At 40.6% G+C, this 144179-nt stretch overlaps 2 protein-coding genes and 1 long non-coding RNA gene across 3 annotated transcripts; all 3 read left to right on the top strand.

Moving 5' to 3' along the window:
- Positions 1 to 9409: 9409 nt before the first annotated feature.
- On the top strand, positions 9410 to 94921 carry LOC124279799 (neuropeptide receptor 15-like). Its single transcript, XM_046715681.1, is given in 3 exon segments — positions 9410 to 10374; positions 94026 to 94461; positions 94463 to 94921. Coding segments are annotated over 3 exon segments (1173 nt in total). The 5' UTR covers positions 9410 to 9931; the 3' UTR covers positions 94757 to 94921.
- Positions 15346 to 26778, top strand: LOC124279810. The gene is made up of 3 exons (XR_006899488.1): positions 15346 to 15638; positions 23009 to 23011; positions 26768 to 26778. It is a non-coding gene; the product is annotated as an uncharacterized LOC124279810 (long non-coding RNA).
- Positions 94922 to 128245: 33324 nt separating the features above from the next.
- Positions 128246 to 128935, top strand: LOC124279870. The gene has a single exon (XM_046715748.1). The coding sequence runs from the start codon at positions 128246 to 128248 to the stop codon at positions 128933 to 128935; it is 690 nt and encodes a 229-aa protein (XP_046571704.1).
- The last annotated feature ends 15244 nt before the right edge of the window (positions 128936 to 144179 follow it).

Consider the following 144179-nt stretch of genomic DNA (forward strand, 5'->3'; position numbering starts at 1 on the left):
CAATGTGTAACTACAGAACTGGAGCACGGGCTGTCTGCAATACTCAACATGTCCGTACATCAGTATGTCAGTTAGACACGCACGCTCTTATACGATGTGGTTTAACATGCAATCACAGCATGCAAACAAATCGTATAATTAAATTTGTGAATCATGTTGATGTAATTTTGGGATAAAAAGTCAGGCTTTTCGATTGTTCGCTAATAATCCTGAAGCTGATGTCTTCGTATGTCAGTGCAGTCATCATATGGTATGAGCTCTGGAAAATGTGAAAGGTACTTTTCAAGTGCATCGTTTTTTCAACGTAATGCTCCAAATGTTTGTGGGCTTTGGAGAGCCTAGTGGTTAGCTCGATATCCCGGATTCGATTCCATTCATGGTGTCCACGGCCGTGATATTCCTGGAATATTGCTTAAAGCGGCGAAAACCACACTCACTCATGTCTGTACATGCGTGGTTTGAAAGTAAATATGCCCTTCCCATACCGCTTCTCTATGTCAGGTGATATATTTACATTCATAGGTTAATATATTGCTTTTTGACAAATTATCAACACCGAAATGCGTACAAGTTTGATACAATGTAATGACACCACATAAACTCGTTAAAATAATGCATGTGTGCCAACATGAAACATGTAATAACATTTGTTTTCAGGATTCAATCTGAAAAAAATATGATACTGACTCATCAAAGACTTTAATGGGATTCCATTCCCTTCCTTTCAAGATCTAAGAAGCATCAATATATTAAACAATAAACTCAGAAGGTTATATTGCAAGTGTCCTTTGTTTACCTCCAAAGGATAGGGCCTCCACTGTTACTATGGCAGAGGCATGGTGCCGCCGAGACTGCACGAACAGTAATATCTAGCTTATAAGACCACTGCCGTTTCGAAGTAGTCAATAGGATAAAGATAATGAACTCTTACGGACAGCGCTGTGTTTAGTGTAACCGGTTTGGCGCCACTGTTTAGGTGCATGTGACACTTTGATGCATATTGACTGATAAACGTGATGCATTTTGCGTGATAACAGTGTTGTAATTTCCTGAATTCATTTTTGTATATATTCAAGTTATACTGTATACAGATGATAGGCTAAATTAAAGCAAAACAAATGTCTAAATTAATGCTATCACAGGCGAGCTTTTTCAGCTCGGATAGGCCTCTGCAGGCAATATATAACAGCAACAAGTAGAAGTCCGGGATATTTGAAGGCAACAGAAATAAAGAGAGGTATTACGTGACGATAAAGAGTGGATTAGAAAGAAGAACTGGGTGTATCATGACAAGTTGAATCCAAGAGTGCAAAGAACCAAGAAAGACCTCAGGGTTTGTAGGAAAAATGATATAACGTTTGACATGACTTAATCAATAAAGGGTCATGTCCCTATCATTGGTCAAAGTCTCGTATATACGACGTGGCATGGTCCGAATCAATTTCCCATGGTCTTCTTTCATTGCAGGCGCTTTTGGCGAGCGCGTACAGGACTACCTACCATGGTGCTGGACGTGCTCTACAGGGACAAGGTGGTAGGATGTCAGTTACCTAATGTGCACGGTTGATATGAGCGTTATCGTCTTTAAAAGCGTTCTCGTCATTTAGCCCGCAAATTGCACCGCTGTTGGTGCCAGTGTGTTGTCTTGTGATCTTCCATGGACAACATGTAGTTTCGTTCTGGCTGTCGTAGTGATCGCACCACAGATCGCATTACAGACCCAACCCCAAATAGGCTACGTTCCTATGATCACATCCACGTGGTCACTTCCTCGCTCATCAAGAATGTGTGTGACACATACAGAACACTACACGGAACTGGGCTGATGTTACGTTGTGAATGTACTGGTTACTGATGTGGTACCAGATTTATTGTAAGTGTATATGCATGTTGTATGATTACCATGTCAAAGTCGTGGAAACTGCTGCTACTGTCTATGACTTTCTTGGAGAACGATTTTCTCAGAATAGATGCAAACATACAACTATGACGATGATTCTGTTTGCAACTATAAATTAGTCTAGTTTCATCCCAAAACTAGATATAGGTTTTCTTATGAATGGGCTGGCTAAGGGTCAGTTAAAATCACAATCAGCTTTTCTTTCTTTCACAGTGCTAACCGGGAATGTGAAATTATTCTTAATGGCTCAATGTTACAAGACACCGATGATGAGTTAGCTGTCTCTGGTAAAATCAATGGACATCAATCATTCTTCAAAAGCACACTGATAAGGCACTTTGACGTTACCAAGGCTGATATTGAACTTGCCACTGTGATGTTAATCTGTAATCAACTTTAAATAAAACTGAATGCGTGAAGCTTTGTAACAGAGAAGTGCATTAGATGTTCTGCAACGACAATTCGTGCTTCCTGAGTTTCAGATCTGCAGTGAACACAATGTAGTGTGATGTACTTGGTTGATGGAGATAGTTATAGTGTCTAAGCTGGTATAAGATATGTTCAGTCCGATAAAGGATCACATTCACAGGGAAATAATGATTCGAATACATTCACAATCGGATTCTGACGTGTCTAAGAGACGTAAGCCTGCGTTGTTTTGAGTATGCGATTACCCTTCTCCTACTTCTTGCTGTATGATGTAGCTGGACAATAACATCACCAACCTGTTGCTATAAGTGATGTATGTTCCCTGCCTATCGATATATATGATGTAGTTGATGTATTTGGCACATAAACCCCTTTATCATCCAAAACTGTGTTCCACAGGAGATATCGCTTCCGTGAGATCAGACGATATCTCGTTTTGACAGTAGATTTTGTACAATGCCCTGACAATGCTATGACGTCATGAACTTGTTGACGTCACAATGTTATGACATCGCTGCACTGCAAATCTAATGGCAGTACTGTGTTCGGAGATGTACATTTTTGATTGAAAACTAATGAAGAGTGATTGTTGATGATAAATATAATCTCACCCTCGTGTCTTCTGATATCAAATATATCAACACTCGTTGATAAAAGTAAAAACATCCTCGGCAAGCCTCGGATATTGTTACTTTATCAACTCGTGGTGATATATTTGATATCAAAAGTCACTCGGGTGAGATTCTCTATTTATCCTATTGATCTAAATGATATTCTTGACATGCACCCCAGTATCTGGTACATAACCTCCACTCCCTATAGAAATTAATGCTGTATTTGATATATTTATTACAGGGCCTTCCTAAACCAGAACTCTGAAATAGTGTATTTTATTTATTTGGTACATACTTCCTCACGTCTCGATCTTAGTAGAGTATTTGATTTAACTATTGCACAGGAACCTCAACTAGCTATAACTCAAAGAAATATTTGATATATCTAATACATGCCCTAACCCCCATATCGATCTAATGATGTATTTGATATATCTGGCACGTAACCTCCCCACCTATACATTTAATGATGCATATATATACCTATTACATATCCTCCCCAAACTATTGCTGTAGATATGTAGCTGATATATCTGGTACATAGGGCAGTGTAAGGAAGCCAGTCAAAAGCTTCGGGCCAGCAAGTGCCAGGTACTGAGATCGTATCTAGCAGGTAACCGGGATGTAATTCAGCTTATGGACCAACAATGTTTATGTGTTTGATTTCAGACTAACAGGAAGTGATCTGAGACTCGAGTGGGTCCTTTTTGGCTCAGTATGGGAATGTTGTAGGCTAAATGACTGTGAACATATACACACATCACTCAAGAGTGGTGTCTATAAGTAAGCATATGAGCCTGCTATGCTGGCATGATTATTGTAGATGGATCGACATTGACAAACACAGAAAGGTAGATTAAGTACGGATTGCCATAAACGGTCCCTTCGTATTTAAAGTAACGAACAAACAATCACACACTATAAGATGATGTACTGGTTCAACCAATTACTGGAAAACATTTAGCAAAGACATTTTTCTCGCTTTAGAATACTCATCTGGCAGTGATTGTGAAAAATGTACGTAGTATGTATGAGATGAAGGAACCCGTATTCAATAAAGCACGTGTGTCTGAGTGGTATCGACATGGTAATACGCCTGCATCAAGCCGCGAAGAATACTGCAATCAAAGATCACAACGTATATTGAAGATTGATTTCGGACCAGAAGGACATCCACTGCCATTTTACACAAGGGTAGTATGCAATTACTTTCGGCAACCGTGGATACGACGTTCGTGTGTCGCCATTAATAGTGGTACATAACCTCCCCTACCTAAAGACCTAAATGATGTATTTGATAAGCATAATGTCAGGTTAATGCTTCACGTTAAAGTACTAAACTGTCACAGTAAATGTGACGCTGGTGCTGTCGTCATTGAAGTCACGTAAGGTGATGTTTAACCCTGAATGTTCCATGTGTTATACAGTCCCACACTATAACACTACCGTCCTCATACTGATCCTGGTCATGGAGAATGTTTGCCCTGGCATACTACTATCCACTACCACACTATGACACTACCGTCCTCATACTGATCCTGGTCATGGAGAATGTTTGCCCTGGCACACTACTCACCACTACCACACTATGACACTACCGTCCTCATACTGATCCTGGTCATGGAGAATGTTTGCCCTGGCACACTACTCACCACTACCACACTATGACACTACCGTCCTCATACTGATCCTGGTCATGGAGAATGTTTGCCCTGACATACTACTCACCACTACCACACTATGACACTACCGTCCTCATACTGATCCTGGTCATGGAGAATGTTTGCCCTGACATACTACTCACCACTACCACACTATGACACTACCGTCCTCATACTGATCCTGGTCATGGAGAATGTTTGCCCTGGCACACTACTCACCACTACCACACTATGACACTACCGTCCTCATACTGATCCTGGTCATGGAGAATGTTTGCCCTGACATACTACTCACCACTACCACACTATGACACTACCGTCCTCATACTGATCCTGGTCATGGAGAATGTTTGCCCTGGCACACTACTACTCACACTCCCACACTATGGAACACTACCGTCCTCATACTGATCCTGGTCATGGAGAATGTTTGCCCTGGCATACTACTCACCACTACCACACTATGACACTACCGTCCTCATACTGATCCTGGTCATGGAGAATGTTTGCCCTGGCACACTACTCACCACTACCACACTATGACACTACCGTCCTCATACTGATCCTGGTCATGGAGAATGTTTGCCCTGACATACTACTCACCACTACCACACTATGACACTACCGTCCTCATACTGATCCTGGTCATGGAGAATGTTTGCCCTGGCACACTACTCACCACTACCACACTATGACACTACCGTCCTCATACTGATCCTGGTCATGGAATATGTTTGCCCTGACATACTACTCACCACTACCACACTATGACACTACCGTCCTCATACTGATCCTGGTCATGGAGAATGTTTGCCCTGGCACACTACTCACCACTACCACACTATGACACTACCATCCTCATACTGATCCTGGTCATGGAGAATGTTTGCCCTGGCACACTACTCACCACTACCACACTATGACACTACCGTCCTCATACTGATCCTGGTCATGGAGAATGTTTGCCCTGGCATACTACTCACCACTACCACACCCACAAGTTGCCTGTCCATGCTGTTGCCTATCCCTATCTTTGCTGCCTCTATGATAAGCTGTTAGGCTCACACCTTTCACATAATTCCTTGCTTTCAGGCAGGCTGCATCGAGCTGGTGTTTAATTCGCTGTTTAATAAGACGATCTTGGCTGGTTGTGGTTTCTAGGCCCAGGTGTCATTGCAGCCTCTCCCTGTTCGCTACTGTACCTGCAATTCGGCATTTTTTCTATTCATTGACACATTATATACACAAAGAACTTAGTTAAGGACCTCCTGACATATCTCACGATTCAATGAGCCCGAGCTTAACCCTTTGGAGCATATCTGGGACATGAATTCAACATTAAACACTCCAGGGCCATACGTGTACAGACATGGTTTTGTATGAATATCAGTGTTTTTTAAATGAGCACATATCATCATAAAATCAACATCTATTCCAATCATTTTGTTGTGTTTTATGAGTCAAAGGATCATACCGGTCAGAAAAACTGTTTCTCCATCGTGGTCACCACGAGACGTTTGCAAAAATACAGGGGGTGCTTAATTAAGTTCTTTGTGTATATTATCTCCCTACAGGCGCCACACACTTTGGGTTGTGTGTACACGTGGAGCTGTCGGGTAGCCTAGTGGTTAAAGCGTCCGCTTGTCACACTGAAGACCCGGGTTCGATTCCACCCATGTGTACAATGCCTGAAGCCCTTTTCTGGTGTCTCCTGTCGTGATATTTCTGGAATATTGCTAAAAGCGACGTAAAACCGTGCTCAACCAGTCACCAACTGCGTGCCTTGTAAATGCATGACATGAGATACAACGCCACAGTATTGTAAATGCATGACATGAGATACAACGCCACAGTATTGTAACTGCATGACATGAGATACAACGCCACAGTATTGTAAATGCATGACATGAGATACAACGCCACAGTATTGTAACTGCATGACATGAGATACAACGCCACAGTATTGTAACTGCATGACATGAGATACAACGCCACAGTATTGTAAATGCATGACATGAGATACAACGCCACAGTATTGTAAATGCATGACATGAGATACAACGCCACAGTATTGTAACTGCATGACATTGCCACAGTATTGTAAATGCATGACATGAGATACAACGCCACAGTATTGTAAATGCATGACATGAGATACAACGCCACAGTATTGTAAATGCATGACATGAGATACAACGCCACAGTATTGTAACTGCATGACATGAGATACAACGCCACAGTATTGTAAATGCATGACATGAGATACAACGCCACAGTATTGTAAATGCATGACATGAGATACAACGCCACAGTATTGTAACTGCATGACATGAGATACAACGCCACAGTATTGTAACTGCATGACATGAGATACAACGCCACAGTATTGTAAATGCATGACATGAGATACAACGCCATTGAGATACAAGATACAACCACAGTATTGTAACTGCATGACATGAGATACAACGCCACAGTATTGTAACTGCATGACATGAGATACAACGCCACAGTATTGTAAATGCATGACATGAGATACAACGCCACAGTATTGTAAATGCATGACATGAGATACAACGCCACAGTATTGTAACTGCATGACATGAGATAACAACGCCACAGTATTGTAACGCCACAGTGCATGACATGAGATACAACGCCACAGTATTGTATGAAATGCATGACATGAACAACGCCACTGCATGACATGAGATACAACGCCACAGTATTGTAAATGCATGACATGAGATACAACGCCACAGTATTGTAACTGCATGACATGAGATACAACGCCACAGTATTGTAACTGCATGACATGAGATACAACGCCACAGTGCATGACATGAGATACAACGCCACAGTATTGTAAATGCATGACATGAGATACAACGCCACAGTATTGTAACTGCATGACATGAGATACAACGCCACAGTATTGTAACTGCATGACATGAGATACAACGCCACAGTATTGTAAATGCATGACATGAGATACAACGCCACAGTATTGTAAAATGTTGGGTTTTGTTCTCCCTTGTTTTTGTTGGCCGTATGCATATACTGGTATATGTGCATGGCCATCATCGCGTCTCTGGGAAATATGTAACACATCATTTGACAAATCAGTACCACTATATTATAACGCTACAATACTCAGCAAACGCGTCTTTTCAATAAAGGATGTGTTATGTAGACCTAACGCATATTTTAAATGTATGATTTCATGATTGTAAAAAGATTTTTAGTTAATTCTCAAGTGTCAAGAGTCGTCATTAAAGTGTCGAAGCATGTGATAGCGTGTTACATGTCAAACCTAATCAGAATGACTTAAACCAATCACAGTATTTTACACGTTTGAGGGCCTTCACAACGTAAATTCTCATTCAACGTCCACAATTGTAGAAATAACTTTTTATGGACTGCACCACTGATTGATTTAGACGTTACACAAAATAATCTCATTAAATTCGAATGCCATTTTGTAAAAATCGTGTAATTAATTAGGCTTCGTTGGTTGTTATCAGTTTTATTGACATAACGAAATGGGTTTTTTGAATGACTTTCTTGCACCATTAAAACATATTGCTATATTCCTTGATCCATGAAAAATGGAATACGCATGTCTGAGTAAATGGAAAGTTGAATAATTCCCGGTTTGAATATGCCCAGACTAACATGAATAATGTGACATGTGCTATTACAGTTCATTTGAATCTTGTATATTTAGGTCATACTTACATCGCGAAAAACCCTGACAGCTCTGACATCTATTGATCGTTACATAACTACATGGTTACAACTCGGTAACAGCACATTCCTCCTGCCAACCCGGAAATGAAAGAAATGATAAGAATCTATTCCAAAGAATTTTGTTTATAAAGAATGTTTCATCATCACGTCATCTGACATAGAAACCCTCTGTATCACATGTTCATACTCAGTTACACTGTGGTGGGACGTCGCCATATAATACCTCGAACGAGACTTTAAGCCCTATTTTACATGACCGCACCTCACTGAGATATGGCGTGGATACTCAAATGTGTGACTTAGCACTCCTGAAATGTGGTTAGCTGCTACTGTTCACACAGAAGGATGGCATGCCACCTGTTCTTGCCCAATGACCTTCTCCGGATACCGTCAGGTGGCAGCCACTGCCGTGACTTAATCAATACCCCTCCTACAATGATTGGCGCATCCTTCAGCTCTAGCATTGATTATGCCATTAGTAAGACAGGCGGGGGCATTTCCCCGGCTGCTGCTTGCAGAACTATGGAAGTATATTCCTCCCAAGCAATCTGTAATCGTAAAGTAAATTTACTGTAAATAGTCATCAGCATGCGAGCCCAACCTCTAAACATATCCCACAGGCCACGGAATAGATTTATGGATGTGGGCATATGTTTCTACAGGCTCAAACAATGATGGCATCCACGTGGCAGAAAGTGCCACAAAGTTTTACTGTTATATTTTAACTGGATCTTTTGTGTTGCTCTCGGCGGAAGTGTTTAACAAGCTGACGTGTGATTGGGTGGTTTGACCGCCCATTGATTTGCTTGACAATAAACTGAAGGTGGACAACAGTGAGATAGTAAATTACCACCAGCATGACCAGCGGCAGCAATGATCCCGACAACATATCGACTTTCGTCACTCGAGCTTAGCCTATGAGAGTCTTTTAGAGGAGCAGGCGACATCAGTGCCGATCACACACATTCAGAAGTCAGTGACAGAACTCTTTGCGGTGAGCGGCAGAACCCATGCCAGTACTTGATCTAGTCGATACCCCTGTCTCTATTAGTTACTTGACGCCTGCACCACTGGGTTGATATCTAATTACGAACCTTATCATCCAAAGTGGTCTTTGTTTTATTCATCCATAGATTCTTTTTCGAAGATGGATTTACGCCACGCTGAGTTGCTAAGCCACTGAAACGGTTGTGCTCCAACTAAAGACTGGTAATTTTCATTACAGCTGACTGGATAGACGTGTTTTCTGGACTTGCAAAAAGACGTGTTTGCAGGACTTGTTTTCTGGACTTGCACTCTGGCCGTTCTCTATTTCCATGTTTTATTGTGATATAATGGAGAAGGCAACTTTTTCGATAATATGATTTCAATGTGGATATAAGAGGACGATCGTTAATTATTGATTTGGTAATCAAACACAAGAACTCGATGTCTCTCGGAAATTAATGATGCATTGAAGACTGACAATTTATACTGAAAACGTTCTCCACGGAAAGCTCTCGGGGCCGTCGATTTAAAGATTTCAAACTTTCTTTGTGAGCAAACTGATTTGGGATTCATTTCCAACATATCTCAGGATGGTCCATTCAAACATTACAGCAGACACTGAAGAAATTCTGTTGATAAGATTCGAGCCATGGAACCATACAACTCACTCAAACGAAACAACTGTGGGATCCGACCCTACCCCACCGGGTCTGCCGATGGTGGCCCCTTCCTACATAGCTCTTTTCTCAACCCTGTTTTGTGTTGTTGGCACGGTAGGCATCCTTGGGAACCTCATGGTTGTATACATCATCCTGGCAGACAGGAAGATGAGGAAGTCGGTTACGAATATGCTCATCCTGAACCTTGCTCTAGCTGACTCCCTCATCATGTTATGTGGCATCCCTGAGATTGTTCTGTTTATGATCAACAAAGGTTGGCTTCTGGGACTGGTGATGTGTAAGTTCCAGCGGACAGTTCTTGTATGTGCGCTGTACACATCGGTGCTTACCTTGGTAGCTGTCTGCATTGAAAGGTATGTTGTACACATACATAAAACACACATAACACACTTTTCTGCCTGGTCCTAACCTAAAAATAACATTTGCTCAGTTTTCCGAAGCATTCAAACTCTCACAAAAATCAACACATGCTAAATATTTTTTTTATTTCAGATACTACGTAATTTAAAGGAGAACATATACTCATATAGGTTGTTTTATTATCATCGTTTTATGTGTAATGGTTTTCATAAACCTGTTTAACACTTTACCTTCGCGTCATACACACACAAAGCGATGCTGCATTGGTCCTTAGAAAAGCAATATTCTCCTAAATTCATATTCTCAAGCGCATTTACCAAACCACTATTACTAAACCGTGTACACAATCTCTATCACTTAGATATAAAACACAACCATCACGCTAAACCCAAAAGTTCCTTGTTCTGACATCAACTTAATCAAACATACATAAAACATGTTTATGTAATGAAGTATTCGTCCAGTTTATTGGCATGTTGTCTGTACATCGTCTTATTGGATCACAACTCAATCTGTTAGGTGTGATGCACAGCATTAAGTGCTAACGTAACCGACACCTACAAACTAATGCATTAATCCAGTCACGTATGGTCATCATCCCAGACAAGGCCTTTGTGTGGCAGGTGGAAGCACGTTCAACATTTCCAGACATGAGATCACTAAGTTTGGCATAGAAGGTTGCTGCAACATCATGTACGACAGAGTGTAATCTCTGGAAATGTTTGCTTTACAAAATGACATTATCTCACAAACAAACATATTCACTTTGTCTTAAGGATTGTAATGACTGCTCCTAAATACGAAATTGCTTCAGAGGCCATTACAGAGCGTAGGTTTACGCAGAATACTAATCTGCATGAGAGAATCCTGACGTAGGCAGTTATTAATATCATATTCATTAAAACTGATATCCTTGTCACACGTAATGATGACCCAATCATGGTATGGCTGCAATGAATCTACAATCTACTACATTACAAAGTATTTATATTGCGTCCCAATTGTGTCACGTTCCAGAAGTAGGTTCACATTCTACACTGTATTAAATTGGCTGTCTGTATGTTTTCGTCTGAAATTCATTTTTCTATTCCTATAACGTCATTATTCATACCCCGACCTGATATGTTTTACTCCGCCCTGGGCAATATTCATGCGCATTCATATCCGGGGAATCTAAGAATGGTATTCTGGAATTGTATCCACCTTGGGGATCGAACCAGGATCTCCCATGTGATGAACGTCTTCTTTAACCACTTGAAATTGAAAAGTACAATTTCTTTAATATCCAATATTGAATTTGTGAGAAAGCGTATAACGTTAGGTCAATACAGGGAATTTATGAATACGAACATGTACAAATTAAAAACACGAACAGGTTCAAGCTAATGCCTTTCAATCAGCAACATTTGAGAACGTCGCCCTCTTTGGGGCAATTCAACACTGAAAATCAATCAATTTCCGAGTTAATATTAGAGAAGGGTGTCAGAAATAACGAAAAACACAGGTTTACAAAAGTCTACTTTTTCCTTGGGCCTGGGCATTTATTTTATTGGTTTCATTATCTTCTGCATCTTCAATGATTTCATGTTTTATAACGTCATAAGTCATAAAAGTAGTCATGTTTTTATGACGTCATCTAAATATCACTAGTCCAAGGAGGGACAAAGGTTCATACGTCCTTTACAGGAAGCCAAACTGGATTGAGTGGTCGGATGTTGGTTTGATATCTTCGGGATGTTGCTGATAACATCAACCCCTGGTTTGTCTTGGTCAGGTTGAATTATTTCCCTTTATATTTCCCGGTGACCATCGTCGCAGTAGAGAAAAGATAACCACTTATTTTTTCAACATAAAATGTTAAAATGGCCCATTTTCGGGAAAGTAGATAAGTCACACGTAAATGTTCCATCGGGGTGAGAAGCTATACTAAGTTTGCCAGCTTGTGTTTGCATTAGTTTAGAAACAACTAAATGATGAAGGTCACTTTAACCATGTAGTTGTGGGGGTGACTTCTATGAGTGAGTGAGTTAAAACTTAATGTCACTTTGGCAATGTTTCAGCTATACGTGACAAAAACAGTAAATGTTTTAAATTTTAAATTTTAAAATCTGTCGCCAAAGGACAGTAAAACAGCTAGTATATCACAGTTAGAGATATAAAACTAGCAGGTAACTTAGAATTACAGAGTATTTATGACATCATAGCATAAAAAATGGGCTATAGATCGCCAGCAACTGGAGGTAGATCACCGTACTAGGGGCCACGGGGTGACTTCTATGATTACAATGTTCTCAGGATTATCAGATATAAAGCAGAAGGTTCACCCAACACTTTCAATAACTTGGAATATAGACAGGCTATGGTGACCACATGGGCTTGTAAGGCTAAAAACTGCCATCAAGGTACATACTGTCACTGACGTGGTCTTAGTACTATATAAAAGGAAAAGGATGAATGAAGGAATGAATGAATGAATCTCTTTATTTCCTCCAGATTGTAGTCCGAAGATCATTATGAACATGTACATGACATATTTACAGCAACATAATCACAGCAATATATTCACAACACATTCATATAGTCATATATACATGTACTAAGAAAAAATGAAAGGTCTAGAATGCACAGTTTAGTGAGGGAAGCAAGGAATATAGGTATTTACAGAAGAGGACAATCATACATCTCCATGACATTTCATCAATATCGTTAGTAACTAGTAGTTCACCCCCAGAAAATAGTGATAACATTTCATCTTCAGATAATAATTCTATTTGTACATAAACATCCACATCAAAGAGATCTATAAGTTTTGAAAAGAAATTATTTCTGTTGTACATATAGTGTTCACAGTGTAAAAATTACATGGCAGTCATAATCATTACAGTATCTTTTGCAGAGTTCACAATGTTTTGAGAATTTTCCCCTTGAGCTGATTTGTACACAAAACTGTAATATATCTTTAAACTGTGGGTAGAAATACATCAAACAATACAGTCTATGTACACCAAAGAAGTTGTGGGTCAAGCGATATCTATTCATATCGTGCCTTACACATACTTGAGAAGCCCATCGTTCAGTTTCAGATTTATTTATGCAATTAATAGTGATTCTTCGCCATGACGATTTACATGGAAACCTTCCAAAATCGAGATAGTCACTAAGATAATTGAAGAGATTGTATTTTAAACTAGTTTGAATAAGTGTGTCACATATGCTGTGTAAGACAGCTGTTCTGTTTTGAAAGGTGGCTAAATGTACACAGAAAATATCCTTAAATGAAGAGTTACACTTGCTGTTGCACAGCTTGCCGAGAAATAATAGTCTACATTTATCTATATAGCCATCCATACTCCACAATCCAAGGTTACCTAGCACTGAAGCAGAGGAAAAGCGCTTACCGAAACCCTGAATGCATCTGGCAAAATATCTCTGTGTACTTTCTACCAAGTCATAGTCTTTACCTCGAAGAATGGGTAAAAGTTCACAACCGTAAAAGCTCGTTGGAAGTATCATTCTTTCCATATTTTAACAGAAGAAGTAGGGTGGAGATCTTTACCATTTAAACCAAGACTTTTAGAGAATTTACAGATTGCCGTGCTTTCTGGCAGTATGAATATACTCTAGATTTTGGGGATAGATCAGACGAAAGTAAAATGCCTCCATACTTAACACAATCACTTATTGGTATGTCTGAATCACCAAATTTGAAAGAATAATTACCCAGACGTTTCTTATATTTGCAGAAAATGACACAAGTGCTTTTTAGAACCGTTATACGTTAGACGCCACTTACCAGCATAGCTATAAACAGTATCAAGTGATGATTGAAGACCTTTTGGAGAAGTGGAAGCAAGTGTTGTGTCGTCAGCCAATAGAATACATGGGATATTAATGCCACTTACACAAATGCCATTGTTCAAATCTCTAAGTTCACATATCAAATCATTAATAAAAACAAGGAAAAACCAGGAAGACAAGACTCTACCTTGCCCAACACCTTGCTTGATAACATATTCATTTGATCTCAGACCACAATATTGCACAAAAGCAGAGCTTGATGTATAACTTTGATATAGGAGCTGCCACATTTTGCCCTTTATACCCATTTGATATAGCTTTAAAAAGAGTCCATTATGCCATATGCGATCAAACGCCTTCTCATTGTCCATAAAGGCTGTATAAACTGGAGAACCTCTGCTTAGATAATATGATAAGCTTTCGTTTAGAGTAAAGACTGAAGTGGTTGCTCCATGTTCCTTTCTAAACCCAAATTGGAGCTTGTCTGGAAATGAGGGTATGTATTCTTGTACCCAGATTTCTAGTCTAGCCAATAAGACTTTTTCAAAAAGTTTACCAACACAAGAAGTAAGAGTTATTCCTCTATAATTTTTTGGATCATTTTTCGCCTTTTTACCTTTATATATCGGGATAATTACACCTCTTCTGAAAGTGCTAGGGACATATGCAGATCCTAAAATAGAGTTAAAAAGTGCCGTTAATGTATTTACGATGTCATCACCACCATAAATAAGATGTTCATTGTGAATACAGTCCGGGCCAGGAGATTTATTTTTGTGGAGATTACTGATATGTTCCTTTACTTCATCACTTTCAATATGTTTACATAAAATATCTTCTTTGCATGAGGAATATTTCTGGCTTATATTTCTAACCTTCCTGTCAACTGTTATTAGAAAGTTGCTATCAAATAATGGAGAGTAATGAGGTTTGGCGAGATCTGCAAAGTAATCACCCCATAGTTCACAAATATCTTCTGCTGTGTTTGCACATTTATGACCAAATACTAGCTCTTTAACAACTGGACTCTGTCGCCTCATTTTGAACTGAACTGATTTAAAGAAAGTACCTATATCAGCATCGGAGCACCTTTCTAATTCGCTACTTAAATCTGAGCGCTGTTTCCGTTTAGACTTTTACGATGTAATCGTCTAAATTCCCGCTTGGCTAATTTGTAATTAATATACAAAGGCGAGTTACCTGTCCTTGGTTTACCATCAACCAACCACTCGCGTCTAGCTACACGCATATTGTAATGCAAATCGTTTAGTCCGTCTGATTTCCAGTATGGCTTTAAATGTGCTTTAAAAACACCCGAAGGAATACACCGGGAACTGGCAGATTGTAGAGCATTTATAACATTACATGTGTATGATTCAATTTCATGGGGAGGTAGGGGATGAGGGGGAATAGTAATTTCTGAGAGAAGTCGGGAACTTTCCTCGCTGTATACGTTAATGTCACATTGGTCAGCTTTATGCCATTTTGGAAAATAGAGGCTATCAGATTTGCGTACATGTTCCTGTTGTCTAGATACAGTAGCAAGACATGGGTAATGGTCAGATACAGCGTAGCTACAATCATCCATTACACAACAATAGGCAAGCTGATCGGTCAGGTGTGACGGGAGGAGTATGTAATCAATGAGCGATTTAAATCTGCTGTCCTTACTTCTACATGTATGGTCAGGCCCATGGTTGCGTAATGTACTAACAGCATGTATAAGATGCCGTTCTGTGATATAGTTATAAAGCACACTATCACGTGGGGATAATATGTTTTTACAAATATCTGCATTGAGGTCACCCAGTATAAAAGTATCACCCTTTTGACTAAGGATATCATACATATCAAAGAGTTGTTCAACTGCATCTACATACACAGAGTGCAGAACATTAGTGGAAGGTAGTCGGGAAGATATTACATACATATCAGGATATCCATGTGCATATACAACTGCAGCAACAAAAAATTCTGTCTTGGTTGCAATTCTGCGCAGCCTCCAGGTGGACTTATTGTTACGCAGTATGGCAACACCGCCAGCACCTCGAGAAGAAGTTGTTTTGTTACATATAGATGAAATGAGTGAAAACCATTAATATCATTGAGACTGTGGACATTATCTGACTGAGCCAATGTTCTTGCACAGCAACAATATCAACATCATCTGGAATATTATTGACAATATCTTGACAATCATGTGGTAAGCCACGAATATTCCATGATATTAAGCTTAAAGTCATGATATATAGGGAAACAAGGAGAAACTTACTCATTTTGATATGAATATCCATTATCACTATATTGCCCATAATTGTCCTGTTTCTTCTGTCGTGGTACATAGTCACGACATGTGATGTCAGCTGGCCAGAAGTTATCGTTCATATCACCAGTGTAGTCGTCACACGCCATATTGACCTGCACTGTGTAGGTATCTGTTCCGTCATAGTATGAGCGCTTGCGTAGCAGTCTTGTGTACGTCACACGCACATACCGAGCATGTGCATAGTCGTGAATGAGCTGTTTCACACTGTCAAACGGTTTATCGGCCTTTATGTTAGATAAGACTACACGTTTAGTCTTTATCCTTGGTACACCTTCCAGCGTAGAGTAGGTTTTCGCCAGGGATTTTATCTGGTACGTTGTAGTTGTCTGTGGTTTGTCTGCGCGTTGATCCTGGAGAGTGTGGTGAGCTTGTGCTGTATGTTGTACAGGATGATGAGGGCTGTACTTGGGTCGTATCCATGTCCCTTGAAAACACAAGACCATGGACATTATCTGCATAGTACTTCCTCAGTTTGTCCCTGTCGGAGAGATCAACCATGTTAGACTGTTTGTTTGTGAGAGTATTGTTTCTGTCACTGGCTCTGTTAACGCTCTTATTTGACATAGTCTCCTTACAGCTGTTGGTGGGTTGAGTAGACACGGTATTGGTTGTACCATTATTACAGTTCTGTTCAGTACTGTTCACAGCACAGGTACGAGTGTTACTGGATGAGTCGATGATGGTTACAGGTGAAGCTGGAGTGTCAGTGTTCTGTTTGCCAGAATTGTACGATGATACTGGTGATTTAACAATACTCGCATACGTTGACTTCTGCTTACCAACGTTATCCAGCTTACTACTGATCGATTTGAGTTTATTGTCCACCTGATAGTTAAGGCGAATGATTTGATCTTCAAGGTCATGGACTTTATCTTTCAATATCTTGTTGTCTTGGGAACTCAGCTTGATTTCCGCTCTTAACTCAGCCCTTCTAGCTTCTGAATCTTGCAAGCGCTGATTTAAATCCTGAATATGTTTATTTTTTTCTTCAATTATTTTGCTTTTCCGAGATAGATCTTGATTTAGTTTGTCTTCTAAGTTCGAAAGACTTTGTTTGGTGCATCCTGATTTTGTGAGACACATTGTTTTAATTGTATAATATGAGTCAATAACTGATCAAGTTTATGTTTGTCACCTTGGTGTCTTGTCTGTGGAGTTGTCCTAGGAGTGTTGTCCTGTTGTCTTGTGTGTTCGTCCTCTGTGTTCTTCACCACCGGTACCAGTGATTGACAGGTACTTGATATTTGCTCTGCTCAGGAGACCTTATTCTGAATCACGTGACCGGGAACACCGCCCTCGATGAAATGATAGAGATAGTAGATGTCATGGGCGTATCTATCCAGCATTGTCACTGTTGTCCCATTGGTTAGTCTGCGTCTGATTAGCTGTCCTTCTGGGAAATCGTGACAACTTTCTTTTGCATAATCATACAAGCTTGCCCTGGTATGATGAATGTGCTTAGCATCGTGATCATAGGTGTCAAGCAGACTATCAACAAAGCTCTGTCTGTCTTTGTTCCCAAATTTCCTTTTTATCTCTAAGTAGATAGCTTGGTCTGTCTCGTCACTCGGCTGTGTCAGGTGTATATCCTCACTGTCGTCTTCTGTCCTCTCGTCTGCACCCAAGCTGTCAGAGTGCTCCTCCTGATTGGTCTCCATTGTTTTGCAACAATAGAGGCTTTCCACTGAATATCCACAGAATATGCTGCATTGGTCCTTAGAAAAGCAATATTCTCCTAAATTCATATTCTCAAGCGCATTTACCAAACCACTATTACTAAACCGTGTACACAATCTCTATCACTTAGATATAAAACACAACCATCACGCTAAACCCAAAAGTTCCTTGTTCTGACATCAACTTAATCAAACATACATAAAACATGTTTATGTAATGAAGTATTCGTCCAGTTTATTGGCATGTTGTCTGTACATCGTCTTATTGGATCACAACTCAATCTGTTAGGTGTGATGCACAGCATTAAGTGCTAACGTAACCGACACCTACAAACTAATGCATTAATCCAGTCACGTATGGTCATCATCCCAGACAAGGCCTTTTGTGGCAAGGTGGAAGCACGTTCAACATTTCCAGACATGAGATCACTAAGTTTGGCATAGAAGGTTGCTGCAACATCATGTACGACAGAGTGTAATCTCTGGAAATGTTTGCTTTTACAAAATGACATTATCTCACAAACAAACATATTCACTTTGTCTTAAGGATTGTAATGACTGCTCCTAAATACGAAATTGCTTCAGAGGCCATTACAGAGCGTAGGTTTACGCAGAATACTAATCTGCATGAGAGAATCCTGACGTAGGCAGTTATTAATATCATATTCATTAAAACTGATATCCTTGTCACACGTAATGATGACCCAATCATTGTATGGCTGCAATGAATCTACAATCTACTACATTACAAAGTATTTATATTGCGTCCCAATTGTGTCACGTTCCAGAAGTAGGTTCACATTCTACACTGTATTAAATTGGCTGTCTGTATGTTTTCGTCTGAAATTCATTTTTCTATTCCTATAACGTCATTATTCATACCCCGACCTGATATGTTTTACTCCGCCCTGGGCAATATTCATGCGCATTCATATCCGGGGAATCTAAGAATGGTATTCTGGAATTGTATCCACCTTGGGGATCGAACCAGGATCTCCCATGTGATGAACGTCTTCTTTAACCACTTGAAATTGAAAAGTACAATTTCTTTAATATCCAATATTGAATTTGTGAGAAAGCGTATAACGTTAGGTCAATACAGGGAATTTATGAATACGAACATGTACAAATTAAAAACACGAACAGGTTCAAGCTAATGCCTTTCAATCAGCAACATTTGAGAACGTCGCCCTCTTTGGGGCAATTCAACACTGAAAATCAATCAATTTCCGAGTTAATATTAGAGAAGGGTGTCAGAAATAACGAAAAACACAGGTTTACAAAAGTCTACTTTTTCCTTGGGCCTGGGCATTTATTTTATTGGTTTCATTATCTTCTGCATCTTCAATGATTTCATGTTTTTATAACGTCATAAGTCATAAAAAGTAGTCATGTTTTTATGACGTCATCTAAATATCACTAGTCCAAGGAGGGACAAAGGTTCATACGTCCTTTACAGGAAGCCAAACTGGATTGAGTGGTCGGATGTTGGTTTGATATCTTCGGGATGTTGCTGATAACATCAACCCCTGGTTTGTCTTGGTCAGGTTGAATTATTTCCCTTTATATTTCCCGGTGACCATCGTCGCAGTAGAGAAAAGATAACCACTTATTTTTTCAACATAAAATGTTAAAATGGCCCATTTTCGGGAAAGTAGATAAGTCACACGTAAATGTTCCATCGGGGTGAGAAGCTATACTAAGTTTGCCAGCTTGTGTTTGCATTAGTTTAGAAACAACTAAATGATGAAGGTCACTTTAACCATGTAGTTGTGGGGGTGACTTCTATGAGTGAGTGAGTTAAAACTTAATGTCACTTTGGCAATGTTTCAGCTATACGTGACAAAAACAGTAAATGTTTTAAATTTTAAATTTTAAAATCTGTCGCCAAAGGACAGTAAAACAGCTAGTATATCACAGTTAGAGATATAAAACTAGCAGGTAACTTAGAATTACAGAGTATTTATGACATCATAGCATAAAAATGGGCTATAGATCGCCAGCAACTGGAGGTAGATCACCGTACTAGGGGCCACGGGGTGACTTCTATGATTACAATGTTCTCAGGATTATCAGATATAAAGCAGAAGGTTCACCCAACACTTTCAATAACTTGGAATATAGACAGGCTATGGTGACCACATGGGCTTGTAAGGCTAAAAACTGCCATCAAGGTACATACTGTCACTGACGTGGTCTTAGTACTATATAAAAGGAAAAGGATGTAACGAGGTCAACACACCAGGTTCGTTTCAGGGCGAATTTAACAATATTCACTGTATTTATCCATTTTAATTGGCACACATTACAAGCCAATAGATTTACCTACAAAATGAGACATACAGCACAAAAATCGAAGCAGTGCTTTGGGAGCTAGGGTCTTCGGAAGCTCGAAAAATCGTGATTTCTCGATTCCGAGCCAAAATCCCTGCTCAGAATTTGTAGCGGTAACTCACCCATTTTCTTGTTTATTTCACAGTATACACAAACGACATGCACCAAAACATGTTGAACTGATAGCGCCTGTCAGCGCGCTAGTCGCCATTCTTTCGGAGACACTTACATTTCACTGTCATAATGAGTTTACGTACAGAATTGTGTCGTGCACGTTCGCCATTGACGACCTTGGCCTTAACCTGCCCCGCAGGGAGCTCATTGGCTAAAAATAAATTATGTCCCATCAAATCGCTGACTCTTTTCAGTGCGGGGCAGGTTATGGCCAAGGTCGTCAATGGCGATCTGCACAATTAGGAACCGATGACATGTGTCAACCAAGTCAGCGAGCCTGACCACCCGATCCCGTTAGTCGCCTCTTACGACAAGCATTCGTTACTGAAGATCAATATTCTAACCCGGACTTTCACGGGTAGAGATGTCATGATATATTCCCTTTGTTATCATGAATTGACAAAAATAGGATACCGTGTCAATACCAATTGAATTGGAAATGATTTGGAAAATGTCGAAAGTCAAGATTCCGTGCCACTAACACTTCATTTTCTCGAATTTCCGAGCGGTTCATAAACAGCCTGGAATGTATGAATTTAAAATATACCTGGAATATATGGATTATACCTTATCAGTTGGATACGTGGAATAAACATCAGCTGTCACATTAGTGTTGCAAGCTGATGGAAATGGTAAATATGTTGGAGCCTGGTATACATGATGTCATTTTGTTTTACATATGGATATTTTTTCCATAGGTTTAGAACTAAAGCGACAAAACCGCATCCAGAAAAATTAGAGTTGATTATGGAATTCGGAATATATCATGAATACGTGTTTATGAATTACTATGAAACAGTGGTGATACCAGTTGTTCGCATATAAAAACGATAAAAACACAAAACACTGAGCCCAAACGGTGGTACCCGTCACAAACACATGCAAAGCCAAGTCAAATGTTCACCTGAAAAAGACACACAAGGACATACGGTACATAAGTCTTAATAATGAATTGAATAGGACATACGTTTGGTCACCTCTGCGTTAGACATTGAAATGTCCCTCACATGTCCACCAAAAGACGTGTTTAAAGGTTCACTGACGCCTTGAATGTTGTAACCGTCATAGTGTATGAGCAACAGTCCTACGACCCTTTTTGAAAATTTGGAGAAAGTGCATGGTCGAGTTGTGAAATATAAACTCTGGCAGACAGAAATGAGAGCGGAACACCGTCCCATTAGGGCGTCAGGACGGCTAAATTATGAAGCGCAAGCAGTGAGTAAAGTTTTACGCTGCTTTTAGACATATTCCAGCAATATCGGGGCACACTAGACATGGGCTTTCCACATTGTACCCATGTAGGGAATCAAATCCGGATCCTCGGCGTGATGAGAGAAAGCTGTACTTGACTCCCTCACCGCCCTATGAAGAAAATTACTTACACTGCCTAAACTGATAGGATATATAAAGAAGTTCCACTGATGGCACTGTTAAAGATCATTTAAAGTGTAAGGTTATACAAGACCATTTGGCTCATAACGTCTCCGGTCATATCACACACGAACCGCCTCCGTGGTGTAGTAGAGCGTGGAAGGTCGGGGTTCGATCCCCGGCCGTCATACAAAAGACGTTAAAATATGGTACTTATTGGTCCCTGCCTGTAGCTCGGCATTTATGGGTACAACACGGATTAGTCGGCTCGGACTCGGTATAATGTGTCTGAGTGGGGTATTAATGCTTAACTGCGGCATGGTATCTCAGTGAACTAGCACTATAAAACAAGCTCAAGTCTGGGCTAGTACAAGCAGCCACACATACACATGCACGTCGTCATACGAGCGAAATATTCTTAAGTGCAACGTTAAACCCCATTTCACCTCACCACATATCACACACACACTGTACGTAGTTTCTCTTTAATCGTTTCGTTTTTTCTCTCCACTTTTACTGATCACCGCTGCTCATTATAACAAGAAATCCTTTCAGCTACAACTGGACGGAATATTATTCAATATTAACGCAATGAGCCCTATTTCACGTTTTGTAAATACAGCATGCCACAACATAACTTCTATTTAATTTCTATTTGTTTTCAGGAATTTCCGAGATAATGCTTTTTCATCGATAAATCTTAGACCTCCCCGTGAATATAAAAAAATGGGTTCCTAATGAAATAAAACTATATTACATAATGATTCTTACTATTAAAATGCTTTGGTTTAAGAATCAATTATGACACAATTACACGTGTCAGTGTTATTCAGTTTATCCTTCAGCGGTATTTATGAATTATAACGATAATGGTATAGTTGCATTTCCTTGTATTTTACCTCAGTTAGCAGTAATCAATCATTCGGTATGGCATACACAGGAAATAAGAATGTGTAACTGATTACATCGCTGTATGCTTTCGGCGCCATTCAACGATTACAAATACAGAAACAGAATATTGTGTTGCACATTTTCATATGAAATTCCAAGTTAATATTTGGTTCATTCTCCTCCTAATACGCCTGACGCTGTACTTCCTGCATTGAGCATAACTCTATTCAAGAGGTGGCTTCTGTTTTGAAGGCTACAATATGTATATGTGTTCACCATGATGTATTAACAGGCAGTAATATTGACTGGCCATACACTACATTACACAGGCCATGCAGCACTGTACATTTAACATGTGTTCGAGTGTTTACCACACAGCAGTTATATACAAGCACGTTAAGGATAATGAGTGAGTATGGACATTATTGTAAACATTTGTACTTCGCAAGAACCATATCCATAGCCATACTGGGAACAAATATAATATCCATAGCCATACTGGGAACAAATATAATATCCATGGCCATACTGGGAACAACTATAATATCCATAGCCATACTGGGAACAAATATAATATCCATAGCCATACTGGGAACAAATATAATAACCATAGCCATACTGGGAACAACTATAATCTCCATAGCCATATTGAGAACAAATATAATATCCATAGCCATACTGGGAACAACTATAATATCCATAGCCATCCTGGGAACAACTATAATATCCATAGCCATACTGGGAACAACTATAACATCCATAGCCATACTGAGAACAAATATAATATCCATAGCCATACTGGGAACAACTATAATATCCATAGCCATACTGGGAACAAATATAATATCCATAGCCATACTGGGAACACCTATAATATCCATAGCCATACTGGGAACAAATATAATATCCATAGCCATACTGGGAACAACTATAATATCCATAGCCATACGGGAACAAATATAATATCCATAGCCATCCTGGGAACAACTATAATATCCATAGCCATACTGGGAACAAATATAATATCCATAGGCATCCTGGAAACAACTATAATATCCATAGCCATACTGAGAACAAATATAATATCCATAGCCATACTGGGAACAACTATAATATCCATAGGATCTGGAAATGGCGCATTTTCAATAGTACCAACAAATGCAATTTGTAAAGTTACGGAACTGACATTTTCATCTAAGTGTTTATTAGTGTGCATTCATATTCGTTAATAACGCGTCTTCTTGTAATTGGCACATTATATTTTCTAATTGGAGCTGTCATTGTCTGTATAACAAATACCTAACGGTGAAGAAATCGAACTTTCTTGGACTGTATTGATATTGTTATAGATGGTGGCTCGCTGTCACGCCAACCTTTCGCAACCTATGTAAACTATCAACGCTGTTCATTCTTTACGTACTTAGTGATATTACTTTACTTTAAGGTAAACTGGATGACATTGATGTTAGTCACCAGCCACAGCTATGGTGGCCTGTGTAGAACAGGCTGAGAATTCGTCAGCAGCCCATGCTTGTTAGAAGCGGGTATAGGTGTCGAGTGGTTAGCTTCTCTTTGGCCATCGTTTCTCGAATCCGTAGATCGATGCTTATGGTGTCGGTCGCGGGATTAAATACTGCCGTCATATAGCTGTAAAAATACTGGGGGAGTTTTTAAATATTAAAAACAAACTAACAGTTATGGTGCTGACAAATGCAAAACTATAACAGGAATGGACCGGGATTCGAATACATGACCATAGCTTCTCTACTTCGTTCTGCGCAACACTGCGCTGTGGCTCCCTGGGCTACCCGTGCCGCCAGCTAGATAAGTACTGCAATGGACAAGGTGAAACAGACAAGATTATACGTGCAGCGCGCCCACTGAAAGGTTGCCCCCAAATAGATAATCCTATGTAACATAACGTTTAAAGATACTTAGTTCCATTAAATTGATTTTAACTCCAAATGCCAGTGTTAAAAATAGAATTATACATTTATATCAATGAAGCTTGTGTAGTTCATAGTACATATTTATATTATTGCGCAACATCTGTTTAAAGTGTGAAATTGATAACAAACACAAAAGTGAGTTGCTTTAAACGTCAGTTACATTCTGAAAGGTAACAGGTAGCGGTGCGAGTGACATGCATCCCTTGGAGTTTCTAGATTTGCGGGAGTGTTTTCTGTGTCATTGTAGTAGTAGTTTGTTTGTGGCTTAAGGCGACAGTAAGCAATATTCGAGCTTAATGGTGGCTGTCAGTAAATAATAGAGTCTGTACAATACAATCCCGTGATCAACAGCATGAACATCGATCTATGCAGCCAAGAGAGTGAGCCTGACCACCCAATCCCGTTTGTCGCATCTTACGACAAGCATCGGTTGCTGAAGACCAATTCTAACGAGTTTGATAGTAGAAGTCATTATAACATATACTTGCATTTGTTTCTAAACATTGAGTAAACAAACAAATGGTAACATGAATTAAACGAACAGATACAGTAACATGCAGCTGGGAAACGGTTATTGTTTCTGTAACACGGAGTGACCTAAAGGATATGGTAGCATGCAGATAGCTAACTGGTACGGTAACCTGCAGTAAGCCAAGTGATCTAGTAACATGCAGTAAGCTAACAGCTCGAGTAACATATAACTAACACAGTAACATCACGTAACATTACCGCTGTAGAGAAACCTAGGGATATAACAAACACAAAGGGACCAGTGATTTCCGTTCGTTATAAGTGTATTTTGTGTACGCATCATTGCTCAAATTTACAGCAAGTGGCATGGACCAAACAAACAGACACTAGTATATCAGTCATTTGCTTTTTAGAGTGTTCGTTATAAATCGTTTACTGTATAATACATTCCGTTAAGTAACGTCTGAATGAACATACATTTACAAAGAGACATATAATATGCACTAGCAGATACAAGAACATACAGTTAAACAAGTATATCGTAACGCGTAAGCTTACGCACGTACTAAAACACAGTACACAAACATATGACGTCACAAAAACGTAACGGACAACTATACCCACTGACACAGAGTAAAACTAATGGATAAAGTATCATTACAGTTAACTAACATACACTTACAATCGGCAATAGTAGTATCGCTATATCCAGTACATTGAGTTAATCACAGTTAATTGATATAGGTGCTCGCTTAACAATGTAACATATCAAACACAAAATACTCGACACAAAAAATGCAAACTCCATTAACAGATGAAATTCTGTACCATTATAATCCCATGTAGAATAACAGACAGACAAATCTATACCAGGAGATATTTTAGATAAAGCAAAGCCACACATTTCTAAACTTTTCGGCTACATTACCTTTTATGCGCATACTTTTCGACCATAGTATCTCCTGGGACGCAAGGGAAAGTTTACTTCAAGCACTTGCCCTACCATGTTGAGGTTACTGGAGTATTTCATGGTGGTAGTTTTCAATTCAAGGACGTGCGCCAATACTGTCCTGAATTAAGTCATGTGATAATTACGTGGAAAACCTCTTAAGGGGGAAAATCAATTATCAGAATCATAAAATGTTTGAATTCTTTTACAAATAAAGTGTACACATGTATGTCCCTCAGGGGGATTTGACCGCGTGTTCTGCCACAAACTGCATTTCAATTATAGACGTAGAGATGAATTTAACAGTGTAAGAATTAGAAAAAAAAACAACTTCAAAAACTAACTGTCACAGGGCGTTGCGAAAGTAAATACGTGGGTAGACATAGAGAGCAGTTAGTATATCAATCGTTTTGATATCTGAAATACTGTACAGGATAAATTCATTAGCGCCTTTGTTGGTATTACTCGATATTGATATTAAGGAATACAAAGAAATAATTAGTGTACAAATCACGGGTATCCGTGATCAGTAATTTGTCCAACGGACAAAAACAAACCAAACGATTGAAAAAATCGTAATTATATGTTGATGTCGTCACCGATTAGACATTATGCAAACCAGAATAGCTTCGTCCAATACTGAACATTTATTCCACCAACATGTTTTTCGATTTTTCTGTAAAATCTAACACTCGACCTTAATAGTTACTATATCTTCTGTTCTGCACAATGAAGACACAATACTGGCACCAATGACAACAAGCACGATAACACTCGCGCGCACACAACACATACACACTTAGAGAGAGACACAGACAGACAGACAGACAGACAGACAGACACAGACACTCACACACAAACAGACAGACAAAAACTCACTCACACATCGACACTATGTCTGACGGCGGCGAAAGTGTGTCAAGACTATTTCCCTTCAATTTCTTTCTAAGAGGATTACAGGCGAGAATCATTAAGATCTCCCAGTATTCCCTTGGCGCAACTTACGGTGTCAACTACCGCATAAGGATTTGCATCGTCTTGCCATGACGAGGTTAAGTGATGATTAGTTGTCAACACAGTTCAAACGTCTTGATCTCGTAATAACCTTGCCGTAAACATGCATAAGATTTGTTCTTGAAGTTGATATGTTCAAGTTAAGTAGACTAAAGCCCAGAGTGCACGCATTCAGTTTAGAGTTTTATTCCTAAGTCCCATTGTAACATACTGTCTTGTCGATAGTAAATCGACATATCCGAATGTTTATGGGTCAGAAATGCCCATTTAGCCATTACAGATGACCTTGTTTCAGGTGATGGTTGTGTTCGGTCGTGATGCAGTTGTTGTCGTTCGTGTGTTTGACGTAAATAAGACGCTAAGGACGCAGTTTCAAACACTAAAACATAGATAAGCCTTTTGCATGTGCTTTATCCGCCACCTGTTTTAATTGGCAATGGTGGTATAGTTACTGGAGGTCATTCTGTTAACTGTTGTGTGGATCAGATATATCCTTGATAAGAAAATTGCTATCCTATCAGGAATAAAGTGAATAATACTTATAAAATAGCGTGGCAAGCTAGTTAATGGTGGATCAGTCAAGCTACAGGGGGGAGGAGTTATTGAGCAGATTGTGAAAGATCAGGCCTACACCTATCTTGGAATGCAAGTTCGAGACCGTTTATACATGCCAATCAATTCTGGAGGTCGGAGTTTGATTAATGTGGAAGGTCTTCATGATAGAATTTTGTTGTGTACCTTTGCACATATTTATTTATCGGATGATCCTCTGGTGAGGCATGTCAAGACTCATGATGAAAGCAAGGAATTCCACAGCTATTTTAAGCGTGCCAAGGTTGTTGGACAGAATCTGAAATTTGAGGTTAATTTGCTGATGGCGATGCACTGCTGGACGGTACAGCGATGGGAGTAAACCAGGTGAAGTCCTTCACCAAGTCTGCCCAGAGTCGGTCATTTGTGGAGAAACTTTCTGAGAAACCATTGCATCGTGTGTACATGCAGTGTGTGGAACAGAATAGCAATCCCACCGACTCATTCGCCTGGATGAAGTCGGCTGGTCTAAATATGAAACTGAGGGCTTTCTTTTGGCTGCTTTCTTCAGGACCAGTCACTTCCCACTCGCAATCGCCAAAATGTGATTCTTTAAGAAAATAAAGAAATGTCGACTTTGCAATGAATACACAGAGACTGTCCAACCTTGTCAGTGGACGCCCTTCCTTGGCACAAACAGCATATCTTAAGAGACATGATGGCACGGATCGTTGCTTTTACTACCGTCTCCGCCATGTGTGTGGCTTTGACTCCGAGGTCCATCAATGATACGACCCTGAGCATGTCCAAGGTATCATGGAAAATGATGCTTTCAAACTTCTGTGAAATAGGCCCATATACAACCTGAGAAGAATTCCTGCCAACAAATCCGATCTTGTCCTGTTTGATAAAGCCAATGAATTTATTTATATCATTGAATTTTCTGTCCCTTTTGACAGCAACGTGATTGGCAAGATTCAGGAAAAGCATGCTAAATATGCGGACCTCGCCTTTGAAATGTCTCGCTTGCATCCCAAGTACACTGTCGTCAGACTCCCCATTGTTCTCGGTACTCTTGGTTTGGTACCTCCTGATCTCTTGGCGCATATCAGGAGAGTGCCCGGGTTCTCCACCGGGAGCACAGCCCCCTTCTGACACTCTGGGTAATGCAGAAGGCTGCAGTGTTGGGTAGTCTACATATTCTCCGGAAAGTTCTTGGTGGTAAGACTTGGCAGCGTTTCCTGGGAGAAGTCCCATTCGCTGTCTGGGCTGCGTGTAGAGGGGACATTGACCCTGAGCTGATGATGAGCCTTACCAGCCTGACTGTGCCAGGATCACCTGAACCCTCCCTGCTGCATACTATGTTTAATCTGTAAAACAATATACCTTGAATATATTAAGATAACATCTAAATAGGCATTGTATGATTGAATTTGCAAATCTGCAAAAAGATAAGAGGTAATTGGCCAACAAATAAAAGGTATTTAGGACAGTTTCCTTGGATGGCTATTATCACAGTAATAATCTAACACGTCTCACGAGTGGTTTACGGCATTAATTTAGAGGACAAATGAACGTAAATGATTTTTAATCCGTGACTACAGATGACAATCAATGAAAATATGAATATGCTATAAACGTCTGTAACGTGTGTGATTATATGCCAACTATATACAAATTTGCTCCCAGAATCAGCAATGAGATGGGCACACCAACAAATTATCCACGTACGGCCTTTAGGTGTTAGATTCATTCCGATTACGTAAATATTAGTAGAGGCTGATATGTTCTGCGTGTGACCGTTATGGACGTGAAACATTTTGCAAATGATGACGTCATTCCTGTTGTGAATGACGTTTACATGTACAACACCGTCATTGCATGGCCTTCTACACCAGCACTCCTACATTGCTGGCAGAAGTGTGTGGACCTTCTTATGTTGATCAATAATCAACACCCGACTTCGTCAATACAAAGGTAGGTTCAGGACCTTTGAGTCATCCCCCGTACATTTATATAACACACGCAACACACCACATTGGATGCCTTGCCACACAGGAAGCATAACGATATAAGGAAGAGTTTTAATTAGACCAGTGCTTTCAGTTCCGTGGCTGATTGTCTCCTGCCTGGTGTGGAAGGTTGAGTGGTTCGTGTTACAGAAAACATCTCAGTGTTTTCATTCTCATTTACATTGCTTGTCTATAATGACAACCAAAGCTATTGCTTCCTAAGATTCTGGAGTTTTAATCAAACACACGTTTTCGTTTATCCGCTTTAAGTAAGGATCTACATAGAAGTACAGATGTATGCGTCTTCGATAGAGTGCCTCTGCACGCCATCGTCGCTTGGAGTCATGTAGGGCCAAGGTCGTATATGGAAAAACCTACTTTAAATAGCAAGGGAGATTTAGTGATACATGGCACATGACCAGTTCCTTATTCAACAACTGTTCCAGATACTACACTTACGCGCTTACTATCGTGCGACTTCCTGAATTTTGATATAATCTGATCGACTCATATAAGACAATTGGCTACGACATTCATGTTAGTGGTTTCCCTACACACAATATTATATACTGTAAGCCATTAAAAACGCAATTGGTATTTATTGTCCTGAAACTTACAAAGGGTCTATTGCAGATTTTTTCCTGCGATACAGAGGATGTAGGGATAAAAGGCTGTTATTCTGGCCCATTTCGAGTTCGAGTCCCGGAGCATTCCTCTCACATGAACTTTGATACTTAAAACTGAACCTTTGACATTTCTCGTAAACACAGCCACATTCATGAAACACGTTGTGCACATGCATTACCTGCACCCAGGCCCTGTAAAAGCACAAGGAATTGTGGAATTCAATCACTTTGAGAAAATGCCACACTTGACACAAGACGAAAGGAATCAGGTTATCGGTATGGTCAGCCAAGGTGCTTCAGATGTGATGATTACCAGGCACTTTAATGTGCATCCATCCACTGTAAGTCGACTCAGACAACGTTTTCGGGCTACCGGAAGTGTTGCTGATCGTCCGCGACCTGGTGCACCACCTGTGATAACAGCTCCACAAAACCGCAATATCCGAGTTTCACACTTGCGAAATCGGTTCCAAACAGCTGATGATTAGGCAAGGAGGACAATCGGGACAAGTCAACGTCATTTCAGCGCCCAAAAGGTGCAAGGACGCCTTGCTGCCTTCAACATCCGGTGTCGTCACCCGTACCGTGGTCCAACCTTATTGCATCGCCACAGACTTGCCAGACAGCGATGGGCAGCAAATGGGGCCAATCTTGGCAACAGGACATGGCCAGATGTCATTTGTTCAGATGAATCCAGGTTTAACTTATCCTTTGCAGATGGACGTCAACAGATTTATCGACGTAAAGGAGAAAGACTTGCGCCAAACTGTGTCCTTGAACATGATCGTTTTGGAGGGGGTGGTGTCATGATCAGACCACAAACCATCAGAGGCTGCAGACCATCCAACAGCTGTTCCTGAGAAATGTGTCTGTCAATGCCCCAAAGACTGCGAGCATTTCTTGCAGCGCACGGTGGACACACACGATATTGACTGCAAGTGACCCCTCCTTTGTTTGATGTCGTTGTTGCGTCACTGATGTTGTTGTTGACTGGACATTTTCAGATGAAATTATTCACAGATGTTCACTTAAAACATATCTGCAAGTTAGGTTTGTATATGTTGAGATTAGTGTGAGTAAAGAAAGTATGAATGTCAAATTGCGTTTTTAATGGCTTACAGTATATATTTGTCTTAAAATTTCCGAAATAGCTCTTCTCGGTCAGGTTGTATGTTAATCTGACAATCTGAACTATAGATTCCCAAACTGCATTTATAATCGTAAACGACAAAACTCATCATAATAAGAACTGCTAAGAAATTTCTGTCTCTAGCCGTTTCTATTGTATCGACTGGCATCGTAAACGTGTTTACCTGGTATATCCCATCTAAGTATACGTCTTGTACCACATTTTACACATTCTGTATACTAATGGCATACGGAAATGTACAGTTACATGCACTTGTACCACTCACCCATTATAACAGTTTTACTTGTACTACGGGCCTCTGACCTACAGTTCAGAAATAAAGAATTTGAGTATTTACCTGGTAAGCCTGACCTGTGCTAGAGTTGGCTCTAATCACAAACACACGCAAAAGCGAGACAGGTATTCATCAGACACGGTAATATGTGGTACAAGTAAAAAAATATATCGGCCATCATATTTGGTAACTGATGTGTCCAAATGAGTCGTATGACGATCTCTGAAATCTGCGTACAAAGATCCTGAGCGATTGTATTTCAAGACTTGCAAAATGTAAAAGGAAATTAACTCTTGAAAAGTTGATGCCACCGCTATTGTCAGGTTTGTGGACAGTCACTCTTAATATTTATGAAGATATCATGAAGTTAGAGATGTAAATATGTCTAGTAGATCACATGGATCAAGAAATGACATTTTCCTTTTAGGTTATCGTGTGGAATATAGCTTATGCTAAATCACGTTCTGTTGTTTGATATATCACTTCCGGTGTCATCACCGAATTTCAGTGATCCATTCATATCATTTTCACGCTATTCTGCCATTTACACAAAACACAATCTGTTTCTGAATATACTGAAGATTGAGTATTATTTTGCTTTGCGTTGTATATAATACTGCGTACCTGAAACAGCGGTCTCCTATATTTTAATTACGGAATTGTAAATCAGTGGAAGGGAATCGGCCATTAGACCGTTATTGAACATAGCAGATCATCAATATACACGGATTTGCCTTTGGTCCCCAAAAAGGGTTTGATCTGAACTTATACACCGATTTCAAAAAGAATATCAAGAGGTATACGTTTCTTGCTACGTTTCTTGCTGGTACTGTGGTTTCTCAGTGTTTGTACACCCACCACTTCCCTAATGTCATAACACTTGTGCAGTAATAACAAAGCTTTCGAATTATGTCATTTGGTATTTTGCGCACATAACAGTCATTGTGTATATGTATGCACTTTGAGTTACTGTTTGACTTCAGAAATACTAAGAGAGGTCTGAAATGATTCATGTAGTGTTCTAAATGTTAAACATAAGGGAAATAAGCTCCTGGCAATTGGCAATTCAAATTACCTGTTTCAGATAATATAGTTCAAAGTCTAGCATTTATAAGTTTAGCAGTTAATGATAACCCTAATTATACAGTCAATGCCTCAGCCTGAGATAGGCGTTTTTGTAGCTAAAGGTAGATAAAGGGCACCAGACTATCAAACATACATGTTCCATTTTTATGTGTTTGTTTAAGAACCTTGACAAAAAGTATTTTAGAGACTGAACCCATGGAAACAAAGCAATCAGTATCACAAATTGTTAAAAACTCCATTTCCGTTAACATCACTCACTTGCCTTAAATCTGAGAGTAGCTGTGAGATCCCACAATGTATTTCTCTGAGACTGTCTAATCATCTAAGAGTGAGAAAAGTACATACTGATGGTATAAATGACCATGACGCCAGGTCTGGCAACAAGGAGAAGCATTTCCTACTCTGATGGCAGTTACTGCTCTGTGTCGAGACTTTACAACTATGTTAGCTACATACATTGGCTGAACCTATTGACTAAAACGTGAATGGAAAAATGTCCATAAGTAGGATTGGAGAATGATTTGATTCATACGGGTATATAGATAGACATATTACTGAGTATCAAAATGGTGCGAAGCACATGTAACGTGTCTTTACCATAACAGCATAGTTTTAGAGAAACACTAAGTGAGTGAGTGAGTTTAGTTTTACGCCGCACTCAGTAATATTCCAGCTTGTGCCGGCGGTCTGTAAATAGTCGGGTCTGGACGAGACAATCCGGTGATCAACAGTATGAGCATCGATCTGCGCATTTGGGAACCGATGACATGTGTCAACCAAGTCAGGGAGCCTGACCACCCGATCCCGTTAGTCGCCTCTTACGACAAGCATGGGTTACTGAAGATCAATTCTAACCCGGGCCTTCACGGGTGGAAACACTCAGAATGCCTGAAGGGTAAATGGCCACAAGCTGCGTCCAAATCACCTGAATCCACCAAACTTCATAAAGGCGTCAATAAAATCCATATGCAAAATGGGCCAGTCTTCAAAGGCACGTCAAATTGCTGTGATGAGATGCGAATACGACTATTTTCTTGGTTTGTCAGAAACAAGCCTGTGCTCGTGGGTTTTATCAAAGTGGAATATCTACATGATTTGTATCACTTCCTTTCCTCATCATCTCTTGCCACTTCAAGCGGACAATAACCGGAATACTGTTCAAAGCGGACAATGACAAAACCGGAATACTGTTCAAAGCGGCATAGAACTTCCACCGACTCATTCCTCACTCACTCATTCCACCGACAATTAGGCAATATAATTACAAATTGATTACCGGATACATGTCTCCTCAAACAAAGTTTATTAAACACATTTATCATTTAGATAATTGAGCAAATCATTCCAGGTTCTGCACCAAGGTCGTGACCTCTGACAACTATCAGCCTGTCAGTATGTTCTTGGAAAGCTATACAGATTGAAGTTTTTTCGATCTGTAATAGTGGAAATGAAGCTTGTGTTTCACATACGCCTGTTTCAATATGTGCCCTTTTCTTTCTTCTTTGCCGAGCAGTAAACCCAGATAAACTGAGTTGAACGCAGAATTCAGCAATATTCTATCTAATTGACGGTGGACTTCAAAACCCAATGAAAGCATAAATATACATGTAGTTCGTTTTGAAACGACAGTCAGGATGTGAATTGTTACATGTAGGAGATGTGATGGTGATTCATACACAAACGCTTGCCTCTTACCAGAAATATTTCTCATGATTATGAGCGTGTCTGTGCCTTTTGTTTATTCAAAACATTTTGTAAACTCAATATACCCACAAAGTTAATATTTTCCTAATTTGCCCCACTGTATGAATGGTTTCTTTCGTTGAGAAATTGTTTTCAAGATCCAAACAGTTTTGAAGAGCTACCAATGTCAACAAGACGAAATCCACGTTGATACGCTGTAGGGCAATACTTGGTTGGTGGTGTTTTGGCGTCTCGTGTAACATATAGCGTAAGGACTAGATGCAATGGATGCTGCAGTAATATTGAACGCGATGTTAAACACCATTTCACCAAACCTCATCCCCAAAACCGAAAACGAACATACGTGTAACACCGACCCATATTTGGCGAATCATTTTTGTATAAGTAGCGAAGGCTAGGGTTACGCCGCTTTCAGCAATATTCCGGCAGTATCACACCACAAATGGGCTACACATGTTGTAGCCATGTGGGAATCGAACCTCGGTCTTCAGCGTGACGAACGAATGCTTTAACAACTAGGTTACCCCACCGCCCCCACATTATATAATCAACAGTAACCAAACACACTTTCATTTGACATTAAATGGAGCATAGTATTGATTGCACATGACTAATTAAACATTATCAAAGTGAAAGCATGCTTAGAATTCGTCAATATATGCCGTTGATTATGCAATCATTCCTTGGACTTGGCAACATGACTGTCCAGCTGTATTTCCTACCCTCTGGTTGCCTCTTCCACGGCATGGAACGTTGGCGTGGCAGCAGCAACGTTAACGTAACAAACCCATTCTCCTCGGTATATTGAATACTGAATGGGAATTTACCATGAAGGTACACGGTTTTCATCGATGTCGTATACCTATGTTATCAAAACAAAGATTAGCATCATTAATCCCATGACGAGATAGGGACGGTAGGGCAGCCTAGTGGTTAAAGCGTTCGCTCGTCACGTCGAAGACTCGGGTTCGATTCCCCATTTGGGAAGCCCATTTCGGAATGTGAAGCATATTTCTGGTGTCCCCCGACGTGATATTGTTGGAATATTGCTAAAAGCGGCGTAAAACTTAACTCACATGACGAGATAACGATACTGCACCCTCGGACATGTGACTGACTGTTCATCGTTTAATCTAACTCTATCTGTTCCTACTCTTCGTTCTGATAAGTTCTTAAACTTTGTTCTCATATCTTGAGACCAGACGCTCTGCTATTTTACTCAGGCTATTTTCAAAACTATTGAACAAACCGTACGGCAAGCAATCAATATGTCCGCCCCTTGCTCTGTTTACCTGAACAATGCCACATCGAATATGTCAACACATTAATTTCTAACATGCATGATACACGTCACATTGCGATAGCGTTCAAAGAATACTTCACCACTCCATGTTACAAATAAAGTATCGATATTCAAGGTTTTTCTGTTTGACAAATGGAATATACAGAGGGTCTATAAGACCCGTTAAAACCCACGCTTTACCAACAACGTGTAAACCGTTTTTCGCTTGCGTCTAGGAACCAGTGGAACGAATGACGTTTCAACGACTGCACCGCCAGTGTATATAGGGAAACGTTTTGGAGCTGAACTTGCCACCTAATTTGTTTGTTGTTGTATACCAGCGACGATGTATTGATTGCCAGAGGCAAATCACACGTTAGTGTTTGGAAGATCTTTACACATGTTACTGTTCAATATTAATAAGATCGACCTCTGCACTGGAAGCGTCAGATATCAACGTCATGCGTCATCAACCGTTGCAGTCTGAAAGAGAAAGAGAAACAGTGCTATTAACCGGCTCATATTCCATAAACACAAATTAGTCTTACCTGCCACTTGATCTAAATGAACTTAAGATGACACCTTACTGATTACTGTTGTTAGAAGTATGCCCACCTGACAATGGTATGGATGGACACACATCGTTATTTACTCGACGTTACATGTGGTGAATTTCTGATAACAACAGTAATAGTCCGGAGAGTACCACTTAAAGTGGATCGGCCGTATTATCGACGCAATTTGCTTATGAAGGTCTTATATTTTAAGTGTCACTCTTCGTTGAACTAATTCTTTATCGAGCTTTCTATTTCAACGTGACATATGTTTTACAATAAAACTCCACATTTGTTTGTAGGGATCGGAATTGTAATCAACATTATACATGCCAGTCAAGGCTAAATGTGCCCTCAAGTTTAAATAAAACTAATTAGATCCTTTTAAAACATAAACTAAAACACGCCATTATCAGTTGAAAAATCTGGAATGCAATTTCTATCTTGACCTTCTCACGCTTAGTTTGAAAATTTAAGGTGATTGAAATGATCAACCAAAATCTCTCGGGCACTGTTTCTAATCCGAGACTTGCCTCGCTGAATATGCCTACTGGTCCACAGTAAAAACTCCCCAGTGATATCCAGGTCTGTGATGTATCCCACAGGAAAATGTCGGTTAGGGTATAAAAATACAAAAAACACAACCTTTCCGGCGTTAAAGGTTAAGTTAAGGTGAAATTACATGACGAAAGTACAGAGGTAATCGGACGAGACAATTAGGTTTGGAGGCAATGGTTTGTAATGAGAGTTCAGTCGGCCCGGAACTGTGGTCATAATAGGACTATTAACATGAAGGCACTCAGATGCCCCAGTCCCCATACCTAATGACTAAAGTGTTGCCCATAGTGGACGAGAGGGCTGCATGTAGGTGCTCACAAGTGTGTTACTTAATACATATTTTATATGTTTCCCCCAATTTTAGGTAATTGCATTCAAATAATTGCTTTTGAGTCAAACTGTATTTTGTAGCTGAAGCATTGAGAAAATGATTATGTTTCATGGACATCTGTTTGACACTCTGTCAATAATTCATTACAAACAATGGTGGACTAAATGGAGTTACGTGTAAGCTAGTTTTGACACGTTTGAGAGATCATATTATTCGTTGTTTGAAGTCCTCCATAAATTGCTTATTCATTACATATTTATCGCTGTATTCTATTTATCACTGAGAGTTCTCTGACATCACATTTTAGTTTATGTGGTATTAGATTTTGTTTGGTTTCCGGAGCCATATAAATAGAAAATCAAAGTAAAATGCTGAAATTGCAACGGATTTTCCTTCCCACTAAATTTGATGACAGCCCCATTCATTATGTTTGTTTCATCATACGGAGGCATGCAGTTATACAGATCGTAACCTAGTGGTTAAGCGTTAGCATGTCACGTCGAAGACTCGGTTAGATTCCCCACATAAATACAACGTGTGAACCCCATTTCTGGTGTCCCCCGTCGTGTTATTGCTAAAAGTGGCGTAATAACTTCGCTGACTCACTGGACCTTTTTAGTAAAATAGAAATCCGATAACATTCAACTCGAATCATTTTAAAAGAACATATAGTAAATAACCCACATGTATATACATTATAATGCGCAGTTGTGGGGTTACGTTGTATATTGTTAATATCAAAATTCAGCGGATAAAGAAAACATTCGCAGCCACAGTTTTACCTCAGACAAATGAGTGTGCCTGGCGACGACCTCTTTAGTATTCTAATGGATAAAAGTAGAGATACCGGACCTTGTTGACATGATAGTGCTGATCTGAAAGACAAACGGCCTAGACACTTTGTTAAACTCCGGATGACGCCAATCGCTACTTTGAAACATCTCTGGTGATAATGATTTCGCACACCTAGAGAGCAAAGATGTCTCGTCCATTCAAGGAGCTGACACTTATCCATGAACAAGTGATACTCCTCGTGCCTGGCGCATGCTATTGAAGTTCTATCAGGACGTTCTCGTCACCAAACTTTCAGGCAATGGCAGGAGTGTATTCAAAGGAATTTCCATTAACCGGAGACCCCTTCCTCACGGTTGGGCAGACAGATAATTAATAACCTCTCAGATGTACAATTATCGGTAAATTAAGTTTACTAAAGTATCTCGTTCAGATGCCACACTGTAGTTTGGCCATATAGTTCGGTACCAACGACAGCAACACTCTTGTATAAGGCATTTGCATTCCTGCAAATGTTTTTCGCTTTTTCTAATATTGGATTAATACATACTGTTAGGACCAAATAGATTATGTTTATACTTATTAAGATAAGTGCCTTAGTTGATATACTTCTCTTTCGTGTATGAACCTCAGCAATTATTTACTTGCATCACTCACAGAAATGAAATCCGAAACACCAAAACAAACTAGGCAATGTCAACAATATGAAATTGTTCCTCTGTAGATTTCAGCTTCTAAGGATACACGATATTGCCATTCAGGGAAACACAATGAATTATTTATTTTTACTATTGTTTAATGCCATATGCAAATAAGCGAGTGTGGACCAGATAATCCAGTGATCAACAACCTGAGATCGATCTATGCATTAGGATACCATGACATGTGTCTGACGAGACCGCGTGGGTTGCTGAAGACCAATTCTAACACTGTTCTTCAACAAGGTGAGAACGGATAAGTTTGACCATGCCAGTAACCAGAACTTTTGTCTGAAGAACTGAACCAAAGGTAACATGTAATTAATGATAGATGAACCTCAGCAAACCATTGTACGAAATTCTTGAAAGGCATTTAGAAGTTGGACGAACATGAATACACGTTTTATAGACAACATCTTCTCTTTATTATTTATACGACGTCATTCACCTGATGAAGGAACAAGAATTAGCTCTGAAACCCCGCATAAAGAATAGAAAGAAGTTGTTATCCATGAAAACGTGTGATGTATTCATATCTACTGGACGTTTCGGAGATTTAGACAATACCTGGTGTCAGCACATATTTACAGAGATACAATTATGTAATATGTAACTCTGCAATGTACAAAATATCGTTGCATTGTTTACAAACATGGACTATGCTGTTACAGACATTCTTGACTACATGTATGTTGCAATTGTTCCACAGCGGCTATCCAGTTATCCATCTATGTCCAGATGCATTAAGTAGAACACGTTTTTTAAATTACTGAAAGACTGACTATACCTTCCTGAAGAATGCCAGCAGGTGTATCGTACGTTACTGCGTTGTTGAACATTATTTGTGGATAGCAGGCTGGACCATGAAATCTGTTCCATGTTAGATGTCCACTTATACCTCGGCTATCGTATCGTGTCTAATGGAATTACAGATGCTTGTTCAAGAACACTAGTCAAACAGTTCTGGACGCTGTGCATCACCCTAATATCACACTGCGGTGTTTGAGCAGCCCAAACACGTACTAGGCTCTTAATCAAGAGTTCAAAGTATCGGAAGCTATCGCGAGATTATATCTGTATAGTATTCGCTCGATGACTACCTTCACATTTACATTCCATTAGAAGCAGTTCCCCAGACGATCAGTGATTACAATAATAAACATAATATGTTGTGTGATAGTCTTCGCTGCGTCATCTTAGATAGGTGACAAATAATGGCATTTGGCGTATAAAACTAATCCATTTTCGCTCAGATAATCGTTAGCCATTACGAATACGATTTTGCGTAAACACACTTTGTGTATGATCCTGCTTACCTGGTGTAGAGGTCTTTAGTTTGTCCTAATGTGTCATACTTAGCGAACACATTTTTAATCACACATTTACTCACAGATACTCCCTGCTGAAGCATATCACGTTATAATGAACCACTGTTTATTCCAAATCCTCCCAAATGAGTACCTGTACACATCCAAAGTATCCCTCGTTATACGTTATTCATCCAAAACCTAAAATATTTGCGGCTGATTAAGTCAGTGATGACATATCTATAATACTAAGTCGATATTGTATATCAATCCATATATTTGCATCTTCATAGAACGGATATTACATTAACACTAATCAATGTTACAAATATAAATCATGTGAGAGTGCATCCACTAGATTAGATCAAATTTTGTTCACATTCGCAAGTTTTGCCATTAGCTACATAGGGTGTGTTTTGAATATTCTTGGGGACATCGCGTTACGGTTCATTATTGCTTGATGTTGGGTGATCGATCACGGACTGTTTGAAAAACACTTTCATCATGTAACTTCTCAACGGAAACACCTCTTGTAATCAGGTTTGATTCAGGTCCTTGTTTTATGCAAGCAAGTGAGCTGTTTTTACACCTTCTTTTGATCTGCTATTTACAAAGTTCACAAAATCGTTATCTGAAACGGACAATCTAAATAGTCAGCTTAATCAGCACACAATGTCATGTTCTGTATGAGATGATAGAGAAATAGTGAACGAAACCTTAAGAAAGGGATTTGGGCTCTGTCTCTGCACTGTTCTTTTCGTGTAAATGTTGAACGATTTCTACGTCTAAATTCAGGACATGGAAATGTTCCGTGTGTCGTTCTGACCAGACTGTCTAACGCAGAGCAGGGGTGATGTGGTAATTACATTCTGAAGATAATTATGTAATTCTACGTATTATTGGTTCTTTTGTTTGTTGTTAAACGCCGCACTAATATTCCAGCTAGCGAGCCTTACGACCTTATCACGTTAGTCGCCTCTTACGACAACCATGGAATAGCTGACATTTATGATCAGTCATGCCTAGTTACCTACCTATATTCAGTAAAGGTAATGGATAGCTGAATGTACTAAACGTACAGGTCTTGTCACTTGATTTGCCATTTGACTCGTGACATGATATCAAACGCATTTTTTTCGAATCGTTCTTGATCGTAGCTTGTGATGCAAACATTCATGTATTTGAATAAAGATCAGAGAAATTTGTTTTCAGGAATAGCGCCTTAAAAGCTCAGACTAACGATGTATGTCCTATAGCATGAACAGAGTATGCAAAGAGCCACATTGACTCGTTAAACATGTAAATCAATAACGGCGCCGGGCATTCAACATGGGAAAACACATTGCCTTGATAATTCGGTTACATATCTACTCGATATGTACGATCAAACACTCATTAACAGAAGCAATTATAACGCATCCTGATCCCACCATATTCTTTTACGTGATGAGATATCGATTATATATTAAAGTTGTCGAACAATAAAAATATTAAAACATGATAATAATTTATACTTAATGTCATTTGTTTCAGGTTGAACGTTTAAAAGTATTTAATAAATCAGTTAGTGACATGTGAAGAAAGCCCGAAGTGATGCAAGTTGTTGGCGTTTACCACTTCGGTGAAGCCCTTGAGCACGATTATGGAGCTGACAAACCTAGAAACATCACAACGGATCTGGGATGCAAACACACGATCATTTTAATAATAATAATGACAAAAACAAACTTTTTAGAAATAATGAGAAACACTTCTACAGGCAACTTAAAACAAACGGTGATGGTGAGCATGATAAACGGCCTCCCATGGATGCCAATGAAAGGTTCTGGAAACAGTTGTGGTCTGTACCCGGCGACTGTAACCTTGAGGCACCATGGGTCTGTGATTATGACCATGCAATGCATGAGAAAGTAACTAGGTCGTTTGTCTGTTATATCGCACCAGATTGCCTGAAAAGTGTCATCAAAAAGACCAAATCTAATACAGGTCCAGGGCCTGATGGCATTCGAAACCGGTATATGAAACTGTTCCCCTGTGTCCAAACACCATTACTTCACTGTTTCAATTCTCTTGTGGACACAGGTGATGTTCCTCCATGGTTCTGCAAAGGTCCAACAATACTCCTTCCCAAAAATGGAGACTTGACTGATCCCAAAAACTTCCGCCCTATCACATGTTTGAATACTCAGTATAAAATCTTCACAGGGTGTTTAACGAGTCTCGTGTCATCTTACTGCTCTTCCAATGATATAATTTACAGAGAGCAGAAGGGGGCGAGAAAGGGAAGCTGGGGGTGCAAGGATCAACTTCTTGTACAAAAAATGATTTTAGAAGAGGCTAAAACATATCACCGCAAACTCTCCATGTGCTGGTTGACTACAAAAAAGCATAAGACTCTGTCCCTCACAAATGGATTCTGAAGTCTCTTCGTTGTATTGACCTCCCTGAGCGACTACTTGATTTACTCAAGTCTTTAATGAGTTGCTGGTCGACTCAACTTGAGATGTACTCGCAAGGGCAGGTGCAGACTTCGGAATCTATTCCAATCAGAAGGGGAATGTTCCAGGGGGACACCTTTATTCCTTTGCTTTTTTGTTTGTCTCTAAATCCTTTAAGCTTTCTGCTCAATAAAGAGGAGGGTTACCATCCCAGACCTCCTCAGCACTGATCCCCGACACCGCTTACTCATCTCCTTTACATGGATGACATCGAGCTCCTTGCCCTAAGGAGATACCAATTTGAAAGAGCAGGTCCTCCTTGTCGAGTCCTTTTCTAATCATATTGGCATGACATTTGGACTCGACAAATGTAATACTCTTCATTTGAAACGTGGCAAGGTAGTTAATGATGGATCGGTCAAGTTACAGGGGGAGGAGTTATTCAGTATCTTGTGGAAGATCAGGCCTACACCTATCTTGGAAATTCGAGACAAGCTCCAAAATGCCCAGATTCAAGAAAAACTTCGGGCTGAGTATAAATCTCGCTTAAAGAAAATCTGGAGCTCAGAGCTAAATGCTCGAAACAAGGTCAAAGCCACCAATACCTTTGCTGTGCCAGTCCTTTCCCATTCCTTTCGAGTAGTTGACTGGACAAAACAAGACATCCAGATGCTTGACCGCCTGACCAGAAGGATCATGTTTGATAACGGAGCCCACCACCCTCGTTCCTCTCTCAACCGTTTATACATGCCAATCAATTCTGGAGGTCGGAGTTTGATTAATGTGGAAGGTCTTCATGATAGAATTTTGTTGTGTACCTTTGCACATATTTATTTATCGGATGATCCTCTAGTGAGGCATGTCAAGACTCATGATGAAAGCAAGGAATTCCACAGCTATTTCAAGCGTGCCAAGGTTGTTGGACAGAATCTGAAATTTGAGGTTAATTTGCTGATGGCGATGCACTGCTGGACGGTACAGCGATGGGAGTAAACCAGGTGAAGTCCTTCACCAAGTCTGCCCAGAGTCGGTCATTTGTGGAGAAGCTTTCTGAGAAACCATTGCATCGTGTGTACATGCAGTGTGTGGAACAGAATAGCAATCCCACCGACTCCTTCGCCTGGATAAAGTCGGCTGGTCTTAAATGTGAAACTGGGGCTTCCTTTTCGCTGCTCAGGACCAGTCACTTTGACTCCGAGGTCCATCCGTGGTACGACCCTGAACATGTCCAGGGCGTCATGGAAAATGATGCTTTCAAACTTCTGTGGAATAGGCCCATATACAGCCTGAGAAGAATTCCTGCCAACAAAACCTGATCTTGTCCTGTTTGATAAAGCCAATCAATATATTTATATCATTGAATTTTCTGTCCCTTTTGACAGCAACGTGATTGGCAAGATTCAGGAAAAGCATGCTAAATATGCGGACCTCGCCTTTGCAATGTCTCGCTTGCATCCCAAGTACACTGTCGCCAGGCTCCCCATTATTCTCGGTGCCCTTGGTTTGGTACCTCCTGATCTCTTGGCGCATATCAGGAGAGTACCCGGGTTCTCCACCGGAAGCACAGCCCCCTTCTGACACTCTTGGAATGCGGAAGGCTGCAGTGTTGGGGAGTCTACATATTCTCCGGAAAGTTCTTGGTGGTAAGACTTGGCAGCGTTTCCTGGGAGAAGTCCCATTCGCTGTCTGGGCTGCGTGTAGAGGGGACATTGACCCTGAGCTGATGATGAGCCTTACCAGCCTGACTGTGCCAGGATCACCTGAACCCTCCCTGCTGCATACTATGTTTAATCTGTAAAACAATATACCTTGAATATATTAAGATAACATCTAAATAGGCATTGTATGATTGAATTTGCAAATCTGCAAAGAGATAAGAGGTAATTGGCCAACAAATAAAAGGTATTTAGTTAGTGATTGATCTAAGTGCACCCCCAGATACTTCACACAAGATTGGAAGGGAATATCACTCTCTCCTATAACAGCTGACTCATCCTTGATGCGTTTTAGACGGTTTAGTGCACCAACTTGCATAGGTTCTGTTTTGTCTGTGTTTAATTTCAGTTATATTACAAAAGGCACTGGGAAGTCCACGAGAATTGCTGCCATCACACTGTGCCCTCCATCCTCCCTGTTATTGTAAAGAGGAATGTAATCCACGCAATAACATTTAAGATTCATTAAGCTGCTTGAAGGAGAGACGGAGCTTGGGGAGTGAAATGGGGCCCAGGACTATAGACAAAGTGAATATACTTCAGAACTAGAAGTGTCAAGTATGAGTCTGTGAAAACATCTGTTGGGAAGATAAATGAACACATCACTACATGTGTCATACTTGTTTAGGTTTGTTAGTGCACAAGGATTATCATTTCAGTGCGAGATCCGGTGGTCAGACTCACTGACTTGGTTGACACATGTCATGGTGTCCCAATTGCGTAGATTGATGCTCATGATGTTCATCACTGGAATGCCCGGTCCAGACTCGATTATTTACAGATCACCGCCACATAGCTGTAATATTTCTGAGTGTGGCGTAAATCTAAAATCAATCAATCAATCAATTCAGTGAAAGTCCTCACTTTGTGGGTTTGCTCAGGTTCACGCACATAATCTATTGCTAGGTAGTATACAAAAGGGTACATTTGCGTTTGAAACAAATTAAGAGTTATCTCCACAGGTTATCATTCATTTTCTAATGTTGTTAAAAAGTAATTTTATTAAAGGTCACATGCAACCCAAAAAACCCAAACCTAATCAAAACACAATTATCACTTATTCATGACATATACATGTAATATACATTGCTGATTATGAAAAAAACAAATAATCAAAATTATAAGCGTTCAATCGAAAATCAAAAGTGCAATATTTTGTACCTGGGTTTATTTCCCTCGAAACGAAGCACCGAACCCAGTCAGAGCGGGTGGGCGTGCACTTAAGTGTAACGAGGACTTTCATTGGCTGGTTCATTTGCCGATACACTCTTTGTGTGTGTATAGAGATGTTGTGTTTTGTAAATACATGCTAATTTTTTGTGTATAACATTTTGCAATCAACAGACACCATAACATGTCATGTGTTCAAGTATCACACCTGCCTGTCTGTGTAATTACATAATGTGACAGAGACAGCACTCGGGTGCACGAGCCATAAATCAATGCGGGTTTTTCTTGGTGTATAGTCTGATAGGTGTTAAGTTCAAAATGCATGCGGTTAGTGATCTAAGTTGAGCATTACATTTTGTCATTATTACATATTGTCATTAGACAGGCAGGCAGACATATAGGTGTCAATAAAACAGACATTGAATGTGTGACATTGTGACAAAGGCATATCTATATCACAGTTAGAAATTCTGACAATGCTAAATAATGACGCTGATGTTAAGTATCGAACTGAGAAAGTGACTCGGTAAGAAGAACGTGTGGTGAAATACGTTGGTTTCACATTACTTTCCAACTCGCTGTGCGCATGCGCAGAGCGTGTGAAAAATATCCACTGATATGTTTCCGGTTGTGTCGTATGTTTATCGATAGTGTAAACGCTCCAAAGAAAACAAAAATCAAGACAAATATATAGTTATATGTCGAATACAACTGATCCCAGCTGATTTATGAAACAGAGGCCGGGATTAGTTAAATAAATAGCTAAAGTTATGTTAACAAGCTCTTGTATAAAGACATCTCACCACCACCGTCCTCCCTGCACACCCCCTTCTCACAACTGAACAAACACATCTCTGATGGAATTGCAACTAAAATAGGACATCATCTATTGAAAAGCAGAGGCAAATGGAAGTAAACTAGCGTCCAAAAGAAACGCCACCACACAGTTTTCTTCACTAAAACACAACAAAAGCAAATTATGGTAACAAGAAGTGTGGTATTGTAAAACACAATCATTCAGCAACAGTTCTGAAGGCACATGGATGACACAGGGGTGCAGTGTCCAGTATTCGATCCCCAACGCTGATTCGTCTTTTAGGTCTTAAACTGTCCTGAACAACACAGATGATTCAGTATTGTGTGTGGCCACCCCTAGCAGTGATGCAGGCCGAACTGAGTATATGAGCCTTCTGACGTCATTATTAGGGATTTGGTGCCATTCCTCTTGCTGGGTAACTGCCAAAGCGTCCCTAGTCAATGGCGTCTGTTGACGTTTCCGAATACGTTGCCCCAGTTGGTCCCATAGGTGTTCGATCGGAGACAGATCGGGTGATCTCGCTGGCCACTGTAGCAGGTTGACGTTGTTAGTGTTGAGGAATTCACTATTGATCCGAGCTGTGTGAGGTCTGGCGTTGTCCTGTTGAAACAGATTCCTTGGGTGACGTTGCAGGTAAGGCAGCACCACAGGCCGTAAAATCTCGTCGATGTAAAGACGTGCGGTGAGATTACCGTTGGTGATGACGAGATTTGTCTTCTGGTCCCCACAAATTCCGCCCCAGACCATAACGCTTTCACCGCCGTAATGCTCCACTTCTTGATGCAAGCAGGTGCCGTCGGTTCGCCCCGACGTCGGTAGATTCGAACGCGACCATCAGATTTGAAGAGCTGGAACCTGCTCTTGTCACTTAAGAACACTCTTCGCCAGTTTCTCTGCTGCCACTGCATTACGGTCCTGGCCCACCTCAATCTGGCACGTCGGTGTCGGAGCATTAACGTCATGCCCTTGAAAGGTCGATAGGCACGAATACCTTGCTGACGGAGTCGTCTTGCTACGGTCTGTCTGCTGAATGCATGTCCAAGGCTGTTGGCGCTTGATGACGTCACAGTGAGGTAGAGGTTTCTCAGATGAACCACCCGTAAATATCGATCTTCCTGTGGGGTCGTGACCTTGGGTCCTGGGTTTGTAAGCAGTACCGCCAGTCTGTCTGTGACGTGTGACAAATCTGGCGATGGTGGACTTGCAGCATCCCATGATCCTGGCCACGTGCTCCTGTGTTGCGCCCATCTGAAGCATACCGATTGCTCTTTCCCTCTGTTCTTTGGTCTGTTCTTTGGCTGTTTTCAATCGTGTCACATGATGAGAGAGAACAAATCTAGTCAGGTTTTATACCCTCATGTCATACGGGTAACTTTGTGCACAATTTCCATTTTTTCTGTGCGAATTCATTTAACTCACCAATCATCAAAATCTCGTGCACTTGTTCACTGGAAATAGACAGGTTGTGTTCGAGGGATGTATTTTCAGCCGTTTTCAGCAGATTCGCAATTATTTTCACAATTTATGATAATTTTTATTTTGGTGGCGTTTCTTTTGGACGCTAGTTTATGTACTCAGCTATGAACAGTTGTCACAACGTAAATAATTTTCATAACAGCTTTTATTTAGAGTGCATTTACACTATCGATAAACATACGACCAAACCGGAAGCATGTCAGTGGATATTTTTCGCACGCTCTGCGCATGCGCACAGCGAGTTGAAAATTAATGTGAAACCAACGAAAGGTGAAATGAAATTATATAAACAGTTCAATCGGAAATCTCCCCGACTGTGAAATATCAACAAAACATTAGAAAAATAGCTCACATCAAAGCCTTCTCCGAGTACTCAAAGCCAGCGAAGGTTTTACGTCTTGAAATGTTGAACGCCTCTCTGGTTGACACATAGCTGAGTAGATCTAGATCCTTAACAAGGTTCTTTTATGTAACGAGTAGATTATTTACTATTAATCCGGACATCCAGCTTCCATGCTGCGCGAACCTATTCACTGCGCAGCACAGCTGGGGTGAATTTAGTGAATCGTTTGAACTCCGATTTCGCGGGGTTTTTTCATCGTTTAATTTTCAACTTTATAAGTTGAATTTGCATTTTTGATCATTTGTTACTGCAAGTCCATACCGAATTGTATCAGAATCTGCAAAGTTGTGTTTTACGTTGCATTAGACCTTTAATTTTAATCCTTTTTTTTGTATTCAAGATTCCTGGCATAGACGTTTTACGTAATTAAACTGTTTTTGTCAAACTTCCATCACGCTGATATACAATCAACTTGTTTTATTTAAATGTCCATAAAGAAGTGGTTTGTCAGAGCAGTCACAAAACATCTATCAAACGCGTTTCGTCGCACCACAAATGGATGTTATGCATGGACATTTACAAATGTGAAATTGTTAATTGACGAAAAGGACGTTAATTGAAAAAGTGACAGTTCCTCTGAGAACGCCTTCTCTCAAGAGCCATAACGTCCTCATCTTCCGGCGTAAATTGGAAGCCAGCTGTGTTTGCACAGCAACACAGAAATTCCTCACCATCTATGTCATTTGGCGTGTTACGTAATAAGATTAGATAACATTAGTTGAAAAGTTGGGAGTCAAATTCAAACTGAAAAAATTACTCAAGGACTGAAATGACTCTAAAACTTTTCAGAGGAACCAGCAACAAGGAGAGCACCATGCCGTACACTATTAAAGACAAAATACCTTTCTTGCATCTCGGCTGATAAGTTTGTTTTGTTAAGACCACTCGCTGCATACAAAATCAATTTCTGATTATTATCAATTGGATTTAATTTAGTCTTATGAAGAATCCATATTTGAATTGCTGCGTTTGGCATTCCATACATCTCTGGTTCGGTGAAAGTGCCAGATGTTTGTCCTGTTTCGAGATAGGTCATGACTGCAAGACATTAGTCTTGTACACGTTGCTTAGAATGTACACACCGGATACCCTCTAATGTGTGTTGAATGACTCTATCACTTGATCGAGGTTCTTCATACTAACACATACCTAACATTCCCACCCCGCCCACAGTATGTATATCCCCGGGCTTATTGATTCATAATGGACTTGCTTGAAGTTTAACACCAACCAGACTCCTCTCTATTGAAATTGATCCAATGTGTGGTACAGGTATCTGTTAATCGAGGAAAACTGTCATTCTTGAATATGATTTCTGAAGACGATGGAGCACATAGTCTGTATGAATTACTCTGGACTCTGACACCTTCTTCATTCGGATGTCAGAACGTTATGGAACGCTTGAGGTCGGGTTTTCAATCCTAGGTACGATTAAAGCTCAACGTCTTCCAGGGAATTCCAATGAGGAATACGATGAGTGTGAATTAATACGAAGACAAATCGCCTTCGGCATTGGAAAAAAAACAGGATACAGTCGGCACTTCATTACGGAGTGACACTTCGTTCCGTCAGTGTCGTGGTATTAATAATTTAAAATGAAGTCAGTCTCGGCGCAATCAACATAGGATGTGCCACAAACTCGCTTCTGATTATTGAGAATAGAAATCTCTTCTACCGAATATTTGTCAATAATTAGATTCTACGGCTGTAGCGTACTTACAGTCGAGAATGTGGAACAGGAATTTCCAAAATATGTAAAAGCATTCACTATTCGTTTTACGGAAAACGTTAATTTTGGTAATTTTTTTGCATTATTGTTCCGAATACATAACGATCTGTACAGACCTTTTTACCTTACAAACCATCATGTGGACTCTTCCGTATCATTGATTTGTAAAATTTGATATGTTTTTGCCGTTTGGGCGTGGCATTCAAATTAATTACAGTTTTTACGAACCACTGTTTAGATGTATATCGTTTTTCATATTTGTCAAACATTCTATTTCATCCCCTGGGACCGGGTTTCAGCATGAACCACAAGCCAAGACAAATACAGAGTCTCCTATGAAGATAAACACTTCACGGTTAGCGTCAATACTCCATCCAATGGTCTCTAGTGTTTACACGATACCGCTCATGTTTCCTGTTCGATTTATTGATGTACTGGCACGGGTATTAAGTGCATTTATTTAGCCTCCATATCAACACACTTCATCTATAAACTGATGTATATAGGATGAAAGAACCTGGCAGTTCCATGGAAACTAAAATAGTTCTGCCCGAGGCTTGAGACCACCGTTAAGACCACTTTGCTTGTGTACTTTCCCTGTGGTCAAATATACACTTGGAGCAGTTTTCCTTTCCAATGAAGAAATGGCTGTGAGCGTATGTCTTATCCATATTCATTATAAAGAAGACAAAGTGCTCTTCTAAAAGCGTAGTCTATTGTACAAGTACGACTTTATCAACAGTTCATCACCATCAAATCCCCATAAAGTATTTGCGAAAAAGTGCGAAGCATATCTTGCTCAAACGGTGCACTGTTAAAACAGACTTTAAACGTGAACGTAAAATAATGGTATTATTGTTATCTGTATGAATAAATACATGCAATGTCAGTCATATTATCTGCTCATATTTTCATGCTACTTGACATTCGAAAATTTCCAAATGCATTAGACCAATATAAAATGGAAAGACAAAGTTTCAAATAATCCAAAAGGATTTCCTAAAATTATATGTAAACCAACCTCTAAATTTGCCCAACAAAACCACGTACGTATTGTATCTCATGTCATCAGATCAGGTTCCTCCATAGACAAAATGGTTAGTGTATAATACTGTAGTCAATGTCTATAATACAATAGTTAGAGTACAGAAACACTGTTGTTTCAAAGCACTTTCAAGCTGACCCTTTGCATTCAAATATACCTCCATTACTTCTTATATTACGTCTTTATTATAGATTGAGAGACAGGACAGATTGTAAAGGCGTCGCTTTCTGTCTCTCATATCACGAGATACACGTCTAGAATCCCACCTTTGACCACCCTAGTGAGACGACATTCAACGTATGTATAGCTTATTACCTAGGTGTCATCATTTGGCATTAAACTGGCGACACATTATCTACTACAGGCAACCTGGGCAGAGACGGTATCTCGTGGTTAAAGGAGTTCCAACTCAAGATGTCTAAGGAGGGCTAAAATTATTTTGCAGTAGGGAACGAGGAACAGTCATCAGTCTGTAGGGAACGAGGAACAGTCATCAGTCTGTAGGGAACGAGGAACAGTCATCAGTCTGTAGGGAACGAGGAACAGTCATCAGTCTGTAGGGAACGAGGAATAGTCATCAGTCTGTAGGGAACGAGGAACAGTCATCAGTCTGTAGGGAACGAGGACAAGTCATCAGTCTGTAGGGAACGAGGAACAGTCATCAGTCTGTAGGGAACGAGGAACAGTCATCAGTCTGTAGGGAACGAGGAATAGTCATCAGTCTGTAGGGAACGAGGACTAGTCATCAGTCTGTAGGGAACGAGGAATTGTCATCAGTCTGTAGGGAACGAGGAACAGTCAGCAGTCTGTAGGGAACGAGGAATAGTCAGCAGTCTGTAGGGAACGAGGAACAGTCATCAGTCTGTAGGGAACGGGGAACAGTCATCAGTCTGTAGAAAACGAGGAAGTCAGAGTCTGTAGGGAACGAGGAATAGTCATCAGTCTGTAGGAACGAGGAACAGTCATCAGTCTGTAGGGAACGAGGACTCAGTCTGTAGGGAACGAGGAAGTCATCAGTCTGTAGGAGGAACGAGTCAGCAGTCTGTAGGGAACGAGGAACAGTCTGTAGCGAGGACTAGTCATCAGTCTGTAGGGAGGAACGAGGAACAGGAACGCAGTCTGTAGGGAACGAGGAATAGTCAGTCTGTAGGGAACAGTCAGCAGTCTGTAGGGAACGAGGAATAGTCATCAGTCTGTAGGGAACGAGGAACAGTCAGTAGGGAACGAGGAACGCAGTCAGGGAACGAGGAGCAGTCAGCAGTCTGTCCTCTTCCAAATGCGACGTAAGCGGTGACTTTAAGTACTATATGCAAACGTGATGATCTTTCATAATCATTGCATCGAATTATAATGTCGTTAAGTTGAAGAGCTTATGTTAGACGGGGATTATTTAACAGGCATTTATCGTGATGTTTGAAAACTGCATAGTCAGGTTACGAATACGAATGCCCCCCCGAATGTCAATGAAACTGAAACAATGTTTGTAGAAATATTGATATGTTAAGAAAGATGAAAATACTGTGAACGTTTTCGAAACGTTAAGTGTATATCAGTTTCTGCTTGAAATCCGCAATGCCCTTAGATCCATGTTAGCAAGTATTACGCACCCACCCTGGTATAATCTATGTCTATGTATTTAATATGGCCAATGAGGACACCGTGGTTTGTGGACACCGTCTTTAAGACACTACACGTGGGATCGTGAGTGATGTAGAGCTGTTTCTCATCTGCTTTTTGGACTTAAAACTCCACACAAACATTCGTCCAGCTCTATCACTCTAACCCGTTAAATATGGTCATACCAGTGGTTGTCTGTACAAGACCAGATCGGGACGAGGTATTTCATAAATTCTAACCACAGATTAGCATCAGACAAAGCTCACCTATTCTGCCCCTGAATCGTCTTGGGCCGGAATGATACAATATGTAAATAAATAACAAATGCACATGAATTATCACTTGACAAAAATAAAATAAAAATAAAACTGCCTTTCTTCATTGAATATTGAATAGATATTAATACTCGGAATGTTTTGGGTTTTTGTTTTGTTTTTATGGTTTGAAATGTGCATCACTTCATCTTGATTAGGATTTTTATTTGGGATAAAGGATTTTCTGGAACTGATCATGAGTGGTTTATGTGAAGACGAGTTGGCCGATTTTACCAAGCGGAACCTATATGATTCGATTTTGTTTATCTCAAATTATAATCGCTGAAGTTTGCGATTTGGTTGTGTGTTTTTTTAATTAATTGGTTCGATGGCTTCATCTACCCCGTGTTGTAATTGACGGAAGTAGTTCCTACACTGAATCATGATAAATCATCCAGTTTCAAGTAAAGATCACTCTAGGCAGACCATCACAATTTACAAATACATTTACATTTATGTGTCCTGTTGTCCAAGACACGTATTTCCTATGGAACGGGTTTTGCAGAACAAGTAATGGATTTATTATGTTTACAAATGTTGGTTTGTTGTTTAACGTATTCCAGCTATGTTGCTGCGGTCTGTAAATAATCGAGTCTGGATCAGACAATCCAACGATCAACAACATGAGCATCGATCTTTGCATTTGGGATACGATGACTTTATACTAATGTACTTGTAGCACACGTTAGGGGCGACTGACACTGTATTCGGTTTTGGGGATGATAATGTGAAATAATGATTTTCTTCATTATTTGACTCTTTCTGAGGAGCCTACTGCTCAACAGTTCTGCGATGCCTCCTCCACCCCTCCAATGACAAAGGGGAACTGCAATTCTCGGTACTCTCCATCACTGGGCCCCCACTACCGTTCTTAAATATTGGCTTAGTGTCATGTATATGATTGGCAATATACCCAAAAGGAGAGCCCCCGGAGTATAGACACGGGAGTCAGGGTTTCTCAGCTCTATAGATGTAATGTCCACTAAATCATATCTATAGCAAGACCCTTGGATGTGTTGCTGTAGCAAGAAATGCCTTCCCACCACCTGATGCGAGTACGATCTGATAAGAACAGACTATTGTCTTACCAATTTTCTCTTCGCCAGGAAGTCCACTGAGGTCCAGGATTACGCCATTTATCTATATAATGTGATTTTCGTACAACCGACGTCTGACAATTATCCCGTATAACCTGATGGCCAGCTATTCTGTCTAGCGGCCAGTCCTTCAAATCGAAAACCCGCAAATGCCTTCTCAACATCACGACACCTGGTGGCAATACGTTTAGCAGGCTATTTACAGAACCTTCTTGCTGACGATATGACTACAACATAGTTCCGGAAACCACATGACAAATACCGACTGTGTGAATATGGAGTGCTTAGTTTATTTGTTTCTTCCTTTTTTTTCTGCAGGACCTCAATGGGTACTTGCACATATTCGACCTTACCCTTGTCTTTCGAGAATATAACCTCTCGGCGATAAAAGTCCAAAATACCAAAAGACAAACAGGTGACACCATATACACAGGAAATAATTAGGTAAATAATATCACATGTATTTCTCCATATGAGATATCCCACTCTTGGGTCGCATTCCAAGCGTGGAAACTGTGGCTCAGAATAGGTTCCTTGTACTACAAAATCGTCTTAAGAGTCACCAAAAAGGTGCATAGGTAGATTAGGCTATGCAGCATGTGTGACTGCTTATCACCTTACCCTAATGACGTGTTGATCCTGTCCTCAGCCAGTTGTTTGTTAATGTTTGTTCCGGTCTCGATTATTAAAAGGCTACCTTATGACGGTGTTTATGTATCGTTGCAAGTATAAACGTTCTGAGAAATGTTGAGTACATTCTCATTGTTTCCAACTGCAAAAATGCGTGCGAAAGTAAATAAACTGACCGGCAAAAGAAAGTATACAAGGTTTTCAAGAGGTCTTTATCATTGACCCAGACTACCTAGACACACAAACATAACACAGTGGTGTTAAGAACATCTTTACTCAACCTGAGCTAAATATCACACGCATACTACAAAAACGCGTCTCGTCAGACATGCGCAAGTTCACTGGGGTTCCTGAAAACCAGTTTTCATTCACATAGAGGATAAGCAGGTACTGAGTTCCACACAATAAATGTTCACTACTTTCACTTTAGTATCCTGTATGTCCACCCCTTGCATCAATACAGGCACGCAGCCTCCTTCTAGACGAAGACGTCAGACGTCGGACAAGGTCACGTGGTATGCGGCGCCATTCGTCTTGCAGGGCTTGTGCAATTTGCTGTCTATTCTGTGGTGGGTTAGGGCGTTTCTGCACACGTCTGTCTTGTGCATCCCACAAGTGCTCGATCGGGGACATGTCTGGAGAACGTGCTGGCCACTGTAGAACTCAGTCCCAACGTATGACGTCTGTGCTCAGGGGTCAACACCTGTCCTTTGAAAGGTCTTAAGGCTCTGATACCTGCTGTCCGAAGACGTCTAGACACCGTGTATCGACTGACCCGGTGATCAAGGGACTTCGACGATGATGACGTTGCCGTCAGGAAGCGGTTTCTCAGGTGTAACGTCCTCAAATGCCGGCCTTCAGCTGGTGTTATTACTTGCGGTCTCCCACTTCTTGGTCTGTCCTATGTCTGGTCCGTCTGCCTGTAACGTTGCAGCAGTCTAGAGACGGACGTCTACATGGGTGCAGCCGAAGGTTCTTGCAACGTTGGCGTGTGTCGACCCCATCTGGAACAAACCTATGGCCCTCTCACGTTCAACTGCTGATAGTCGTGGCATATCTGTGGTGATCTTTTTCAAACTGCATGTGTAACCTGTCCGCACACTAACTTTTATACCCTAAGCGCATGTGGAACTCTGACAGAGGCCCCAAATCATGGTTTATACAATTGACCACTTCACCATTTTATTCCCGACGTGCACGTGAATTTCACTGCAGGTTTCAAATTGATACGTTTGGGCGACATGTTTCAGTGTATAACTTACCTAAAAGAATATGTCTTTAAAATTTGAGAAATGGTAACTTTTAGTATATTTTCTTTTGCCGGTCAGTTTATGATTACCTCTAAAGGAGTCCCGATCGAGTTTCTTGGCCTATGGGGCTGACGTTGACGGGAATTTGTTTAAGAAAAGATCAAACAGGTTTTATAAAGGTCCCACTGAATATTGCAAAATGTATTATTTACACACAATTTTGCACCCATGTTTGGTGGAGTGTCTATCTCTTCACAATGCGCAACGGTAACTGAAATAACAACATTTGATAATTAATGGAATTAAAAATATATATTTAATATGTTCTTGGATCTCCTAGACATCAACAACAAATTGGATGGAGCGGTATATGCCTGAGTGGCTTTTCTTTACTATTGTCTTGAATCCTAGGGGCTGATGAACAATGTTTACAGTCTACACAGAAATAGAGTTCTGAAAGCAGACAAGGCAGATCCAAAATGAGTTTACTCATTGCACCCATGTGATGCGTCATTCTGTTTTAAGAGGAAACGCACCAACGATTAGGTTACTGAAAGCCTAACGACTTTTGCAATAACTTCATCTTGTTTTATTCAGTTCAACATGAAATAAATTATATTATACGGCGCGTTTTAAACACTTGCCTTGAATAAAGAATCGTAAATATCCGTACAAAAAGTGCCAAACGTTAAGAGAAAGACCAAAGCAATAAAGAAGGACACTTTTAGACAGATGGCTTTGAGGAAATTGTCAAACGAAAACATTGGCTTAAACAAACTAAGCCAGTTCTTGGTCCCCCATTAGCGACAACTCTTAACTCATTCGACGAGGCCAATCGTTGTCCCCATTTTTATGAAAGAACAGTACTTTGTCATTTCACAGGAAGGCAGTTGATGCATGAACTCGTTTAGTGTGCTACATTCACGCCAGTTCCATTAGGGATTTGCCCATTGTTAAATAAAATACGGCAAGGTGGGATACGTAACACTAGAAAACATCAACACACATGGACAGTTAGTTTACTTTTGTCACAGTTAATATACCTAGTTTGAAACTTGATGTTTATTTTATCCAAGTGATATTTTTTCGTCCGTTCAAACTTTGCTGTTGACTTAACGTTTGATACAAGAACATATTTACTCGACAATACTAATGATTGCATGCATATGTACAGGTATATCTGCAGATGTCACAATGTAGTCATTCGACAAGATGTGGGGCGTCTGACATTTCAGAGTGATCGAACTGTATTTCAGTATAATTTGAAAGTTTTGCACTTTTCCGTTTACTCCATACCACCTTTAATCAAAAAAAAGAATTTAAATAAATATCAAAAAGTTAGATTGTTTCCATGTCACGTTGATGGTTTGTATGATCTACGTAAAAAGAAATCTCTTCTCACCTATTTGGAGATTGTTATTTACGGGATGCTTGTTTGATCAAGGTATATTTACCAAAACCAAGATAAATACATTCAAATTACGCGACCAAACTATGTAAACCAAGATATTCCGCATACGTATCAAAAGAAAATCCTTCAAATGTCATCATGAATATTTCATACCAACGGATCCGCTCTGAGTAAATTTCAAGAGTTGAAGAACTGCTAATATCAAATGATGTATTGATGATTTGATAGCAATCGATCAGTGACAAGGTATACTTACTATCTACCGTGTGTATCGCACTCACGATGACATGAAAGTACCTTCAGAAAGTATTAGTTCTACATCGAGGCACGTTTTAAAGAAAATCGAAAACCTCTTCCTTTCGATCTGCCGTGTCATGTGTGATCTACATGACAATGTATCATATCAAATAATGACCCTACATGCCATAAAAAACAATGCATTGTCCAATTGTAATCCGAGTCTGACAGGCAGGGATACAGCACGGGGTTATGCTGATAGCGAGATGCATCAGACAACAATTCCAATGTGGTAGAAAATTCCGGATTACGTCAAGACTCGCTGTTTGCTTCGATTCGTGTTGAAGTTACGTGAGAATTTTAAGCCACGGAGACTACGAGAATCGATATACCGCTGTGGTGTAATCGACATGATTGATTTTGGATCGATCACACCCAGCGGATTATGTTTGCTGAGGACCATGTTCATTAAACACCTGCTGTGTTACTCACTGTCGACTGATGTATTCTGCTCAGGAAATCAGGCTCACAGCAACAACTGTGTTGGTACATGATCAATGATCTCATTACAGCATGATCTTACACATCTCAGTGTATTTCTAAAAAGGATTAAATTCGAAAACGCCCAAGTGAGGTGTGCCTACAGACATATATTAACTTTAAGAAAATATGAGTTTTTCTTATGTTGCTATGCTGTCATAATGAGTTGTAAATGGTAATGTACACTGCTTAAGGTAACGTGCACAAAGTAAGAATAATTCTTACCCAGCTTGTGTCGTGAAAGACAACATGGAATACCTGGTTCACGGCTACAAGTACACTGACAGCAATGCTGAATAACTGTGGAGAACTGTTAAAGTTACATTAAAGTATATCGATACAAGCAAGATCCTGGAGAACAGGTCAAAAGGATTTGGCAAGTTATGGTGGCTTCCGCTCTTGGAATTAGGAATGTTCTGGACTATTTTACCCTGTCTGTGTCTTTGTAGATATAAAATAGTTTTTAGATGAAACAACTTTATTCCAAAGACTAAATGTCAGACAAATGCATACTACTTATAAACTACAACACATCATCTAAAGAGTGAGTGAGTTAAAGTTTATAGTCACAGCGGCAGCCATATCGTTTCATCTACAGATGACCAGGCCACTCAGTTCTTGTTGGATGAAACACTGTTTAAAATGTGTCATTGCTCAACATTTTTGTTTGTTTATCTGCAATACATACGGACCTAATTGGACATTTTTAGACGGAACACATTTATATTAAAAAAATGTTTTTGAAAATTTACATTTCTAAGACAAGCAATGAAAATGTTTAAATAGGCATATAGGAACATAGGAAAATGGTCATTCCAATTCACAGCTACAATACATGTACGTTGTTATGTGGATTAGCGATTTGATCAACTAATTGTAATGGTGTGAGGGGTGGAGGTTGGTGCAGCTACTCAAGAGTCTCTGTTCGCTTTGCAGAGATGTGTCCCGTCAGAAACCTGTGATCGAAGGTACTCATCCCGATTCAGTGGAGGAGGTAAACGCCTATACCTGTAATACTGTTAAAACAGGCTTTAAAACTGACGTATTCTTTCTCACTTTCAGATATACTCTATCCACTTTAGCAATAATAACGGCGGCACAATGTTTCAGGGCAATATCATATCATACCCCGATCGTCTTTCACCTGCAGACCTTTCTGCAAAAGAAAATACCTAGAAAATGACCCTTTTGAATAATAGTCAAGGAATTAAACAATGTGATGAGGTTTGATTTTGAGCGTTGGAATGACACGGCAGTGGGTGTCAGGTATATCTAAGGGGTAATATGAATTGAGGAAACACACAAATGTACCTATATCCGATTCCAAGAATAATACTGTGCTGAACCTGATTACATGTCACAAGAGTCTCTCAATTCTGTTGTCTGGACAGGAAAGTACCTTCCACCAGGGGAATGGACGTAATAGTTTTTTTTGTCGAGGGACGTAATAGTTTTTCGGCTAGACATGAATGTGCCTTCGCACATGTCAACCTATGCCCAAACTATGTCGCCCACTTACCACAAAATTTTCGCCTTCACTAATAGAGGGATATGTCGGAAACATCTGATTTCCAGTAAGTGATACACTCCGACTCATATTGATTTAAGACTCAAGTATTTGAGTAAGGGTGTGTTATCTTAGCCGTGTAGATCGATGGTCCCACGTACATACACTGAAGACGAACACAAGCAATTGTGTTGTCTATTACAGTAAGATAATTAACAACTGAATCCTGTTGGCAACATTTGAGAGTGTGCCAGCTCAAATGGGGTTGTGGAAAGGAATAATTGAGGGGGTTAGGCTTGCAGCTATGCCTGCAGGTGGCAATACCATTCAAACTAAATACAGGGGTAGTTTTGCTCTTTGGTCATATTTTGTGTTAAAATATTGATGATTCGAATTGTGATTCGAAGACGTGGATTTGATGTTGTTTGCTCTGTCGAATGTTGAATGCTTCTTTGAAGAGCTGAAATGCTGACATTGCTAGAAGAACATATTCAATGGGACGAACATGGTGTGTTTACTAGACTGTTTGTCAGAATCTTTATTGAGGTTCACTTTACCATCTCACAGGAATTGGTTGCACATTCTTTTAAGATTAACAAACTATAAGCAGGCTATTAGTACAATGATCTCTTTGCTGAAGTTCAATATTTGTCATCATAGATCACAATTTGATTATTGTGTGCAAGAAATAAGCCAAATTTCCAATGCGTCTTCACGAACAGTTATGTAATATCTTTTCCATTTCGTGCGTTGTTAAATGTATTAATGTGAAATGAGGACGAAAGAACGTCAAGTAAATAGTTAAATCGAAACAGCGGTGGTAGTACGAAAATGTTATTGTGTAGCTTAGGAGAGCCCTTGTAAATACGATTAATAATGATGGAAATCAAACTAAACTTGGAAAGGAACAATTCATTTGATAGAGACTATTGGGGTTTGAAAGCTTTCGGGACGACGAGCCACGTTAAAAGCTTACATCATAGTTCGGAGTGGTCGAGATCATGATGATAGGAGAAAGACGTATGGTGGAGCTATGGAAAGGAGTGATCCATTGTCAGCATATCTAACAATTAAGTAGATGTAACATAACGTATCTTAATTTGGATGTAACAGATCGGACTTAATTAACAAGGTATCACTTTTCCAGATGGCATTGATATATAAAGGAAATGCTATCAAGGAAAGCAAACTCCATAATCATATGAAATCTATGCTGAAAGCGGAATCAATTGTCAGACTAAAAACTCGTCTTTTGAATCACTGTCAAATTATGACGATATGCTGCTTACCTCTGGTAACCGTAACAAACACACACAGAGGAAAGGCAGTTGTTCAAAGTCAAAGCAGGGCAATTCATCGGACAAGAGGAGTGAGTGAGTTTGGTTTTACGTCGCTTTTAGCAATATTCCAGCAATAATCACGGCGGGGGGACACCAGAAATGGGCTTCACACATTGTACCCATATGGGGAGTCGAACCCGTGTCTTCGGCGTGACGAGCGAACGCTTTAAACACTAGGCTGCCCCACCACCCCGGGACAAGAGGAATAAAAGAAGAACGTAGTTCTAATTGAACATGATATAAGACAGAAAAGGGGTGCTATAATATATAGCTTCCCAAGCAGGCTTTCGCAGCACCTACTCAACAATAGACACTATCTTTATTCTACAGTCATTATGCTCTAAGTACTTATCTAAAGCTGGTTTACGCTTCTTCTGTGCTTTCATTGACTTCCAGAGAAAGCCTTCGATTTTGCTGACAGAAAAAAGTTATTATTCCAGCTTCACACCAAAGGTAGTAATGGTAAAATATATAATGTTCTTAAAAGTATGTATTTATCAGTGAAGGCATGTGTTCGGACTTCAGAAGGCAAAACACAGCTATTTTCTACAAACATGGGTGTTAGACAAGGCTGTATGCTCAGCCCCATTTTGTTTACATTTTACATAAATGAACTTGTGTTAGACATGTACAAAGTTTGTAACCGTGGTGTTTTTGTAAGTCAAGAAATTGAGGTTCTTTTACTTTTACTTTTTGCTGATGACATTGTTACGTTTAATTTTTTTACAAAAGCAATTAGATATTCTTGACAAGTTTTGTCAGAACTGGGGATTTGAAGTTAATATGGACAAGAGTAATGTTATTGTGTTTCGAAAGGGTGGCATAATTGCACAGCATGAAAGGTCGAAAATTGGTAAAGTAACTTTAAAGTCTGTTACTTATTATAAATATTTGGGTTTAACATTTTCCTCTGCTTTTAAATGGACTAAGGCATGCTCAGTATTAGCATCTCAAGCTTTAAAAGCAATGATTCCTATTTTTAATCTGTTCAATAAAAACCACGAACTTATATTAAAATCACTATGTACGATATTTGATTGCCAAATTGCTCCCATTTTGCTATATGGTGCTGAAATTTGGGTTGTTAAATATTATAATTCAATTGAAAATATTCATGCTGCTTTTTTAAAACGTTTTTTGAGGGTTGGGAAATTCGGATCTAATAAAGCTATATTGGGCGAAGTTGGGCGGTATAATATGTTTACCACTACACAGTTGCGTGTTGTTAAATATTGGATTAAGTTAATTAGAATGAGAAATCATCGCTACCCTCACCAAAGTTATAAAATGTTAAGTAATGGCTGAAAGTGGAAAATGTAGTTGGGTGTCTGATTTAAGAATGTTATTATTTACAGGTGGTTTTTCTTATGTGTGGATACACCAAGATGTTGGCAATGTTTCGTTATTCTTAAATATTTTCTCTCAACGTCTGAAAGACATATCTTTTCAATATTGGCAAGCAAATATTAAAAAGTCAAAGTTTTTAAGATATTCTAGTAATCTAAACTCTCTTTAAGAGCCTGAAATGTACATTTTCCATTTGAATGACATATCTTTAATCAGAGCATTTTGTAAATTTAGAATTTCTTTACACATCCTTAGAGTTAACAATTATCGTAAATCTACAGATAACGATTTGAGTAATTCATTTTGTAAATTTTGTAATATCGGGGCATTAGAAGATGAATTTCATTTTATGTTTGTCTGTGAGATATATTCAGCTATTCGGAAAAAATATATTCATCTCACCTAAATGTGCATAGCATTCTGAGTACCAAAATTGTCAAAATTATTAAAAATGCAACCATATTTTTGAGAAATGTATTTAATTTACGTCTAACGTCACTGTCACGTGATACTTAAATGTATTTAATTAACTTTATTGTACTCTAGGCCATGAGGCCCTTATACTGAATAAATTATGTTCTGTTCTGTTCTGCTTCGCTTGTCAGCCTGATGTGGAGTGGAGGTTGACGGATTTATTTGGTCTGTCACATCATATCTCCTCCAAAATATTGTATTCTAAATAACAAAGGGCTTGATTATGTACTTAGCACACCACTTATACTAAATATTCATATATGTACTGTTCATTTTGTAATAATCCCCATCTAACCTCTCATCCCTGTCGTTCCCCACCAACACACACACACACACACACGCACACGCACACGCACACGCACACGCACACGCACGCTCACGCACACGCACACACACATCCTAGTCCTGATTATATTTCGCCATCTATAGCTAAAAGTGAATTTAAACAAAACTAAAATAGTAATAAAGCACAAAAAATTCAATTTCATTTGGACGGAAAATTACTTGAAATAGTTGATAGTTATACCTACCTCGGTATAACGCTCCATAGAAATAGAAAACTCGTATCAAGTATTCAAACAGTAAGCAATAGTGCCTCAAAAGCAATGTATATTTTAGTGAAATAAGCTAGAAAATTAGACTTGCCTTTCGACTGTTTATTGTTAGCATTTGACTTAATGGTAGTACCGATCTCGACCTATGGTGCAGAAGTCTGGTCTTTCGAAAACCTTGAAATTTTGGAGAAAATTCATATACAATTCTTAAGACTCATTACAGGATTAAGAAATTCAACCCCTCGCTTTAAGCTGTATGGGGAACTAGGAAGATTCCCTATTAGAATTATGATATATAAACGTTTATTAAACTTTTGGCACAAGTTAACTTACCAAGAAGGTGTTTTTAAGCTTACGACCTTAATTTACAAGTATTTATCACTTGAAAGAACAATAAATAAAAAAGATAATCCCTGGCTCTCGCACGTTGAAAACATATTAGACAATTCTGGACTCTCGTATGTTTTTGAAAACCCCTCAATTTGTACAACCCCAAAAATATTCTTAAAGATCAATTTATCCCAAACTGGCACAATGACATTATTTCTAGCCCCAAGGGAATACACTATCAGCACCCCCAAAAGCCATTTCCCAATTATGATGTATATGTCCTCCTTCCAAAACGCATTTCTTTACCATTATTGAGATTTAGAACATGTAACCATAGTTTACCTATTGAGACGGGCCGCTGGTATAATATTCCAAGGGACGAGAGAACGTGTCAACTATGCACTTCTAAAAGCATCGCAGATGAATATCATTATATATTTCATTGCAAAGCATTAGATACTTTGAGAAAGCAATATTTACCCTCCCATCTAACCTCTTTTCCCAATGAAACAAGTTCACGAAAATATTATCAGTAAAAACATCTCGAGACATAGTAAATCTATCAAATATATCCTACATCTATCATCTCTTGTCAGAAAAAAATGTTAATATGTTGTTTACTGCCATGAATTTGAATTTGTATTTGTATATATGTTTACAAAATATGCGTTTGTACCACCAAGGTGGTTTTTGAGAATAAATTAAAGAATTGATTACAATAGGCAACGCGACGGTCTATGAAGAAAACGGTACTACGAACAGGGTCCTTGTGAGATCAGATTGTACCGACTTTCACCAAACAACAGTTGGATGGTGTTTAGTAGTGTTGAAATCAAGACGCAGGCTTAGGCGGGCTAATATTGATATCTGCCAGCCCCCCAGAAAGGCGTCGAGTATTCATATTTGCCAACCAATAAAGCTAGCGCCATAATATCCCTCTCGGTCATATAGACGATGAGGCAGGGGGTTAAGCTATGTTCATATGAAGTCGCACCACCCATTCAGCAGAGGATTAATTCCTTGACAAATGTGTGGATGGACGGTCTTCTAGTGTAATAATGACAGGCCCGAGGGAATCGTTAAAAATGAGGGCATTAAAAGAAAGTCATAATTCTACGGCAGGGTAGATTATTTCTGATGTAGCGCTTTCCTATCCAACCATGGTGACGGAAAATAATCGTTTAGAATCATATGGCAAGTTCCTTTATTCGTGGCTCGTAAACACTGTTATCTTCCACCAGGATCTATCATTAATGTGTATTGTTGTGATTTGTAATCTTATTTAATATTTGTCATGCCAGTATCAGTGACTAGGTGCCTTCAGATTTAACAATCGAAAGTATATATTATTTCACCTTAAAGTGGTTATAATTGGGTGCCGTGGAATATGTAAAATGGAATTTAGTCATTAATTTCTAAAGCCGATCTAATGTGTCACCGATATGTTTCATCATTAAGTGCTCTTGATTATATGTACACTTTCTGTACACACTCTATTCACAGTTTTTACCCCTAAAAGAAAATCTGTGACTCGGTACTTTTGAAGTGACGTTTAAAACCTGTATCAGACTTATATGTGTGTACTTTGCGGTATACGAAATCTGAAGTAGAGTAATATTTCTCTTCAGAATTTCTCCCAGACAGTTTGTGTTGAATGTTATATTTGTGTGCCGACATCACAAGTTCCATTGGGTCTAATTAGTTCCATCTTAGGAAGGGTGCTGGCCAAATATAGCATAAATATCAATATCGTATGGTTTCGGAAAAGGAAAGAGTCATCTGGGTTTTTCACTGTCTGTATAATTTTGCTTGGAGCTGAATGTGTCTAGCGCTGTGTGGTTTGGTTCCCGATGTTGGAGTGAAACATGACAATGATGGTCGGTCCACGGAACGCCCACCATCTCACCAATACAACTTCTTTTTTCTTTAGAATCAGAAACAGTCAGTTAGAACAGTAAGAAGTGGCAATACTTCTATACTATTCACACTTTGCCGAGGATCAAATCATGGATTCAACAGAAAACTATGATCTAGGGTCAAATTTGGTTTAAATATCTAAGCTTATTGTAAGCATGGATCCTAGGTTTCAGTTAGTCATGTCATCTTGTGGATACCATACCTGCTATTGACAGGTGTTGTGAACTTGTCAATGACCCATTCCATGATTTGCAAAATGCCTGACTGGTGCCATGAAAACCATTTTTATGGTTCCTCTTGTATCAAGTGCATCAGATTAGATTAAAGTGACGCTCTGCCTAACGAGGGGTTACCATAATATAATTTATCCAGTTTTAAATGGATACAATTTCAAATTATGAATCTACGTTTAAGTAAAGTTGTGAATTTTGTGATCCTTAGCAAAGTAGTATTGCATTTAAGTAATTTGGTTGGTTGATGCTACAGCAATGTCTCGAACTGGGCAACTGCGATTCAGTGTCGAAGTGGAGCACCACATCGGCAGTTCAAGTGGCCTCTCACACAGGTGAGGCAGGGTAATTCGGAGTTTAACGCGGTGTTTAACCCCCATTTACCGATCTAGCTACGTGCAGTCACCTCTGTGAGTGGCGCCTTGATCAGTTGGATGGGATTAAACACGACGTTTAACTCCGATTTACCCTGCCGCACCTTTCGGTCAGCTACTTGTTTTGAATTAAGTATCATAATGATCCGTTGTGGTATGGCATAGATTTCGGTTATCATAAGATCAAGCAATATGCTTTTTTGTGTACGTACTCTGTATTTCATTCACTGAAACACTCAGTAAGAATATAAAAGTGTTTAAAGCTGCATTAACTATTTTTTTTAAAAATATACAATTTTCTTATCGAAATGTCAAGTAATTATTGCATTGATTTTCCTTTAGAAACATTTCATTTTAATGACATCGTCCCAAATGCTGAATGAAGTTACTGTATAGTACGCACTCAACAGTTATTCGGAATATTCCAATCATTATTCCCTGCAACTGAACATGACTTATTGCTTGGAGCTATGTGGACTAGCCCTTCAATAAATATATACCGTGTATCCGTTTTATTCGGTACGGTGGGGTATAAGTAAATGTGAGACAGTTTACAAACATCGTTCAGAAAATATGACTCTAATAATTATGTAAATCGTCCAACAGTTTGGTCATAACCAAAACTTGTAACCCTATGCCCCCATCAGATACTTGATATATGTAAGACATAGTTGGTGGGCTTCCAAGTTATCACGTTACATTGATCACTCGGGATACACAGTCACAATGTGTCCGAGGATTCTGCCTATGCCAACTTGTTTACAAAAATTGTCCTATTGTGAAACATGTTTATATAACAAAAACATTTAATGTATTCGTTTGAAAATGTCATGTTCATTAATTTGCGAATTTGTCTCGATTTAGGTATAATTTCAGCAAAGGTGCCCATAGTCTCTACGATGCTCTCTCTGTTTCCGATGATCCCACGAATTTGAGTAAATGATAAATCTAAGAATATCATTGATATTTTTGAGTGAATAATTTCTCAGTATATACTCATGGGCAAAAGAAAGTGAACGCTTTTGATTTTGAATTTTTGGCAAAATTGATCCAAATTAGTCAAATCCTTTAAGGCCGAAACGGTTCGCCCACACGCTTACTAATCATTCGCCCAAACGCAGCATGTTGGCTGTGTAGAAGCACGTGAATTTGCGAAAATTGGCAAAACGTGCATCTCGGAGATTTTGCAAAATGCTTGTCGAGATGGTATAAAAGGCAACGAATCGGTGACCTTACATCTCAGCTGACAGAAAAACACCGAAGTTATGCCACGGCTAACAGCGCAAAAGAGGGAGAGAGGGGGCCATAGGTGTGAGGCAGATGGACGCCAACAACAGCCATATTGCCAGGACCCTGACCTGTACACGTGGTACCAGCATCAGGCTGTTCCAGCGTTACAGGCACCCAAGACAGGCCACGATCAGGCAGACCACGTGTGACGACCCCACAGGGTACATCTGCGTACTCTTCATCTGCGCAACCGGTTCATCGCGGCAACGGCTCTAGGACATCTCATCAGTCGACGTACCGTGCTACGATGTCTATGTGCAGCAGGTATCAAAGCTCGGTGTCCTCTGTGTAGAATGGCATTGACCCAGGAACATCATCGTCGTAGGTTACAGTGGGCAAGGACTGTACGTCCCTGGCAGGTACGAAATTGGCAGCGATTGCTTTTTACAGACGAAAGTCGATTCAACATGTTCCTTAATGATGACCGGGTGCCATACAGTCGCAGAGGAGAAAGACTAGCGCCGAACTGCGTACCAGAAGTTCATCCTTTTGGAGGAGGAGGTGTGATGGTGTGGAGAGGAATTTGTGGGAATCAACGAACACGAATGCCATTTCTTCGCCAGCAACAACAGGGAACACTTCTGCAGCACGACAACGCCAGGCCCCACAGCGCGAATTGTCCAGAACTTCTTGAACGCCCAGAATATCGAAGTTCTTCCATGGCCAGCACGCTCACCGGACTTAAACCCCATAGAGCACTTGTGGGATCACCTGAATCGCCAGGTGAGAAGACAACCGCGGCCCCAAGCGAACCGACAAGAACTTGAAGACGCTCTCAGGAGCGAGTGGAATAGGATTCCGAATGACGTCATTCTGCGGCTGACGACATCGACGAGACGGCGAGTCGGGGCGTGTATTGCTGCTAGAGGTGGTCACATTCGTTACTAAGGATGTGTATGCGTGACCAGAGACTTGACGTGACGGAGACATTCCATGATAGCCTCTTGTTGTATTTGTGAACTGTGCTATTCCTACCCCTCTGTCCATTCCATGACACACACGTGCTCTTTATCTGTGAGGAGTTTATCATAGACACTGTGGGTGCTTTGTCCCAAATGCTGGCTTCATTAAATGTACTATAACTTAAAAACATTGATGTTTTGCTTTGATTTTATCGATCATTACTAAGGGTGTTCACCTTCTTTTGCCCACTAGTTGATATCAAATACTATTCTTACACCTCCTCCGATGTACGCACTGTAGCGCCAATATCCAGTCAGTGACCGCCACTTCGAAAGACAGTTTATTACCATAAGAGGCCTTTGGACTATTTCTGTTTACCGGATGATCACCGAGATTACCAGACCATTCATTCCATCCCAATGTAAACTAAAGCCTTTTTCACTTGAGTTCATTTTATGGGAGACTAATAGAATAGCCTGTGTGACCACTACAGAAAAACAGTCAGATATTGGTTATGGTGGAAAGGAAAATATAAATTCAAATAGACATTAAGTGGAACCCTTTGATATGCAGGTTCCGCTTATTACCTTTGATGTTATGTGCAAATATGAAACTATTAGTACTGGAAATGATGTTATCAGTAGAGCAGACCACTGATTGGCTTGACACACAGAAGTAATGTTCGTCCCCACCATAAAGAAGTTCCTTGTTACATTGACCTGCGTACTTGGCTGTCAACGCACTTAGCTAGTTCATGAAGTCAAGATGAATAAGCTGCGATTGTATGAAGTGGTCGCTGCTGACGTTTTCAAAGCACACACATTCACGCGGTAGCAATTGATAAAGGGTTCGATATTATCGGTTACTTTACATAGAGACAGACAATTCCAAACTGCAGAAGAGGTTACGTTAAATGTCATAAATACCACAGAGCAAATAGTGGAATTGTCGATAAGGTAAATTGAAACGTCGGTGCCCTCGAGGTGTTCCTTTCTGTGTCCAGGGCAAGTTATTATGGGAGTTTGGGACCAACTGCAAAACATTAGTTTCTTCTCTTCTCGATAAAAAGAATGTGTCAGATGAAAGTAAGATTATGATAAACTGTCTCGCGTTGTAAATACATGGATAAAAGGGAAATGTTCAAAGACATCTTTTTCCGTAACGGAATAAATGAAGCTGTGTTCTTCCTGATAGTTAAGAAATTGAATGTTTTGAAAGGAAATAGAAAATAATTTGCCGTTTGTGATGACGCTAACGCATTCGCTGTCTGTCAGTGAAAACGTCAATTTTGTTGAAACATTAAAACTTAAAAGCTGCCACAATGACATCAGTGCAAAGAAATTAGTACATCCATTATCCAGTGTGTTATAGCGCTGTTCCATTATGATATCCTCCGTCCTCCTAATCCCCCACCTTCGGATTTGATTGGTCGGCTGATTCTACAGTCGGAACCTTCAAATCGGTCTCGAATGAATGCTATGAAAATGAATACGGAAGGTAATGAGTATACTGGAATGTATGTGTATATACAGAAGATGGCTACTACAGGCTTCTCAAACATATGTCCTAAAGTATCACAGCTGAATACGTAAGTGTGTTGCGTCCAACGTCATTTGATGCCATTGCCAACACAACCAAATTTGTAAAGGTTTACTACGAGTATATTATCGAGAAGAACATGGCTTCGGTTCACTATCAGCGGCTCCTGGTACAAAGATGGGAGACAATTCTGTAAAGCTAACTGCTTATGCCAATATATTCCCATGTCCCCTATGTTTAAAGAAATAGCTGCATCAATCTACTGATGACGTAGAATGGGTAGGGTGCCATTCTCAGTACCTGGCAGTTCCATTATAGCGATACCCATTAGCCTCACTAACCCATTATAGGTCGTTATATCACTGTTAAAGTTGAAACTATGATGTAGGGGTGTGATTAGTCAAGGCTTGGCTAGGACTATCAACTGAACGATAAAGAATACAGAATAAGTGTATGAGAGACAGCCAGACGTTTTCATTAGGTCAATAGCCCATTTACTCCCCTATACATAACAAATACGACGTTACTACGTGTCCATAATTATAATGTCCATAAGATTCGTATATCGATAGAAGTGCTAACCTGGGCCATATTAAGGAGAACGACATCGTCCCAATTAACGGGGTTCTACTGAAATACTACATACAAATTAACAGTACAAATAGTTGCCAACATTATCGTCTTGTGACTATCCCACGAGACAGATGTTGGAAAATTGTTTTACGGTAATAGATGTAAATAATGTCATATTTAGCTGTCATTGACAATTATAATGCCTTTACGGACGGTAAGATGTAAATAATGTCATATTTAGCTGTCATTGACAATTATATGCCTTTACGGACGGTAATAAATGTATTTGATATTTGTAAGCTATTATTGACAATAATATTTTACATTAACCGGACAAATGTGATGTCACACCACATTCACGTTACATTTTTTCTGATCTTTTCCGAATGTACATATGAGTATCGAGGACAGACCCGAAGATTACCTTGATTTAATCGTGTATATCAGTTTGGCCTCATAATTAGAGTCGTTTCGTCAGATCAAAGTCGTTTCAAACTATCTTTGTACGCGCTCGTTGAATATCCATCCTCCTGCTCATTATCATCTTCGTCATCGGACAACGAGAGCGTAATGTGGAAGCATTATTTCAAACATTTCCCTAAATCTGTTTTCTATATAACGCCGGTTTCATTTTATGATACTGTAGTATTTTCAACGGCCATCCACACGCTTGTGTATTTTGTGTGGGTAAATGATGGGAATGCATTATGCGCTTCATTAGAAAACGAATTAGATGCAAACATGTGACCATGTGGCCTGCAATTACCAGTAGTTCTTACAGTAATGAGTTCCTCTAATAGCAGTAAAATCTAATATATTATTGATAAATACCCTGTAAGAACTTAATTACCATTCCGTAGAGACAGATCCAATAATCAGGATTTTACTTTGTAAGCTATGGACAGACACCTAGTGTATATGAGTGCCAGACAGTGCAGGTGGCTCGCAGCACCCAGTGCCAGCCAGATTCAATGACAACACGTTGGTCCTGGCACCATTGTAAAAGGAAATCCCACGTCCTCGGCGATTATCTATCGAAGTGCCGTGGATCAGGTTGTCCTTACCGACTGGTGCTGGCCACGTCCTCGGCGATTATGTATCGGAGCGCCGTGGGTCAGGTTGTCCTTACCGACTGGTGCTGGCCACGTCCTCGGCGATTATGTATCGGAGTGCCGTGGGTCAGGTTGTCCTTACCGACTGGTGCTGGCCACGTCCTCGGCGATTATGTATCGGAGTGCCGTGGGTCAGGTTGTCCTTACCGACTGGTGCTGGCCACGTCCTCGGCGATTATGTATCGGAGTGCCGTGGGTCAGGTTGTCCTTACCGACTGGTGCTGGCCACGTCCTCGGCGATTATGTATCGGAGTGCCGTGGGTCAGGTTGTCCTTACCGACTGGTGCTGGCCACGTCCTCGGCGATTATGTATCGGAGTGCCGTGGGTCAGGTTGTCCTTACCGACTGGTGCTGGCCACGTCCTCGGCGATTATGTATCGGAGTGACGTGGGTCAGGTTGTCCTTACCGACTGGTGCTGGTGGTGAGGCAGGACATGATTGCCTTCTTAGCGAACACCTGGTGTCAGCGGGGTCCTTTCATATATTTTCACCATCATGTTGCTTTTTGTGACAGTGGAATCTGTTCCGGTTAACAATCAAGGCTGATTATTCCTTGAGGTTGCTGTTAAATGTACATGCAGACGGAACTGCAGCACTCTGTACAGATGATCTGTATCTGGGCCCGCTACTGTCTGGAGGAACGGGGTACGTTGTATTTGGTATATTGTTGGTTGAAGTGATCAACAGTAAGGATACAGCACAAAGTTCGCGCAGCGGTGTTGTAAGCACATCACTGACATGTGAAGTTACACATGTACAGTGATTACTTGAGTGTCGTGCAAAAGTTCCTCAGCAAGGATATAGCATAAGGTTCGGGCTGGGGTTCGTGAGCACATCACGGAAGTTATTCCACCTTAGATAGATGGGGTAATGTCATCATAGATGCGTGCGTCGGTACATAATCCTCTGCTTAATCAATCAAACAAAAAGTTGGTTATGTGCATGTCCTATATCATTTCTCTTAATGGTTTACTTGAATCAATTAAACATCTAGGGGTTACATCAGTTCTGACTGAGTGAGTAGAAAAATATGTACACACGTCTTGTAGGTTAGTTATAGTGAACTGACAGCTTCTACTGTCCCCTCTCTCTCTCTCTCTCTCTCTCTCTCTCTCTCTCTCTCTCTCTCTCTCTCTCTCTCTCTCTCTCTCTCTCTCTCTCTCTCTCTCTCTCTCTCTCTCTCTCTCTCTCTCTCTCTCTCCCAACGACATCGTTCAAGACAAAGATAACATTCACCTAGCAAATGGTGCACGAATGATTTTAATAGGCGAAGGCAGAATGGCAGGTGCCTATTCATCTGGTAATATGTGTACCATGCACTTTAGGCCCCTAAATTCTCTTTAGTGCCTTTGACGTCAATGGTGACACTAATCGCACAGTGAGGAAGTACTTTAGATGAGTTCTCGGCCATCAAGTTTCCTCCAATGTCTGCAGTCAGACATAGGGATACTAAAGCACAAGCCATCAAATGGCCTCTGCCTCTTGGTACTGTAAAATAGAATTAGAGCCTAATTCCAGGCAGGTTGAAACCTGTCTCAGTCACCATTTGCCGTCTTTAACTGACCAAATGACATCCCTCTGAAGCAGAAAACATCCGTTTCTGAAATGAATGCGGGAAAAAATACATGCAGACACAGATAACGGTACGATCCGTAAGACATAGAAGGGAGATCAATTCAAGGGTGTTTCTACATCCTGGAGGATGTCACTGGCGGTTGATATTGATTGCGGGTTCCCTCTACTCCGTTATTGGCTGGGAGGACATGCAACAGGCTGTTAATGAAGGTGTATTAGATTAGGCGTCAATCATCCGGGAGATTACCTTTCAATCAGATATATGGTCATGAACGGGCCTCGCACCATCGCTATCAGCTTATGCTAATTTCAACTGCGTAGGTTTAAGCTTTCTATGACGAAAATATAAATTGTGATAATTGCAGAGTTATAAATGCAGCATGTTACTCTTAGTATTGTATTTGTTGGCATAGTTTTTTATTAGTTTATATTTTTCGGTATTTCCTGTTCTTCTTAACAACCACACCAGTGTCAATGGCTAAATCGGCCTTTGTGATATTGAGATCTATTTCCCGGAGGCAATGGTTATAGTTGTTTATGCATGGTAGGTGTTCATGTGCTGGGGAAACTTTTTGTCACAAAACATAACTTCAAAGAGTGCTTGAAGCGTAAGTATGATGGACTCGACAATCATAATAAACCATTTAAACCTAAAATGTGTCTCTAGTGTAGGGTGTGACTGTGCTGCTTTGTCATAAAAACGTTTAGCGATTTTATTTCATGTCATCAACTTGATTTGTAATTATATGACAGAGTCTTGAGGATAGCTGGTGTAGCACAATATCATTTTCGCGAATTTATTACCATAACAAAAATTGATAGCATACACGAATTGAATAGGTACAGACTAGGCGATAAAACCATAAGCCCGCAACGGTTACAGAAAAAGCAATGACAGTGTTGGCATATGTCTAGCCTCAACGACCAATCCTCAGCTAAAAATGAAATAATGTTTGAAGAAAACAAAAATATATTTTAGATGACAATCCTTATCCTTCCCAAACGAACAACAATAGCAAAACGAAAAATAGAATTGGAAAACGGCCTAAAACTGAAAAACCATCATCCACATAACATAATCACGATTACCAACAGATTTGTGTTATTGCTATGAAATTTCCTAGTATAACAGGCCTGGCCTTGGGGGTAGAGACAACAAGACGACGACAGAGATGATGGTACCAAACCAGATGTAAACATTTGATTCCTGTGAGATTGATATCCACCTATATCACACAACATTATTATTAGTTTAACTGTTTCCCACCTGTACCAGTCATCTCCTACAGTTGTGTTGTTTCGTTACTGCCCTGGATCTCCTTGGACCAAACCCTATAATAGACACCAAAGTCTAAATGGCATTGGCAATACCAAATTAAATTCTGTTTCTCGAACCGAGAATTAAAGAACGCCGATGGATTCGTAATTCCTACATGTATCTGATTATTTCTTACAAACATTTTACACAGATTTTATTTTTCCTCAAAACGTCATCCTGGTTAGATTCACCGAGAAATGATTCTGAACAGGAAACGACACCGCTGATGGATCGGTTACACCCAATTGAAACGCCAGCTTTTGAGATGCAAAGTAGGGGTTTTGCCGAATTATTTTCGACAGCGGTTCTTTTAACTCGCTTTTACAGAAACATACCACTTTCGGAGCTGTTGTTCGACAAGAAACCTTCAGGAGAAATTTAATTTCATGCTACGTGTGCAATTACATGTTTGACTTCGTCTGTTTTAGATTTTGTGAAACGGAACTACACAAGGCTGCGATCTGTTGTGCCCCGAGGGAATGTGTTGGGGCTTGATAGTAATTTGATAGTGGTTAAATTACAAGCGATAAGATTTTTTTTATTGATCCAAGCTATGTCTGATGCACGATCATGTGTTTATCCATTAATCTATACTGCTGTTTTGGAGAGTTGGTGTAATGTATAAATCCTTTCATTAAGAATCTACTGTACCTGTCTTCCTTCTTCTTGCTATACTCATACACATCATTGATCTGTGATTCCAGACTCGGATGCACATGTGAATGTAAAATACCAATGCCTCAAAGTGTGGGGATATTCGAAATATGGCCTTGGTAAACACAAATTATAATGATTGAATTAGCCTATCACAATATATAGTATCTGGTACTCTTGTTATGATTCAGTTGCAGATCTTCCCCAGATTGTTACTAATACTCAGTCTTGACAATCCTCAGAATCAGAGAAAATTATATGAATGCAAAACTGAAAATCAATAACCGAGTGCAAACTACAATTTGTTTGTATGCTTGTTGTTTAAGGCCACACTTTCCTAGCAATATGACCGCGATCTGTACATAATCGAGTCTGGACCAAGCAATCCAGTTATTTAAATCAGGGGCATCGATCTACACAATTGGGATACGATGACATGCATAAACCAAATATTAGTATATTTTATAAATATTACTGTGAAGGTAGTGTGCGTTCAATATATGTTAGGTTTGTTTATTATGAATGGCTAGTTTGTACGCTTTTGTTAAAAAGGTTTGATTTCCCTGGCCAATTACATGATCAGTGACAAGACATATTCTAAGGCGTTGTTTAACGTCGCGCTCAGTAATGTTCCAGATATATCATATATATAATAGTAAATAATCGAATCTGATGACACAATCCGGTGATTGATATTTTGAGCAACGATCTATGTCTTTTTATAATCCAAGTCACCAAGAGAGACCATTCGCTCCATTTCGTTGTCTCCTACGACAAACAATAGCTGTTGTGGGTTACTCCTAACCAGGATTCCCCAGGGTGGGGCAATGTCAAGCGTCTCGGGGATGCTTTAGTCTAGATTAAAGTGTGAAATATGATTGTTGTGAAGAAGATTATGTATATTCGTAGTCCATCAAAGCTGCGTTTAACGGACTAAGGTATTGACATCTGTGCTTAAACGTTTGTCTGAAAGAATGTCAAAGTAAGAATACATAACTAAACTCTGTCTCTAATATTTCTTTCCGTCACTCAGGGAACAATGTGGACTTTCCAACCGATCTACTAAGTAGAAATTCGCTAAAGCTCACATATGCAAATTTTGATAGGTCAGTCCTTCAACGTATCATTAACATCGACAATGACGACGATACTGTCCATATAAAAGAAACCAAATCTTTCATTTATAGAATATTACAATAGTTAGAGGCAGCGATATTCAAAATCCACTGCATACCCACGTGAAACGAAACACCTTTATGTGCAATATCAGTGTTTCATCACCCTATGTTGTATTTACATGTTGTATTTACATGTTGTATGAGCGTTTCTGTCGTTGAGACCGAGACAAACGTTCGCATTGAACGTCATCTTTTTTGCAACTTTGTCGATAGGAAGCAACCATTGCCGCAGGAGAGCGAACACCGCTACTATCTCAAAAAGAAGACATATTTGCACAACGGAAATAAGCTGGAGGAATGTGAACATAAAACAGCCTTCCAAATATGTAGCGAAAACCTAAGGGCATAGAAAGACCGTAAAGCAGATAATCCCGTAAACATGGATAAAATCAGAGACATGGGGAAAGGATCGACTCAATCCCATGACACCAGTATCAATGTGATACTACAGAGGGCAGAAACCTATCCCTGCTGTAGGGAATTGCTCAAGTTCAGTTGTATTCACGTTCATACATTTAATGACATCTCCACAGGGCAGCAAGAGGCCTGTTAAAACTAAAAATGGATGCAAAGACTTCTACACCACCAGATCGTATTGGCGATATGACAAATCGCAGCGTTCTTAGTGGGAGTGTTATTCTTGGTTCCAAAAACGTTTACCATCTAGATAAGTGCAGAGGCGGAAGATTAAGCATGGGATAAAAAGGAAGGAAATTAGACACCCAGTCAACAAACTATGAGAATTCCCGAGACTGAAATGCTAACCGACAAAAAAAGAAAGATCGACGAAGTCAGACTTCCTTAGGAGATCTTCTAATACCATTAGGGAATCATTGAAGTGTGGCTCTCCAGTGTCGTGTATTTTCGATAGCGATCACTACCCTCTTTGGACTGCGTGTAAATAATGACGTAAAGTTTGAAGATTTGCGAGAGGAAAAGTTGTTGTTGGACTCGTAAACAGATATCATTAAACTGTCCGCACAAAGATATTTTTGTAGATTCAGAAGGTACACGCTAGTCATTATTGCCTTTGATTATCAATAATACCAACAACCATCTTTCATTATCGTTATCGTAGGTAACGACTTAAATCTCGACTATCTGCAAGAAGAATCGTCCTATTCTGTAACACATTGTCAGTTATCATTCGATTGCCGTTACAATAATATTCGTATATATTCAGAAGGTAGACGATGGTTGATGTTATACTACGTCAAATGTCGGTATACATGTACATTACATCAATATGTTACTACACCTGAAACACATGCAATATGTATGGATGACATAATCACGATTATACAGAGTATATTTTATGTTCAATGACCGTACAATGATTTTCTATTTGATGTTCTGATATCATTTGTCAGCTTCATTCAGTGCAGTGCCTGACGATAGCCTGACTGTTTACAACGTGTGAAACCTATTCTGGACCTTCCAATTGTAGAGTTTTCTGGATAATACTAAACGGAGACCACATTCACTCTTTATGATATATAATAATCCAAGATTTATAACTGCTGATCGTTTCCATGTTACTATAAAATTGTAGAATATTGAATACAATGTAATGTAAATGTTTTCCCAACATGTTATATGTGTGTTATCAATGCACAACTAATGTGATTTTACACTCCAAATAATAGCACGTCAATATTTCATAAACGATAACCTGAGCCACGTTCTACAAAACGATCTCTGCCCCACGGTATTCGAAACTCCTATACCTTAACAAAGATCAAGAAACGGGATCGAGAAACCTCACAATGAGTTAAAGTGAGATTTGTCACCTATCACCTTTGTTTTTCAGAAAGAATATAGTACATCTCTTGCTCAGAAATTGAGATCAAGTTAAGAACCGTCACTGCGTGTTTCTGTAACGACTGCCTCAAGTTTGGCGTAAGACACTAACCATTTTGACGATACACTCACCATTTTGACGATACACTCACCATTTTATCATGACTATTTGAAAGCGATTCATGAACACTGCTCTCGATGAAGTCAAAATCGTGAAATCGTCATGCCTCTGATGACTTTGGAAAACGTTTCAGTCAAACATGTAATTTGACTGATGTGTTTCACTTCATGTAAAGGTCGTTATGATTTGACTTCCAATCACATGCTCCTGGCTTCTTTGACTTTAGGCTACACTTGTCCTCTTATTATGTCCACATCACTGTTTCGCCATTGGTCTCCATAACTCACACAGTGGTCTATCACGTTCCTTTGACCCCCACCGGATTGATGCTTCAAAATTGGAAAATTCATTGTGATTTAGATCGTGTTATATTAGTTAATCCGTCAAGCCACACACCCACTACATACGCATAATACCCAGGCCTATTCATCAGTCTGCCGGAGGTTTCAAAGTATTGGTATTGATTCACACGCTTAAAAATTATGTTTACTGGAGCAGAAGAGTTTTTATCTGGTCTCACAGAAGCAATTAATTTGAGTCAAAGCTTGAATAATAATAGGACATTGTCTCCAATGTCCTTAGATTTTCATTTGTATTCACATTCCCCGAACGCCGACGGAATTACCGAAATAGAATGTAGACGAGGCGGTAGTCGTATTTGATTTAAACGAAACAGCTGTGCCTTACATGTATGCTGTGTGGCATATTGCAGTAAACACGTGTAAAATACTTTTCCAATATTTAGAACACTCACAAACATTATTTTGCTAAGATTCTTAAAATAAGATGACTAAACATGCATGCGTCATGTAGGTATCTACATTGTTTAGGGTGGGATGAAGTGGAGTTTAAAGTCGCGTTGAGGATTATATAGTACATGCACGTACTAGCTTTACAGCCCAGACTAATTCCGGTTTTATAGTGCTAATCCACTGAGATAACATGCCTCCGTGAGACATGAAACTACCCACTCAGAGACCGTAGCTGACAGTCCTTCTTCTACCCCTGTAATGCCTAGTGCCAGCACGTCAAACACCTACCATCTGTTAACATCTACAGGTGTGACGCGGCCGGGAAAAACTGAAAAGAGCGAGTTGTATTGTATAGAGCTTACAAGGTTTCGTCAACCTGCTTTGAAAATTTAACTTGCTCTTACAAAGTAAACAATTGCTGTTCTGAGTTTATCTTTTGTCTTCACTGCAAGGCCATGCTAATTCTTTACTAATCTGCTTATTGTTTCACAACTACTTGTTTCACAATGTTAACAGAGAACGTTTTATTGCCGTGAACTGACAGAGTGGTAATGTTATTAGATAGGGTCAATGCTGCAACTACCTTCTCAGAGCAGTTCTCTTGGGAATATGGCTACGTTGACCGACACGTTAAGTTCAATTTCTTGCCTGTAACGTGGACAAGTAGAGCGGCTCGGTCGTTTTGACATCTTCCTTAGACGTGTTGTGCTCGGAGCAAGGGCCCTGTTATTCTTCTATTACATTGATTCAATAAATCCTTTGATCTCCACATGCATCCGTATGATATAGAAAAGATTCCATAGTCCTTCGGGTACTCCTGACCTTGGTGTGCCCGCTGGCTGAGCTTTGACATTTCATATAACTCATTGTTGTACAAGGTGTTACATTGTGAACTGGTCGCGTTACAAATGTGTACAGATCGATGTTTAAAATTATCAGCGTTTATGTGTACTCAACAGGCGGCCTCACTATGGAAATTCCATATACATGCATTCATTAGCTGGTCACTATGGCGAGCATGACGTCATAGACTGTGCTTTCACGTCAATTGTTTGACACGTCACCATGGAGCACACGCTGAGCTACCCTGTGAGATTCCGATAAAAGTCACAGAAAATGCACCAAAATATTTCACCGAAATGACATTTTGTTCTGTAATAATATTAGGTCTGTGTCAAGAATAGGGTATACGGGGTTTAACGAGCTGAATAGGTAACGTGACTGTTAACCTTCCAGACTTCCAGCTTTGTTTGAATGATTGCAAGGGAACGTAGAATATACATCATATTCATTGACTGGGGTAATAACGCGCGATTAGAGCAAACTTAGGATTTGGCGCCATACAAATGTATACTGTCATTTACAGATAAAATGACTAAATGCATCAAAGAGGGGTCTGGATGACCCCGGCACGGTGAGGCTGGTTAGGCTTAGTTTAAGCTCAACGTCCTTGCCCTCTCTACATGCAATCAAGACTGACCAGTCAAAACACTTAAGAACTTTTCGAAGAATGTCATTACTTAGCGCATTAGGATGGCTGTGTCCTTGACAGCAATTCGAGTACTCTCTCTATGTCAGTGAATGGTTAAGAGGTACCAAAAGAGGTACCGATAACAATGAGGAATCGGAAGACTTGGGCTTTGCATGTTTACAATGATTTTCCAGAATCAACTTCCCCATGGGGCAATTCCCATCTCCAATGTTGTATTACCGGAGGAGGCGAACCTGATTCCGGAGTTGAAAGATGATTTTCTTATCGTTCTGTAACCCAGGTTACCTATAACTAAGTGAGGTATGCTTGGGTCAGGATTACAGACCCTACCTGTCTAGGCCCACCGTTATATAGTTTACAAGCTAGGCGTTTGTGTAAACCCTTGAGCCAAAGTATCCCATTCAGATGTATTAATCCTGTACACCCATCGACAATTCACACTAAATTATACTTGGACGAATCCGGCTTTTGTCACCCCTTGTACATTTTGGTGAAACATACTGAAGAACAGTTTGACTAAACTTGATTCAGTAATCACTTATGATCGGGAATTATACAGCTTAAGCTTGGTCAACTTATGGCACACACAGGGAATTATACAGCTTAAGCTTGGTCAACTTATGACAGACACAAGGAATTATACAGCTTAAGCTTGGTCAACTTATGACAGACACGGAATTATACAGCTTAAGCTTGGTCAACTTATGGCAGACACAAGGAATTATACAGCTTAAGCTTGGTCAACTTATGACAGACACAAGGAATTATACAGCTTAAGCTTGGTCAACTTATGACAGACACAGGAATTATACAGCTTAAGCTTGGTCAGACAGACACAGGGGAATTATACAGCTTAAGCTTGGTCAACTTATGACAGACACAGGGAATTATACAGCTTAAGCTTGGTCAACTTATGACAGACACAGGGAATTATACAGCTTAAGCTTGGTCAACTTATGACAGACACAAGGAATTATACAGCTTAAGCTTGGTCAACTTATGACAGACACAAAGAATTGTACAGCTTAAGCTTGGTTAACTTATGACAGACACAAGGAATTATACAGCTTAAGCTTGGTCAACTTATGACAGACACAGGGAATTATACAGCTTAAGCTTGATCAACTTATGAGAGACACAAGGAATTATACAGCTTAAGCTTGGTCAACTTATGACAGACACAGGGAATTTTACAGCTTAAGCTTGGTCAACTTATGACAGACACAGGGAATTATACAGCTTAAGCTTGGTCAACTTATGGCAGACACAAGGAATTATACAGCTTAAGCTTGGTCAACTTATGACAGACACAGGGAATTTTACAGCTTATGCTTGGTCAACTTATGACAGACACAAGGAATTATACAGCTTAAGCTTGGTCAACTTTACCAACGATTTTACAAAGGTAATGAAAGTGATGTAGAACTTACTGTAATACTTGCCTGTCTACATCAATGAATTATTCAAACATAATGCTCACTTTCATAGATAAAACATCTTATGTGCTCCATATGTTACTGGTTATACGTGTATGTCTAACGGCATCTCTTTAGAACTAGCATTTGGACATTGTAAAGATCATATGACACACATGAAACACTTGCTTGTGATGAGAGATGTTTCAATCAACCATCTGAACAGACTGATGAAGTAGGCAGAGAACCTCAAGGAGAAATCCAACAGTTTAATACGCTCCATGGAGAGCTTCACCTTCAATCACTGAGCCAATAAAAGCTGAGATCACGCTTCTAGTAGCACGTACAAAGCACTTAAGTCTAGGAAGCGATGGCAAGTTACCATCACCTTTCTACTTCACGACAAAGAACTAGCAACGTTACAAGGAAAGAAATCGGTTTTAGGATATTGCTGGGATATTGTAGGAGTTTACATGTTTGGATTATCGTTGTTCATTGTTCCGAAAGCAAATGAAGACGTGAAGCACACAGCTTCGGTGTTATAGGTATGACGGTATTGCCATGGAGTCTTCATCTCAGCTGAAAAACGATATGATACAGGCACAGTAACATGAAATGATTGACCGGTCGTTTCGTTTAGATTTTGTTGAACTTTGAATGAGGTATATCTTAAGTTTGCTATTTTCACTTGTGTCCCAGAATAAGAGTAACACAGATGAATGCAGTAATGCCTCTATGGTCGAAGCTTCATGGTTTTCTGTAGGGGATGACAGTGCAAACAACGAAAATAACAGTAGCAATATTCCATCAAACTGCTGTCTTGGAATCTGCTACTCTCTTACGTGTTTACCGAAATTAGTAACTACATGTTATCTTACAGTAACTCATAACTACATGTCAACCCTCTCCCTGTTTACCATACTGCACTATGACTACAGGTTACCCTCATATCTGTTTACCCGTGAAGATCCGGGCTAGAAGTGCAACCTTGTTGTGAAAGGCGAGTAACGGGATCGGGTGGTCAGGCTTGCTGACTTGGTTGACACATGTCTTCGCATCCAAATTGCGTATATCGATGTTCATGCTGTTGCTCACTGGATTGTCTGGTCTAGACTCGATTATTTACAGACCACCGTCATGTAGTTGGAATAGTGCTGAGTGCGGCGTTAAGCAACCGACCAACCAACCTTAAATGTTGACCACAACTCATAACTTCATGTTACACTCTAACCTGTTTACCATAACTCATAACTACATGTTACCCTTTTACCTGTTTACCTGTAACTCATACATACTTGTATAGAACAGACTAATCTCGAAGCAGGACATATAGAAGCACTGGTTCATGTGCAGTAAATAAGTATTAACACGAAACACAAAATATACGGATTTGAAGAAGGTAACTGACCAGCTGCTCCTTTCACGAAGCAACCTTTACTAAGGTTAACCTTAACTCCCATCCTTTAACACTGCACTAAGGTTACCTAAGTGACTTACGATCACCTTAGTGCTTTGTGAAAGGAGGCCCTGGTCTTTAACGGACATTTCGAAGTTGGGAGTTCATGGAAACATAAGTTTTTAGATTTTAGATTTTAACGTCTAAAATGTTTTTTACATGCTTTATCGCCAAAGACACATATATTGGTTATGAAACCTACTTCTCCAATATACAGTAGAGCAGCATAATCACGCCTGATAAAACCAGAAGGAAACCCACAGGAACACAGCTGACAACGTTTTATCGACAGGACAATACACTAACAAAATCTGTCACTTGGTATAACAAGGTCAGGTAAAATAAACAAGATGAAATGTACGCGATTAGTATAAGATACATCCATGGATTTCAATGTAAAAAGATGTTCTAATGGAAATTAATAACTTTACTTCGTACGGATATTGTCATTAAAACATTCAAATAAGAAATAGTAAATGTTTTCAAATATCTTTCATGGCTATTTTGGCCAAGTGGTAATTTGAAAGAACTGGAAGGATTATGTACGAGACCATATCTGATGATGTCCTCATTTAGTGTCCTGCAGTTACATTTAGAATACATCATACAGTCATTTGCTGTTACTATTATTACTATTTGGACACCACTCATTTTTATTGTTACTTGACGAGAGGAGAAGAAAATAGCATCGATACATTGCGTTCACTCTTGTGAGTCTATCAATTTGTCTGACTAATATTCCGATTGTATGCTGTTGTCACATCAAATAATGTATTCAGCTCTTTCCGTATGCAAACGAATACATTTGTCCAGAATGGTTTGATACCTTCTCACAGAGATGCAGTAGAGCAAAATGTGCTATCACGTTCCGTTTTCGTTCGTCCAATATCTAAAGCAAAAATTTCTGCCTTCAGAGGCTTCACCGAAACCCAAAAGTTCATCGTGGTTGCAATTATTGGAGCAAAGTGTATTTGAGCCATATCGTGGTAGCCTATGCACATGCTCAAAAGCACTATGGGTTGTGTGGTTGTTGCATGCTCATCAGCACTATGGGTTGTGTGGTTGTTGTATCCTCATCAGCACTATGGGTTGTGTGGTTGTTGCATGCTCATCAGCACTATGGGTTGTGTGGTTGTTGTATGCTCATCAGCACTATGGGCTGTGTGGTTGTTGTATGCCCATCAGCACTATGGGCTGTGTGGTTGTTGTATGCTCATCAGCACTATGGGTTGTGTGGTTGTTGCATGCTCATCAGCACTATGGGTTGTGTGGTTGTTGCATGCACTATGGGTTGTGTGGTTGTTGCATCATCAGCACTATGGGTTGTGTGGATGTTGTATCCTCATCAGCACTATGGGTTGTGTGGTTGTTGTATGCTCATCAGCACTATGGGCTGTGTGGTTGTTGTATGCTCATCAGCACTATGGGCTGTGTGGTTGTTGTATGCTCATCAGCACTATGGGTTGTGTGGTTGTTGTATGCTCATCAGCACTATGGGTTGTGTGGTTGTTGTATGCTCATCAGCACTATGGGTTGTGTGGTTGTTGCATGCTCATCAGCACTATGGGTTGTGTGGTTGTTGCATGCTCATCAGCACTATGGGTTTTGTGGTTGTTGCATGCTCATGTCCCCTCACTCAGCTCAGCAACAGTTCGTGAACTGTCGAGCTTTGTCAACGTCGCAAAGACAAATAAGATTTGGAGAACTTTGGTCAGGTGAAATCCAAAGGTTATCGCGCATATTGAGTCCAAACTGAACGGTCCGCGCTTAATGAATACATAGGCGGATCCTACCCTTTTACCCCACCTTTTGTCCTGAAAGTATATTAAATGGCCATTGAAACTCGGATGAAAGTGAAGTGTGACCCCACCACCACCACCACCACCACCACCCCATCCCCACCCCTTTTCAATAGTGTGCACCTCCCCTTCCTCAAAAAGCCGTATCCGCCCCTGACTAATGTGTATTGGGACTCACGATCGTCGGATTAGCACAGGCCGATCCGTCACCAAATATGGCAATGAAAAGGCGCCAAATTCTATTATCACAAGGACATTATTAGATCGTGATCGGACTTCATATCTTTCTATCACATCTGGTTCTGCAGCATGAATGATAATTCAATAGAAACATAAGTACTAAAATCTGACATATGTTTGGCAGTGCATATTTTTATCTTTTGCCCGTTCCTCGGAACCCAAGGGCAGCTGTTAAGAATTATTATGTGAGGCATTTTGGAACTGTTATAGAAACCAAATTTATATTAACGATCAGCGAAAACAGACGTTTGTCTTTCATATTTTAGATTACCCAAGGCGCTATTCTATCAGATGTATTCTTGAACATCATGATGATATGTAGTCTCAATGTTGGAGGGTGCCCAGACACGCTGGAGGCTGGAGTAGATGACTTCCTTAAAGAGGTAATTTTGTTCACGTCTAGAACTGTCACTACAAAGGTATTTCCGCAAAGTTGCATTATCCCGAAATGCCATCGTGATATCCGGAGTGTGTCCTGTAACAGGATATCAAGCAATTTGCTTCAAGGTTTTAATTTCCCCGTAATCTGACCTCGAGTTCCGCGACATGTCTTCTTAAGGGAACCACTAGTGATATTTGCGCGGAAATCACCAGCATGAAATAACATACCGCTTAATTATTCCCATTAATGATGTGTCTAACCTGTCACCTGCATACACAAAGTTTGACACTACTGTTTCCCAACACTGAATTGCTTGTAGTGAGTGATTGAGTAAGTGAGTGAGTGAGTGAGTTTAGGGCACGTCGGCAATATTTGAGCCATATTGTGACTTGATAAATTTATACAGTTGTACGATAATGTTAAAACTGTCATCGATGGATAGAAAGAGAAATAATAATATATCACATATTTGTTTTAAGTCTAGTTATAGAACAGAAAAACTGAGTATTTGACACTTTTACATAAAAATGGGGCATGAGGACGCCAGCAACACTGTTAAAGGCACCATTCTGGGGACCATGGGGACTTACTGTACCCCTGCTACCCACATGGTTCCCCAGACGAATTTACACCTTTCAGTAGTTACTGGCGGTTGTCGAAGGTTTAGCCGGATATTAAAAAATACACAATTATTCATCACTTAACATTCAGGTAGATATAATGACACTTTGGAGGGACAATAAGAATTGCTTGCATATAAGGTAACGTTCCGATCACACTCATTTGTTGTCGAATACATTGCATCTGTAAGAATGAACATAACATATTACATCTAAAAAGCTAAGGTAAAACGTTTCCACTCCAACTGAGAAACTAATACTGAAGTTTTGTAAGGTTTTGTCGATGATAGTTCGTGTAGATCTTCCGACCAAGTTTTGACGGGTCTGATTGACAAATACAATACTATCAATATTATTTTCTTTTTCACGATCAGGTATTTGGTACACACGCCTGCTCTTTGTAACACTTTGATGATTATGCACGTGTTTTCTGAACCCAGTGGCTGTGTAGAAAACATGAGCACAATTATTTGAATAATTAAGGATCCCGCTCGTCCTAAAAGGCATTCACTCAGTTGTAATTATCCTAGGATGCTTTGATCTTAGACTATACTTTGTTAAACCTTAGTAGAGAGAGTACGGTTAATTTCCGATCAGACGCTATTCAGTGATTGGTTGTGATTAATTTTGGGATTCAGAAGAAGAAAACGTTGAGGTCAAAGGTGAGATGAATTCGGGTTTAACGTCGCTTTCGAGATCACGGTACTTACACTGCGATGTGCATGCAAGTGTGTTTGTCCTAGTTGGGACTAATGCCGGTTTTATAGTACTAGGCCACTGAGATACCAAGCCGCTGTTTAACTTGGATGCCCCGCTCAGACACACTGTATACTATTCCAGCTTTTGGTCTGATAGGGCCGAGCATCTGCCAGAGAGGCTGATTCAGGAATACCATTCTCTAATTGAACATTTAATTGCAAGTAACCATGACATGTTTGTGTCTCTATCACCTAATTCCCATTATTTATCACGCTAATCCCGTAGCTAATCCCGCTGTACATTGTACATTGACTGCCACCCTAAACGAGTCAGGCAACTATGTCACTCATTGAGTACTGTTGTGTATAGTTAGGACTTAATGCCTGTCAGATCACTTTGCCTATATAAACCGTAGTCAGGAGACGTTCATCAAGATCTCACCCTCAGTCTTGTTGGTGTGGGCACCATCAACCTCTGCCCCTAATGGCTGACCTGGCACAAAGTGGTGCTTGTATCTACCTGCATAAAGCAAACTCGTACGGCAGGCCTTCGACACAGTGCTGCATATTTCCTCCGAGAACCGTATACTAAACCTTATATACAGGATTGCGTAACGTGAATCCCCGACGCGCGCTGCCAGTATGCCCGGTGTAACATAGAATCCAAGATCTTGCCTTCTTTAGTTATACGATCCATTCACTAGACCACGTAGGCGGTCCTAAGTTCAACTTGTTATATCATCAGGATTATGTTGTTTTGGTTCGTATGGAAAATCATCATTCTTTTAGTGTAATATTACGATACAACTTCATGAAACATCTTGCCCTACAGGTGTAGCATGATGGATGATTGTTCCACATTTAATTTACCTCTGCTTACACAGGCAGCTGTTTTGTATCAGCCAATATTAATGAAATATAGAAAATGGAAGATGATAAAACCGTTGTTCAGAGATCATCAATAATTCAAAAAACGATGAAAATATCAAATTGTTGAATGCAAAACCCATTTGGAGAGATTGGCCGTTCATTTACAAAGTTGAAAAAACATGTTGAAACCAAATCATCTGTCCATGTTCTTAAAAGCAAAAACATTTCAAACATTGTCGCAGATCTAGAACACTGATTTAGGGTTTGATGTTGTCTGTGTGGTAGGGTGAAGAGATTATCATAACTTGATTTTTAAAAGTTCCCCGGCCGCGTCATACCAAAAGACGGTAAACTATGGTACTTGTTGGTCCCTGCCTGGCGCTCGGCATTAATGGGTACAACAAGGACTGGTCGGCTCGGAGTCAGTATACTGTGTCTGAGTGGGGTATTCATGCTTCACTGTGGCATGGTATCTCAGTGGGCTAGCACTATAAAACCAGCTTCAGTCTGAGCTAGTACAAGCAGCCGCACATACACATACACACTCATGCACGTCGTCATCTGAGCGAAATATTCTCAAGCACGACGTTAAACCCAATTTCACCTCACCTCACCTCACCTCACCTGATTTTTAAAAACAGAAACCCAAGTGATGTCGTTGATAATGAATTCCGTCGTTGATAATGAATTATACTCTTAAAAAAAATGAAACTTGACATAGGACAAATTTGCATGTTAGGAAAATATTTGACACAAACCAATCCATGCTGATTCCCATCATGTGGGGAAAGCGTTTGAAAAAAAGGAACGTTTAACAAAAACGTAACGTTACACTCACGTCTGTAATGAATCGCTAAAACGCACCCTACATGAAATGCACGAGCATCATGAAATTGTGTATCACCCTGAGCTGAATCCTATGACTGTAGGCTTTAAAAAGCCACATCAATGGTACTCCACATGCATTGCTTTAAGCCACTATAGACGACAAGAGAATGAATAGACTGACAGATGCTCAACGACACAACGCCATCGACCGTTTACAAGGACGGACATCACAGCATGATGTGGCAAGGCACTTTAGCGTGTCCAGACAGACCATCTCAAACCTATGGACCCAATACAACAATACTGGTAGTGTTAATGACAGACCCAGGTCAGGTTGACCGGAGTTACCACCACCACCCAGGATCGTTACACCCGGTTGAGACAGTTTCGTTCAAACACCAAGGCCGCATCATCCACAGCAATCCAAATCCCTGGACTGCTCCAAATCTCCGACCAGACAGTGCGCAACTGGCTATCGAAAGCCAGACTTTTTGCCAGAAGACCAGTTCAACGTCACATCGTTCCCTACATCAACGTGATCTTTGGAACTTGACAATGCTAGACATCACGTTGCACGTGTTTGACAGGTCGTCCTCCAGCAAAACAATGTTCAGTTGTTACCGTGGCCTTCTCAATCACGGGATTTGTCCCCATTGAACATCTATGGGATACACTTGATCGAAGCTTGCGCCAGCGTAATCCGCCACCTCAGACACTACAAGAACTGCGCACTGCACTTCAGCAAGTGTATCAAAACATTCCTCAAGACAGCATTCGGCATGTCCTTTCTTCTGTGGGTCGCCGCTGCGAAGCTGTTATCGTTGCTTATGGTGGTCACTCCAGATACTGAAATTTTACTCTGACCAAGTGGCTATAATAGCCCTCTGTGGTTTTACCAAACACTTTCTGGATAATCATGCTTTGCAAATGTGTAAAGTGATGATTTTACTGTAACTGAGCAATGATGTCATGTTTGAATCAGTTATATGCACTCAGTAAGTAAACTTAAATAAAGTTATTTTATGTGTGTTTTTCCTTGCATATCAGAGAGAACAGTTTGAGTTGAATTGGAAACAATCAGGACAGGTGAACATTTTCACAGCCATGGTATCTAAACACGGATATCCTGAACAGTCAATAATATTGCAAGCTTCGCCTTTCCACACTGGGGATATATGGTGACATGTGTTAAATGTTTCGATATTAGAACAACTACCCCATGTCGGAGCGTTTTTACTCACGAGATGTCATTCCTTGGTATTTAAAGAGTGGGTGAGTGAGTGAGTATGGTTTAATGCTGCTTTTAGCAATATTCCAGCAATCTCACGGCGGGGAACACCAGAAATGGGCTTCACCCATGTAGGGAATCAAACCCAGGTCTCCAGTGTGACGAGCGGACACTTAACCAACAGGATACCCATCCACCGCCGGGCATTAAATAAATTACGTTTATGTAATTCGATACAGAATTTAAATCAACTAAATAACAGTAATTAGGCATAGGCATTAAGCATTGAACACATACGCGATAAATGTTGTAAATTACCGGAATATGTCTAATCCAAATACCTCCATGACGAGATATAATACCAGCTTACAAGTGGAGGTAACGCATCATAATAATGAAGATAATATGAATACAGTAAACAGTATGATCAGCGACCGAATGATACTTGTCATGTCTTAATCAACCCACTAGGTAGTTGCTCACAGCTACAAAAGAGTTTATTCACAGTGCATTGATTCGAATATGTGTTTTGGAAAGTTTGATTCAAGGCAGTTTGATGTTTGTGGTGAGGAATTCCATACAATATGCGCCCAGTTGGAAACGGTTCTGGATCCAAAACATGTCAGTTTGAAAGTTGTAATACAGAGTCTGTTTTCAGACATATTGAAATCTCGGTGTTTATTAAGTCCATGAAGCAGCCAAATGTTCTTCCATTGTTACATCGCGGCCATACAGAGCACCTTGAATTAGACAATTGCCGTACCTGCCTCTCACAAAGAAATAGAACAGTGGTGTTAAATCAACAAATCATTATTTTGGGAATAGCCCTTCAGCTCATGTACATGTTTGCGATTGTAAAATGATCCGAACACAATTACAACCATAGTATACAATATATGATGTAACCAATACCCACCAATACTTTACGTCGGTTTTCTATTCAAACTCTTCATTAGGCAATGTGATTTTGTATGGAAACTGGATAAATTCCTCAGCTTCAGATACAAAATCAGATCCTGATTTTATTAAGTCTCCGAGCTTGTGTGAAAAAACACACCATGCTACAATGTTTGTGACAGACGTCCTCTTTTTCTCAAAAGTCAAAAGCAAATGTTACCTTTTTCAACCATATTCTAGAAAAATTAAAGTTTGTAATAACATGGTCGGTCCCTTCGGATAACCCAGCGATTCCTTTGAACAATTACAACCGCTGTAGACAAAGACGTTTGTGGGTAAAGTAGCCAAGCGTCTGACTTGTCGATACGTCCCCTGGGTCGCAATTAGACCTTACACCACGTACATTCAGACTAACAGTCTCTTAGACATCTTTTGAAACCAAGCATTAATCTAATATCAAATTATTTTCCGTTCAAACGTCTACGCACCTTTTGTAATCATAGAATGTACGCTATTAGGAACACTGTTCAAGGGATCATTGTGACGCCAATCATGGCTGTGGGAATTTGAATTTCAACATGAACATTTGTACAAACTTAACAGAGTCCCTTAGCACCCAACAAAAAATGTTGCATTTTGTTCTTGTTGTCACAAGTATATTTCCTGGTCGAACTGGGTATTAGATTGAGAAGACCTTTTCAGCTACATAATGGATTATGTGTACTCAGGGCTGATATTGAAATCCCGGGGGAGTCATGCAACTCTTCGTCCGCATTTCAATCACAGTCTGTCTGCTTCAGCCCATGTACTACCAGATTTATCACCAGTAAGCGCGTGCAATATACATGTAAACTCCAACTACATGACATTTTATCGCATCTTTTTGGCTTCGGAGCCCTCAGTTAGGGAACCAGGCAGAAAAAGACACTAAGCACATAATGCTTCCACTGTCTCGTGAATCTAGTGGTCATTGCGCACGCCTAGTAAAGCGTGTGTTATCAAGATTCAAGAAAGCATGTATATAGCTGGGCCACCTCTGCTCTAAGACCATCGTAAGATCCAAAGTTCAACATCTTTAGCATAAATGTTGCTTGATGCATGTATGCCTTGCACCCTGTTGTCCATCTTAGAAGTATTTCTACAAAGAGGGTATTGGCTTTATTATGACACACGTGTCAGTACGTACGAACAAAGGCCGTGTCTATAACCATAAGATTCCAGGGTGCGATTCCGACTATATCATTTGCGTGTGTTTATTCTTCGCTATCAGTGATGGTATAAGATGTTCGTGAAAATATGATCGTTTCCTGACCCACCGGTGGCACATCCCACAAAAACATGTAACGCTCTTAGAAATCTGGATAAAAACATAGTCATAGCCTTGTGGATACAATTGTGTCACTCTGAATCGTTATGCACAGATCTAATTATGAAACAGATGTGATACTTTCATTCGCTTCTTTTATTACACAGTTCTCTGGTGTAATTTTGACTAGAGCAATTTGACCCTCACAAACAAACAGCGTGTTCCGTCAAATGTCTTCTTTAGATGCAGAGAATAATAATGGCTCTATCTACTGTTGTCAAGCAGAGACTGTGAGGGGTTGGCCAATATCAATCCACTCTTTTTATGTAGACAGCAACTGTGCATTTTAACATATCTGCATCAGATCTGATGCATTATGAGATCTCTGTCTATGAATATATAGTGAAAACGGAAGGTAACATCTCGAAAATACAAAGCCACAATGTTGTAAATTAGTGATGACAACATTTGCTCGTGAAACCCATCATGCTCAGAAGGAGAGTCACACAGAGCGACACAAACACATTGTGGGGGTTATGTTGGCTCAGATCCTAAGAGGCGGTGTGCTAGCCTAGTGGTTTATACTTTGGCCTAAACGTCATACATCTGGTTCGATTCCCCTGATGTCTACAACCTGTTCTTGATGTCGCCAATGTAATGCCGCTGAAATTATTGAAATAACTACGGACAACCCAAATCACTTGATAGCTCAGATATCAGAAGATGTATTTGTGAGTACACGGTGTAATGTAATAAGTTAATAAGGTTAACTTTTGAATCTCTGAACTTCTACACAACAGTCGTACTTCAAAATTAACCACGGGTGTTTTGGGTTCATCGTTCACTTTTTTGCCTGGTTGTTTTCAGGGGACCGTGGCAAGGCCATTTTTAGGCAAATTCTTGCGATGGGCATGTGTTCTCCTACCGCGAACACCTGCTTTTGTCACTGAATTTAAAAGGTCCATTCATGTAATTTTCACAGCTCCTTTAGACTTTACACCCAATGGAACCTGTTTCTGAGGGTAGTAAAGAGCGAGTATTCTTTTGCATTTACCATATTTATTTTATGAAATTTACAATCGGGACAATCGCGACACATATCTCTCAATCTTAGTATGGTTGATGGCTACCGAATGCGTGCACACTGATCAGTTTCCTTTCAAATATTGGTCTCCCGAAGTTTAATCACCTTATAAACGTAAACTTGGTACCATGGTGTTTGCAGTTTTCTTAAAAGGTGATCGCTCGTTTGTAATATCACTCGATAATGAAGAAATGATGTTGTCCCCTGTGTTGTTCATATGGCACCTTAATACTCATGCGCTCCATAATATCGCGCTTATGAAGCGTTAATGGTATTACAGCCCTATTTTACCGCATATTTATCGGAATCGATATGGCTCATACAACCCCCGTGTCACGAGGTTATTACAGCAGTCTGGTCACACGTACACACGTTTCCATGTATAAAAGTGTCGAAGACAAGCAGCCATGAGACTTTAATAGAACGAAACATCAAACAATATGGCCAATACACATTCGCAGTAGCTCACAGTTTTCTACATCGTTAAATGATTTTTCGTACATGTGTTTCACCCTCAACACATATTGTTTGATACTATGGTTAGATTGTTTATCTTTTTAAATGACTATTTTATATTTGTAGGTCTCGTTACAATAATCCTAGATAGAAGGAATTCACTCAGAACTCCCTTAGGGTGTCACCAAATTATAGTTATTAAAATATGTATTAAAAATGAAAACATTTCTATTTATAGGTACATTGCCATCGTGTTTCCGATCAAGGCCCACATCGTGTGCACCAAGCGGCGCATTTTCGTCGTCATCATCATTGTGTGGTTCTTCTCCCTGGTGTGCGGCACCCCAACAGCATTGTTCAACTCCGTTCACCTAGTTGCTCCAGGGAAATATTTTTGCTACACCCACTTCCCTGGCAACAACAGCATTGAATACTTGAAAGCTTACAAATACACAGAGTCAGCACTTTTCTATTTCGGACCGCTAACCATCCAATTAGTATGTTACATCGTCATAGGCAAGAGGTTATTTGTTGGCGTCGAGAAACTTCACCGAAATGTGAACAGAAATCGAAATGAACGAGGTGGTGGACGCACGTCCGAAGCAATCAAAGCGAGAAAAGGCGTCGTTAAAATGCTAATTGCTAGTGTGGTAATATACTTCCTTAGCTATTCCCCCTCATCAAGTATTAATGTTCTATAACACTTTCTCTTCGCAGCGTTTTGAGGAGTCCTGGGTGTATGTTGTGTTCGTTACCACCCTAGGGTACATCAACTCGGCCGCCAATCCTCTCCTGTACTGTGTTTTCAGCGAGAACTTCAGAAAGAAGTTCCAATATTTACTTCATTGTTGTGGATGCTGTCACGAAGACTACGAACGCCAAAGAACAATAAGTATGACATCCTACACGGAATACACAACCCTGTTCAAGAAGTCTACCCGGCGGCCAAACAACCTGAGCTCAGTCTAAATCTAATTCATCATACGCTAATATTCATTCTAAGCTTAATGATGTGTACTTGTATACTGGGCACAGTTTTTGCTTTCATTGCGACTGATGTGTTGTGTGCATGTGTGTAACATTTGCAATGTGCAAACGATGATTTTATCTTCGCTGAAACGTTTCTTGTCTTTTGTTGAGATACAGTGGTAATATACTCAGTAGACAAAATACGTTGTCCTAATACCCACCACGGATGTTGAACAGTCGATACATGGAGGATATAACAGAAGTATACATATAAGTATAAGTATATGTGTCTGTTATTTGTTATACAATCATACAGCAAGCTACAGTTATAACCAACTCAAACGGACCACTTATATTTTCTTCCGAAAATACCGTAGTTGTTATAGGCATATCGACTAAAGTATACAGTTTATATCGGTCTGTTCGACATAAGCATGTTCGTTTCTTACTTTACTGTATTCTTCCAGGCATACAATAAATGTCCCTTTCCGATTTGGTAGATACATAAACTAAGGGTCAGTTAATACAGTAAAGAGTGCGTTGAGTTTAACGCCGATTTCAACAGTATTCCAGTATATAAAGACGTGACGCAAGTCTCAGACATTTACCATTTTGGTGGACCAACGGGCACTTGTATGGAGCTGGCAAACCTAGAAGCATAATAGGGGGGGGGGGGGATTCGAACACACAATCATAGGCCCTGGCGCGCCAGTGGGATATAACGTCGAATTGTGATACGTTAGGCGAATGTCCACCGTGACCAGTGCACATAACCTTAAATTTCTCTGCATTAAAATATTATTTAACGACATTACTTGCCGTATATCTATACAGTATTTAGAAGGGACAAGCACCTTATAATTATGATCGTTTCTAACCATTAGAAAAACCTAAAAAGAAAGTGTTTTTAAGAATTTCTCTGTCGGACAGAGCAACAACTACCAACATTAGATGTATATTTCTATCGTCTATACTGAGTCAGCATACATACATACTCAGAGCAAAGGCATGATGAAGAGCATTATCCCGGTGGAAGGATCACTATAAAATTACAGTGCATTCCTAGCTCTAAAGAAACAGACATATACTCAGAACCAAAGGTATACTGAGGGGCTTTATCCTGGTCGAGGGTTAGTGCTAGCCTTCACGTCCCTGAGTTGTTGAGCAAAGTCACTTCTGAAGCCGACTCTAGAAGCTCAATGACTGATGTTCCAATGTGTGACAGGACAAGTGCTCCACATATTCTCAGGAGTTAAAACTGCTATCAACCAACAAGCTGCGTGGGCGGCAGTGATGCTTAACTTAATCTGCCTCATCACCTCTGATATATAACTACGCATGCTCATGCACTTAACAAAAAGTATGACGTTCCATAATAAGTAAGTCAATGGTGGGTAAGCCTGGTGATTATAGTCTTTACTCGCCAGATGGGTAACATGAGAAAATCCAGCAATGCTGGCCTTGGAATGTGTCATTAATGGTGTAAAACCATACTCAACAGAGCGTTAAAACTTATAACACTTACTAATACTGTAATACTATAATCGTGATTACAGTTATTATTGAACTGTTGGACAGTAGCAGCTTAACGCTGCTTTGATTCTGCAGTATTTTTGTTGTACCACTGTTATGCAACGGCCTGTCAGCTCGAGTTTGGAGGACCATCCAAAGTGATGAATGGCTTAAATTAAAATTACTTTTTGGGGGGAAAACCAAAGTGAACGGGACAAACCATTAAACATAATCAAATTGAATATGGGATTCGAACCCCAAATCATGGGGTTTTAAAAGTGAAAGCAACTCAGCAAAAGAATAGCGCGATTTAGATGAGCGAGTTACCCTAACGCCGTACACAGCAACGACAAGTAGACTAGTATTACCTGTAAACACCACGGCAATATGTTACCTTGAGACACTGGGATGTATTCAGGAAGCATTAAGGTTAACTATCATAATGTCTTATATGATAGTTTCAATAACTATGACCGAGTCACTACCCTTTCAATTTCCACTCTAACTGCCTCGTCTTATAAACCTAACATATGACTACATGTAACACCAACTTGAAAGCACACATATCAGATCGGCTCGCACCATCGACAAGAAAAAGAAGAACAAAAAAACGAAACATAACCCAATGTGTAAAGCCAGGTTTTCTTCAGAAACGACAATTTCGGGATGGAAAGATTATATTCATATAAATTCATTCCTATATTTTTTTTACTGCAAACTGACTTTGTTACGGCAGATAATCGACACCGATTATTCTCTAGCGTTAACGTTTGGTGTATAGCTGTTAACCTGGAGGTGAACGGTGGCAGACAGATGTGATCATGCCACACCGGCAGACAGATGTGATCATGCCACACCGGCAGACAGATGTGATCATGCCACACCGTAGAGGTATCGGTTATCAAATAACGCCCAGTGTTAACATTAGGAACATTGGTAAGTATTCCTTTCCCGTTTCGTTTGATTATACCAATGAACATCCTGATTACATCTCGCATTGACCCTAATGATGGGATTGGATCATCACATACACATTGTTTGGTGGCAGTTATTGTAAGGAAACAGATGGGTTAAACTATCTTCTTCAAATATTGATGACACCAGGTGTCCTCGAATTAGTGGGCCTGTCTCACGGGTGTCACTCGTCACAAACACATGCAAATTAAAAGAAAGGCAATTGTTCACCTGAAAAACAAACCAGAACAAAACCAGGTACATATGGTAAAGTCAAAATATGGAGACATGAATTTTGTCACTGGTGCGTCTGTTTTGGAAATGACTTTCATACTTCTGCCACAGAACCCCTACGTTTTAGAATTAAAATGTTATCCGTGTGACAACGTCACTTACTTTTAGATGGAACCGCCACTGAGTAAGAGTTGCAATTATGTCAAAAAAAAGATGTTTCAGCATTCCATCTTGAGGCAATAAATTGAAGCATAAGGGAAAAAAAAGTAGAATATGGCCTAAGTGCAACTTACTTAATGGAGACAGCTGCAGATGGGACCACAATTCAGGTTGTAAGTAGTGTGTTGTTAATAATTTACACACCTTTTTATGTTGTCATATCTTTTTTGTGTTGCCTACGCATAGAAACACAAATGATTCTAGTAAAATTCCAATTTTGCTTAATGTCATGACCTATATTTATCATGTTGGTTAATAACAGCTCATTCACAGTTCAAAATTTTCACTACTGTCAGGTTTGTTTTAAATGGGACATAACGTATGGTTTGATATACATCAACGTTTTATTTCCTTCGACCAAAGGATTACACTTGTAAGGTGTTAAACATATCTGTGATAATTGAAGTTATATACTACACTTACGTGTACGAGTTAATCATTGTAAAACATGTATGAAGAAGCATGTTACGGAGTGGTGATCATGTGTGTCAACCAGCCGCTGTCAGTTGTAACATTTGACATGATTCACTACACATTGACAAGATTTCTTATTTACAAAATAGCTACAGCTCCCTTTCACTTCCCTATCCACTGAGTCCAGACGAGCCGGTAATCCTTTCTTTGCGTTGTATAAACGTTTTATCCAAAGGAATTACAGGTGGAGTCTTAAGTCGCCGATCGGTAGCTGCAGGACTGATGAAACATAGGTCTGCTAGCTTCCAGACTCGCCAGCTGTGATGATCTCTGTAACAGCTGGTACTGAGTGTTCCCAAGTGAAGATGCACGCCTCCGTTTCTAGCTGCATATAATTCAAAAGTCAAATTCCTGGGTAATGCTTATTTGAGTAGAAGAGCGAAATAGTCAAACATGGTTTTAATTGAAATAGAGCTCTCTGAACCAATCGAAAATACACAGATGTTTCTTAACCTCGGAAAGGTTCCAGTTGACACCCGACAGGGAAGAACCATCATCTTGCAATGAATAATGAATATCCCGAAAACTCTGTTAGTAGTTTTAACCGAGCTATGTCACTTCTGTTTCCGTATCCATACATTTTGTAAGATTTATAATGAACGTAACGTAAAATAAGATTTAATCTAACAAATGTATTCCCCAAAGTAAAATAATTCCTGATTGAATTTAACGATTGCTGTAAGTTATATGGTTGTGACTGGACATTATTCCCATGTTCTCTATATATATTGCCCTGAAATCTCTTGAACTTTGGTGGAAGTTCCATTAATGTTGTTAATAATGGCATTCAACATGTTTCACAGATATTTGTAGATCCACGGCTTAGATTGAAGGTACTGAAACTCAGCGCCGCATATGAAAATATATGATGTTCTATAAAACTGTTTTATCAATGTTTGTATCAATATTAAAACAATTGTGAGTGACAGTTTTGGGTGATATCTTTGCGTGTCATTTTGGAGAAAGGCCAACGTGCTCTGGGTCGTTGACGTTATCCATACTGATGAAAGAAGGACTATACTGCTGACAGAACCTATGTCCCATGGATATACATATGCCTGGAAATATATTTCAGCCTTTAATTTGTACTCATACTTGTTAATCAAGTTCTTAGATAAAAAGTATTTCCTGTTTAATTTCTTGGCAACAGTGTATGTTCCTTGAACACATCGCCTTCCTTGAGTTCTAGTGATTTTGTAGGCAAGCGTTAATACTTATCCTGCGACTTCCATTTTATGACTGCAATGAAACTTTCTATGGCGCTTTAGAATCTTGTAGAGATTTGAATTTACCAGGTCGAAGAGTCGTAGCATACGTGTATATCAAACATACAACATACAATCAAACTAGCTAGCTGCCTCCATGAATATGGAGGACATTTCCAAACCTGACGCATAAAGAACCAAAAGGATATCCGATGCAGTTCCCTGTTTTGACATGGTCCCTCGTTGCTAATCAAACATATCGATCCCATTACAAGTTGTAATAAGCTCATGGTACTTAAATTATAGCACTCAGGTCAAAGCGGATGACCCCTCGATCACTATGAGGGCGCGACGGAGTAGGTGATAATCAGAACAGGAGACTACCATTAAAAACACATGTCCGCACGATACGATCGGGAAGGTGGTGCATCATTACCGCGATCAATGGGTCATTTGTCTTGAGGAGTACCGTTAATGTCCAATGTTTACTTTTCCGCTTTGAACGAACGAATACTCCAAAACGATGTTTATTGCATAAACGGGCATTGGCCCAGATGTAAACATATGTCTTTAACAACAAAAAGAAACTTAATTCACGATTGTATAATTAGGTATATCATTATCCGAGTAAACTGAAGTTGCATTCGTTTTTGGGTTTGAGTGAGTGAATTTAGTTTTACACCGCTTTTAGCAATATTTTAGCTATATCACGGCGGGGGACACCAGAAATGGGCTTCACACATTGTGCCCATGTGCGAATCGAACCCGGGGTCTTCGGCGTTACGAGCGAACGCTTTAACCACTAGGCTACCCCACCGCCCCTCCTGTTTTGGAATGTAATTTTGTCTCCCAGTGTTAATTCTTAATTCAGCATGGCTCTTTGTATCTTTCTTTGCACAGTTTCATAAAGTTATATGATAAAGGTTCTTCAAGTGTAGTTCACCTTTAATAGCCGCGTTGATATCATCGAGTCGATTTCCTTTGCTTCAACGGTTTCTGTACATTGCCTGCGTCGGACTAACTGTTTCCCGATAATGTTGACGAAAGCTTCATTGATTTCAAATACGAAAAAAGGTGTTGTAGTACAGAATGATTTATGTGCTAGATTTAATGTGTGTAATCCATCCATTCATGTCTGCATGTCCAGACATTTAATCAAATGACTAAACGTTCTAACCAATTAGTCAGATTAGGGTTATCTTCTAAGGTTAAGTCGGCTATGAAGAGGACACTTAATCCGATGTCATAACTTTTATATTTATGTATATGAACAATGTTATGTAGTATAAGAAGTGGCTAAGTCAAAACGTTTGAACCATGATATGCTAAACATTTTTTCTGTACATAATTTGCGAGGTAAAAAGGCGATATGATCACCGAAATAAATATTCCACGACTACCACCAAAGAGTTGTATGCAACGGATACTATGTTTGATGGTCCACATTACTCGAATCAGTATTACGAAAAGCTTCGTCGTGGTTTCATTTATGGCAGAGTGAAAAACGGAAGTACTCTCACGATCCGTACGCTATTGAGCAACCTAAAAATATCCGGTTTGAATGGCATGTATTGACTCTTTAGTTGACGATAAAAGCAGGCATGTGATCAGTGAAGCGGTCGATGAGTCAATTACAGGTTTAGTGATGAAGGTAAATGAAATCGATGAGAAGACAAACTAGATTACAGCTTGGATTCTTACTGGTGCGGGAACGCTGCGAGAAAGCGATAAAAGGTGTCGAGCGCTTGTGTTTGCTGGCGGAGATACGAATGTATTTGTTCGTTAGCGAGTGTCAAGTAGTGTCGAGAGAAGGGTCAGATTTATCGTTATTCCGTTATTCTTTAATTGTTGTTGCTGTTTTCCATCTGATTATTGTGACACTACTGCAAAAAGAAAATAGTGGATACACCCAAACGTAAACTGTTGCTCAGCGGTGCTTGGCCCAGTGCTAAAATAAGTAGGTCTTTAAATAAGTAAGTTGTCATGTAAATTAACAAAATGTAATTAACCTGCTGTATGTTAGGCACTATCAACTGTTTGGATCCACCTTTCAGAGAAACATATCTTGAAAAACAGGTAAGAAACCAAAATATATTTCCACCTTCCTAATTCGTGGTCATTCTTAAGGTTGTTCTGTTAGTTTGTGTTCTGAACCAAACACTTTACTGACATGTTTCCTAAAGGTTATACCCACGTATTCAGTTTGGAATAATCAAATGTGTTATTGCTGAAATTGTGGTGCAAAGGTTTATGGCTGTATGCGGCATTAAGCATATGTTAATATTTGTTTCATGTTGGTACGTTTCTGGCACTTTCTGTTTGTCTTCCGTGATACACCTGATGGGACAGGATACCGTCGATTGTTTACCTCAGTGAACCCTCGTTTGTCACTGTCTGATAATATCTGCAAACATAGTCAGCTCTGGATAAGCAAGCAAAGTTAACAGAATACTGTTAAAACGCGAATGTTGGGGAATTAGCTCGCTTGGCAAGAGATATGACTATACCAGCCCACACACAACACAACACCTGAGTAAAATACACAAGGAGTTTATTACACAGCAGTCACAGGATTCATTTGCATTATCAGTCAATAATAGAATGGGTTTAAATTAATTATTAGAACATGTTCACAATGCAATCAGATATCAAAGTACATAAACATCACATGTAGATTCGTTATACACGACACATACTACAATAATCACCATACATATTCCAAAGTACACAACAATAGTTCAGTACTCTACACATCACCCAGTGGGTGTTCACACAATCTACATTCTACACAGTCACAAAGAGCATAGTATCCACACCACAATACAATAGTTAAGATACCCGACACACTTTATACATTCTGTAATAGTCACAAACAGCTTAGTGCTAATCAGTATTAAATAAACAATCCTAATCTGTAATACAGAAGATATGAGACACATACTAAGGGATGCCTGTTTCACATAAACCTGAAGGGATTGCCAAGGGTGGTAACTTATAGTTTAGGTATTTACAATAGATTAAAGTTAACATAGAATAACAATGGTATATATGTCAAAGTACAAGAAAGTAAAGTTTGTTACCTGAGTGAATTTACTAGACAGCCACCCCCCTGATTTGTGACTGTCGTCCGTAATATATACCAATTCTAGCTATCGCAAATAATCGCGTTTACAGATAAAACTTACGATAGCGTTGTTATTGTGAACGCGAGATTATGTCATTTAGTTGGACTGAAGCATCGATGGCGAGTCGCGACTATGCCAGGAAGGTATATGTGGCACGAACGTGATTTGACCAACGTGGAATACAAACAGCCGTAAAGACAGATAAACGTAATGCACCTTGGTTCTGTTAGTTTTAGAGATACTGGTCCCGGATTAAGTCCGATGCTCGTTATCAATGTGAACGTAGTCAGTTAGTCTGTAATATTTCCAGTTTTCAATAACGCATATCGTTCTAAAATATTGGTAAAACTTTGTCTAGTTTTTCCGTGTTAATAATACTACATCGACACAGAATCTTTGGTCTCTTGTTGTTCGCTTCAGGGCAGACATTTAACAGTTGCGGGATGGCTGTGCACGGTAAGTCTCCAATGTTCAGGTCTTATGTTCAAGTATGGCCAGTTGTATGATGCAATATGATACTGTAAGCTATATTACGCGAATACACGCACAGGTATGGTCAGTTGTATGATGCGATAAGATATTGTAAGTTATCATACGCGAATACACGCACAGGTACATGTAAGGCCAACTGTATTATGCAATATGATACCGTAAGCTATATTACGCGAATACAAGCACAGGCATGGTCAGTTGTATGATGCGATATGATACCGTAAGCTATATTATGTGAATACACACATAGGCATGGTCAGGTGTATGATGCGATATGATACTGTAAGCTATATTACGGAATACACACATAGGCATGGTCAGGTGTATGATGCGATATGATACCGTAAGCTATATTATGTGAATACACACATAGGCATGGTCAGGTGTATGATGCGATATGATACCGTAAGCTATATTATGTGAATACACACATAGGCATGGTCAGGTGTATGATGCGATATGATACTGTAAGCTATATTATGGGAATACACACACAGGCATGGTCAGGTGTATGATGCGATATGATACTGTAAAGCTATATTATGCGAATACACACACAGGCATGGTCAGGTGTATGATGCGATATGATACGCGTAAGCTATATTATGTGAATACACACATAGGCATGGTCAGGTGTATGATGCGATATGATACCGTAAGCTATATTATGTGAATACACACATAGGCATGGTCAGGTGTATGATGCGATATGATACCGTAAGCTATATTATGTGAATACACACATAGGCATGGTCAGGTGTATGATGCGATATGATACCGTAAGCTATATTATGTGAATACACACATAGGCATGGTCAGGTGTATGATGCGATATGATACTGTAAGCTATATTACACGTGAATACACACACAGGCATGGTCAGGTGTATGATGCGATATGATACTCAGTAAGCTATATTATGATACTGTAAGAATACACACACACACAGGCATGGTCAGGTGTATGATGCGATATGATACCGTAAGCTATATTATGTGAATACACACATAGGCATGGTCAGGTGTATGATGCGATATGATACCGTAAGCTATATTACGTGAATACACACATAGGCATGGTCAGGTGTATGATGCGATATGATACCGTAAGCTATATTACGTGAATACACACATAGGCATGGTCAGGTGTATGATGCGATATGATACTGTAAGCTATATTATGCGAATACACACATAGGCATGGTCAGGTGTATGATGCGATATGATACCGTAAGCTATATTATGTGAATACACACATAGGCATGGTCAGGTGTATGATGCGATATGATACCGTAAGCTATATTACGTGAATACACACACAGGCATGGTCAGGTGTATGATGCGATATGATACCGTAAGCTATATTACGTGAATACACACACAGGCATGGTCAGGTGTATGATGCGATATGATACTGTAAGCTATATTATGTGAATACACACATAGGCATGGTCAGGTGTATGATGCGATATGATACTGTAAGCTATATTATGTGAATACACACACAGGCATGTATGTCAGGTGTATGATGCGATATGATACCGTAAGCTATATTATGTGAATACACACATAGGCATGGTCAGGTGTATGATGCGATATGATACCGTAAGCTATATTATGTGAATACACACATAGGCATGGTCAGGTGTATGATGCGATATGATACCGTAAGCTATATTACGTGAATACACACACAGGCATGGTCAGGTGTATGATGCGATATGATACCGTAAGCTATATTATGTGAATACACACATAGGCATGGTCAGGTGTATGATGCGATATGATACCGTAAGCTATATTATGTGAATACACACATAGGCATGGTCAGGTGTATGATGCGATATGATACTGTAAGCTATATTATGTGAATACACACATAGGCATGGTCAGGTGTATGATGCGATATGATACCGTAAGCTATATTACGTGAATACACACACAGGCATGGTCAGGTGTATGATGCGATATGATACTGTAAGCTATATTTCGCGAATACACAGCACAGGCATGGTCAGGTGTATGATGCGATATGATATGATACCATAGCACGGTATCAGGTAGGCGAATACACACACAGGCATATATTTCGCGAATACACACACAGGCATGGTCAGGTGTATGATGCGATATGATACCGTAAGCTATATTACGTGAATACACACACAGGCATGGTCAGGTGTATGATGCGATATGATACCGTAAGCTATATTACGTGAATACACACACAGGCATGGTCAGGTGTATGATGCGATATGATACCGTAAGCTATATTACGTGTGAATACACACATAGGCATATCAGGTGTATGATGCGATATGATACCGTAAAGCTATATTACGTGAATACACACACAGGCATGGTCAGGTGTATGATGCGATATGATACCGTAAGCTATATTACGTGAATACACACACAGGCATGGTCAGGTGTATGATGCGATATGATACCTATAAACGCTATATTATGTGAATACATGACACAGGCATGGTCAGATTGTATGATCAGATATGATACTGTAAGCTATATTTCGCGAATACACACACAGGCATGGTCAGGTGTATGATGCGATATGATACTGTAAGCTATATTATGTGAATACACACATAGGCATGGTCAGGTGTATGATGCGATATGATACCGTAAGCTATATTACGTGAATACACACATAGGCATGGTCAGGTGTATGATGCGATATGATACCGTAAGCTATATTACGTGAATACACACACAGGCATGGTCAGGTGTATGATGCGATATGATACCGTAAGCTATATTACGTGAATACACACATAGGCATGGTCAGGTGTATGATGCGATATGATACTGTAAGCTATATTGTGTTAATACACACATAGGCATGGTCAGGTGTATGATGCGATATGATACCGTAAGCTATATTTCACGAATACACACACAGTTATTGTCAAGTGTATGATGCGATATGATACTGTAAGCTATATTACGCGAATACACACACAGGCATGGTCAGGTGTATGATGCGATATGATACCGTAAGCTATATTATGTGAATACACACACAGGCATGGTCAGGTGTATGATGCGATATGATACCGTAAGCTATATTACGTGAATACACACACAGGCATGGTCAGGTGTATGATGCGATATGATACCGTAAGCTATATTACGTGAATACACACATAGGCATGGTCAGGTGTATGATGCGATATGATACCGTAAGCTATATTGATACGTGAATACACACATAGGCATGATCAGGTGTATGATGCGATATGATACCGTAAGCTATATTACGTGAATACACACATAGGCATGGTCAGGTGTATGATGCGATATGATACCGTAAGCTATATTTCGCGAATACACACACAGGCATGGTCAGGTGTATGATGCGATATGATACTGTAAGCTATATTACGCGAATACACACACAGGCATGGTCAGGTGTATGATGCGATATGATACCGTAAGCTATATTACGTGAATACACACACAGGCATGGTCAGGTGTATGATGCGATATGATACCGTAAGCTATATTACGTGAATACACACACAGGCATGGTCAGGTGTATGATGCGATATGATACCGTAAGCTATATTACGTGAATACACACATAGGCATGGTCAGGTGTATGATGCGATATGATACCGTAAGCTATATTACGTGAATACACACATAGGCATGGTCAGGTGTATGATGCGATATGATACCGTAAGCTATATTACGTGAATACACACACAGGCATGGTCAGGTGTATGATGCGATATGATACCGTAAGCTATATTACGTGAATACACACATAGGCATGGTCAGGTGTATGATGCGATATGATACTGTAAGCTATATTACGTGAATACACACACAGGCATGGTCAGGTGTATGATGCGATATGATACTGTAAGCTATATTATGTGAATACACACATAGGCATGGTCAGGTGTATGATACGATATGATACCGTAAGCTATATTATGTGAATACACACATAGGCATGGTCAGGTGTATGATGCGATATGATACCGTAAGCTATATTACGTGAATACACACATAGGCATGGTCAGGTGTATGATGCGATATGATACCGTAAGCTATATTACGTGAATACACACACAGGCATGGTCAGATGTGTATGATGCGATATGATACCGTAAGCTATATTACGTGAATACACACATAGGCATGGTCAGGTGTATGATGCGATATGATACTGTAAGCTATATTACGCGAATACAAGCACAGGCATGGTCAGTTGTATGATGCGATATGATACTGTAAGCTATATTTCGCGAATACACACACATGCATGGTCAGGTGTATGATGCGATATGATACCGTAAGCTATATTACGTGAATACACACACAGGCATGGTCAGGTGTATGATGCGATATGATACCGTAAGCTATATTACGTGAATACACACACAGGCATGGTCAGGTGTATGATGCGATATGATACCGTAAGCTATATTAGGCATGAATACACACATAGGCATGGTCAGGTGTATGATGCGATATGATACTGTAAGCTATATTACGTGAATACACACATAGGCATGGTCAGGTGTATGATGCGATATGATACCGTAAGCTATATTACGTGAATACACACATAGGCATGGTCAGGTGTATGATGCGATATGATACCGTAAGCTATATTTCACGAATACACACACAGGCATGGTCAGTTGTATGATGCGATATGATACTGTAAGCTATATTACGCGAATACACACACAGGCATGGTCAGGTGTATGATGCGATATGATACCGTAAGCTATATTACGTGAATACACACATAGGCATGGTCAGGTGTATGATGCGATATGATACCGTAAGCTATATTACGTGAATACACACATAGGCATGGTCAGGTGTATGATGCGATATGATACCGCAAGCTATATTATGTGAATACACACACAGGCATGGTCAGGTGTATGATGCGATATGATACCGTAAGCTATATTTCGCGAATACGCGCACTGGACCGATATCAACCACATATAATTATACTAGTTGTGTCGTAGTGCAAGAACCACTTCCACTTGTACCAAATGATATATGGCCTACAATTTGGTAGATTTACTAACAGTAATATTTTAACATATGAATGTGTCCATAATGTCCGCCACCTTCAAAGGTCCACTAGCGTCTAAAAACTAAGATCATGGCACAACATAGACTCACTGGTGAGATCAAGTATTTTGGGGTTTACTTGTTTGATTGGTGGTTTCTCGATAGAGATGAGTATAGGTAATTACTTTGCCGCGGACATCCGCAAATTAGGATGTTCACCACATTTTACAAGAGATTGCTAATATTTGGATTGAAAGAGGTGTTGTATTCTATTCGAGATCATTGATACATTCAATCATCAGTTGTTTTTGCTTTCCCGGACTGAGACGCGAAAATGTTAGTGTGTACGACTCTCCAGTGATTGCTTTGTCATGATGAAATAATAGCGTTGACTTTCGGTGCCATGATGCGTGTTTCTCAATAATGAATCTGCATGGTCTTCATTTTCAATAAACATAAACATGACTAGTTTATATACAGTTTCACCTTTCAGAGCAAGTACTGACTCTTCCTACCAAAACCACAATCAGTAAGGAAATGCTTACAGCATTTACACTACCAAATGTACGGTCGCTTTCGGCAAACATCTAATCTAAATTAATGAGTTACATTGTTCGAGCGTAAAGATCAAGTGAAATTACTAACGTCAAGGTCTAATGTAATCTACAAGCCACCAAATAAGGCTCAGAGCATCTATTTCCTGAAAAAACCCTGTAAAGGATGATGAGTCGGCTTTTAACGCATCAGATCATCATTGGAAAACGACAGTTTCTCACCATTTTACTCTTTTTCAGCATAGCAGATAGCTTGGTTTCCTGGGTTGCTGCTACGCGTATAAACGTGGCTTAACGCACCTTGATAATTATATTTAGAGAACATGTGTCTTTTCTGCTGCATGTGGCAACATGTGTGAAGACATTTCGTAATGTGGCGTTTTTCCGAAATGTTTCCATACAAATCATTATGTTTATCTAATCAACCCCTTTTTACCGCAAATTAACATCAAGGGAGGATATTACACATTTCAGCGAACTACATAATCTGCAACGCCTGATTGAAATGCGTAGATGTATGATGTGTGTTGATGTGTGTTAATTTTGTTCAGCAGATGAAAGTACATTATGTTTGCATGGTACACTGAGGTGGCCTGATACAGTATGTTGTCATATACTGCCAACTAAATCCTGATGCCACACTGGCAAGAAAATGCTGATGCCACACTGCCTATGTAATCCTGATGCCACACTGCCTATGTAATGCCGATGCCACACTGCCTAGAAACTGCTGATGCCACACTGCCTATGTAATGCCGATGCCACACTGCCAAGAAACTGCTGATGCCACACTGCCTATTTAATGCTGATGCCACACCGCCTATGTAATGCTGATGCCACACCGCCTATTTAATGCTGATGCCACACTGCCTATGTAATGCTGATGCCACACTGCCTATGTAATGCTGATGCCACACTGCCTATTTAATGCTGATGCCACACTGCCTATTTAATGCTAACGCAACACAGCCTATTTAATGCTGATGCCACACTGAAAAGAAAATGCTGATGCCACACTGTCTATTTAATGCTGATGCCACACTGCCTATACAATGCTGATGCCACACTGCCTATTTAATGCTGATGCCACACTGCCTATGTAATGCTGATGTCAACACTGCCTATTTAATGCTGATGCCACACTGCCTACATGATGCTGATGTCAAACTGCCTACATGATGCTGATGTCACACTGCCTATGTGATGCTGATGCCACACTGCCTATATGATGCTGATGCCACACTGCCTACTTGATGATGATGTCAAACTGCCTATGTGATGCTGATGCCACACTGCCTATTGATGCTGATGTCAAACTGCCTAGAAGCTGATGTCACACTGCCTAAATGCTGATGCCACACTGCCTATGTAATGCTGATGCCACACTGCCTATGTAATGCTGATGCCACACTGCCTATGTAATGCTGATGCCACACTGCCTATTTAATGCTGATGCCACACTGCCTATGTAATGCTGATGCCACACTGCCTATGTAATGCTGATGCCACACTGCCTACTTAATGCTGATGCTGCCTACAATGCTGATGTCACACTGCCTACCATGATGCTGATGTCAAACTGCCTACATGATGCTGATGTCAAACTGCCTACATGATGCTGATGTCAAACTGCCTACATGATGCTGATGTCAAACTGCCTACATGATGCTGATGTCAAACTGCCTACATGATGCTGATGTCAAACTGCCTACATGATGCTGATGTCAAACTGCCTACATGATGCTGATGTCAAACTGCCTACATGATGCTGATGTCAAACTGCCTACATGATGCTGATGTCAAACTGCCTACATGATGCTGATGTCAAACTGCCTACATGATGCTGATGTCTGATGCCACATACATGACTGATGTCAACCTATGATGCTGATGTACAATGCTGATGTACATGATGCTGATGTCAAACTGCCTACATGATGCTGATGTCAAACTGCCTACATGATGCTGATGTACAAACTGTCAAACTGCCTACATGATGCTGATGTCATGCTGCCTGTGATGCTGATGTCAATGCCTACATGATGCTGATGTCACACTGCCTACATGATGCTGATGTCAAACTGCCTACATGATGCTGATGTCAAACTGCCTACATGATGCTGATGTCAAACTGCCTACATGATGCTGATGTCAAACTGCCTACATGATGCTGATGTCAAACTGCCTACATGATGCTGATGTCAAACTGCCTACATGATGCTGATGTCAAACTGCCTACATGATGCTGATGTCAAACTGCCTACATGATGCTGATGTCAAACTGCCTACATGATGCTGATGTCAAACTGCCTACATGATGCTGATGTCAAACTGCCTACATGATGCTGATGTCAAACTGCCTACATGATGCTGATGTCAAACTGCCTACATGATGCTGATGTCAAACTGCCTACATGATGCTGATGTCAAACTGCCTACATGATGCTGATGTCAAACTGCCTACATGATGCTGATGTCAAACTGCCTACATGATGCTGATGTCAAACTGCATGATATGTCATGATGCTGCTGATGTCAAACTGCCTACATGATGCTGATGTCAAACTGCCTACATGATGCTGATGTCAAACTGCCTACATGATGCTGATGTCAAACTGCCTACATGATGCTGATGTCAAACTGCCTACATGATGCTGATGTCAAACCTGCCTACATGATGCTGATGTCAAACTGCCTACATGATGCTGATGTCAAACTGCCTACATGATGCTGATGTCAAACTGTCAATGCTGCCTACATGATGCTGATGTCAAACTGCCTACATGATGCTGATGTCAAACTGCCTACATGATGCTGATGTCAAACTGCCTACATGATGCTGATGTCAAACTGCTCTACATGATGCTGATGTCAAACTGCCTACATGATGCTGATGTCGCACTGCCTACATGATGCTGATGTCAAACTGCCTACATGATGCTGATGTCAAACTGCCTACATGATGCTGATGTCAAACTGCCTATGCATGATGCTGATGTCAAACTGCCTACATGATGCTGATGTCAAACTGCCTACATGATGCTGATGTCAAACTGCCTACATGATGCCTGTCAAACTGCCTCATGATGCTGAATGTCAAACTGACTACATGATGCTGATGTCAAACTGCCTACATGATGCTGATGATGTCAAACTGCCTACATGATGCTGATGTCAAACTGCCTACATGATGCTGATGTCAAACTGCCTACATGATGCTGATGTCAAACTGCCTACATGATGCTGATGTCACACTGCCTACATGATGCTGATGTCAAACTGCCTACATGATGCTGATGTCAATGTCTACACTGCTGCTACATGTCATGCTGATGTCAAACTGTGATGCCTGTCGATGCTGATGCCAAACTGCCTATGATGCTGATGTCAAACTGCCTACATGATGCTGATGTCAAACTGCCTACATGATGCTGATGTCAAACTGCCTACATGATGCTGATGTCAAACTGCCTACATGATGCTGATGTCAAACTGCCTACATGATGCTGATGTCAAACTGCCTACATGATGCTGATGTCAAACTGCCTACATGATGCTGATGTCAAACTGCCTACATGATGCTGATGCCTACATGACTGTCCTGCCGACATGATGCTGATGTCAAACTGCCTACATGATGCTGATGTCCAACTGCCTACATGATGCTGATGTCAAACTGCCTACATGATGCTGATGTCAAACTGCCTACATGATGCTGATGTCAAACTGCCTACATGATGCTGATGTCAAACTGCCTACTGCCTTACATGATGCTGATGTCAAACTGCCTACATGATGCTGATGTCAAACTGCCTACATGATGCTGATGTCAAACTGCCTACATGATGCTGATGTCAAACTGCCTGATGCTGATGTCATGCCTACATGATGCTGATGCCTACATGATGCTGATGTCAAACTGCCTACACGATGATGCTGATGTCAAACTGCCTACATGATGCTGATGTCAAACTGCCTACATGATGCTGATGTCAAACTGCCTACATATGTCAAACTGCCTACATGATGCTGATGTCAAACTGCCTACATGATGCTGATGTCAAACTGCCTACATGATGCTGATGTCAAACTGCCTACATGATGCTGATGCTGATGCTGATGTCAAACTGCCTACATGATGCTGATGTCAAACTGCCTACATGATGCTGATGTCAAACTGCCTACATGATGCTGATGTCAAACTGCCTACATGATGCTGATGTCAAACTGCCTACATGATGCTGATGTCAAACTGCCTACATGATGCTGATGTCAAACTGCCTACATGATGCTGATGTCAAACTGCCTACATGATGCTGATGTCAAACTGCCTACATGATGCTGATGTCAAACTGCCTACATGATGCTGATGTCAAACTGCCTACATGATGCTGATGTCAAACTGCCTACATGATGCTGATGTCAAACTGCCTACATGATGCTGATGTCAAACTGCCTACATGATGCTGATGTCAAACTGCCTACATGATGCTGATGTCAAACTGCCTACATGATGCTGATGTCAAACTGCCTACATGATGCTGATGTCAAACTGCCTACATGATGCTGATGTCAAACTGCCTACATGATGCTGATGTCAAACTGCCTACATGATGCTGATGTCAAACTGCCTACATGATGCTGATGTCAAACTGCCTACATGATGCTGATGTCAAACTGCCTACATGATGCTGATGTCAAACTGCCTACATGATGCTGATGTCTGCCTGTCATGATGCTGTCAACTGCCTATGATGCTGATGTCAAACTGCCTACATGATGCTGATGTCAAACTGCCTACATGATGCTGATGTCAAACTGCCTACATGATGCTGATGTCAAACTGCCTACATGATGCTGATGTCAAACTGCCTACATGATGCTGATGTCAAACTGCCTACATGATGCTGATGTCAAACTGCCTACATGATGCTGATGTCAAACTGCCTACATGATGCTGATGTCAAACACTGCCTACATGATGCTGATGTCAAACTGCCTACATGATGCTGATGTCAAACTGCCTACATGATGCTGATGTCAAACTGCCTACATGATGCTGATGTCAAACTGCCTACTGCCTACATGATGCTGATGTCAAACTGCCTACATGATGCTGATGTCAAACTGCCTACATGATGCTGATGTCAAACTGCCTACATGATGCTGATGTCAAACTGCCTACATGATGCTGATGTCAAACTGCCTACATGATGCTGATGTCAAACTGCCTACATGATGCTGATGTCAAACTGCCTACATGATGCTGATGTCAAACTGCCTACATGATGCTGATGTCAAACTGCCTACATGATGCTGATGTCAAACTGCCTACATGATGCTGATGTCAAACTGCCTACATGATGCTGATGTCAAACTGCCTACATGATGCTGATGTCAAACTGCCTACATGATGCTGATGTCATGTCAATGCTGATGTCTGCCTACTGCCTACATGATGCTGATGTCAAACTGCCTACATGATGCTGATGTCAAACTGCCTACATGATGCTGATGTCAAACTGCCTACATGATGCTGATGTCAAACTGCCTACATGATGCTGATGTCAAACTGCCAACATGCCTATGTCATGATGATGCTGATGTCAAACTGCCTACATGATGCTGATGTCAAACTGCCTACATGATGCTGATGTCAAACTGCCTACATGATGCTGATGTCAAACTGCCTACATGATGCTGATGTCAAACTGCCTACATGATGCTGATGTCAAACTGCCTACATGATGCTGATGTCAAACTGCCTACATGATGCTGATGTCAAACTGCCTACATGATGCTGATGTCAAACTGCCTACATGATGCTGATGTCAAACTGCCTACATGATGCTGATGTCAAACTGCCTACATGATGCTGATGTCAAACTGCCTACATGATGCTGATGTCAAACTGCCTACATGATGCTGATGTCAAACTGCCTACATGATGCTGATGTCAAACTGCCTACATGATGCTGATGTCGCACTGCCTACATGATGCTGATGTCAAACTGCCTACATGATGCTGATGTCAAACTGCCTACATGATGCTGATGTCAAACTGCCTACATGATGCTGATGTCAAACTGCCTACATGATGCTGATGTCAAACTGCCTACATGATGCTGATGTCAAACTGCCTACATGATGCTGATGTCAAACTGCCTACATGATGCTGATGTCAACTGCCTACATGATGCTGATGTCAAACTGCCTACATGATGCTGATGTCAAACTGCCTACATGATGCTGATGTCAAACTGCCTACATGATGCTGATGTCAAACTGCCTACATGATGCTGATGTCAAACTGCCTACATGATGCTGATGTCAAACTGCCTACATGATGCTGATGTCAAACTGCCTACATGATGCTGATGTCAAACTGCCTACATGATGCTGATGTCAAACTGCCTACATGATGCTGATGTCAAACTGCCTACATGATGCTGATGATGTCAAACTGCCTACATGATGCTGATGATGCTCAAACTGCCTACATGATGCTGATGTCAAACTGCCTACATGATGCTGATGTCAAACTGCCTACATGATGCTGATGTCAAACTGCCTACATGATGAGTGATGTCAAACTGATGTCAAACTGCCTACATGATGCTGATGTCAAACTGCCTACATGATGCTGATGTCAAACTGCCTACATGATGCTGATGTCAAACTGCCTACATGATGCTGATGTCAAACTGCCTACATGATGCTGATGTCAAACTGCCTACATGATGCTGATGTCAAACTGCCTACATGATGCTGATGTCAAACTGCCTACATGATGCTGATGTCAAACTGCCTACATGTCAAATGCCTGCCTACATGATGCTGATGTCAAACTGCCTACATGATGCTGATGTCAAACTGCCTACATGATGCTGATGTCAAACTGCCTACATGATGCTGATGTCAAACTGCCTACATGATGCTGATGTCAAACTGCCTACATGATGCTGATGTCGCACTGCCTACATGATGCTGATGTCAAACTGCCTACATGATGCTGATGTCAAACTGCCTACATGATGCTGATGTCAAACTGCCTACATGATGCTGATGTCAAACTGCCTACATGATGCTGATGTCAAACTGCCTACATGATGCTGATGTCAAACTGCCTACATGATGCTGATGTCAAACTGCCCACTGATGCTGCTGATGTCAAACTGCCTACATGATGCTGATGTCTGATGTCAAACTGCCTACATGATGCTGATGTCAAACTGCCTACATGATGCTGATGTCAAACTGCCTACATGATGCTGATGTCAAACTGCCTACATGATGCTGATGTCAAACTGCCTACATGATGCTGATGTCAAACTGCCTACATGATGATGATGTCAATGCTGATGTCAAACTGCCTACATGATGCTGATGTCAAACTGCCTACATGATGCTGATGTCAAACTGCCTACATGATGCTGATGTCAAACTGCCTACATGATGCTGATGTCAAACTGCCTACATGATGCTGATGTCAAACTGCCTACATGATGCTGATGTCAAACTGCCTACATGATGCTGATGTCAAACTGCCTACATGATGCTGATGTCAAACTGCCTACATGATGCTGATGTCAAACTGCCTACATGATGCTGATGTCGCACTGCCTACATGATGCTGATGTCAAACTGCCTACATGATGCTGATGTCAAACTGCCTACATGATGCTGCCTACATGATGTCAAACTGATGATGCTGATGTCAAACTGCCTACATGATGCTGATGTCAAACTGCCTACATGATGCTGATGTCAAACTGCCTACATGATGCTGATGTCAACTGCCTACATGATGCTGATGTCAAACTGCCCTACATGATGCTGATGTCTGCCTACATGATGCTGATGTCAAACTGCCTACATGATGCTGATGTCAAACTGCCTACATGATGCTGATGTCAAACTGCCTACATGATGCTGATGTCAAACTGCCTACATGATGCTGATGTCAAACTGCCTACATGATGCTGATGTCGCACTGCCTACATGATGCTGATGTCAAACTGCCTACATGATGCTGATGTCAAACTGCCTACATGATGCTGATGTCAAACTGCCTACATGATGCTGATGTCAAACTGCCTACATGATGCTGATGTCAAACTGCCTACATGATGCTGATGTCAAACTGCCTACATGATGCTGATGTCAAACTGCCTACATGATGCTGATGTCAAACTGCCTACATGATGCTGATGTCAAACTGCCTACATGATGCTGATGTCAAACTGCCTACATGATGCTGATGTCAAACTGCCTACATGATGCTGATGTCAAACTGCCTACATGATGCTGATGTCAAACTGCCTACATGATGCTGATGTCAAACTGCACTGCCTGCCATGATGCTGATGTCAAACTGCCTACATGATGCTGATGTCAAACTGCCTACATGATGCTGATGTCAAACTGCCTACATGATGCTGATGTCAAACTGCCTACATGATGCTGATGTCAAACTGCCTACATGATGCTGATGTCAAACTGCCTATGTCATGTCAAACTGCCTACATGATGCTGACATGATGATGCTGATGTCAAACTGCCTACATGATGCTGATGTCAAACTGCCTACATGATGCTGATGTCAAATGCCTACATGATGCTGATGTCAAACTGCCTACATGATGCTGATGTCAAACTGCCTACATGATGCTGATGTCAAACTGCCTACATGATGCTGATGTCAAACTGCCTACATGATGCTGATGTCAAACTGCCTACATGATGCTGATGTCAAACTGCCTACATGATGCTGATGTCAAACCTACATGATGCTGATGTGCCTACATGATGCTGATGTCAAACTGCCTACATGATGCTGATGTCAAACTGCCTACATGATGCTGATGTCAAACTGCCTACATGATGCTGATGTCAAACATGATGCTGATGTCAAACTGCCTACATGATGCTGATGTCAAACTGCCTACATGATGCTGATGTCAAACTGCCTACATGATGCTGATGTCAAACTGCCTACATGATGCTGATGTCAAACTGCCTACATGATGCTGATGTCAAACTGCCTACATGATGCTGATGTCAAACTGCCTACATGATGCTGATGTCAAACTGCCTACATGATGCTGATGTCAAACTGCCTACATGATGCTGATGTCAAACTGCCTACATGATGCTGATGTCAAACTGCCTACATGATGCTGATGTCAAACTGCCTACATGATGCTGATGTCAAACTGCCCTACATGATGCTGATGTCAAACTGCCTACATGATGCTGATGTCAAACTGCCTACATGATGCTGATGTCAACTGCCTACTGATACATGATGCTGATGTCAAACTGCCTACCTATGATGCTGATGTCAAACTGCCTACATGATGCTGATGTCGCACTGCCTACATGATGCTGATGTCAAACTGCCTACATGATGCTGATGTCAAACTGCCTGTCACATGATGCTGATGTCAAACTGCCTACATGATGCTGATGTCAAACTGCCTACATGATGCTGATGTCAAACTGCCTACATGATGCTGATGTCAAACTGCCTACATGATGCTGATGTCAAACTGCCTACATGATGCTGATGTCAAACTGCCTACATGATGCTGATGTCAAACTGCCTACATGATGCTGATGTCAAACTGCCTACATGATGATGCTGATGTCAAACTGCCTACATGATGCTGATGTCAAACTGCCTACATGATGCTGATGTCAAAACTGCCTACATGATGCTGATGTCAAACTGCCTACATGATGCTGATGTCAAACTGCCTACATGATGCTGATGTGTCAAACTGCCTACATGATGCTGATGTCAAACTGCCTACATGATGCTGATGTCAAACTGCCTACATGATGCTGATGTCAAACTGCCTACATGATGCTGATGTCAAACTGCCTACATGATGCTGATGTCATGATGCTGATGCCTACATGATGCTGATGTCAAACTGCCTACATGATGCTGATGTCAAACTGCCTACATGATGCTGATGTCAAACTGCCTACATGATGCTGATGTCAAACTGCCTACATGATGCTGATGTCAAACTGCCTACATGATGCTGATGTCAAACTGCCTACATGATGCTGATGTCAAACTGCCTACATGATGCTGATGTCAAACTGCCTACATGATGCTGATGTCAAACTGCCTACATGATGCTGATGTCAAACTGCCTACATGATGCTGATGTCAAACTGCTGCCTACATGATGCTGATGCCTCAAACTGCCTACATGATGCTGATGTCAAACTGCCTACATGATGCTGATGTCAAACTGCCTACATGATGCTGATGTCAAACTGCCTGATGCTGATGCTGATGTCAAACTGCCTACATGATGCTGATGTCGCACTGCCTACATGATGCTGATGTCAAACTGCCTACATGATGCTGATGTCAAACTGCCTACATGATGCTGATGTCAAACTGCCTACATGATGCTGATGTCAAACTGCCTACATGATGCTGATGTCAAACTGCCTACATGATGCTGATGTCAAACTGCCTACATGATGCTGATGTCAAACTGCCTACATGATGCTGATGTCAAACTGCCTACATGATGCTGATGTCAAACTGCCTACATGATGCTGATGTCAAACTGCCTACATGATGCTGATGTCAAACTGCCTACATGATGCTGATGTCAAACTGCCTACATGATGATGATGTCAAACTGCCTACAATGCTGCCTGCCTACATGATGCTGATGTCAAACTGCCTACATGATGCTGATGTCAAACTGCCTACATGATGCTGATGTCAAACTGCCTACATGATGCTGATGTCAAACTGCCTACATGATGCTGATGTCAAACTGCCTACATGATGCTGATGTCAAACTGCCTACATGATGCTGATGTCACACTGCTGCTGATGTCGCACTGACATGATGATGTCAAACTGCCTACATGATGCTGATGTCAAACTGCCTACATGATGCTGATGTCAAACTGCCTACATGATGCTGATGTCAAACTGCCTGCACATGATGCTGATGTCAAACTGCCTACATGATGCTGATGTCAAACTGCCTACATGATGCTGATGTCAAACTGCCTACATGATGCTGATGTCAAACTGCCTACATGATGCTGATGTCAAACTGCCTACATGATGCTGATGTCAAACTGCCTACATGATGCTGATGTCAAACTGCCTACATGATGCTGATGTCAAACTGCCTACATGATGCTGATGTCAAACTGCCTACATGATGCTGATGTCAAACTGCCTACATGATGCTGATGTCAAACTGCCTACATGATGCTGATGTCAAACTGCCTACATGATGCTGATGTCAAAACTGCCTACATGATGCTGATGTCAAACTGCCTACATGATGCTGATGTCAAACTGCTGCCTACATGATGCTGATGTCAAACTGCCTACATGATGCTGATGTCAAACTGCCTACATGATGCTGATGTCAAACTGCCTACATGATGCTGATGTCAAACTGCCTGCATGATGCTGATGTCAAACTGCCTACATGATGCTGATGTCAAACTGCCTACATGATGCTGATGTCAAACTGCCTACATGATGCTGATGTCAAACTGCCTACATGATGCTGATGTCAAACTGCCTACATGATGCTGATGTCAAACTGCCTACATGATGCTGATGTCAAACTGCCTACATGATGCTGATGTCAAACTGCCTACATGATGCTGATGTCAAACTGCCTACATGATGCTGATGTCAAACTGCCTACATGATGCTGATGTCAAACTGCCTACATGATGCTGATGTCAAACTGCCTACATGATGATGCTGATGTCAATGTGCCGACATGATGCTGATGTCAAACTGCCTACATGATGCTGATGTCAAACTGCCTACATGATGCTGATGTCAAACTGCCTACATGATGCTGATGTCAAACTGCCTACATGATGCTGATGTCAAACTGCCTACATGATGCTGATGTCAAACTGCCTACATGATGCTGATGTCGCACTGCCTACATGATGCTGATGTCAAACTGCCTACATGATGCTGATGTCAAACTGCCTACATGATGCTGATGTCAAACTGCCTACATGATGCTGATGTCAAACTGCCTACATGATGTCAAACTGCCTACATGATGCTGATGTCAAACTGCCTACATGATGCTGATGTCAAACCTACATGCCTACATGATGCTGATGTTGCACTGCCTACATGATGCTGATGTCAAACTGCCTGACATGATGCTGATGTCAAACTGCCTACATGATGCTGATGTCAAACTGCCTACATGATGCTGATGTCGCACTGCCTACATGATGCTGATGTCAAACTGCCTACATGATGCTGATGTCAAACTGCCTACATGATGCTGATGTCAAACTGCCTACATGATGCTGATGTCAAACTGCCTACATGATGCTGATGTCAAACTGCCTACATGATGCTGATGTCTGCCTACATGATGCTGATGTCAAACTGCCTACATGATGCTGATGTCAAACTGCCTACATGATGCTGATGTCAAACTGCCTACATGATGCTAATGTCAAACTGCCTACATGATGCTGATGTCAAACTGCCTACATGATGCTGATGTCAAACTGCCTACATGATGCTGATGTCAAACTGCCTACATGATGCTGATATCACACTGCCTACATGATGCTGATGTCAAACTGTACACATGATGCTGATGTCAAACTGCCTACATGATGCTGATGTCAAACTGCATACTTGATGCTGATGTCAAACTGCCTACATGATGCTGATGTCAAACTGCCTACATGATGCCAATGTCACACTGCCTACAAGATGCAGATGTCAAGCTGCCTACATGATGCATGATGTTTAACTACTCTCAACCCTTTTTACCGCAAATTAACATCAAGGGAGGATATTATACATTTCAGTGAACTACATAATCTGCAACGCCTGATTGAAATGCGTAGATGTGGGATGTGTGTTGATGTGTGCTAATTTTGTTCAGCAGATGAACGTACATTATGTTTGCATCGTATACTGAGGTGGCCTGTTTCAGTATGTTGAGGTGTGGCTTTCATGCTGTGTTTATTAATGAGTGAGTTAGTTGGGTTTTGAGAATACTCCAGTTATATCAATTAGTGGTGATAACAGACATTCAGGAAATGGTGATTGTATGCACATGCTAAATCAATATCCATGTACACCTGGACAGACAAGGGAATGTATGGCCTTAATGCCTAAAATATTGTAAAATGATTAAAAAAAAATGAGCAAGAGTCGTATTGCTCTTTTTTTTCAATCTTGGTAGAAACATCAGGCTTGATTGTCATCTAAACGTGACCAATGGCTGGAGCGCCTGGAATATGCATTCATAAATATTATGCACACATAAATACCTGAAGCTAATCCAGTCAGTCAAAATTGCATTTAACATCTATTTTCAATTATCATTTAATTACTCTGATCACATTTACTTAACCTCTACCCTGTTTTGTATCATTTTGTAATCAGTAAGTTGTTAGTTGAATTTGATATGTTCATTGAGTTCAAGCAGCCGCTCCAATACATTAGTTTTGTATTTTGGGTAAATGAGTAGCGGTGTAGAGACCTTTTCGACTGTGTAGTTTTAATGGAAGTGACTAGGTCTGACTTTCAGTGATTTCCATCGCTTACATGCCTCCCATAAAAAAATCTTTTAAAGAGAGGAATCCACTGGAATGCAAACCGCAGACAGAAAAACATCAATCACTTCTCTAATAGTTTTTGTTTTGTAATTATTTCATTAAAAATTGCTCCTTCTGGGTAAAAAAAGACGGAGAGGAAAAATATCTAGAGTATAAAAAAATGACAAACTAGACATTGACACACGAAGACCCCTACGCTAATACCAACCGAGGATCGGGGAAAAACTCACTTGTCATTTCAAATCAAATGAAAGATTGCTTCCGTGGCGATGTTTATCGGTAAAGGTCAACAAAATTACGTTTTATGGTGATTACTCAGCAATCATTTGAAGTAACCGGAAATTAGAAATATTGGACCTTAAAATACTGCAGCAACGACGAAATTTCTTCAATAAGTATCATTCGGAGGCAAATGTCAGCGTACATCTTGGTGCGGCAAACGATTGAAAATGTCATTTCAGCTTTCAGAGCGTACGCCTTGGATTTTGTATTCTTAGACTTTGGAGAAATCACAGTTCTGAACGGAGATATCAAATCCGATTGTGTCTATGACCATATTGTTGAAACGACCGCATTACTTTGAAAAGGTTTATCCCGCAGGTTAAAAACTGATGTTAGCATCTGATAGTATGCCTTATTGAACTTGCATGGAAACAGATATGGAACGTGTTCTATGCCCATGTGCAAAAAACACGCCCTTGGGCCTTGGGACGTATATACATATAGTTTAACAGCCTAACCTTCGCGTAACATGAGATATTGCTTGGCTGAAAATGCGATATCTCCGAAGATCTGGGGTTACAAGGAAATTACATCTCAAAGCTTTGTAAACTCTTGTGAGGTCATCAAGACGTTACAGTCAAAACGGCATCGCTAATCTCCGCTGGATACCTGTTGAGCTGTGTAAATGTTTGTATCAATTAAGTTCAAGACACTAATTATTACTGTTTAAAAACTGCAAAAGTTGAAAAAACCTATTCTGGATTATAACAGAATCTAAAAGTCACACACATCTTACAGCTTATATCTTACAATGTATCAACACTCACACACATCTTACAGCTTATATCTTACAATGTATCAACACTCACACACATCTTACAGCTTATATCTTCTTACAGCTTACAATGTATCAACACTCACACACATCTTACAGCTTATATCTTACAATGTATCAACACTCACACACATTTTACAGCTTATATCTTACAATGTATCAACACTCACACACATCTTACAGCTTATATCTTACAATGTATCAACACTCACACACATCTTACAGCTTATATCTTACAATGTATCAACACTCACACACATCTTACAGCTTATATCTTACAATGTATCAACACCCACACACATTTTACAGCTTATATCTTACAATGTATCAACACTCACACACATTTTACAGCTTATATCTTACAATGTATCAACACTCACACACATCTTACAGCTTATATCTTACAATGTATCAACACTCACACACATCTTACAGCTTATATCTTACAATGTATCAACACTCGTCGATAAAACAGTTACTCATGTGACATCATCTATTTGTACGGAAATAAATAGCGGATCCTGACAAATACATACTATTACTTCAACTTCGCCACATAAAGTAACCATGAGGCCCTATCACTGAAATAGGTCAATGTTTGAGTAATTCGGCCGTAGCCTTCTCCAGTGTCAGGAGACGACGATAATAGTAATAAAAAAACAATGAAATATAATTACATTCTATCGTTCAAAATATGTATCTCGAGTGCAGTCACTAATCAATATTCTATAAAGGTCTTGATTCCAAATCTGTGTGGCCGCCAACACCATTCACAATATCATCTCCATCGAGTGTCTCTCATTCGTAAGTGCATTCACATTACAAGCGTCACAAGGGATGCTTGGGTAAATGGTGTTTAAATAGTGTGTTCGTGTTTACCAAACATGATTACCATTTTTGCACTTCCTATGATCATATTTCCAGAACAGCAACGCTATATCTGTGCCCCCTGAACCTATGGAATCAATGGCGAAAATACCTCTTCTATTCGTAGTCAAGAGCAACCCACAACCTCCTCTTTATTGTGATCAAAGGTACTTGCTATCAACTTTCCGTAAGGCTCACCCAGTGGACGTCTGTCAGACCGTAAGATCAGTTCAAACAGTGCAAGACAGCCTTAACTCGCCACACAGATTCCGATTAAACATGTACTCTGGTTAAGCGTAATTCGATATTAACAGCAACGATGAAATCGGTTAGTCAATCTCTGCACACTCCTTACCCAAACACCGTTTAGTTCACTTGCCTTGTGAGGGTTCATTATACCAAAGATTAATATCACACAGACTATTCATTTCAAGCTGCCTTTTTGTTTCCTCTCGTTCTTCTTTAAACGAGTTTACCATTACAGTAACATGTGTCATGGAAATATTCAAAACGTGAAAACATAATTTTTATATTCATAATTTTTTATCTTTTGTTCACATCTATTGTACGACTTCACGTGTAAGCATCAATGCCTAGTTGACAGCTTGCGATACAGTGACAGTAACGTGTAAATGTATACGGCTGTGGTATTCGCTGTCATCCTGGTGTAACCGGGTTGTGATTGGTATAAATGACGTCCAAGCACAGGCTGCGGGTGTGAGGTTTTATTCGCAGTAAGAGAGGTAACGACACCCTGCAATACACAAAACAATAACATAAGGTAATATCATAAAAACATGATGCATCTTTCACATACAAGTAACTTACAAGTACACATTCACATTCGCATATAAATATCTTTGTTAATGAGGCATAAAATCATTGTCTTGATTACATAAAGAATTCATGAAGGGCGATAACTCAATGTATGTGTACTATACATGAGGTATACAATGAACATGGATCATTGTTATAAATAACATTACATGTTCTCAATACAATAATTAATTACCACTTTGTGGTACCAATGATACATATGACAATCAGTGATACATATCTATCATAATATATTATTTCCAATATATACAGAGTATAATATTTAATATTCAAATTATCCGTACCTTGTGGGTGACACTGGGGTGTTAATTCTCCTGGGGCAGCCGCCTCAATTGTACAGTGGCAGTGTTCACCTATACAGGAACACATCAATTCAAAGATATAGCTACAAGATATACAATGAAACCCAATGCTTAAAAAGTATCACTCCAGAGACGGGAAAACACATGAATTGGCTGATCACGGAAAGAAGTGTTTCACATTGCAAAGAATTATCATAACACATAAATTAAGGCATTCACTCACTAAACATTCACACAGAAAGATTTGACCAGGTCGGAATATTTAGCCCTACTTATTTAATGACTATGGTGACATGATCACCATACCAAAGATAAATATATTAAAGGTGTTCAAATATGATAAACATAGCTTAGACTACCTATATTATATGCATATATAATAGCTAGCAATAATATATAATACTAACCTTAAACAATGAAAATTCTCTGTTGCCAATTAGTCAAAGATCAGACCAGTCTGTAAGTCAGTGTGTTGTCAAGTGCAGGATGGATGAAAAAGTGCACAGTTTAAACCGACCAATGAAAACAAGGCTTGGGTAAAACAAAGACGAGACAATGACTTAAACATGAACTAAGCTAAAACCCCTTTACCTTCATAGACTGCTCCAAAAGGATAGTAAGGAGAAGTTGAAAACTACTGTCCTAACAACTTTAAAATACTAGAACATAAAAACACCTGAATTAGATAAAACTATTCACAACAAACTATTCAGAACTGGTATCTGCCACAGTGGCATATCTTTGTTTTCATGCAAAACAGTCTACACAAAGCACAAAAATGCTTCCATAAGGCCAGTCTGCTGTGACTATTGTTATTGCTTGTACATGTAACAAGAAAAAACAACAAAACGTCTGATAACGAGATGAGCGAACTAGCATTGGCAGTGATGTTATCGTTACGCCTGAGTGCTCAATACAGTTCAGTTATTGTATTGTTGGTGGTCTCAGTTTCAGCGAAGACTTTGAAGCAAATATCATTACAAGTCCATTCCCAAAATGTTTATACCGAGATAACCCTCCTACCCCTCCCCTTGTGTTGAAAAAGTGACATGTTGGTTGGAAGGTTTTCTTTTCTTATAAGCTGCAGAATATAAATTAAATTATAAATTATTGGATATTTATGTAGCGCACTTATTCACGCACTAATGCATGCTCAAGGCTTGTATACAGAGTATCAGAAGCAGTAGTTTCCCTGTCGTGCCTCGGTTCCATAATTTGATTTACATGCTGCTAATGAATAACAGGAGCACTGACTTCAGCGCCATGGCCAGGACCATAGCCGGGACCATACTAAACACACTGTGTAGGTGTCCGGAACTGCGGACGTCACCAACGATCACTCCATTCGTATCGTTTTTCTGATGTTTTGTCCTTTGCGCCCAAGGAAATCAGTTTTGTCGGACAATAGAGGCATTCTTGCGTTGACGTTTTATATATAATTATAAGTGCACGCTTTATCACTGTTTAAGACTGTCCACTATTGGCCTGAATGACTGCACGGCACCTACGGCTGATGGCACCAAGAAACCTACTGATACACCTTGTGGAATGGCAGGTAATTCTCTCTGGCCTAACTGCTTGGTTGGCCGTGGTTGACGTTGACGTAGCCGTCTGTCAAGATCATCCCACACAAACTCACTTTGTTAGGGGTACGGTGAATAAGACTGTTGACTAAATGTTGACTTCATAAGCTGCACGTTCTTCCCGCCCCTGATGCTGTTCCTGCAACAGTTTACTGTTACTTTACCCTCGTAAAACTTCACACCGTAAATCAAAACAAACGTTATGAAAGTTTTTTCCAGATTTGGTCTGATGTTTTCATTATATTCTGCGTTGAAATGAATTTTTTATCATAAACCGATTTGTAGTTAGATTGTGATCGGTATCATTTTGACCGAAACTGGCTGAAGGCAGCACCCACGTTGAATAATAATAATGCATTTCTATAGCACCTGATATCCAGCTGAAAGCTGCTCAGCGGTGCTTTACATGAATACAAACATGGAACAACACAAAAGTTAAAAGTTCTTGGAGGATAAGAATGTTTTCAAGGATTGGCGGAAAGAGTCAATTGAGTTTGCAGATCTGACTTCAGGAGGGATACTATTCCACAGTGCTGGGGCTGCCACAGAGAAGGCATGACCAGCAAGCTGAGTTCTGGTGAATGGGACAGTGAGCTGTGACTGTTCTGAGGACCGGAGGTTTTGTGGCGGAATATAAGGAGTGAGGAGTTCGGGGCTGTCTCACAGTGAAGAGCAGAGTAGGTGAGGGTTAGAATTTTGAACGATACACGTTTCTGGATTGGGAATCAGTGCAGCTGTTTCCGGATAGGTGTGATATGCTGATGTTGTCTGGTACGGGCAATGACTCTGGCTGCTTTATTCTGGACTCTTTGTAGATGGAACAAGTATATATGGATGACAACTTCTTTTATTCTAGAGCACGACGTTTCGATACAGGTTCTTGTATCGTTTTCAAGTGAGAATGGTACAGGGAGAGAACAGGTGATATATATAAAACAAGACTAATTAACAAGGCAAGGCGGAACAACAATGTGATGATAACAAATAAAGGGATAACAGATGATTACAGGGATAAACATAGAGGCCAGCGGAAGCCAATGATACACAGAGCATAGAATGTATACACGATTAACAATGTGATGATAGTGAATAAAGGGTAGGAGAGGACCACGGGGATACACATAGAAGCCAGTAGAAGCCAGTAATGTTTCTACAAGAGGCTATGGTTGATTGATGAGCTCATCGTATGCAGTGGGGATAAAGTAGCCTTGATCTCTATTAATCAGTGGTCGGTATCGTTTGATGTTAATTCCTTCAGTTATCTTGAGTTTGGTAAAGTCTGATTGGTTTCTAGAGATGGTGGTGAAGTCAGTCCAGTTGATTTGGTGATTGGGATGAGTTGCTATGTGGTCTGATATGGCTGATTTCTGGTCCGAGTTGATGTATGAAGTCTGATGTTCCCTCCACGAGTGAAGTCAGGCATCATCTCCACGCTTACCGGAAGGGCTAAGAGCATCTGTTCTACGACTCTCCATGACGAAATCAACCACCTGAAAGAAGTATTTGTCAGCCTTAACCACTACCCACCCCAGTTAGTGAACAGAACAATTGCAGCTACATTATCACCATCTACTACTAAAATTCCTCGACCTGAATCTGACCCTATAAAGATCTCCATTCCATCCATCGGCAAACCTTCCCACCAGATCAGCAGGCCCCTTAAGCAACATGCAGGCATAGATACCACCTTTTCAACTTCCGCCACCATCAACAACCTCCTGCAGGCCAATGGTAGAAAATACCCACAAACCAAGAAACCCCAAAGCCCCAAAGGCAAAATTGACTGCAATTGTGGACACTCATACATAGGAGAAACATCCAGGCCCGTCAACACCAGAATCAAGGAACATCAGATTTCAACCATCAAATCGGACCAGAAATCAGCCATTTCAGACCACATAGCAACTCATCCCAATCACCAAATCAACTGGACTGACTTCACCATCCTCGTTAGAAACCAATCAGACTTTACCAAACTCAAGATAACTGAAGGAATTAACATCAAACGATACCGACCACTGATTAATAGAGATCAAGGCTACTTTATCCCCACTGCATACGATGAGCTCATCAATCAACCATAGCCTCTTGTAGAAACATTACTGGCTTCTACTGGCTTCTCTGTGTATCCCCGTTGTCCTCTCCTACGCTTTATTCACTATCATCACATTGTTTATCTTGTATACATTCTATGCTCTGTGTATCATTGGCTTCCGCTGGCCTCTATGTTTATCCCTGTAATCATCTGTTATCCCTTTATTTGTTATCATCACATTGTTGTTCCGCCTTGCCTTGTTAATTAGTCTTGTTATATATATATCACCTGTTCTCTCCCTGTACCATTCTCACTTGAAAACGATACAAGAACCTGTATCCAAACGTCGTGCTCTAGAATAAAAGAAGTTGTCATCCATAAATACTTGTTCTAGTTGACTTCCAACTTCTAAAAATGCCACTCAAAGAAGTCTTTGTAGATGTGTGATGGCTCCAGATCCTGACAGTATAGAATTGCAGTAATCCAGATGCGAAGTGACATATGCATGCACAAGCGTTTTGGTGGTATCAACATCAAGGTACCGTCTGATATTTCCGAAGGAACAAAGTTTGAAGTTTGTGGTTCTGACTGTCTTTAGGGTTTGAGTCTTGCTCGACATACACCTGTCCATTTGAACACCCAGATTCCTGACAGATGTGGAAAGTGCTACGGAAGATGATCCAACTGAGAGCGTGTGGCTTTCAACTTTGCTGAGTTGGTTGAAGGTCCTGATCATCATGAATTCAGTTTTGTCACTATTGAGTTTAAGGAAGTTTGATGACATCCAATTCTGAACTTTGCAAACACATTCTTCTAGCTGTGAGATTCCATTCCTGATATAACGAGGTTTAATGCAAATATTCAGTTATTGGTCATCGGCATAGCTATGGAATTTGAGTGAGTACCGGCGTATAATGCCACACTAGAGGTTTAGTGTAGACTGAGAAGAGGACGGGTCCAAGAACCGACTCCTGTGGAACCCCACACTTCAACTCGTTGCTGTCTGATATGAAACCATCAACTAGAACGGACATGGACCTCTCATCAAGATATGACTCAAGCCATGCCAGAGCTGTTCTTGTAATCCCAAACGTGTACCGGAGACGCGATGTCAGGATGTTGTGGTCCACCGAGTCAAAAGCCTTCTTGAAGGTCCATAGAGCGAAGGATGTCGTTGTGAACTCGGAGCAGCGCTGTTTCCGTTGAGTGCGATTTCCTGAATGCAAACTGGAAGGTTCTGACAATTGATGGTCAGATATGTGCCTGCTTAGTTGAGCGAGGACCACTTTCTCCATTACTTTCGAGAGAAAGGGCAGGTTCGAGACCGGCCTGTAATTCTTAAAGTCCAAAGGATCCAAGGATGCCTTTTTGAGTAACGGGGTAACCAGTGCCTGCTTGAAGCAATGTGGCACTGTGCCAGAGTCCAGGGAGCACTTGATGACTGAACAGGCTGCTGCTGCCACTGATGGCATGCAATGACGTAATAGCCACGTCAGAACTGGGTCAAGAGAGTATGATTTACAAGGTGACACCCGAACTATACTGGTCACATCCTCTTCACTGACAGGGATGAACTCCTTAAGGGTGGTGCCACTGAACTCTGTCTCGTCTGACAGGGGGTCCTGATGAGAATGTTCGTTTGAAATGTCCTCTACAATTTTCCGCACCTTGTCCGAGAAGAAATCAACCAAGCGATTAGCTTGCAGTTTGGAATCTGATGGACACCTTCCAGAACTGGCTTCCTTCACTTCTGTTAGCTTCTTCACGATCGAGAATAGCTGTTTGGAATAGAATCACGTTTATCAAGATTTAGGAAAGCGGACTCCACTGTACGATTCCGACTGTGTCATATGGACGTATTTATGCATGTATTTCACTATCAGATGGTGATGATTCCTGGTATTCCTGGTTGCTGTATTCATCGGAATATCATATTCTACTAAATGTTAGTTATTGTTCGGTGAACATCTACTTGGGATGGTGGCTACAAATGAAACTAAGAAGACATTGTTGTTCATTGGCGATATATTGGACACGTCTATCGGCTTCTATTTTCAGCCAAGTAATGTTTTCTTTACGTTGGTAATGTGTTGGTTAAATCCAATTCTCAGGTGTATACTTTCTTTTGATTGCAGTTTCGTGCAAAGTATTCACCAAAGACCGAAATGGACTGACTTCACAGATGTTAGACTCATTCCGAGCCATCGACGTCGAAATCTCTACTGGTTTGCCAACATCACCACGGAAATCAGGATCGCATAGATACAGATTTCGGTTTCTTAATTATACCGAGGCACAGCGTCTCCAAATCTACACAGAAGTACTTCACGGTTATTTTGTTGCCCCGGGAAGCGGCCAGGCAGTGTCAGGTTGTCCACCCTCTGAAGATTGTGTTAATTATGTCGGATGGCATGAACAATTGAACAGTTTAAAGTGTCATAAGACATGCCGTAAAATGTCTCAATGTCCATTGATAAATCATGGAAAATAAAAAATACAATAGTAAAAATACATTTTGAGTGAATTTATGCCAACAGTATACTAACAACAATACCGTCAATTGTACGACCACAACTATACTATAAGCACGGGTCAGTGAACTGTATAGTGATATTGAAACAATACGTTAACCCTGAAATCTATAAGCAAAATGAAATTCGTTTTGAAATCAGCAAACCATCAGTTTTATATATTAACAGTTGTATTATAGAATTAGGTCACCAAGTTACTCAGCAAATTAAATATACAGGCCGTATGCAATAAAGTGGCAGTGCAAAACTCACTTTACGATGGCAGTATAATTATAAAAAAACACTTGTAATAGCATTAAAGTCAGTGATAATAACATTTCCCTAACAGCAAACTTCTAACTTACACAATAGCCCCAGGCTGGATATCCATGGCATTAATAATGTTCTTCACACAATCTTTGGTCTTGCTTGATGTGATGTGAAGTGAGATGATAGAGGCATGCGCTTGCCTACTTCAATAGCCTAAATTAGAATATCTACTAGAAGGCGCTTTGTGTTGAAGGGTAAGTATATGACTATTTCAGAGATTCCAGATTCCAAAATGCATCCACATTTGGTAATATATTCCTCGTAACTATTCATTGTTAAAACACAATGTCATCAACTTCTACTGAATCTCAACAGAAACATTGTGATACATTTGCAACACTGTTTGTCAATACGTTACTGTGCAATGTAACAAAATCACTGTCAAATATACAAAATAACTAAATGATCACATCAAAATGGAGGATAACTCCATAGTCAAACATGGCAATGTTCAATCCAATGAGCAAAAGTAGTCTGTGCTGAAAGCTGATTTGATTGTACGATTCCGACTATATTATGAGTATGTGTATATACATAACTACCAAATAGCGTATTCCAAATAAGATTGGGGCTGTGGGGTAGCCTAGTGGTTAAAGCGGTAGCTCGTCACGCGGAAGACACGGGTTCGATTCCCCAAATCAGATCAATGTGTGAAGCCCATTTCTGGTGTCCACCACCGTGAAATTGCTGGAATATTGCTAAAAGCAGCGTAAAACTGAAGATCTACCCCGCGACCCGCACTGCGCCATAGTGTGCGGGCAGACTGGTCGTGGGAAGGCCGTTTTCGTGCTGGATTTGCTGGAGGGGTACTACCAGGATACCTTCCCCAACATCATTATCATGTGCCCTACTCTGCATATGAACAAGACGTACACGGAAAGACCTTGGGTGATGACGGACCCGGACGTGCACAGAGTCGACCCGGGAACACGCCTGCAGGACTGGCTGAAGGCTTACCATAACAAATTCAAGGGGGAGTCGACGCTGTTCATCCTGGACAACTGCAGTGCTAACAAAGAGATAACAAAAAAGAGAGACGTGCTATAGTACCTAGCCTTCTCTGGCCGGCACGCAAAGCACAGCGTCTGGGTGCTGACGCAGAAGTTCAACTCGGTACTGAAAGACGTCAGGGAAAGGACGCGATGGGTTGCCTTATTTCACTGCAAGGACAGGGATTCGTTCGAGGAGTGCTTGAGGGAGAATGACGTGATGAGCAAACTAGAATGGGAACGGGTGAAGAGGCAGCTAGCCGAGACGAAGCATGCTAAGCTCATGGTCAAGACCGACCAACCCGTGGCTTACCAAGTGCTAAGCATTGCCAAGCAATGCTGAGTAATGCTTAGCAAATGCTTAGCAATGGCTTAGCAATTAAAACTTACAGTTCTATATGTCACCTTTTGAAGTGCTCATCGTGTGCAACCTAACCTTCATCTTGCTGTGCATCTGTTATTATATCATTAGAGTTAAGAATCGCTTGTAACATTATAGGATGGAGTGCAATGAACTGCTCGAACAACTGTTAGTGGAGGGTGATAAGCGAGAGAAACTGCCTGATGACGAAGCGGGAGAAGCTGGTGGCGCTGGCGGTTGGCGGCAAGGCCAAACAATACTTTGGGGACTATGCTCCAGATAAAATCCAGAAACTACCCGCCGATGAGGTCAATAAGCCGAGTCCCGGCTTGGGGCCGAGATAACGAAGACTATAGAGTCGACCATGACACAGATCTACACCGGTTTGGCGTCGTACCTCCTCCCCATTCCCCTGGAACGCCGGCTTTACCTGTGGGAGGAACTCGAGAAGGCCCCCTTTATCGAACACGCTTTGAGCGCCGTCAGCTGCCTGCTGTACCACAGACACGGCATGTTCTTAGCCCCGGTGACGGCGGCGATCATCACGGCGAAGCATTGTCAATTTAAAGAGGGGAACAATAATAGTAATAGTATACAAGATGGATGCTGCCCAGCAGGAAGTGACTCCGACCCCAGAGGGGGAGGAAACCCCGACCCCGACACAAGTCACTAAGCAGAAGAACCCTAAGAGAGTCGCCGCAGTTAGAAAAGGGGGCCTGGCCAAGCGCCATAGTAACTATACTCTATGGATAGCCGCAGCTGCTGCGGCTGCTGCGGCTTTCATGCTATATAATAGGCCACAACCAACCCCACCCTCACAGGCACGAGTAAAGGTCAACCCCAATATTATGTTATAATGAAATATATGTTTCTATATCATATACATCATGTCTGAGGGGAAAACGTTCATTAACGAAGCATACCACATCACCGTGGTCGCCGGCCTAGCCATAGCATACGCTCGGTTGACCAAGATGGTCCTCAAACAACCGACTATCCAGCTCGACTTCAACCTGCAGGATATTGGCATGCTCATCATGAACCTGGGTATGGCGATGGCTACCAAGGACATCCTCGTGAAGCAAGCCTAGTACACGAAGAAACGTATGCAGAGACACGATTACATTAACGAACGACTCGAGCGTGAGAACCATGTCGTTCGAACGTTCAAGGACGTCGACGACGATGCGAAAGAATACTACCTGCTGACCGGCAAACAGCTCGAACCACTCGAGGAACCCACACTCTCCCAGTACTACGCACCCAGCCCGGGGCAAAAGGGCCGAGAACTGGCCTTCGTTGTGATAGGCCTAGCAGTGACTGCATTGATCGCAAAGCAATTAAACTAGGTACACATATGAGTATACGATGAGACCTGCCCCGTATCGATGTCAGTAAGTGCTTATGAGGAAGACCGAGACCTGCGGTAAGAGATGCAGGACCGAAGGGTACTGTTGTTTCCACAGGAGGTGTTTCATGAACTACACGTGCTCCGTGTGTGGCATCGGAGTTAAATGCCACTACTGCCTATGTAGTGGCATTTACCTCCCATCCCTAGCCAGTGACCCAATTAGAGACTGTGTGCACCTAGGTATAATAATGAATAGTCTACAGTTCGTGGAAGTTGAACCCAGGGAAAGTCGTTGCCTGAGAAGCTTTGGAAATTACTTTGATGGTGGACTAGCAGATGTGCATCACGGAGAGATAGATATGATTGTCGACGCCTTGTTGCAAATAATACAAAACACCCTACTACTCAGCGCATGTTCCGGGTGGGTCGAGGGTATAATCAATGAGGCCTACTGTCCGAGAGCTCAGGCAGATTGCGAGAAACGAGGTGTAGTGGGTTACTCTCGATTGAGGAAACCCCAGCTGTTTAGCTTACTAGGCATACAACCCCCACCAGCGGTGAAACAACTCAAACACCAAGCCAGAGAGCTGGGGCTGGCGGGTTATTCCCGTATAAGGAAACCCGGGCTAGTCGAACTGTTGCATCAGCACAGAGTCGTCGATCTACAGTTCGTGCACACTGAACGCGCTGTAGGTAACTACCTGAGAGGCTGGCGCATGCATGTAGACAAGAACATAGACATCGGCGACATCAAGCCTCTGATCGCTGACAAGGTCAATGAGGAACTGAACGACCTGGGAAGTCTCAAGTTTCAAATCATGGTAAAGATGTCGCTTGATAAAAAGCAGACGGACGGTGCCATTGAGTACTTTCAGCCTTACTTCAGGGGTAAACAAGAAGTCACGACTCAACCCGAGACGGTAGACGAGTCCATCGACATCTCGCTTCAGCAGATACGAGAGTCCCTGGAACGCTTCATGCACAGGGGGTCCGGGTGGGCCGTGGACAAAATCGATAAGGTCTATCTAGACATAGCTAACTACGTACCGTTCAGAGGCGGATCGTACCTAGACTTACCCCTCTACTACAAGAAGAAACAAGCCATAGTCAACGTCAAGAACAGAGGGGATGACTGCATGAGGGTAGCTATCAGGTCGGCCTTGTTTCCGACCAACGTTAACTCGAACACACCTTCGAGCTACCCCCAAGATGATGGGCTCAACTGGGACGGTATAGACGAACTCAACCCCCATATCCCAGGTCACCAGAATCGAGAAGCAGGACCCCATAGCCATCAACGTCTTCCGGCACGAAGGCAACAAAACGATCGTGCACAGGATCAGCCCAATGGAGGGTCGTCACGTGATCAATATATTCATGATCCAGCGAGGTGGCAATTGCCACTACGTGTGGATAAAACACTTCAGCAGGCTGTTGTACGACCAATCGGCACACAGAGCAAAGAGTCACTTCTGCGAACAGTGCCTGCACGGCTTCATCCGGGCCGACCTGCTGGAATCACATCGGGAGGATTGCCTATGCGTGGGGCAGACGGCCATACGAATCGTCATGCCCAAGGAAGGCGACAATGTCCTAAAATTCGACAACCACAAGAACCAGATGTCCGTACCTTACATCATCTACGCCGACTTCGAAGCCCTCGTCAAACCCGTTGACATCGGGCCGACCCCAAACACGCACAAAACAAAGGAGCACAAGGCCTGTGGGTTCGGATACGTGTCGTCCGATGTGATGGGGAAACGGATGCTCCCGTGGTGTACAGGGGTTCCGACGCGGCTGAAAAGTTTCTTATGCGCTTGCAACAGGAAGAGAAAACCATCGGGAAGAGGTTGTACACCGTCGTTTCCATGCGTATGACCCAAGCCGACCGGCAAGCTCACAGCTGCAGCACTCACTGCCACGTGTGCGACGGCCCGCTGAACGGCGATTCGGTGAGGGATCACTGTCACATCACCGGGGGGTACAGAGGCGCCGCTCACAGCGCGTGCAACCTCAAGCTCACAATCAACCCCAAAACAATCAACATCCCTGTGGTCTTCCACAACTTGAGAGGGTACGACTCTCACTTGATCATGCAGGCCATCATGAGGGTCGACGGCAACCTGATGTGCATCCCCAACAACATGGAGAGATACATCTCCTTCTCCCCTGAACGGCCTGAGGTTCATAGACGTAGTTCAGTTCCTGCTGTCGTCTCTCGACAGTTTGGTCAAGGCCAACGATACCTTCCCCATCACCGATCGATACACCGACGCTGAGACTCGACCCCTGCTGATGAGGAAGGGTGTTTACCCCTACGAGTACATGGACAGCTGGGCCAAGTTCGCCGAGACCCGACTACCCCCCATCAGTGATGGACGTGTTCGACTCGGCCACGCCCAGGAAAGGCCACGGAACGTGTTGTAAGGGCGCAGGAACCTGTGATGTGTGTTGTGAACGGACGTACTGTGTGTGACGTGTGTGTGAAAGACGTGTGTTGTGTGTGTGTGTGTGTGTGTGTGTGTGTGTGTGTGTGTGTGTGTGTGTGTGTGTGTGTGTGTGTGTGTGTGTGTGTGTGTGTGTGTGTGTGTGTGTGTGTGTGTGTGTGTGTGTGTGGGGTTGGGTTTGAGTCTCAAATCTTCCATTTTGTTTTTATGACGTAACATAGGTGTGACCTTTTCGATTGTTGAGCCCCACCCTCCCCTTTCCGGTCCAGGTGTGTGTGTCACCTTCAGGTTCACCTTAGTGGTCTGTGATTATTATTCAATTATCTTATGAATGGTATGAGTTTGCCGACTCGAGTGTTCACACAGCAAACGTTAGACTAATGCTTAGTATCTGAAGATATATAATTTTGATAGTAACAAACAAGCCCGTTTAAATTGAAAAGGAGCCCTAAGGACACCAGAGATTCAGAACCTGAGGAAATCTAGACTTGATTTATTTAGGGTTTTAGCACTGCAGAGATGGCATGTGGCAGTAGGGAAAATAATGTGGTTCAGGGACAGTGAGACAGTCTAAGCATACGTGTTCAACGTAGAATAAATTTCACACAATGAGGGGGAACTTAGCTGCTATTTATAAGGTCAAAATATCAGAGCGCATTTTGTTAAATCACTAGCCAGTTTAAAATACCCTGTCACACAAGGAACAAGTCTTAATGTTTCGATATCTGTCAACAATAAACGGTTGTAGCTGTTAAATGTTTTAAAAACTGTAACAGTTCTAAAAGTTCCTCAATATTAGAGACATACAAAAGAAAGTTCTGTTTTTTTACATGAGTAAATTTAACCAATGATCTAGCTGTTATAATTCACTTCAGAAATCTAAGTAGCGCTTACACATAAGGCTGGAAGACTTGTGTCCCTTGATTGTTCATCTCATTAAGGAAAAAAATATTTTAGCGAGAACACTATAAAATCTTTATAATTATGTTTCAATTATTTATAGATGGACGCTTTTCAACGTAACCTTTTAACCATCCTCGACTCCTTTACCAGTAGTGATGAACTTTTGTTCCGAGCAAAACAGACAGGCCTTGAAGATGATGAGGCCGTGAATCTAAAGGTCATTGAGCTGCTTTGTCAGGAAGCCAAGAAGTTAGACTCTGTGTTGAAGACAGGGAGTGGAATGGGAAGCACAAGGGTCTGCCTTGTCGATACTGTGGAGCTACCTTCCAAAGGATGCCTGGTTTGTCTTAACATCAGCAGCAATGTTTGAAACGGCCACTTCCTGATGAAGAACCCTCCACCTCCTCGGGCATAAAGCGACCAGCATCCCCATCACCTCCTTCTCTTCACCTTCTCTAAAACGGGATGACAAATCAATCCATCAGGTAGGGGAGATTTTTGATGAGATGTTTCAACCTTGGAGTCAGGACAATCTGGATTCTGATCATTGGGAACAAGTTACTGGGGATTTTGACTTAGGGTATTTATTTGAGGATTGGTCTCCTTCAGATCAAGTGGGTTCTGGACAGGATAAACCCTATGAATATAATTTACGGAAGGAAAGAACTTTCGCTAAACATGCTGCTGTTGAGAAAATTTATCAAATTAAATTTAATGATGAATGGAAGGGGCAAAATATTGCTGATTTACAAGACAATTTACATTGTATGTTTAATGAAGTGTTAAGGGAAGCCAGAGGTTATCTAGGAGGGAATGATCTTGGGAGAGTTTTCATACGTCATCAAAAGTTATTATTGTGGTCCCACTGAGACCATTGGATGAACTCAGCGCTGATATCATTCTAAGCCACGTAGAGAACGTGTTAAAAAGTCATCACAATTTAGCCTTGGACGAATCATTTGACATCGACATAGGTATGATCGATATGCCAAAAGGAGGTATGAAGTCTCACAAAATCATTAATGTGGAAGAAAGTGTCAAACAAAAACTTTCTATAGTAGAGTTTTGCTGAAAGTCACATGACCTCTAAGGCTGAATGGTAGGATCTCCTCAAGACTCATCCTTTAGATCAGTGTGAGGTTTCTGATAATGTCTACCAGTGACAAGAAAAATACGCATATGACACATCTGGTCTTGGAGCACAAGAAATGTCCTCCCTCTCTGTATGACAATCTTCGAAAGTATAACAAACATCAAACCCTCTTAGCCAATCTCCTCTGTGACAAAGCATGTGTGTCCAAGGACAGAATGGCGAGTGTGACAGATATTCCCAAATTTGAAGCTGTCTTAGGATGTCAAATATTGGTGGTCAATGCATCACTGGTGAATAAATTTATCACCAAAGGGGTAAAATATGGCAGAAAGCAGTTGTTTCTTTATTTGGAAAATAATCATTTTCATGCCATTCCAAACATTTCTGGCTTTTTCAGCCAAAGTTATTTTTGTCACCACTGTCTCACCCCCTTCCAAAGTAGAAAGAAACACGAATGTGCACATTATTGTAGGGTTTGTAAACAATCGTCCTGTGAGACCAAGGACACGACAAGAATCTGTCCTGATTGTCACATGCAGTGCCGATCTGAAGCATGTTTTTTGGCTCATAAGCAACCTGAAAAGTCCAAGACAGGTGACCTCCCATCAGTGATACTTATTGGCGTTGTCTTCAGTGTTTCAAAGTGCTGAACATTTGGCAAAATAAAGATGGTGAACATGATTGTGATACCTACATGTGTCAACCATGTGGTAAGAGGGTGCCCTTAGAGCACAATTGTTATCACGTGCCATTGCCTATGAATGGCAAACCCCAACCGAAGAAGTTTATCATGTTTGATTTCGAATGTTCACAAGCTCAAGTGTCTGCTTGTGTTCAAGGCTATATTCCATCACCCTGTCTTCTCTGTGGACCTGAAAATGATTGCCCACACCATACCCCATGTGACAACTGTCATCAATCTTGGTGTGGACATCAGGAACACAAACCCAATTTTGTCATTGCTCAGTCTGTCTGTGACATGTGTAGAAATGATCCTTTCTCACCTGAAGCTCGCTGCTTTTTCTGTGGTACTCGTAATGTTTGTAACAAATGGCACAATAAATTCAATTGTTTCAAGATGCCTCCATGTCCTGATACCTGTGGTCATCGAGAAGTGAAGTTCCAAGGCTCATACACAGTTACACTATTCTGTAAATGGCTATTTGACAAAAGTCACAGAGATTTCACCATCTTTGCTAACAATTTCAAGGGCTATGATGGCTATTTCTTGCTGAATTATCTCACTGAAAACAGTATGCTTCCTGACAACATGGTGTACAATGGGTCTAAACTCATGTATATGCATATTCCCCGTGGTTTGAACATTCGACTGTTGAACAGTTTGTCTTTCTTCAATACTAAACTGGCCAATCTTCCCAAGATGTTTCATCTGGAAGAGTTGAAGCTATTTCCCTCATTATTTTAACACTGCTGCCAACCAACAGTATGTAGGACCTTATCCTGTGGCTTCCTTCTATGGGGTGCACATCATGTCTACACAAGACAGGATTGATTTCCTACACTGGTATGCCCAACAAAAGGATAAAACCTTTGACTTTTCTCGAGAAATGGAAGAATATTGTCGTTCGGATGTTCAAATCTTGAGGGAATCTCTGATGACTTTCCGACAGTTATTATTGTCTGTCACAACAAAGACTTATGTTGTCAAGGATCCTAAAACTCAACAAATCGTTCAAAAGAAAGAGCCTGGCGTTGATCCTACAGATTACATTACTATTGCCAGTGTGTGTCATGGGGTGTTCAAACACAAGTTCTTGACAGCATACACTCATGTCAAACTACTTTGGCAAGGAACTGTCACTCCATGGCTACCTGTCAAAGTGCATGAAAATCAAGACTGGGTGGAAGTCAAACCTGGTCAGTGGTTGACATGGACGAGTCTACAGAATGTTGGGTCTGTCATTCATGAAAAAGAGACCCTTCCCAGTCCCATTGCCCAGGTCCCTGGGGATGGCTATACAAAGGATCAATACAAAGAATCACTCCCAACACAAGCACATTCAACACGCGCTGTATGAAGGAGAATTTCAGATCCCTGGTACAAAGTATAAGCTGGATGGGTACTGTCTTGACAGCAACACTGTCTACCAGTTTGACGGGTGTCTCTATCATGGTTGTCCTACATGCTATCCTCATGACCGAGATAAAACAGTACTGCCTCACACCAAGCAGTCTATCAGTGAGCTGTATGCTTTGACCATGAAGAGAAATGCAGCCATCAAAGAGAAGGGATACAAGTTAGTGACCCTCTGGAAACATGAGTTCAAGCAACAACTAAAAACCAAACCTGAATTGAAAACCTATGTGGCCACCTTAGATCTCAAGGAACGACTAGATCCCAGAGATTCATTTTTCGGTGGTCGGACTAATGCTTCAAGTTGTATTATGAAACTAAAGAGAAGGAAAGCATTTTGTACATGGATTTTACCTCCTTGTACCCTTGGGTCAACAAGTATGAGAAATATCCTGTTGGGCACCCTCAAATCATTACCAGAAACTTCAAATCTCTAGAGCAGTACTTTGGCATTGCCAAAGTCAAGATCTTACCCCCTCGTGGACTGTATCATCCAGTCTTACCCTACAGATCAAATGGAAAACTCAAATTTGCATTGTGTCAAACTTGTGCTAATTCAAAGGAACAAAAACCATGTCAGCACACTGAGGAAGAACGTACTTTCATCGGGACTTGGTGCATTCCAGAGTTAACCAAAGCTATTGAGAAAGGCTATAAAATTGAAAAGGTGTATGAAGTTTATCACTGGGCAGAAACCACCCAGTATGACCAAACGACCAAATCGGGTGGTCTGTTTGCCAGTTACATCAACACCTTCTTGAAAATCAAGCAAGAATCTTCAGGTTGGCCTGTATGGTGTCAGTCAGAAGCGGATAAACAACAATACGTTGACAATTATTTGAAGAATGAAGGCATTCAGTTAGACTATGACAAAATTGAGAAAAACCCTGGTTTGACAGCCCTGTCAAAACTAATGTTGAATATATTCTGGGGTAAATATGCTCAAAGACCCAATATGAGACAGACAAAATTTGTATTTGCATCTAAACTTGAGGAATTTTATCAGTTTCTGACAGATCCTAAAAAGATCCTGCATGATTTTCATATTCTCAATGACAATGTAGCCCAATTTCAGTGGACCCACAACACTGAATTTATCCCTCAGAGTGAGACTACCAATATCTCCATTGCCAGTTTCACTACCTGTTATGCAAGACTAAAACTGTTCAGTGTGTTGGACATGTCACAAGAACGTGTCTTGTACTATGATACTGACTCTGTGCTCTTTGTCTCTAGACCTGGTGATGTCAATCCACCACTAGGGGATTATTTGGGGGAACTCACCGATGAACTTGAGGGAGACCCTATTCAGATCTTTGCGTCCACGGGTCCTAAATCGTATGCATATCAGACGAAATCAGGGAAGCACACATGCAAAGTAAACGGTTTTACGCTCAACCATGCCAACAGTAAAATCATTAACATTGAGACTCTTAAAACATTTGTTCAAAATCACAAGAAAGAAATGTTGGGTTTGAAAGAAAGAAGGAGAAAATGAGAAAGTCATAGAAGTGACCAACTCTTACAAAATTACTAGAGACAAATACTCAGCAAAGATATACAACAGGAAAGACACCAAAACTTATAGGATGGTATACACGAAACGTGTCATTCAACCTATTTTAGATACTTTGCCTTATGGTTTTTGAAGTCAGCTGAGTAGACCATTTCTATTTAGTCAGGGCCATGTGAGGGCCACACTTATGTAGTCAGGGCCATTGGTCAGGGCCATACCCATTAGGGCCATTTTGAGGGCCATTTATAGTTAGCCAGGGCCACTCAGGGCCATACCCAGGGCCACAAGGGCCATTGTCAGGGCCATTTATAGTTAGTCAGGGCCACAAGGGACATTGTCAGGGCCATTTATAGTTAGTCAGGGCCATACCCAGGGCCACAAGGGACATTGTCAGGGCCACTATATAAGGAGGTGGAATTTGTAAAATAGAATTATTTTCTTAAGATGGGTAGGGTGAGGAAGTTTGTCCTGTGCCTGTTTGCTCAGCTCAAAATTTATTGAGACTCCCCAATCACCTGTCCCAAGTTGACAAATTAGACACTCAAGGGAAGAAGCACTGGTTATAAAGGAAAGCAGAAATGACTGAAGTTCAACCTACTACACCCAAGTCTGCTATATCATGGAGCCCTGAAGCAGTGATTGATCCGACTAAACCTTGGTGGGAAACTCAAAGTTTAACACCCTTCGAACCCTGTTCCGGTATCTGTGTGTCTGGGCCCACAGGAGCAGGAAAGACACAATGGGTGTATAGACTGTTGCAACATGTTCATGGTATGTATGTTGAGGGCCCACCCCGAAAAATTCTGTACTGTTATGGTGTCTATCAATCTCTGTTTGACGACATGGAAAGAACAGTGCCAAACCTCATGTTCCAACAGGGATTACCAACAGAAGCAGAAATTGAACAGTTTTCCTCTGATGGACAACATGGACTCCTTATCCTGGATGATCTTTTGCATCAAGTGTTACACAAGGTTGTCATCATAGATGCCTTAGTGTTATATTTATTACTCAGAACTTGTACGGGCAAGGCAAGTCAGCACGAACTATAGCCCTAAACACTTGGTACTTGGTCTTATTCAAGAATGTGCATGATACCTCGCAGATAATGACACTTGGAAGACAGTTATTTCCAGGACGTGCTGGGGTTCTTGTGGATGCATACACAGATGCTATGAAACAGCCATATGGATACCTGGTGTTGGACATGTCTCCACGTGTAGAAGATAAACTGAGACTCAGAACCAGAATTTTTCCAGGGGAAGATCCTGTTGTGTATGTACCAAGAGTATAAATACCGCAGACTTTATTTGTTATGTTCATTCAGTGAGTCACCAGTGATCAAGACTGTTGTGTATAAATTGTGGTGAACATTGAAAGAAACACCATTATGTCAAAGAAAGTCAGACAGAATGGATATGTCTTGCGCTTTTTGCATGAGAGTACATCCCCTGTTCAAAAGAAGTTGCTGTTGCAAAGTGTCACTGATGAACAGTTAAAAACATTGACAGAGATTATTTATAATCTGTTACATTCAGATGTTCCTCTGTCAAAGCATAATTTGAACGCACTGAGAAAACACAGAAAAGTGCTTCATTTTCTTGGTAATAAAACCATAGCTAAGGCACAGAAAAAACAATTACTGTCAAAAAGTGTAGCTGTCTTTAGTTGAGTGTTGAAGGTTGTTGGGCCTTTATT

The sequence above is a fragment of the Haliotis rubra genome, unplaced genomic scaffold (assembly GCF_003918875.1).
Source record: "Haliotis rubra isolate DU_JTF1 unplaced genomic scaffold, ASM391887v1 Scf107, whole genome shotgun sequence".
NCBI lineage: Eukaryota > Metazoa > Mollusca > Gastropoda > Lepetellida > Haliotidae > Haliotis > Haliotis rubra.

Excerpts from the sequence above, each read along its gene's own strand:
- LOC124279870 (XM_046715748.1), top strand. The coding sequence starts at position 128,246 with ATGTTCCCTCCACGAGTGAAGTCAGGCATCATCTCCACGCTTACCGGA.